The 144,179-nt window shown below is 34.2% G+C and overlaps 1 long non-coding RNA gene across 1 annotated transcript; it reads left to right on the forward strand.

Annotated features, from left to right (window-relative positions):
* The first annotated feature begins 26,322 nt into the window (after positions 1-26,322).
* LOC141278176 (uncharacterized) lies at positions 26,323-80,489 on the forward strand. The gene is made up of 3 exons (XR_012330517.1): positions 26,323-26,408; positions 40,573-40,651; positions 80,097-80,489. It is a non-coding gene; the product is annotated as an uncharacterized lncRNA (long non-coding RNA).
* The last annotated feature ends 63,690 nt before the right edge of the window (positions 80,490-144,179 follow it).

Consider the following 144,179-nt stretch of genomic DNA (forward strand, 5'->3'; position numbering starts at 1 on the left):
AAGATATATATATATATATCTTTATATATATATATATATATATATATATATATATATGGTTCTGAATAACTTAGGGGCAGGACAGGAATAAAGACGCAGACGTAGAGAATGGACGTGACATGGGGAGGGGGAAGGGTAAGCTGGGATGAAGTGAGAGAATGGCATTTACATATATATACACTACCAAATGTAAAATAGATAGCTAGTGGGAAGCAGCCGCATAGCACAGGGAGATCAGCTTGGTGCTCTGTGACCACCTAGAGGGGTGGGATAGGGAGGGTGGGAGGGAGACACAAGAGGGAGGGGACATGGGAATATATGTATACATATAGCTGATTCGCTTTCTTATGCAGCGGAAACTAACACACCATTGTAAAGCAATTATACTCCAATAAAGATGTTTAAAATAAATAAATAAATAAATAAATAAATAAATAAAATACAATAAAAAGGCCCAGATCCTGGGTGAGTACATTCATTCCTTGGCTCACGTGGAGCATGGTATTGGTATCCAGTAAAAACTGAATGAATGTGAGCTTTTTAATGAAAAAAATAGTAAGCCACAGGATAGGATTAATATTGAGGTGTTATCTGATAGCCAGGTATTATTATCTTGAAAAAGGAAAGTTTTGAAAGCATCACTGGATATCATCACCAATTTGCCATGTCTAGGAAGCCAGCTAGGGCAGGTCTTGGTTTATGGAGCTAGAATCTCAATCCTGAATGGCGAGAAAGTATGAAATTTGAATTTTGTGCTGGTGATGCTAGGTTTATATGTGAATTTATAGTTCACTCTCCTTGCTTGTTAATCTGCTTTATTCTTGCTGAATCTGAGGTATTCCTGTTCTCAGGCATTATTTGTTGGCAGAAGGAGGCCAGGCAGCTATAGTTAAGTATTGATCCTAGTCCAAAGAAGAACAGAGAAAATGCTGAATATCATGCAGCAGGCGGCACTCAAGTGGAAATATCAGGAATTCCAAGGGTCTTGTACTGGACACAGTCAGCCATCTAAGGTGATGGATAGTTTAAGAGTTTTTAAGATTTTGTATAAGAGTGGATAAGACCCTCACTGTTTTATTAAAAATAATAATAATTAAGGGTAAATTGAATACTCTATCTCTTCAACCAAAACCAGGCTAATGCAATAATAGTTACATTTATTAATTATACAGTTGTGTCAATAACCTATTCAATTCTCTCAGCAGCCTTATGAGGTAGAGTTGATTACTTAACTCACTTAACTGAAATGAAAAATGAGAGGTTAAATGACGTTTCCCAGATTACTCAAAAGGTAACTGGCGGAAGCAGGGATCCAAATTCATGTCTGCCTGTCCCTAAACCCAGTGATTTTATTTTTGAGCTATTTTGCCTTCCCACCTGGAGAAGCAACTGCAGAGAATACAATTTCTGAGAAGCAGAAAAAGGATTTGCTCACAGAAAATGTACCCCAGCCTGCCAAGTGATGCTTAAAATCCCCTTAACAGAGTGTTAAATTCTTTGCTTCTACAGTCTGAGATAAGGTTTAAAATGAAAATAAACTTTACAGAGATAACATTTGGGTGTAAATTCATGAAAAAAAATAATAAAATCTTTTTGTGAGAGATTTGTTGAGGGAATAATGATTATGTGCCACATGGCATATGAAGGAAGGGGCAAGCTGGGTCAAGGGAAAGAGAAGGGGAAGGTGGCAGATGAGGAAGATAAACATCCTGCATCACTACTATCCTTGTGTGAGAGTCTGTCCTGAATTTTGTCCTGGCATAACATTAGGATGTTCAGGGAAACAATAATAACAACAGAAGAAAAAAAACAACATTGTTTTCGATAAACCTATATATTCTTTTTTTGTTTGTTTCTTTGTTTTGTTTTGCGGTACGCGGGCCTCTCACTGTTGTGGCCTCTCCCGTTGCGGAGCACAGGCTCCGGACGCGCAGGTTCAGCGGCCATGGCTCAGGGGCCCAGCCGCTCCACGGCATGTGGGATCTTCCCTGACCGGGGCACGAACCCCTGTCCCCTGCATCGGCAGGCGGACTCTCAACCACTGCGCCACCAGGGAAGCCCAAACCTATATATTGTTAAACTCTGAGAAGGCAATAAATACAATAATACCTAAAAGAATGTAAATATACTTAACTCCCTACCTTTGATTTCCTGAAAACTGCTGCTAAGCCATAATGTTACCCTCTGCTTCCTCTCCTCTCCCGCATCTCCATATTCTTCATTTTAAAAGCTGTTCATTCAGTTGTGCTCAGAAAGCCATTTCTACCTGCCAATGTTGTCTCTGGGAAAAGAAGCAAGTTAAAAGAAGGACATTTTGCTGCTCCCGTAATATTAGAAAATGTGCACAGCTGCTACAAATATGCTCCAAGGTTAACATCTGGAAAGAAAGTGTCCCACTTGATTAAAACATTGCCACTTAGCTGCAAATATGCATCTTTTTAAATGCTTTTCCCGATCTCTTCTTCAATCTCCAGTTCATAACTCAAAAAGAAATCATGCTTTAAATAAGCTGCATTTCTCCTAAATTTGGAATTCTCCCGAAGTGTTTGATTTGAAACTTATATGAACTCAAAGTTGTTTAATATTAAAACTGAAATAGCTTTGATAAATTCTCAGAGTGCTTTAGTATAACATTAAATAATTAACTGACTTTGTGTTAAAGAATGGGGTATATTTAATAACCAAAGAAAGTACTGAGCACTTCCCAATATAAAAACTTCAAAATTTGGTATACACATGAGAAATATCTATGGGAATTTGAATGATCAAATAGAGAAATCTAATTTACACTAACAGTACTTGAAGTATTTCCAGAAGAAGCTGGTAAAGAAATTTCTAGGACTCAATTTTTTTCTTTCCAAACAACTATGTCTCATCAACCAGAATGAAAAAACATCACACCTCTACTATGAAGCAAAAAGTAAAAACTTTCTGACTGTGGAATTTCAAGAACCATTTAATCAACAGAAAATGCTTTCCCATGCAATGTTAACTTTGCCAATTCAAATTACATTTTATCGTTACAGGCTTAATATAACAGAAAGATCCTTATTTATGATGATAGAAAGATAAGGTAGAAATAGAGTAATAGACCATTTTATTCCAGAATGAAAGTAAAATGAAACATTAATCTCTCCCTCACACACACACATACAGGCTCCCCATCATATAATTCACATAATATTAGGCTTAAATAAATATATGAAAAAAGATCATAAGTGTCCCCAAAGCATTTCATTAGCCACTGTGCATTGTGAGTTGCCAAAAGATAGATAAAGTATGGGATTTTGCCCACAGTCACTGGATTATGGAACTGTTATTCAAGGAACTAAAAGTACTACCATTTACTGAATATTTATAATATCCCAGGTACTACAGTAAACACTTCATATATCTCATATGATCCTCTAACAACTGTATCACTTTATAAGTAATGTCTTTTTATTATTTCATTTTACAGAAGTGGAATCAAGTCCAAAGTGATGGGCAGTTTGCCTAAGACAGACAACATAGAAAAAATCTGAACCCTGTCTCCCTGACTCCATTTCTTCTCTTTCCTACTGTGCTCTATTACCTCCAACAATATAACCTGAAACCTACATAAAAATAGTATATTAATCCCTGAAAGGAATGTTCACTGATATCTGTGATCATTTTCAAGCACAGAGAGAAATCTCATGAAGAACTTATGGACATTAGACCCTGCTCAGCACATATTGCAAGGTACTTACTAGGAATGCCTCTATGATCAGGTGGAAAAACTTGTTACCTATATAAGGAATCCTAAAGTAAAATGAAGGATTATATTAATAGCATTCAAATGTACACAGTTTTCCATGCAGCATAAGACTACTACTTACTTAGCTACTACTAAGTAAGCTACTACTTACCTTTGGATTTTTCATCCAACATCATCCAACATCTGTTTTACTAAGAATGAAACAACAGAGGGTAATACAGTGCTTGAAATACAATGCAGGTGCCTTTATTCCCAGATCTATATTTGGCAAACCAAATTGAAAATAAGGGAGGCAGGCAGAAAGAAAGGAAGGAAGAAAGAAAGGAGTGAGGGATTTAAGGAAGGAAGAAAAGAAATTCAAAGGGAAAATTTTATTTACCTATATTTAAAAATGGTAACAGTTTGTAAGTAAATAAACAAGCTAATCTTACACCTAAAGCAACTAGAAAAAGAAGAACAATAAAACTCAAAGTTAGTAGAAAGAAATCATAAAGATCAGAGCAGAAACACATGAAATTGAGACAAACAGTAGAAACAATCACTGAAACTGAAAGCTGATTCTTTGAAAAGATAAACAAAATTGATAAACCTTTAGCCAGACTCATCAAGAAAAAAAGGGAGAGGACTCAAATCAATAAAATTAGAAATGAAAAAGGAGAAGTTACAATTGACACCACAGAAATACAAAGGATCATAAGAGAATACTACAAGCAACTATAAGCCAACAAAATAGACAACCATGAAGAAATGGACAAATTCTTAGAAAGGTACAATCTCCCAAGTCTGAACCAGGAAGAAATAGAAAATATGAACAGACCAACCACAAGTACTGGAATTGAAACTGTGATTTAAAAATTTCCAACAAACAAAAGTCCAAGACCTGATGGCTTCACAGGCAAATTCTATCAAACATTTAGGGAAGAGTTAACACCTATCCTTCTGAAACTATTCCAAAAAATTGCAGAGCAAGGAACACTCCCAAACTCATTCTATGAGGCCACCATCACCCTGATACCAGAACCAGACAAAGATACCACAAAAAAAGGAAATTACAGGCCAATATCATTGATGAACATAGATGCAAAAATCCTCAACACAGTACTAGCAAACAGAATCTAACAGCACATTAAAAGGATCACGTACCATGAGCAAGTGGGATTTATCCCAGTGATGCAAGGATTTTTTTAATATTCACAAATCAATCAGTGTGATACACTACATTAACAATTTGAAGAATAAAAACCATATGATCATCTCAATAGATGCAGAAAAAACTTTTGACAAAATTCAACACCAATTTATGATAAAAGCTCTCCAGAAAGTGGGCATACAGGGAACCTACCTCCAGATAATAAAGGTCATATGTGACAAACCCATAGCTAATATCATACTCAATGGTGAAAAGCTGAAAGTATTTCCTCCAAGATCAGGAAGACAAGGATGTCCACTCTCATCACTATTATTCAACATAGTTTTGGAAGTCCTAGCCACAGCAATCAGAGAAGAAAAAGAAAGAAAAGGAATCCAGATTGGAAAAGAAGAGGTAAAACTGTCACTGTTTGCAGATGACATGATACTATACATAGAAAATCCTAAAGATGCTACCAGAAAACTACCAGAGCTCATCAATGAATTCAGTAAAGTTGTAGGATACAAAATTAATACAGAGAAATCTGTTACATTACTATACAATAACAATGAAAGATCAGAAATAGAAATTAAGGAAACAATCCCATTTACCATCACATTAAAAAGAATAAAATACCTAGAAACAAACCTACCTAAGGAGACAAAAGACCTGTACTCCGAAAACTATAAGATGCTGATGAAAGAAGTAGAAGATGACACAAACAGATGGAAAGATATCACATGTTCTTGGATTGGAAGAATCAGTATTGTCAAAATGATTATAGTACATAAGGCAATCTACAGATTCAGTGCAATGCCTCTCAAATTACTGAACGCATTTTTCACAGAATTAGAACAAAAAATTTTACAACTTGTATGAAAACACAGAAGACCTCAAATAGCCAAAGCAATCCGGAAAAAGAAAAATGGAGCTGGAGGAATCAGGCTCCCTGACTTCAGACTATACTACAAAGCTACAGTAATCAAAACATTATGGTACTGGCACAAAAATAGACATATAGATCAGTGGGAAAGGATAGAAAGCCCAGAAATAAACCCACACACCTATGGTCAATTAATCTACAAAAAAGGATGTAAGAATATACAATGGAGAAAAGACAGTCTCTTCAGTAAGTGGTGCTGGGAAAATTGGACTGCTATGTGTAAAAGAATGAAATTAGAACATTCTCTAACACCACACAAAAATAAACTAAAAATGGATTAAAGACCTAAATGTAAGACTGGATACTATAAAATTCTTAGAGGAAAACACAGGCAAAACACTCTTTGATATAAATCACAGAAATATCTTTTTGGATCAACCTCCTAGAGCACTAAAAATAAAATAAATAAATAAATAAACAAATGGGACCTAATTAAACTTAAAAGCTTTGGCACAGCAAAGGAAACCATGAACAAAATGAAAAGACAACCTGGAGGATAGGATAAGATATTTGCAAACAATGTGACTGACAAGGGATTAATCTCCAAAATATACAAACAGCTCACGCAGCTTAATATCAAAAAAAAATCTGATCAAAAAATGGATAAAAGATCTAAATAGACATTTCTCCAAAGAAGACATACAGATGGCCAAAAAGCAACATGAAAAGATGTTCAACATCGTTAATTATTAGAGAAATGCAAATCAAAAACTACAGTAAGTTATCACCTCACAATGGTCAGAATGGCTATCAACAAAATGTCTACAAACAATAAATGCTGGAAAGGATGTGAAGAAAAGCAAACCCTCCTACACTATTGGAGGATCCTTTAAAAACTAAAAATAGAGCTACTATATGATCCAACAATCCTACTCCTGGGCATGTATCCGGAGAAAATTATAATTTGAAAAGATACTTGCACCCCAATGTTCATTGTAGCACTATTTACAATAGCCAAGACATGGAAGCAACCTAAATGTCCATTGACAGAGCAATGGATAAAGATGTGGTACATATATACAATGGAATATTACTCAGCCAAAAGAATGAAATAATGCCATTTGCAGCAACATGGCTGGACCTAGAGATTATCATACTAAGTGAAGTAAGTCAGATAAAGACAAATATCATATGATATCACATATATGTGGAATCTTAAAAAAAGTGATACAAATTAACTTATTTACAAAACAGAAACAGACTCACAGACTTCAAAAACAAACTTATGGTTACCAAAGGGGAAACGTCGGGGGGGGGGGGGTGCGGGGGTAGGGATAAATTAGGAGTTTAGGATTAACATATACACACTACTATATATAAAATAGATAACCAACAAGGACCTCCAGTATAGCACAGGGAACTCTACTCAGTATTCTGTAATAACCTATATGGGAAAAGAATCTGAAAAAGAATGGATATATGTATATGTATAATATAACTGAATCACTTAGCTGCACACCTGAAACAAACACAACATTGTAAATCAACTATACCCCAATATAAAATAATATGACTGATGTCCTTATAAGAAGAGAAAGTTAGGACCCAGACATGCACAGAGGAAGACTATGTGAAGACAAAGTGAGAAGATAAGCCAAGAAGTGAGGCCTAAGAAGAAACCATCCCAGCCGTACCTTGATCTCAGACTTCTAGCCTCCAAAATTGTGAGAAAAATAAGCATCAGTTGTTTAAGACAAAGTCTGTGGGTACCTTATTATGGCAGTCTTAACAAACCAACCTAGGAAGCAAAAGGGAAACAACCCCTAATATACCCATAAGCTATTTGCAGATACAGTTTTCAAGACTCTGCCTTGCCAGTGACAACCCAGTTATTCTTCCATAGAATATTGATAAAAACAGTTCAAATAGAGAGATCAAGGCTGCCAAAGGACCTCTGTGTATCTTCATATCCTGACTTTTTGTACTACTTTTGCCCCTCATATTTTAGAAGGAGGGCTTGAAAAACAAGCACAGCATTCCCTGGGGCAAAAGGGGTGGGGGAGAAAAAAGAATTTAAATTACCTGCTAATGAGTAAAACTCCTTGGTGTATAAAGCTAAACTTTAAGTTACTAATTCAAAGATTTTCTGTTTAATGTATGATTTCAGAATACACTCCAATTTAGTGTTTAGGGCATTAGAAAAACTCAGAAGCACAGCTTGAATGCATTCTAATTATAAAATTAAAAGATGGGATACTGAACTACTTAGTATGCCACTTACATACTTTTAAACAATAATGAGTGTTTCAAAATAAGCAGCAGTCGTATAAAATCCAAATGTTTGATAGTTGGGTTATAGTAAATATGAGCAAAATGAGATTTTCTTATCTGAAAAGCAGTAGATAGAATGAGAGCATACCAAATATTTGTCTGCAAATGTCAACACTATAGTGAATCTCAGCAATCGTTTGAGGGATTCAAGACATATAGAAAATGACTCAGTAGTAAAACAAGTAGTTTATATTGGTAATTTTTTAAATGGAGAAAACACTTCTTGTAGGTAAACACTAACATTTTCTACCTTCTCCTACTGTGATATGGTGAAAGTCCTCCAATATTGGCACACAATTAAACTGTGGGCAACTTGATGATCTTGTCATGATGTAAGAAGGGCTGTCCATTTACCAGACAAAGATATGGTTGTCATAACTGTTCTGTGAGTTGTTCCTAGTCAGGAATATTTATATTACTAATAAATAAATAGAAAATTACATCTACTAAGTTGGAAAAGTATCTGTATTTTTCAGTTGGAAAACCTGTCAGTAAGATGTTTTCTTATGCTTTTGCCTTTCAACTATGTCCCTGAATCCAAGTAAAGTAGCATATTTAAGAATGCCATAAATGAAAGAAGGAAACAAATAGTCCAAGAAATAGGGAAGGATAGGAAGATATGAGAAACTGTGGACCCCTTCTACTGACTTCAAGAATTAATTAAAAATGTGATTAAGAGTATAAAGTGATTTTCAAAGTTTATTGTTTTGCTAAAAAAACCTCTAAATTTTATATTTTGGCTGAATGAATTTGGAATTATGAGACATCCCAAAAGAGTACTTCAAATAGTTTGATTGACAGTTAATTTTGACATCATAACATACTGTAAAAGTATTTTATTCTTTGCAAAACATGTTCTAGTATTTATGATTGTCTTCACAATATATTTATTGTACAATATTAGTTAATATTGTTTTATTCAAATACATGTGATTTTCATTTTATTTATCTTTCTCTTTTACAATTTGTAGTTCAAGATGAAATATTATAATTCAAAAAACTGACTCAATAAATAGCGTTAATGGCTTAGTGTCCCTCCTTTTAAGAATCCCAGTGAAATGACATGCCACTATGGACTGTGTTAAACTTCTCATCCATTTCCTGGACCAAGGTTTTTTAAAACACCTCCCAAGGCCTTGGTTCACCTCAAGCTAGAAAAACAGAAAATGGCCTTTGTTAAGATGAAAAAGTACAACACAAATTCTGTCATCATTAACAAAATAAAAGCAACATTAGCAATAAAAGTAGAGTTGACATGAACAATATAAATGCTTGATTTATTTATGTATATTGGTTCAAATTTGGTTGGACAGCTTTCCTTCACTCTCACCTCACTCCTCAAAGCCCCAGTGACAGACCAGAAGGACCTGAAGCTGTTTCCTCTTCTGACTCTTTGAAGAGAAAATCAGTTAAAATCTTATTGATGGAGAGCTTGAGTCAGGGTTGAGAGGACGAAGTGGGATCCCAGAGGGAGAGGAGTCATGTTAAAAATTTGAGAAGACTATTTTGAATTAAAGGAAGTATAAGGGGGCAGAGAGAGGGAAATCCTTGATGTCAAAGGTAGATAACACTGTAGGCTGATGAGAATTGATGTGTGCACTGAGGGAAAACTTTAAAAACAATAAAAAAATTTTGCACCGTCCTCTGGATTTCATGTGTATACTTGGTCATATTAAGTTGTGTCTTTCTCTTATGGAAATATACTGTACCTTGCTACATCGATTAGACCATGAGGAACACAGAAGAAGTACAAAAATAAAAGGAACTTTATAACAGAATTGAAAAATAAGAAGCAATGCCTGTAAGAAATAAGGATAGAGAATGATTTATGGAAGATGTAAAGCATATTGGAATAGGTAATACCCATCAGGGCCAAGAAACCTATGATCATGTACTAAGATAACAAGATTATAAGAAAATACTTTTCCATCAAAATCCACAAATAATTCTATAGTCAGAAGCAGAAACACCAGAGGCAAGAAGAGACTGTTTACCAGCTTAAAGCACAGAACAGCAGAGACTTCCATTCCTCTGCCCTACAGTTACCTGAGCAGAGCAGAGCTGAGACCAGAGCAGCAAAGCAGTAACTCTGGAAACAGTATGGCAACAGGAGAGGCATTAAATTACCACATCTAGAAGATACAATCATAATGGGATTGATTCCTATAATCAGAATTTTATTTACCACAAATACAAGAAGACACTATATTCCCCTTTGGGCTGAGGATTAACACATTAATTTTGTTTAAAATTAGTTTTAAAATATGTTAATTTTAAAATATGAACAACCAATTATCACCAAACACCTGAAGAAAATAAGCAACATTTAAGAGTGGCATCAAAGAAGAAGAATTATCCCTACTAGTTTTCTAAAGGATACATTTCAAAATTAAAATTAGAAAAATCAATATTGAAAGAAATATTGGAGAGTTAAAACATCAATTTCATTCTTTAGGAAGTATAGGTTGCTAGGAAAATGTAAATGTTCTAGCGAAAAGATAATTGCCAAAATGAAATTAAAGAAAACATTAATTGAAGATCATACTTAAAATGGCTGGGGGTAAAATTAGGGAATTGGAAGTCTTTAATACAAAAATTGAAAAGATGTCTTGCAAAGTTCATCCTACTTATGATATTTTTCCTATTTATCAGTCATGTGAGAAATACATGGCAAATTTACCAACTATTAAGTGCAGTCATGATTCCAAACTGGTTATGTATATTTTCACAACACATTGAGTAAGATTATACCACTATTTTACAGATGGAAATACAGAAGCTTAGAAACACTGATAATTATCTTTAAGTCATTCGGATAAGAGATGGGCCACCATCCTGCCTCTCAGAATCCTGAAGTATTTAGGGTTTTGGATACTCTAACCTGCATCAGGTATAAATTCTGGGGTCCTGGATGCAAATAACAGTTAGAAGTCCAAATAAGCATACCATACTGTATCAAAATTTTCAAGGAAGAGAATCCAAGTCTCTAAAACACATAAATGTAATACAGTAACAAACATTTTAGAATTAACTTTCTAACTGTTGGTTTAATAGCACCTTAATATCTACTATAGCTATATTTGCCAAAACTAGGAATCATAATAAACCATACAAATAAGACAGCAGCTATTCTCTTGCTAATGACTGTGTAACTTCTATTACTGTTGGTGGTAATTTTGAAGTCATACCTTCTCAGTGATAAAATCTTTGTTTTATAAGTTTGTAGGCAGTTCTTGACATGATTTTGGGTTTGACAATGGTAACCTTACTATTCTTTACTCTTCTTAAAAGTTACTTCCCTTTGTTGGTTTTGTGGCCAGAAGTTAAACTAGAGTGGCAGAAGAAATATGTTTTATATATGAAAATTTTCTTAAAAATATAATTTTTGTTCTAGTGTTATCTGAACATCTCACTGACTCTTTCACTATCCATTATTAAACAACAAAAATTTAGCTTTAGGGTATGTTTTTTTTCAAACAGAAAGGAGAGAATTAAAAAGTTAGGTTATAAATATTCAATATATTCCAACTACTAATGAATATGTTAAATTTTTTCAGAGATATTTAATCATTTTGAAATCGTTTAAAAAATAATGAAATTCCAAGCAGAAAAAAAATAATGTTTCCTTGTCTATCAAAATTGATTTTTTTTTGGAAATTTCAATTTTTTATTGAGGCACAGTTGATTTACAATATTATAATAGTTTCAGGTGTTCAGTAATTCAAAATTTGTATGAATTATACTCCATTTAAAGTTATATAAAATATTGGCTATATTCCCTGTATTGCACAATATATTCTTGTAGCTGATTTATTTTATACATTGTACTTTGCCTTGTCCCTTGCCACTCTCCTCTGGTAACCACTAGTTTGCTCTCAATATCTGTGAGTCTGTTTCTGTTTTGTTGTATTCATTTGTTTATTTTTTAGATTCCACATATAAGTGATAACATGACAGTATTTGTCTTTATCTGACTTATTTCACTAAGAATGATACCCTCCAGTTTCATCCATTCTGTTGAAAATGGCAAATTTCACTTTTTTATGGCTAAGTAGTATTCCATTTTCTATATATCTGTATATTTCACATCTTCTTTATTTGTTCATCTGTTGATGGGCATTTAGATTGCTTCCATTTCATGGCTGTTGTAAATAATGTTGCTATGAACATTGGGGTGCATGTATCTTTTCAAATTACTGTTTTCCTTTTTTTTGGATATATGCCCAGGGGTGGAATTGCTGGATCATATGATAGCTCTATTTTTAGTTTATTGAGAACCCTCCACCCTGTTCTCCACAGTGGCCACACCAATTAGCATTTCTACTAACAGTGCACAAGTGTTCCCTTTCCTCCACATCCTCACCAACATTTAATATTTGTGGTCTTTTTGATGATAGCCATTCTGACAGGTGTAAGGTGGTATCTCATTATGGTTTTGATTTTCAGATCATCATATTTTATCTGATGATTAGTGTTGTTGAGCATATTTTTATGTGCCTGTTGCCCATCTGTATGTATTCTTTGGAAATACGTCTATTCAGGTATCCTGCCCATTTTTTAATTGGTTTTTTTTTGATATTTAGTTGTATGAGCTATTTATATATTTTGGATATTAACCCCTTATTGGACATATCATTTGCAAATATTTCTCTCAGTCAGTAGGCTATCTTTTCATTTTGTCCATGGGTTTCTTTGCTGTGCAAAAGCTTTTAAGTTTAATTAGGTCCCATCTGTTTATTTTTGCTTTTGTTTCCTTTGCTTTAGGAGACAGATTTTAAAAAATATTGCTACAATTTATATCAAAGAGTATTCTGCCTATGTTTCCTTCTAGGAATTTTATGGTTTCTAGCCTTACATTTAGGTCTTTAATCCATTTTGAGTTTATTTTTGTATATGGTGTTAGAGAATGTTCTACTTTCATTCTTTTACATATAGCCATCCAGTTTTCCCAGCACCATTTATTGAAGTGACTGTCTTTTCCCCATTGTATACTCTCACCTCCTTTGTCATAGATTAATTGACCATAAGTGCATTGGTATATTTCTGGACTCTCTATTCTGTTCCATTGAACTATTTGTCTGTTTCTGTGCCAGTACCATGCTATTTTGATTACTGTATCTTTGTAGTATAGTTTGAAGTCAGGGAGCATGATACTTCCATCTCTGTTCTTCTTTTTCAAGATTGTTCTGGCTATTTGGGCTCTTTTGTGTTTCCATACAGATTTTGAAATGATTTATTCTAGTTCTGTGGAAAATGCCATTGGTATTTTTATAGGGATTGCATAGAATCTGTAGATTGCTTTGGGTAGTATGGTCATTTTAACAATATTAATTATTCTACCCCATGAACACGGTATATCTTTTCATCTGTTTGTGTCATCTTCAATTTCTTTCATCAGTTTCTTATAGTTTTCAGAGTACATGGTCTTTTACCTCCTGAGTTAGATTTATTCCTAGATATCTTATTCTTTTTTCATGAAATTAAAAATGGAATTGTTTCTTAACTTCTCTTTCTGATAGTTCTTTGTTAGTTTATAGAAATGCAACAGATTTCTGTATATTAATTTTGTATCCTGCAACTTTACTGAATTTACGGATGAACTCTAGTAATTTTTGGTCGTGTCTTTAGGATTTTCTATGTATAGTATCATGTTATCTGCAAACAGTGACAGCTTTACTTCTTCCTTTACAATTTGGATTTCTTTTATTTCTTTTCTTGTCTGATTGCTGTGGCTAGGACTTCCAATACTATGTTGAATAAAAGTGGCTACAGTGGGCATCATTGTCTTGTTCCTCATCTTAGAGCAAATGCTTTCAGCTTTTCACCATTGAGATTGATGTCAGGTGTGGGTTTATTATATGTGGGCTTTATTATGTTGAAGTATGTTCTCTCTATATCCATTTTGTGAAAGTTTTTATAATAACTGGATGTTGAATTTTGTCAAAAGCTTTTTCGGTATCTACTGAGATGATCATATGGTTTTTATTCTTCATTTTGTCAGTGTGGTGTATCACATTGATTGATCTGAGGATATTGAGGCATCCTTGTATCTCTGGGTTAAATTCCACTTGATCATGGTGTATGAACCTTTTAATATATTTTTGAATTTGGTTTGCTAATACATTTTGAGGATTTTTCTCTGTGTTCATCAGTGATATTGGCCTATGATGTGTGTGTGTGTGTGATATTTGGTTTTGGTATCAAAGTGACGCTAGCCTCCTAGAAAGAGTTCAGAAGTGTTCCTTCCTCTGCAAGTTTTTGGAGTAGTTTGAGAAAGATAGATGTTCACTTTTCTTTAAATGTTTGGTAGGATTCACCTATGAAGCCATCTGGTCCTGGACTTTTGTTTGTTGGGAGTTTTTCTTTTTTTTTTTTTTTTAATTACTGATTCCATTACTGCTGGTAACTGGCTGTTCATATTTTCTATTTCTTCCTGGTTCATTCTTGGAACAAAGTATGTTTCTAGGAATTTTTTCAGTTCTTCTAGGTTGATTTTTGATTAAAAAAATGTTTTTATCTTAAAAGCTTTTAGAAATAAGAGAACAAAACACCTATCCAAAAACAAGGAGAAGCTCTGGATTTTTGTCAAAGGAGTTGACTAAATCACAGTACCTGTATTATGGGAATAATTTACCTCTTCATTCTAAGTGTTATTGAGAGTACATAATTTTCCCACTTAAAAAGATGGAGATTGTACATTTGTTCAGGGAGGACTCGAGACTTTGAAGAGGGATGCATATGAAATTAATATTTTTGGAATACCTGTACAAGATAAGTGCTGGGCATTATATATTTTCAAATCACATAATATAACATCCTGAAAGACATGGATATATAATTCTTATTTTACATATAACAAACAAAAATACAGTGAAAAACTAAGAGAACCAGCTGGTTAGTGGCAGGGTTCAAGAGCTCCAAAACACATCCATCCCAACTCACTCATAAGCACAAGAGTCTTTGCACAATAACTAAATTCTATGCCAGAAATTTTATTTTGGAAAGAAAGAAACTACTGTGATGGCAAACTGCAGAACATTCCTGCTTTTTGTAGATTGGGTGAGTGAATCTCTCCTGTACAATCAGAATCTGTCAGTCATCTCTGCTTGAGGACAAGTTTAACAGGCCATAAATGCCAGAGCAGGATAAAGAGAATAAGTGGGAGAATTGCTCTTGGCAGTCTTAACAAGCTCTGATCAATTGATTTATGTAGAAAATCCAATTAGACCTGGCTGACCAGAGCTCCATTGACATCAGAATGAAGCCAGTTGTGAGAAGAGGCTGTTGTTAGTATCCCCCTTGGCCAAGTGAATTGATCAATATTTAAACCCCCTTTGGTTTAGATCCTATAATAAAGATACTAACATTACTTCTCCACACATATTAAAAGACAAGCCCATGAAAAAACACATAACAAAGACTTGGTTGGTAAAAATAATGATGTGATTTTGCATACATGTATAAGTTACAAGCTAATTTATACATGTATAAGTTACAAGCTATTATTTTTCTTAATCAAATTTTCTGAATAAATTTAAATGTTACATCCAATTCTGTGGAAAAGACTTAAAAACAGTGAAAGAGCATCTTCTTATCATCCTCATTTCTTGTTTTGTCAGCAGAATTCCAAAAAATTTCACAAATTATTTAAAATATTATTTAGCACACTGGTTAAAAACTAGATGTCCTCACAAACTTTAAATTGAACCTACTTAAGTTGATTTAACTTTTTTTACTGTTTTAGATATGCCATTTTTACATATATTCCTAATAAAACCCTGTCATAAATTCCAAATTTAATATATACTAAATGCACATATGAAAAAAGTGACTACAGACTCTTTTAATTTGATTCTGCTGTTCTTTGACCCATGAGCATTAGTGGTCACTGAGGTCCTGCCTCATGAAGAATGTCATTTGGCTCTGTCTTCCATACAGGCTCAAAACAAAATTAGGTTCATCCTAATTAAGCTTTTATACTACAAACTAAATTTAGTAATGTTCATATAGTGAACTTTTAGTGAGCTTGGTCAAACACAAACCTAACATTAACCGTATCTGGGTGTGTCCTCCCTATAGCATTAAAATTATATATTTCATAGCAGAAGCTAGTGAAACCACCAGAAGGTACATTTGCACAATTGGTATACAAGAGAGAAATAATACTTCAGGTTCTTGTCCTCAGATCAGTTCACTTTCCAGTATTCTACATTTGACACTATATTTTTTATTTGGCTCTGCCAGGCTTATATGTTCTTTAAATGTTTAAGAGAACAACAAAGCAGAGTTAATTCTGTCCTCATCTAGGAACAATTGTATTTTGTAGCATATAATCAGGTTTTTTTAGGTTTGCTTTTCTTGTTTAGATTTAAACTTGGTCATTCATTTGTTCACAGGGACCAGTATAGTGCTTGGCACAAGGTATATGTTTAAATTAATGAGCAATCTGTCTAAGAAAAATATGCTATTTACAGATGTGTATCTGTATATTTCAGCCCCAAAGAATGTAAACTACATTAAAAATAGAGCATGTGACATTTGAACTTTTTCTTTATAGCAGGCACATAGAACTTGACATAATAAGCTCTCAAATATTGTTAAAGGAACAATTAAATTAATAAAGGATATTCATTGTCTACAAAAGATCACAACTATTTTACAAAATTACATTGTGAGGAAAAATTACTTGGGCTCCTATAGAGCCATAGCAATCTATTATCCACACTTGAGCTTGAACATTTTCTTCTTCTCTAGGATCTCATTTATAAAACAGGTTTCAAATATAGTGAAATGTTATTCTAATGGTCCCCTTAAAATGTTTTGAAATCTAGGACCTTTTAATCCACTCAAGAATTCCATGAAGAATTCAAAGTTGTTCAGGAGTACTATTTGTACAGTGATAAAACGTACAAGTTGAGCTGTGCACATGAGCATGTGAGAACACTTTAGAAGAAGAAACTTCATGAACCTGGTGAACCTTTTTATCAGATCAATTCTATGAAGGCTTTTGCTATGTTGCAGCTAATAGGACTTTCACCAGGTGTCATTAAGAATTGCTGAAGACTAATGGAACCAAACAGGAAAAGCACTGCTCTCTTCACAAGTGGCTGAGACATGGCCCCTTCTTGAGAAAAGCGTAATTTAATTCATATTAATAGATGAAAAGTAAGAGTAAAGCCATAGACTCTAGGTTGTAGTCTACTCAAAAAAATGAGGGGAAAGCATTTTCCCCCAAAGGAACTTTATGAGTCATGATTTCTTTCCAAACTAGTATGAATAATTAAGTGCAAATGATGGATTATTCTCCTGTGGACTGTGAATAATAACTTCTGAGTGGCTTTCAGATTCCCAGGAAAACAGTCACTGGATCCTCAGCATACATCAAAACACAACCAAAGCTAAAGAAAAAAAAGGGGGGGAGGGGTGCAGAATGTAAAAAAGTAGAAAAAAAGGAATGCATTCCTAAGAATAGAGTGAAAAAAATAAAGAATGACAATGCACTCCAGATATTTGATTAAACTTTTCCCCCAGTATTTCTTCACATGAATTTTGTTGCTAACTAGTATATTTTATGGCATGGACCATATTTCTGAACATTATTCATGGCTGTAATATGAGACTTAGTAGAGAGTCTTTCTATAAAATTAATAAGTATTGCAAAAATTCCAAAATTCCTAAAATTTCTTATTTTACATGCTTGATCTCATCAAAAAAGTCATACCAATTTAATATTAGGTGTAACTAGAAAGGAAGAATTCTGGCAAAGGAAGCATTTTGTAAGAGTTTTGCTTTGTTTTGTTTTTATTGATACTTCCTGATATGCCCACTCTAGATACAAAAATTTTGTCTGCATTATAACCCCTGAATTAGCCAGCTACACTAAGTAAAACTAACAGTGTTCTTTTATTTTGACTCTGTTGAGACAAAGAACTAGTTAAGTATAACGATAAGTAAAATACTATATGTATAGTATGTATACATTCAATTTATTATATTGGTAAATTAACCTAATAACATACAGCTTTGGGAATCCACATAGAATTTGTTCTACATTTTCAGTGACCGACGGTAACGTGATTTTCAAAGGTTGTGTAATAGAAAAAGGTTTCTATAAGTGAAAAAGTCATGACATAGTAATTCACTTATGAAAGACACATTTTAAGATACTTTTTTTCCATTTATTAAAGCTGGTTTAGTCACAGTTAGACTGTGAAACCAAACATCTGAATTCAATGAAGTCATGTTAATAAAATCCATATAGCTTATATAAAATCAACTGGAAGCCCAGAAACTTTAGGGTCACATGAAGCAGCTTAAACAGTCCACCCTCTTTCCCAGCTTCGAGAATTTATGGTACCTTTCTGTCAATGTGTTCACACCCCAGCTGGACAGCTTGAGACATGAGCTGATGAATAAATAAGTGGCCTTTCTCTAGAGGAGGGCCAGACAACTGGCAGGGTCACTGTGCCTTTGACATCACACTCAAGAAGACTGCTCTTCTGTTCAAATCCCATCCATGTACCTTTGAGCCAACTAGTATATTAAGATCAACTATAGTGTATTTCATAACAGCCAGGAAAGATAATAATAAACAATAAACTAAATATAAAGTGTGCTTCTGTTAATAAATCAGAATTCCTACCTAATTCCTAAATCCTTAGATAGAAAAAAGAGTGTAATCTGCTCTGGTCTGAGATTTTTTTTTTAATTTAATTTAATTTATTTTTTATACAGCTGGTTCTTATTAGTTATCTGTTTTATACACATTAGTGTATACATGTCAATCCCAATCTCCCAATGCATCACACACACACACACACACACACACACACACACACACACACCCTGCCACTTTCCCCCCTTGGTGTCCATACGTTTGTTCTCTACGTGGATGGATCTAGAGACTGTCATACAGAGTGAAGTAACTCAGAAAGAGAAAAACAAATATCGAATATTAACGCATATATGTGGAACCTAGAAGATGGTACAGATGAATAGGTTTGCAAGGCAGAAATAGAGACACTTTTTTTTTTTAATGCTTTCAGCAATTGCTTAACTTTTCTGTGATTCTGGGTTCAAAGAAATAATTATCAATATTTCTTTAAACAAAAGCATTCAATCAAGATTCCTGTTTTAAATGCAGAATTTATCTAACTGTATTGCTGAAGAGTGAAGCTTCCTCTAATTTGCTCAGAAAAGAAAGTGACTTTTGCTTTAGGTATGTAACTGCAACTTCGTGACTGAGTCCATTCTTCGCTGATTATGTTTTTACCTTCATGCAAAAGTGAGAGGCAGGTTTTAAATTCCTTTTGTTTCAGGGGAATAATATAACCTCCAGGTAGGGACTTAGCTGAACTCAAATCTATACATGACCATAAATATGGCTATTAACTGTGTAACATTACGCATATAATTCCTGGTTGCTACAGCTTGGTACTTTACAATTTCTGTAGGATGGTGATCTTAGACTTTGGAGATTTTGAACCACTTAGAAAAATGAGGAGGCAGGGGGTCACATAAAGTTGCACCTTTTCTGAGTTAGTATATTATAAACAAAAATGAAAGTCATTTATTTATCACCAATAGGTCATAAAAGAAATATCAAAAAATTAGAAATTTCAGAATAATAACAATTTTTCAAATAATCAAGACTTAATTTTTAAGAAGCACTCTCTACATCAGCAACCTTGTTTCTCTAGCTTTTATGGGAACTTCATCATGGATTGGCACTTTTCCTGACAGTCAGGAATTTGGGTACCATGGTCTCGGTTTCTCATATAATCACGAATATTGAATACTTCATATATTACAGCCTTAAACATACACAGGCATTACCTGGCATCATTTATTAAATTTGAGTTTTGCATAGGAGATGTTTTTACATTCTATGTCATAACTGTAACTTTTGGAAAATTAAGCAAGCATTGTTTAATAATTTTTTTCTGTTGCTAAACATATGACTCTATCCTCTCATATTTTGGAATTGTGACTTTGCATAATATTATATTTAAGAGAATTAATATAAATTTAACAAAATTACTCAGAGTAACTGCTTTTAATGATTCATTAGATAAGTAAATCCAAGGAAGAAGTAATTCAAGATTGCAATTTATGGCAAGATCTAGAACTAAAATTATTGATTTAGTGAAACGCTTCATGAAGAAGACACATTGAGAAGACACATCCAAACCTTAACCTTTTTTATAGTCTAAGGCCAACCATTTCTATTATTTTCTTACAGATACTTTCAGTGTTCTTTTGCAGATATAAGCAACATGTATGTTACATACTTTGTATTTTGACCATTTTACCAAAACCAGAAATTACAGACTTTCTTGTATGCCTTGATTTGCCTTCAAGAAATATCTTGAAGATATTTCTATATATCAGTGCTACATAATAACTATTCTATCTCTTTTTCTTTTTTTAACATCTGTATTGGAGTATAATTGCTTTACAATGGTGTGTTATCTATCTCTTTTCAACGTTTAATAGAGTATAACAAACTTAGGTATGACCTTACATATTTCACGCAAATGAAGTCATCAATTTGATGTTACTGTTTGACAACATATATATATTGGACATGTGTTTAACAGTTAAATGTTCACGGGTTACTTCATTTACCTATCAGTCTAGGAGGGGTGTTTCAAATATACTATGGTAGGAAGAGTTTACTTGTTGTTTAAGGTGAAAAAGTAATTCTCATTATACAGTTACTCAGTATTCCCAGTAAACCCCTATTAAGTGTACACTGGAAGCATTGACGCAGGAGCTCTGTAGAGCTTGCCAGTAATAATGAGTAAACACAGACATATTATATTAAAATAAATGGAAATAACTAAGACAAACTAATAAGTTTAACTTTTAAAATCCTACATATCATTTTATTTAGACTAATGATTTCACATTTACTCAGAACATACACCCTATTTATAAAGTCTTTCCACATTTATACCACTGTTTCACATTAACAGTCCAGAAGACATAGATAGTAGATTCCTAGCTGGAATGATTATAGCTTATTGTTTGTGAGTTTAGGCTCTGCATCTGATATAGCTTAGTTGTATTCCAGGAAAGTCAAACAAGAGCTGTAGAACTTGGGGGAAAAATGTATCCCTTCTTAAGTCAGAAAGAAAAAGACAAATACAATATGATATCACTTGTATGTGGAATCTAAAATGTGACAGAAATGAACTTATCTACGAAACAGAAAGAGACACACAGACTTAAAGAACAGACTTGTGGTTGCCAAGGGCAGGGGGTTTTGAATATACCAGTGTGAGTTCTGTTAGACCCCTTGGGAAAGTAAACCATTTATCCAAGATCTCATGGCTTCAGTGTGCTATATTGTATCACAATTGCCTGTGAACCTTAATGGAGTTTCTTAAATGTGCACCAAAGGGCATATGACAAAGTACTTAGATGTGTATTGCACTATTTATTCAAAATTCTCTGTCCACAGATCCACTGTCAGTCACATATATCCAGGAAAAATATTGATGCATTTCTATTATTTTATATTTTGTATAACAAATTAATAATAATAATATTGCTATTCCTTACCATGTCCCTCCTTCATTTGATCCTTGCCATTATACAACCTTTGACTCTCACTTCAAACTCTCTTCCAAACTCCCTAGGTATAACTTCACCATCCATTTTAATTACAATATCCACTTAATTCATCTTCATTCTAACTTATGATCTTGACTTAATAAAATTACATTGTTTGCATATATTTTCATAAGACTTGCTTGATTAGATTTGTATTGTCATTACAGTCATTTTTTACAGGGAGAGGGAGCTGAAGTCTGGCAGAACTAGGTTAGAATCTCTTTCCCATTTACTAGTTGAGTGACCATAGGCAAGGTACTTCAGCTTATTGACAGTTGGAGTCCTCATCTGTAAAATGAGGCATTTTGTCTCATTCTAATCACTGTTGTAAATATTAAATAAGATGATGTATATTAAGATCCCTATACAGCTCGTGATCATAGAAGACCCTTGGTACATAGTAATTATTATCACTATTCATACAATTATTTTCTGAAGTGGTCACATTTTCAATTATTGGTGTGGGACTGATATATCTTGTTAGGCTAGAGAGCTCCTTTCAGAAATGACCCAACTAGAAAAGGTGAAGAGTGAGTGCAAAGGAAGCAAGCAGATGGGAATATTGGAAATTTATGTTGGACGTATTTTAGTATGTGCCATGTTGCTAGTAGCACTGAAAATTCAAATATATGCTCCCTATGAGAATTACTGTACAGAGCTTTTAAGATGTTTACTTCTTGTTAACTTTTGATAAGTGTCTGTTTATTTCTACTAAAATCAGAGATTTTACTCACAGAACAGAGAATGAAGCATCTTATTCATAGTATTTTTCCCTAGAATTAAGTGATTGGTATTGGGTCTACTCTGAATAATATTTGAAACAACAGAATTCCATCATTTGAACTACTACACTGGGTTCACGTTTCAGTGGAGATGGAGTTAGCCTGCTATAAGCTATTTCTCCCATTGATTACAACTAAAAACTCTAAATACATAAAGAAGCTACCTGAAGACTCTGAAAAATAAATAACAGCAGACAGATTGGGGTGGGAAGTCAAATCTTGAAGAATGATAAGCACCACCACACCTTTTCTGACCCTCTCTCCTTTATAGATCCTAGCTTTGACTTGAAAGTATTTGAATCCCAGAAATGTTTGCAGGCCCAGGCAGTAAAAACTCTGAAAGAAATAATCTCTTTCTATCCAGAAGTCTGGGGGAAAAGGCCTCTGTGAGACACTGAGTGCAATGTAGGGAGGAATTCCTAGTTTTCCTCATCTCTCTCTCCAAACACCACCCAAGAATGCCCAGTGTCAAAATCCCACTGATGTTGCATCAGGGATGGTCAAAGTGCATCTGTGCTGACACCTAAATTCTTTCTATCTGGCAAGAAAAGCTAGGTAATGGGATTCTGTGGTCTGAAGAGTAGGGAGGGAAATCTCTCTTATTTTTTCTCCTACTTTTCTCTTGCTGCTTCCCTCTGAGAGGGAAATCAGTTACAAATGAATGTCCACAATCATGTAAGAGGATAAAAATCCTGAGCTAAATCACTATTTCTGACCAAAGTCACCAGGAAAAGAGGCCTCTGTCAACTGGAGAGCCTGGAGAGGAAGGAGCAAGGAACTGAAAAGTGGGATACGCTGAATCTGCACCTGAGCGGACCCCAGTCTCCAGCTTACCCCTCAGCTGCACATGCACTGAACAGGTCACTAGTAACAAAGCAGAGGTTTTGAGCACCCAAATACAGTATAGCACCACTCAAGTCTGCCCAAAAAGAGCAATATGCTTGTGCATAAAAAAACCTTACTAAGAAGATTTAAGTCAAACAAAGTATGCCATGTGCCATTAACAGAATTAAACCAAAAGTCAGTTATTCAAAGACATCTAGAAAACTCCAAATATTTGGAAATTAAACAACATACCTCTAAATAATCTATGGATAAAAACGTAATCCTCAAGGAATATAAGAAAATATTTTTAACTAAAAGAACATAAAAATAAAATATATCAAAATTTGTGTGATTTAGGGTTAAAAGCGTGCTTAAATGTAAATGGATGCTAGTAAATTCCTACATTAGAAATGAAGAAAGTTCTCAAAGACATAACCCAAGATTTCACCTTTAGAAAACTAGTACAAAAAGAGTAACTCAATTCAAACTGAGCAGAAAGAAAAATATTAATGAAGGTAAGAGCAGAAATCAATCAAGGAAATTGAAAACAAAACAAAAAATATTGAGAAAAATTAATGGAACCAAAAACTGCTTAAGTAGCAAGCCATGGTTTTTGACATCACGGAATAGCAAAAACAAAAAAAAAATAGTAATTATACAAGTGAATAAAATGATTGCAAGAGACACGGAATAGAAGTGGTGGTGGAGTTACTCCTTTAAGTAGGGTGTTGAGAAAGAGTTCTTATTGGTTGTCACCACATTGGCCAAATCTCAACAGAGAGCGAGCTCATTAAAGAGAAAGAAGGTCAGTTGCATTGGGGATGAGGAGGAGAATGCAGCATATATAAAGTTTCTGAAGCAGGAGAGAGTGTGGTTTGTACAAGAATATCAGAATTAGAGATTATTGAGCAATAGGGATCTTGGTACAAGCCATGGAAATCATGCATTTACGTTTTTATTAAAAAATACCTATTGGGTGCTACTAATTGTTTTAGGTGTTAGGATTAGAGTAGTAATAAAAAGTTTCAAAGCGACTGCCCTCATTGAGCTCTCAAGTTTATGGGGAACACAATAAACAAATAATACTAAATACATATATTGTCCCATGGTTACAAGTGCTATGGAGAAAGTGAAGTAGATTAATGAGAGAGGGATTTGAGGGAGGAGTGAAGATTGCCCTTTTATGGTAAGTGGTAAAGGAAGGCCTTTTTGATGAGGTAAACTGTCAGCAGAGATCAGAGAGAAGAGGAGTTAGCCATAAAGAAAACTGGCTGAAAAAGATTCAACGCAGAGCAAACAGCAAGTGTAAATGTCTTGTGGTCTTCTCCAAAGAAGATATACAGATTGCCAACAAACATATGAAAGGACATGCTCAACATCACTAATCATTAGAGAAATGAAAATCAAAACTATAATGAGGTATCACCTCACACCAGTCAGAATGGCCATCATCAAAAAATCTACAAACAATAAATGCTGGAGAGGATGTGGAGAAAAGGGAACCCTCTTGCACTGTTGGTGGGAATGTAAATTGATAAGCCACTGTGGAGAACAGTATGGAGGTTCCTTATAAACTAAAAATAGAACTACCATATGACCCAGCAATCCCACTACTGGGCATATACCCTGAGAAAACCATAATTCAAAAAGAGTCATGCAGCACAATGTTCATTGCAGCTCTATTTACAATAGCCAGGACATGGAAGCAACCTAAGTGTCCATTGACAGATGAATGGATAAAGAAGATGTGGCACACATACACAATGGAATATTACTCAGCCATAAAAAGAAACGAAATTGAGTTATTTGTAGTGAGGTGGATGGACCTAGAGTCTGTCATACAGAGTGAAGTAAGTCAGAAAGAGAAAAGCAAATACCATATGCCAACACATATATATGGAATTAAAAAAAAAATGGTTCTGAAGATCCTAGGGGCAGGACAGGAAGATGCAGACATAGAGAATGGACTTGAGCACATGGGGAGGGGGAAGCGTAAGCTGGGATGAAGTGAGAGAGTGGCATGGACATATATACACTATCAAATGTAAAATAGATAGCTACTGGGAAGCAGCCGCATAGCACAGGGAGATCAGCTTGGTGCTTTGTGTCCACCTAGAGGAATGGGATAGGGAGTGTGGGAGGGAGACGCAAGAGGGAGGAGATATGGGGATATACTTATGCATATAGCTGATTCACTTTGTTATACAGCAGAAACTAACACACCATTGTAAAGCAAATATACTCCAATAAAGATGTTAAAAAAATGTCTTATATATACACTAATATGTATAAAATGGATAACTAATAAGAACCTGCTTTAACAAAAAATAAATAAAATAAAATTCAAAAAAAAATGTCTTGTGGTCGGAAGGCGGTTGGTGTATTTGGGGAGCAGTGAGGAGTTGAGCATGGCTGTAGGAGGATGAACCAGAGGGAGCGGAGGAAAACAGCCAGATCACAAAGGGCCAACCAAGTGGGCCATGCTGACTATGGCTTTTACTCTAACTGGGCAGGATTTCCAGCAGAGAAGTGATACAATCCGAGTTACATTTTAAATGGCTCTTTCTGGTTGCTATGTGGAGAACAGATAGGGGCGGCAGTGAGAAAAAGGGAATCACGCTGGAGTGGGCTCAATGGGAAATGGAAGGAGAAGAATGGAGACAGCTGGTTTCAACAACTCTTACGATCATTTTACTGTTAAGGGGAAAGGAGAAACGGGACAGCAGCTAGAAAGGCATATGTTTTGAAGGGAAGCTGTTATTATTATTTTCAGATGTATAATATGTCAGCAAATGTGTGTGTTTAGAGAAAGGATCCATAGATCTGGAAATACTGATGATGCAGAATATGAGGAGGAGTACTACTGTAGTTCAGAATCCAGTTGTTGTCAGAAGTGGAGGTGTTGGCTGGAAATACAGGCCTGGCGGGTATTTGCTTGGTTACATAAGGGAACATAGATGTAGCTGGCTTGTCTGATCTGGTGTAAGGAATGTGTGGAATGTCTTTTCTGATTGCTTCTATGTCTGTGTTTTTCCTTATGGAATTGGAAATAAGTTCATCTGCTGAGATTAAAGTGCATGGAAGAGATTTTGGAAAACCAAGGTAAGAGGAAATAATGTAAAAATTGTTTAGAAAAGTTAGGAAATTTGTTAAAGAAATATAGTACATATGTGTTTGCAGATATAAAACAGAGGCTTTGACATCAATATTCCTGGTTATATCCTGACTCTACCCTTAGTAAGTGTCTGGCCCTGGGCTAACTACTTAAGATTTCTACATCTAAGTTTCTCAGTTTCTTAATGTATAACATGGAGAGAAAAATAGTACCTATATCACAAGGTATTCTGAGGATTACAGGAACTACCCTCCTTCCCCCTACACACAATTTTAGAATAGTTCCTGACATATACGATGTGCTCAATAGATAAGTTTTTATTGTAATAATGCTTACTAGTTCTATAATGCTTTTCCCCTCTATGTTCTAAAGCATTTCCAAATTCACTATTTGTTTTGATTTGAACTCCTGGATAAATGGAGATAAAATTAGTCAGCGCTCTCCAGAGACCCAGGGAAGAGCTGATGTTGCAGTCTCAAGTCTGAAGGCAGCCTGGAGGCAGAATTCCTTCTTCTTCAGGGGATCTCAGTCTTTTCTTTCAAGACCTTCAATTGATTGGATGAGGCCCACCCATATTCTAGAAATAATCTTATTTATGCACAGTCTACTGATTAAAATGTTAGTAAAATCTAAAGAACACTTTTATCGTAACATCTAGACCGGTGTTTGACCAAAAACTGGGTGCCATGGCTTAGCCAAGTTGACACATGAAATTAATCATTATAAAAAAGAAGGCTAGAATCTAGGTCTTCCAGTTCTTATTTTGCTCTTTTCCCTAATACAGAGCATTTAGAATGCAGATTTGGGCTTTCTTATCATTTCACAGAAATATTTCTAGCAAATTTTCACTTCAACAAAATTTTAATAAAACTATCAGAGAAGGTCAGTATAGTTGGAAGGATGTGGAAATTCAAACAAATGACACACAAAAAATCTATTAACAAGGAACTGTTATTTTACACCATGTAATCCCCACCTCAAACTTTAAAATTTTGGTATTAGTAGCTCCATATTGTGGATACTAAGAGAGGTTATGATATATGCTCTAGAGCACACATGGCAAGTGTGGGATTCAAAGGCAGAAATCTGTGATTTCAGAGTCTGAGCTCTTTCAATTTTAAAATGTTTTGTCTCCTGGAGGAACTGCTAAATAAGATGCAGGTTTTAGTTCAGGCTTGTCTGCTGGTTGACTGTACTACTGTGGTATGTTCCTTAACTGATACAACTACCAGTTTCCTTCTCTATAAACGATAATTTGCCCATTATACCTGGTAGGACTTTTTGAGGTTCAGATGAGAAAAATTATGGCAAAGATTTTTTAAACTTTAAAACAATCTTCATATATGAGTTTTTAACTATTATCATGGGAAGGAAGATTAGCACTTCCCCTGGTGTACATTGTTCCAATGCGTTATTTTTAAAATGAAGCTACCTCACTATTTCTGATCTTGGAAACCCACATAATTTTAAAAATAGAGGGCCCCAGGGCTTTGCAATTTACACTGATTATTGTTACCTCTATTATATTGGAAAAAAAAGCAAAAATTAATTCGAGTTAAGGTTAGAAATGTTGACTACTTGATAAGAATTCAACTTTGCTTTCTATGAATGGCAACATTGCATTCAATCTCAAAGAAAAATACTAACAAAATACATTTTAATTTTGAAAGGCAGATCTTGTCAGCTGGATGCTTTTACTCTGCTGACACACAACTGCCACAAAATACCTGAAGCAGAATTGGACTTACATGATTAATAGATACATCTTACAATCATTTCTACAGGATGGGGTTACAGGGCCCCAGTCATTTGGGATTTATTTAACCTTAGTTCTGTGACAGGCAAGCAAGAGCTGGAGTTATAGAGCTGCTAAAATTATGACAGAATTCTACAACTTACTTGAAGAGATTTCTTTTTTTAAAGTAACTTTCTTTTCCCCCGAATACAATAAATATCTCAGAGACTGTTCTTTATATTTGACTCCAATAATGAAATCCATAAAATGCTAAATTAATAAAGTCATTCAGCAGTAGAAATTACAAGAACATTCTATTATTTGGGTTAATGATACTTACTGTGGTCAAAACTTTTTGTCTATGTGAAGAAAATTAATTATTAAATATAATAATCTTCTTATTCTAATTATATTCCTTAAAATATAATTTAATCATTTTGATATAGTATTTCCAGTGCTGTGAAAATGAAAAGTTGGTAATAGGTATTGGAATCTCATGCTTTTTTTCATTACTATATTTTGCCTACAAAAATTGTATTTCATTTTCTCTGTTATACATTAAACAGATTAAACCGTATTCAGTTTACACACACACACACACACACACACACACACACACACACACACATTTTAATACAGAATGAAAAGACTACAGTGTGATTTAAATTGGTCCGTCTGAGTAAACTCGAACAATATAACAAATTTGGGCTTCTTTTAAACTGTAACTTAACAAAAAACTGAATTTATCCTTGGTCATTTGGTCATCACTCCTCAAGGAAAAAAAATCCCGTAAGAATGTGGGTGACGTTCTACTCTTACAAAAATTATTTTCTTTTTTTAAAAAATTTCTTCTATTGTCCTCTCTACACAGAGTATTTTATATACTTTTAAGCTATGTTTTGTGTTTCATTTAGCTGTTTTTGTTTTTGTTATTGTTTTGTGTGTAGTATAGATGAGATTGTAGTTTTTTTTTTTTTTTTTGGTCTGTTTTGGGTAAAGATGAAAATAATGGGTCCTATCTGATCTTCTCCACTAACTCCTACCTTACAGAATACATGCATCTCTGCAGTTCCTTTAGGGTTACGTTACTAGGTATTTTATGTTAGCACTTATGTTCACCTGGTTTCATGTCTTGAGATGGTTGGTGAGTCCTGTTCTCTATGACTTCATTTTTTCACATTGGTTCTGAGGTCTAGTTTCTTGATTTGATCTGTTTTCCCTCCTTCTGCAGGCCAGTGTCTCATTTTATATATATATATATTATATATGTATAACTAACATAATATATATTATATATTAATATATATTAAATCTACTATATAATATATATATTACATATATATATATGTAACTTTAATGGCAGTATCTTCTCCTTATCCATGGTAAGGAGAACTATAATGACTCTCCCAGCTCAAGCACAGAGAGGATTTACAGGCATTTACAGGGGCTACTGGTAGAACACATTCACATCTTTGTCATGCTAACACTCTTGAATTTTCATGACATGATTTTTCTAACTTTATAAATGGTTCAGTAATCAACCTAAAAGTAATCTCTGATTACTTGGTTCCTATTTTCAGAAGCAAACAGTCAAGTATGGAATTAATAAGCATAAATATAAATAATAGGAAATTCAGTGAAATATATCTAGTGATTGATTCATTTATAATTTTTATAACACAAATGGATTACTTTTAATAGAGAATGAATTTAGGGGCAAAGAGTGATAGATATGCGTGCTAGCAAAATAAGTAAAGTATTATTCTATCAATGAGTAAAATGGTTGAACAGAAAATAAGCAATAAAGAAGTGTAGGTTACTTTTTGAAGTGTGTGGAGGAAAAAGTGGGGAAAAGATTGAAGAGAGAAGCTAATTAAACTAAATTACATTTACTTTTAAGCGACAATATTAATAAACCAAGAATTTTTTGTAGGAAAAAGTTCCTGGATTTTAAACCCATGTTTTCCAATGCCTAGCTGTGTGACTCTCAGCTTGTTACATAACCACTGCTTAATTGTTTTTAGAGTGGGAAGAATAATATCCCCTCTCGGGTTGTTGTGAAGAATACTTGAGATAAAGTAAGTAAAATATTTGACACAGTTAATGACTCTAGTATGAACACAGGGGTAGATGGAATATCAAGGAAGTTAATGAAGATGATGAAGATGAAGTATTTTGGCCTTTACACTTTCACAGCCTACAAGATTCACTTAATATGACATAAAGTTTAGTTCTGTTTTTTATCCCTGTTTGTTGACACCCCTTCTTAACCTACTCCATTTCCACTGACCTATGGGAGGTTCCTTGAACATAACAAGACCATTTTACGTCAATACATCTTTAGTAGGTCTCAATATCTATTTCTTAGATGAACAAATAATCTAATAAAATATGTTAGATAATCTATACCTGAGATACTCTGTCTGTGCCTGAATATTTTGGGGTTTTTTGTTTATATTATCTAAAATTAAGTTTTTCACTAATTCCCTATAGTGCCGCAATTGTTCTAATTGTATTTTCTTGTTGTTCTTATAAGTCCCCCAAATAAAAATCTTCTCACTCTTTGTTACAGAAAGAATACTTGGTCCCCACAGGTCAACACACATTTTATTCAGCATCTGGCCCTGAAAAAAGCATATTAGTTTATTTTTAAGTTATTGAAATTCTATTCAGACCAATTTGGACCACAGAAAATAATGTTACATTATACAACTGATGAAGGGGATGATAAACCTAACACCAGGGAGGGTGGTGTTGCCGCTGTGACTCAATATTAACCAGAAATGGGGACTTGAATTCTGTCATGACCTCAGCATTCAGACATCATTCTCTTGACTAACAGAGAAGCTTTCTTCTCATGGAGTGATAGGATTTCCAACAGGTTCAGAAGTTGATATTTTAAAACTTTTGCCTCCTATTTGGCAAAAAAATCAAGGAAAAGATGATGTAATCAGTCATACCCAGTGTCACTATCATGTAAGAACAGAGGGTTATTCAGGACTCATATGGTTAGAGCTGGGAAGAAAGCGATTGTCAGAATATGGGAAAAATGAGGGATAAATTGGGCAGGTGTGTGTTGACCAGAAAACAAATAACATCCATTACAACAACAGACATATATGCATGCATTATTTCCTCTAATGTTAGCCCATGAAATTATTGATACAAAGTATATTAGTTAACCAAGGGGGAAAGGGCGGGGGTGGGATGAATTGGGAGATTGGGATTGACATATATACACTACTGGTACTATGTATAAAATAAAACTAATGAGAACCTACTGTATAGCACAGGGAACTCTTCTCAATGCTCTGTGGCGACCTAAATGGGAAGGAAATTCCAAAAAGAGGGGCTATATGTATATATATAGCTGTTTCACTTTGTTGTACAGTAGAAACTAACATAGTATTGTAAAGCCACTATACTCCAATAAAAATTTTTTTAAAAAATAAAAAATAAAAAACTAGGATTAAGCAAACATGTAGGAAATTATATGCAATGCCATTGGTGTATATGTGCTGATGCATGGATTGAGTTCATTTGAAACAATGACTATAATGATGATGCAATTCTAATAGTATCTAGTAGTTAGTTGTGCCTACTTGTATATGCTAACATTCTCTCTCACAGAGCTTATCTTTGCTCTCATATCAAACACGCACATATACACATTCACTAAGAATAACACTATCTTTTCAAAAATCCTGTGTTCTCTATTGCAGCTAGTTACCTAGGGTATTTATTTGGGCCCTCAGTATCTATAGTTACATCTTAAACTCAAGAAAAAGCAACCACATTAACCACTGCATGCAATAAATGCAAGTTTAATCTAAGTTTGTTAAAGTCAGTCTTACTAGGTATAGTAAGATAAAACCTTTTTGATTTTGTCAAGCAAGAATTTAAAACATGTATATATATATACTCATATTACACAATGTTTTTAATATTTCGCTTTAGATATTTCAGTAGTTGGAGAGTTTTCATAGTACATTTGCACTTCTTTCCTCTGCTTCCAATTATGAGCTCTAGATTGTTTCTTTCAGGGAATGAAAAATCCTTCCCAGCACTTTGCTTTTTGCCCCTCTGTTTTATGACACATCCCATCTTGCTAAAAGACCAAATCCATATTTAAATATGATAAAATTAAATACTAATTTGATAAAATATATTTATCAGGGAAAGAAAGTGATAGCCTTTATTTGAATTCAAATTGATGGAGACAATTCAAGTTTTATCTGGCATAAGAGAACAGAGTTTGCAAATAATAAGTTGGAGGAGAATCTCCAAAGCATACTGGTGTGTGCCAACTTAAATAATTAGTGAAATCACTATTTGTGTGCTACATATATGGTATTTTTTACTCTGCACATTACTGTTGCAGAGATCAAATCCAGAAAGCTTTTCTTCCAGGGACTTTCAGATCCACCGTCTTGATTGAGCTACAGGGAAATTTTACCTTCAGTTGAGAGTCAGAAGTGATGTTGGTAAAAGTGAATCATTATCTTTGAGGAAAAAACAAAATTAACAATCTCCTCATGGAAAAGTCAGACTTACTAATAAGCACAAAACACTAGTCAGAGCAAATTTTTTTTCTATTTTTAATCATAGGATGTGGCATAATCTTGTTATAAGTCCACAGTGTTTTATCTTTGCTTGGGTCCACTCAGGATGGGAGGGATCAGTAATGAGGTAACTCTGGGGAACTAGACACACTGTACTATGACTTACCTAGACTTTCTTGGGGGAACAAAGAGTGTGCAGCATTTCCAACTAAGCAAAACTGGAGGTTTTATGGAGCTCTACAAGGTAACCAAGATGGACCAGATATCTATCAAGTCCTGCCTGCAATATCTCCTTGCAGCTGGATCATATCAAGAATGTTTTCAAGCTGGAAACACAGCTGCCAGCTATCAAATTAATTTCAGTATTTCTTCAGTTTAAAGAAATCGGTTTTTTCATAATTCTTGTGACTTGACAGAAATAAGTATGAAACATTCTTTTTATACCAGCCTGTCCCTTTTAATCATTAGTTACATGGATTTTAAAATATTATAGTTTTTTCTATTTTTCCCACTTATTTCTTTACTTACATGTTGTATATACCCCCCTACTTGCAGTTTACAAAGTTTTATTAAAATACTTAATCACACAAACACATCTCCTTCCTGCATTTGCCTTAATAACTTGGTCTTTTTAGCCAGGACATGGACTGTTTTTCAGAACGTTATTTGGAAATAACTCAGAAAAAAAAAGATAAAGATTAAAAATATTTTTGTGCCTCCTATATTTACACCATACATATAATTTTAGCACTCTTTTCTTCCATGACAACTTATGACATGAGCCAATCAATACTAGACTCATCACCTCTTCGCTGTCTACTAAGAACTTTAGAACAACTGTACCACACAATTGTGTATTGATCGATAAATAAATGGCAGATAGTTTGACTGGCAGTTTCCTCATTCTGTAAAGATTATAAAATGGACCCAAAGAATCTATAGGACCATACCTCACTGGAGAGTAGACAGCTAACCCTCTATGGGATACAAACAGAAAGTAGAACAGCAAGACCTAAGATTTCCCTTCCTCAATAATTATATCCATTATAATTTGTAATAGGTAGGATCTTATTTAAATATTAGAAGGATGATATTGGTAACATTGGTTTGAGGAAACCAATACTGAGGAAAGTACGACACAAAAAAAGAACTAAGCAAAATCCTAGGACTAACTCCTGTAACAGCTGGTTCTGAGTTAGGAGAAATGGCGTACACTTTAGACACCCCAAACTGAAAGTGGTATCCAAAAAAATAGACAAGAAAATTTTGACACATTGAGATTTAGGGATAAAAGTTCACGTGAAGAGAATGTAATAAGCCTTCTAGTTTCCAAACACTGCTGCACACCCTCTGCCCCCTAGGTAACATATGGGTGGCTTCCAATACCAAAGAATGGAGTGTGTATGCATAATTCCTATAACTTTCTTAAAGAGATTTTCTCTATGGCAAGGAGGTGGTCGGTATTTATTTATAGGATAGGCGAGTAGTTTTGTTTACTTACAGCATCTTTTAGGAAGATAGAGATACAAATTAAATAACTTGAGAGATGACTGCTCTTTTCTGAAAATCATAACAGACTGTTTCCTAGAGTAGAAATTTTGACTTGGTGGAGATGGGCATGCATTCTCTTCTCTTATGAGAGCTACACTAAGATGATTTCCAAATAGTTGTCAGAAATTCAGTAGTAAATGCCCATATTTGGGAAACTTAAAGACAGAGTCATGTGCCTTGGTTTCACATGTGAGAATGCAACAGCCTCAAAGCTCATGTGTAGATTGTATCATTAACAGATTTTAAATACTCATTACTTACTGTTATAGTTCTTTTATCCTTATTGCAGAATCACTCATCACTTGAGGTTCTCAATCAGGGGTTGGCAAAATACAGCTCACATGTCCAATCCAGCTTCCTACCTGTTTTTGTATATAAAGTACATGAACAAAGAATGTTTTTACATTTTTAAATGGTTAAAAAGAATCAAAAAAAGAATAATCTATTTCCATGTTCATAAAGTTTTATTACAACACAGATATGATCACTCTTTTATGTATTGTCCATGACTGCTCTCATACTTCAGTGGAAAATCTGAGTAATTGAGACAATTTTGCCTCTTGGCCTGCAAAGCCCAAAATACTTGGTGAAAAAGTCTGCTGAGGTCTGTCCTAGATTTTGAACTATTATTCTGTGGCAGAATGTAAACTTTGACATTCCTTGAATTTCATGTAATTTACATCAATAAAATATAACCATGTTCTCTTTTGAATATCAAGTCTTATGGATAGTGAGGTAATATCTCTTGACTTATAGAAAAGTTCTGACTCTTTCTTTAGAAAAAATGCTGGCTAGCTTGCCCCAATTTTTGGAAATGCTGTCATACCTACCATTCAGAATTCAAAAACAAATTACAAAATTCTACTTGAACATTTATGTCAGGTATTCATTTCCATATTTGGAATGCCAATGACTAGGGATATTAATCTCAGGACTTCAAAATTACTTCAGTTAAGACTGAATCCTTGTGAGTGTGTGAGTGTGTATGTGTAAGTTTTTCTTCAAAGTTTAATAACTTTGTACAATTCTAAGATGAAAGAGGAAACAAAATAGTTTCAAAATTGTTTTATGGTAAAATTTGTAAGAAGAATTAAGTGGTAAGGTCACATTAAAATTGTATAACTTATTAATAATAATTAAAGGCTACTCTTAGTTTGCCAGCCTGAACAAAAACTATATGTATCAAAATATACTCAAAAAACATTATCTTAAGTGAAAAAAGGTAAGTTGAGTAAGACTGGTGTATTAATCATCTTTCCCCACATTATGCTTCAATAACAAACAGCCTTAAATCTCAGTGTCACTGCAACAACAAAGTTTATTTCTCATTCATGTCACACATCAGCTGCAGGCCACTTGGCATTCTGCGGAACATGTCCTCTATCCTGAGACCCTGGCTGAAGAAGCAGCCCTTACCTTGATTTATGACTGAGTAAGAACAGAATCATGCAATGTCATTTAAGGTTTCAGCTTGGAGATCGCAGGTCATATAGTCAAGCCTGACTTCAGTGGGCTAGGAAAGTGCAGGGCATCATTGCAAGTTACATGGAGAGTGAAGTGGATGCATAATTCCCTGAAAGGAAACACAGGGGATCATTAGGAATAATCATACAACCTTCCACAATAAATACTGTAGACCATTTAAGACAAACAAAACCAAATATCTTATATCTAGTTATATATGTATTTAGTAAAAAATATAAAAGTGTTGAATACAATATAATCAACTTCAATTTTGGCTGGGAAGTAAGGGATTGGACTAGAGAAGGGCAACAAAGTAAATGTAGTTTTAATAATCATCTAAAACAAATATCTAGTTAAGTTTTATTATTTGTGGCAAGACTTCAAGGGCATTTGTTATATTTTTCTCAAGTTTTAATATTAATAAATAATATAGTGAGAAAATATGACTATGGAAAAAACAAAATCAATTAATATTTTCTTTTAGTTGTACATAGTCTCCTACTAAACCAATTACTGTATTTACCAATTTCACTTCTATATTTTTTCAAATTAAAAAAACATAATTTGCACTATGTAAAAAATAATTTATATTACTCCATAATTAAGACCAACTAAATGCTGTGCGGGGAAACTTAAAATCTTCTAGAATAAAATTACTTGCCTGAATAGAAGGGTCTCTGACGGCTTTATCTTACCATTTTGTCTGAGAGTAGCTTAAAATTTTCAAGAATTAAATGAAAAGAAAATGTTTAATAGAAGGTATTGTTTGTGATTAGTGTGGAGGATTTCACCACTTTTACTTTGTATTCTCTTTCCATATGATTTTATCCACTATGCCATTTCTCTTAACTGGCCATAAAGAGAGCTTGAGTGGACTTTTCCATATTACCTTGAAATATGTGTAAATAAAGTAGTGATGTCCTACCTATGCTGAGTATGCATTTTTTTCTAATAGACAATTTAAAATTAATGATAAAAACTTGAAGGTTATTATCAGCCATACTATCAGCTGAATATTTAAAATATGCTGTACATTCTATAATCATCTTTCAAAGCAGTGTATTCTTCAAAGTTCCTTGAGAAAACTGATTATTCTAGGAGCAAGAATAAATATGTTTTTCAAGATCTTGGAAGGAAATTATTCCTTCAGTGACTAAGTCTGGAAAGGGCAGTACGTGGCACTCTCTTCTGCAAAACATTAAATTTCGGCTTCACGAGGTAGCTTAACAATAGGTGCCAGTGTGAATGGGGGCTGGACTGTAAAGGCAGAAATTCCTTATACAGGGCCAGAGTTTTACTCAATTTTGCACCAGCCATTACATTTCCAAATCCTAAAGCTTTCATATGTGGTTTTAAAACTAATGGGGATTAAGAGGTTTTGTTTTTACTGCTGTCAACTGGTATATCAGATTTTTTACTCCTAATCCATCCCATGGGGAAATTAACTACTCTATTTCCCTTTATAAGAGCTGGTCTCTCAGGAAGACCTGATCCACGACTTCCACGACACAGCCTGAGGGAATCTAGGCCCAGTCTTACCTCTTCCAACATTTCACTCACGCCTGCCACCTATGCCTTATTTCACTCAGACTCAATCCCTTTTGACCCTATTTGAGCTTGACCTCGAGTTTTTGCATTTGTTCTTGCTCTCTCCTTTGCCATTGTACTGGCACTCATCATAACAAGTGGCATTTTAAAGGCACACAGTACAGTATAAATATTTGGGGAATGAATGTATAGATGACTCTTCACCTGAGTTTACTACTCTCTCAATCAATGATGAGAAAACTGTTCAGTGCATGATTACAGATCCTTATTTCACCTATAACTAAATCTTGTTTGGAAATTAGATTGTTTGAGTATTGTCTAATTTCAGATTGTTTTCAGTGTTCTAAACATTTTATAAATAAATCATCTTAAGGTTTTTAAAAGCATCAATCAATAAACTATACAAATTTAAGAAAATCATTGCCTTTCTGAAACAAATATTTAGGAGAAGATTTCCAAAGAATAATTTCCAAAGTTGTCTTATGTTTGATTTATATGTAACGTGCAGGATTTTTACCTGTACTCAGCAGAAGGATAAGGAAAAGTACATCTATTCCATCTTCCTTGAATGAAAGTACCCACATACTGAGTTTTGAGGCTGTGCATGGAATAGTTTTCTTTCTGTATGAAAGAGTTCCTTTTGAAACATAACAAAAATTTAATTTGATCACATTTTAAGATTTGTTTTCCTACTTATTTTGGCACAGGATTAAAATTATATTTAGAAATTTTATCTATGTATTCCTGCATTGGACAACTGAAACTAAAGTCTGCAGTTTATATGCAGTATTGTCTTAAGAGAGGCCTCTTTGGAACATGAATACTTTCCTTCCAGATTTTATAATAAGAGTTTCATTTGTAACATTTCAGCTTAAAAACAATAGAAAACCTTCTCAAAACCCTAACCCTAATATTTTGTAAACTCTGAATTTATTGCATGTTTCTGAAGTTTTGTGGATAACTTATTTAGCAGAGGCATATAGCAGAGTAATTTTTGAAGCATAGAAGCTATATCAAGGAACATTATAATATACATAACCAATATCTTCTTAATTTAAAAGAAATAAGAAATTTAAGAGCAAGTTGTGCTGAGAAACGTAAATTTGCCTAGAGTCTTAGGAATAAAAAATTAAATGACCATCCTAAAATTATTCTTTAGGCTATATTCCCAACTAATTATGTGGTTGATAAAGTGGTTCATTATAAAAATAAAATATATAGTATGTCATTCAGAGTTACTAAATATTCACTGGAATCTAATTCAATAAACAAGAAAATGAAATTAGGAAAATAATTTTCAATGAGAGAGGGTGTGAATGCATGCATAATTAGATGATATATTGATAAATCAAATATGTGCTTCTCCATAATGAATGGCAAACTGCCTCCAATTACTTTGTGTATTATGTTGTCAAAATTTTCGTAATTAGTATGGTGTAAATTACTGTTTTTCTGTTATGTCAGAATGGTTTTCTGAAAAATAAAGCATTCACTAATCAGCTTTTTTCTTTCATTGTTCACCAGTCAATTTGAGTAAATAATCACCACTCATTTGATATTTAGTAAAAACTAAACAAATGTGCTGTTGTTTTATACACTATAACTTTAAAAATATCAGTACAAAAGGAAAATATACCTCTAAACAGTTTGTCTATGTTTCCACTGATTAGTTCTGAACTTTGGTGGCATCTATTGGGTAGAACATGTGCTATTAACTACATAATAAATTTTACTCTAGCTTACATAAACACCTCATTTTGCTTGAAAGAGCACATTTTTATTTTTCATTGTTTCCTAAATGTATTTTGCCTTGATAAATAATTTAATGACATAAATAATCCTAAAACATAGAAATATTATCTATATATAATATAGACTACCTAATTATGTTTAAAAGCCAAAAATATACCTAGGACTTATTTCAAAATGAGCATGTCTAAGAATTGTGTTGTGAAAAATGAAATGAGTTGCTAAAATAATGAATCATAGTAAAAGAATTAACCTTATTACTTTAAAATTAATGAAAAATTTTAGATTTAGCTATTTCTTATTTTCATATACAAAGAACCTTGATGAAAAATAATATTCTATACCATTTTATATAACAATGTGTTATTATTACCTTGGCCAAAAGTTATAGAATACAAGAATCTAGTAATATTAATCCATTATTGTATAGAGGACATTAGTATCAAGAACCATAGGAATACATAGAAATTTGAAAAAACCTTCACAAATATATAATAAAACAAAGAAATATGTATGGTAAATTACAGAAATAATTATTTCTTTATAAATTATTGGAATATTATAAACTTTAGCTATAGTTATTAATATTGAAAAATGAGTATTTGAGAGTGGAACACGAGATTAATGTTGAAATCCTCTTCTATAGAGCAGTTCACTATTGCCTTTAATTAATTTAAAAAATACTGTCTATATTTTTTAGCATAAGCAAAGCCAATGGAAAAACAAACATAGCCCTGAATTTCAAAGGAAAGTCTTTTTAAAGAGTTGAACAGGGTTCTCCAAAAATTCATGTCCACCTAGATTATCAAATATGACCTTATTTGGAAACAGGACATTGCCGTTAAGTTAATATGAGCTCATATTGGATTAGGGTATGACTGGTGTCCTTACAGGAAGACCATGTGAAGACCATGTGAAGGTTATCTCTGCTAAAGAGTCTTCCATCTTACTTGTTATGGGCTGAATTGTGTTCTCCCAAAATTCATATGTTGAAGTCCTAACTTTCAGTATCTTATAATGTGACTATATTTGTGGATAAGGTCTTTAAAGAGGTAGTTAAGTTAAAATGTGGTTGTATATGTCAGTCCCAATCCAATATTACTGGTGTCTTCATAAGAGGAGATTAGTACACAGACATTGCACAGAGGGAAGACCACTTGAAGACACAAGAAGAGTAGCATCTACAAGCCAAGAAGAGAGGCCTTAGAAGAAACCAACCTTTCTAATACCTTAATCTTGAAATTTTAGCTTCCAGAATTGTTAGAAAATAAACTTATTTTATGTAAGCCACTGGGTATGCAGTATTTTGTTATGGCAACCTCACCATAAATATTTATTTCTGTATGGAATCCTCAATTCCTATTTTATTCAATGGGATTTAACCCATTACTACCATTATTTACTTTGATGCTTAAATTGTACCCATTTAGCCAGGGAGGTTCCCCTTTAAAGGAGTTTTTCTGCATTTTGACATAATGAGACTGTTCTTTGAACTTTCTTTTTCTTTCCAACAAACTTTTTTTTTCTTTCCGACACAACAAGATATTCCAGATTCATTTCTACTGCAGTCCTGGAATTAGACGTTTCTACAAGGAATAATGGTTGAGTTTAGCAGAGGATGGTAAGTAGAAATATAGATTTGAATGTTCAGTATAATCATTGGTTCTAGGAGTTCTCAGTAGGCATAGCCAGGGAATTTAAGCACATTACACATATAACATAATCATAATTATAATCATAATTATTTCTAAATCTATTTGTTTATGTATGTTAAAAAGTGAATTTGTATAGAATGGAAGGGAAGAGGAGGACATACAGGAAAGGAATATGGTACAGGAAGAGGAGGAGAGAAGGTGAAATAGAAATGAGAGAACAACTGCTTGAATATTTTAATTTGTATTATATTAAAGAGAAATAAGCCTCATGGAGATGACAGGCACATGTCTGAGTATTTTCTATTCTCGTGTTACAAAATAAGAAAAGTGGCCTGGATAATGCTCGATTTAAATTCTGATGTGGCCATATAAGAGATGTGCTGGCTCCCTCCTGCTGCAAACACCAGCAGATTCCACTGTTCCCCACCCCATTATTAACACCTTGTTCCCAGTTTAGATCTAATAAGTGGGAAGTCTCTAGTTTTTCTATGATTTTATTATGTAATCCAAGGAAGGCTTTTTTCTGGGATAGTAAAAGGTTTATTTTACTTTTCTAAACTTTATTGAGGAATAATTAAAGGCCAATAAACTGCACCCATTTAAGTCGTACAATTCATTGAGTTTGACAGATATATTAACTCTTGAAATCACTGTAAAACTCGTGACAAACTCACAACCTCCAAAACAAACCCTATGTCTTTCCTTTTCCTTCTATTTTCTGTGTGCTCTAACTACTTGAACTATCTATCAATACAACTATGCCTAGGCTGTCCTGTCCTTTGTACATTCAGGGTTTCTGTATGTTCCTGATAACAAAGGCTCAGTATCATTCCTAATTGAAACCAGCAACTGAAGTACCTTCAACAGTATTACTGAAGGATATACCCTGTGTTTATTAGAAATATGTTATTACTACCTTGACAGAAATAAGAAGACATAAGCCTTTATTTCTTCATAAAAATCTGGGATATACTTTTTCTCTAGAGCAGAGATTATATGTGCATGGGAACGTGCACCCCCCCACACACACAGATACGTGTACACACACACGTTCACTCACATAAACACATAAACATTATAGGGAATTTACTGTAAAAATGTGCAGAGCTGGTTCATCATTCATTACATTGATTTAATTCACTAGAAATTGTAGTTATTCAAAACTCTATTCCTCATTTTACCTCTAAAATTATAATTTCCTTTCCAAGAATAATTAAATTGCATTTGCAATGTCTAATGAGAAAAGCCATGAGGGCCTAGATTCAGGGTATGTAAGAAAAAAAATCAATGATTTATCTACATTCCTGAAGACAAAGAATGCAACAGCTTTTTTTCCTATTTATGGCCAGCATCTACTTTATAATCTAGATCAAATAACCTATTTACCCGTTGGACTATAAATTTTTAAAATTTCTGCTTTGAGGAACAGGCCCTGCAGAGGCTAAAGCAGCTTAAATGGCATAGGCTCCTCTCTGCCAATTTCTAAGGAATCAGTGAGAGCTATCCTTCTTAAGCCTGATGTCTCTGACACTTACCTGTTCTAATAATCATTAAACGAGTGTTTACTGGGGGCCTACTCTGTTAAAGAAATGATAAGAATAATAAAATATTAATACTGATCCCAAAGTGATCACAGTTTAATAGAGAGAATTGAAAATACAGTCCTTAGATTCATGTGAAGATACCAATACGCGGAAGTAAACAATGCTAAATGCTGAAGGAAAAACAAGTAATATTAAAAACTTAGACATGTCCATGGGGAACTTTTCATAGTCTGTGTTTTTTATTTATCATGCTTTTTGTTGCCGCTGTTCCCTGTCTCTGTGTTCAGGTCTCCCATTAGATTAACTACTTTTCTTTATTCTATTTTTTCCTTCTCTTGCTTGGCACTTACACTGTGGTAGAGAGAGCTGTTGGTTTTGTGATAACTGTTCTTCTCCTCCTTAGTAATGTACCCTCTGATTTTTAGAAGGGTAAATAGTCACCCAAAGACCATGACAAGGCAGGTCTGTGTCGCTGAGTCATTTGACTAAAGTCTTGCCAGAGTGAAGCCAAAGCATCTTGCATCAGCTTCATTAAAAGACAACTGGCAAATATCCTATGCCCCCATCCCTTTTTTTTCCCCTTTTCTAATTCTTGCTGGATGTAATACTGGTGGATATTTGGGACTAGAACCAACACCTTAAACCATGAGGTGAACTGGGAATGCTGGATAGCAGGTGGTGGCAAAAAAGGAAACTAGCTCCCTGGGGAAGCCGTAGAGCAGAGCCATCCCAACAGCCTGAACTGTCTAACTGTGGGCTTCCACGTGAGAAAAATAAATATCGCCCTTGTTTAAGCCATTGCAGTTTTGAATTTCTTTTACTCTCAGCCAAACTTAATCATGCTAATACACTTCTAAGCCTATTATCCTCTCAAGGCAAGTACCTCATCAAAATTTTACTTTCTTCTACCCCTCCATACTGTCCACATTTTGCTTCTAGATTAGTATAAAAATGTATTCTCTTAAATGCTTATTTGTACAAAAATGAGTTCATTAATTTATTTGCTTCAGATTGCCTTTTGTATTTGTTTTCTTCCTTTTGGATTCGTTTATTCATGCTCAATGGAATACATTTTCCAGAGTCTTTCAGGGATAGTCTGCTGTAGATGTATTTGCTAAATATATTACTTAGAATTTTATTAACCATTCAAATTGTGCAGTGCAAAACAACTGTCTGACAATGGAATTTATAAAATCAAAATTTTTCTTCAATACTTTTTTAGAAGATGCTCTCTGTTCTTTAAACCCAAATACTGATGATACTAATTCTAACGTCAACCTTATTCTTACTGCTCTGTAGGTAATTTATGTCTTTACTCTGCCAGCTTTTAGGATTTTCTCCCTGTCTTTAAAAAAATTATCAGAATGTTTTGAAATGTGTAGTTTTACCTTTAACGTAATTGGTGCTCAATGGGGTCTTTTAATCTCATGATCCCATCTTCTTTCATTGTGTGAAACTCTCAGCTTTCATGTCTTCAATAACTGCATCACTCTCTTTACCTTTATTTTCCAAAACTCTGCCAGAGAGAAGTTAGCACCTCTGTAACTATTCTTCACCTCTCTTTCCTTTTCCTATTTACTTTCCATTTTATCCCAGTGTGTTGTGTTCCGGGAAAATTCTCCCCTCTAATTTTTCACATCATTAATTTTTGTTCAGCTCTATGCATTCTACTACTTAACCCAACTATTGATATTTTAAAACTTCAGTAATTATATTTTTCATAAGATCTTCAATAAATTCTTCTCTTAAGTGCCAATTCTTTTCTTTGTTGACGTGATACCACAATTTAAATCTCTGAACAAATTCATTGAACTTATTTTCAATATCCGTTTTTCCTTGGGCCTAGCAATTCGTTGCCTCTGATGGTCCTGGCACACACCTCATTGATTTGGTAGGTATTGACCGAGAGCTCATTTTTGCAGTTGAGAATACCTGATAGCATGTGGGCCGTCATTGCTTGTGGTTTCCACCTTGGTGAACAGGAATGAATACTCCTGGTTCTTGTGTTCAGCTCCGTGACAGTAAGCAATGGATAAGACGTATGATAGGATCAATTTCAAAAACTATTCTTTGGCCTTAGTTTCTCACAGCAATTTTAACCATCCAAGGACACTGTTCTGCTCACGAAACTCTGGAAAAAAATAAAAACACTTAGATTTATTGACTATTTGTACCTTAAGTTCACACAGTCATCCTCTCAATCAAATATATCTTTTTGCATATTTATACAGGGATACTGTTGGGTAGCTTTCAGAATACTTTCAGTGAGACCTCACAGAAATTCATGGATTGGCCTGTGTGGAGAGCGATTCTATTTTGAAAAAGGGATAGTTAAATTTTATTAATTACTTTTCTTTGACAATGAAGCTACTGGACAAAATCTAATGTTTTTTCAAAAACTCACATAAAAAAACTTCGGCAAACTAAAAAAAATGTGTTAACCACCTAACCAATATTTCCCAAAGTATATCAAGCTCCTACCACATTAGTACATTAACACCCTAACTGATTTACCGTCAGGATATTTCAAAACAAAGATGAAATATAAAGATTATCCACTAATATAAATAGCTGTTCTTAGTTTGGGGAGAAAACTATGGATACTAAGTATTTTTTATCACTATAAACACTGGCCTTCATTTCTCTGAAATGTGTTCATAAGGAGATATAATTACTGCCACATACCTTTACAGTAATATTACAGTTTATAAATAGTCCTACCTTCCTCATAGCACACAGGTAGACTTGAAACTTTATCTGTGATCATCTAGAGTCCTCCTTGCATGTCCTTTCTGGTAAGACAGAAATAATGAACTTCATTTTTTAAATGGTTATGTATAAATTCACATAAAGTAAAATGCACATTCTTAATATATAGTTTGATAAGCTTTGACAAATATACAAATCAATGCAACCAGCACCCTGATTAAGAAATACATTTCCTGTACCCCCAAAAAGTTCTTTCATAATTGTTTTATTGTCAGTAGGCCACACCCCAACACAGTTAATCACTGTTCCGACTGCCAGCATCATAACTAGTTTTATCTGTCAGAGAACTTCATATAATTGAATAATAGACAGTGTGTCTTTCTGTGCCTGGCTCTTCTACTCAACATAATGAGTTGAGATTAATTCATATTTTGCATGTGACAGTAACTGATTCCTTTTTATTGCAGAATGGTATTCCACATTTTTTATCCATTTATGTATTGATGAATGTTTGTTCTTTTTTTTTCCCCAATTCTGGCTGTTTCAAATATGCCCACAAAAATTCACATAGAAGCCTCCATGCAGACATATTTTCCTTTCTCTTGGGTAAATATATAGAATTTCAGAATCAAATGGTAAGTGTATATAACTTTATAAAAATCTGTCAAACTGTTTTCCAAAATGACTGTTTCATGTATACTTCCATCAGCTTAATAATATTAAGCGTCATTTCATGGGCTTATGTTCCATTTGGAACCTCTTCCTTTGTAAGTTATCTATTCAAATATTTTGCCTATATTTTAACTGTTCAGGTGGAGTTTTTTTCATTCTTACTATTGAACTGTATGAATTCTATACTGATTCTGGTTTGAGTCCTTGGTCAGATATATATATAATATATTATGATATTTTCTGCCAGTCTGTCGCTTACTTTTTCATATTTGTAACATTGCCTGTTTTTTTAAGATATATATATTTTAAAACTAACGTTGAACTTATAGTTTTATTTTTTCTTTGCCTATCCCAGAGTCTCAAAGCTTTGCTCCTTTGTTTTCTTGTAAATTTTTAGTTTTACTTTTATATATAGGTCTACTCTCTATCTCAAATTAATGTTTTTCTCTGTGGTGTGAGGAGGGGTTAACATTTCCCTTGTTTTAATACGGATTTTTAAAATTTTCCCACATCATATGCTATAAAAATTATCATTTACTTTTTGAGTTAATTGATCCCTCCATGAAACTTATTCCATTGATCTGTTTATCTATGTATGATTTCTACATTTTCTTGCTTACTATAGCTCTATGGTAAGTTTTGAAATAAGATTAGTATAAGTTTCCCTATTATTATTTTGCTAAGATTGTTTTGGCCCCAAATCCGCTTATTTTTTTTAGTTGTTTTTTTGTGGTTCTTTAATATCGTTTAAGGTACATAATCATGTCTCTTTTGAATAAAGACTGTTTTACTTGCTCATTATTTCTTTTTCCTGCCTTAGACATTGGCTAGGGTCTCTAGCACACTTTTGACAGAAGTCTGGATAATGGATATCTCCATCTGCTTCTGGATCTTAGGAGAATAATGTACAATATTTCACCATTAGGTATAATGTTAGCTGTAGGTTTTCCATAGATGGCCTGTAGATGATAAATTGAGATCCTTTAAACATCAGTGTGCTGAAAGTTCTTATCATGAACTAGTGTTGACTTCTGTAAAATACAGTTTTCTACAACCATCAATATTTTTTTCTGGTAACATCTTTGATTATATTGTTTGATTTCTGAACATTAAAAATAAACCCTGTCTTTCTAAGATACACTCCTTAGTCATATGACATATATATTTCATATGATCGTATTTCATATGTCTTGATTTTTATACTTCTGGATTATATATATTTATGTATATATATATACTTCTGGATTTAAATTGCTAATATTTTATTGAGAGTTTTTTCATCAGGTTAATGAGAAATATTAGTCTGTAGATTAGTCTGTTCCTCTCTCATAGTATACATTGTCAGGTTTTGGTATCAGAGATGTGCTAGCCTTATAAAATAATTTGATAGGTATTTTTTTCCTTTATATTTAAGAAGAGTTTACATTATATAGGCATTATTTTTTCTTTAAGAGTTTGCTAGAATCAACTAGTGAAGTAAATTTTTCCTGGGATATTTTTGTGAAAAGGTTTTTGATAATACATTTGATTTCCTTAAAAAGTATATGGCTATTCAAATATACTAATTATCCCATCCAAGCTTTGTCAAGTTGTGCCTTTCAAGAAATTAGTCTATTTTATCTAAATTATTGAATTCACTGTCATTAGCTGTACATAATATTCTCTTATTATGATGACAACATCTGAAGACTCCACAATGATGTTCTCTCTATAATCCCTGATATTGAACACTGGTGTTATCTATTTTATTGGTTAACATAAGTAAAGATTTGTTAATTTTCTTAATTCCACAAGTCCACTTTTTAACTTGTTTACTCTATTGTTTTTATTTTTCAATTTAATTGATTTCCTCCCTTTTAAAATAAAGGTTTTCTTTTATTTTGTTGAGTTTAATTGGTCTTCTTTTCTAACTTCTTTAGGTATAATCGCAGAACATTAATTTTTAGACACTTCTTTTCTAAAATAAGTATTTAAAGACATACGTGTAAGGATTGCTTTTGCTATAGTCCACAAATTTGGACATGCTCTCTGTTCATTTTTGTATAGTTAAAAATATTTTCTTTTTCCCTTTGTGGTTTCTTCTTACACACATGGTATACTTAGAAATATTTTTCTTAATTTCCAAGTGTTTGATTATTTTGAGGCAATGTATTCAGTTCTATTTTAACTTCATTGCAGACAGAAAATGTATCCCATATGACTTGAATCCTTTTAAATTTATTCAGACTGGTTTAAGTCCAGGACTTGGTGGATACTTATAATAAAGTTTGTCACTCTTCTCTAACTCAGTGGGACTTGAACTCCACAGCCCACTGAAGTGAGCAGGGGCTGAAATTTCTGGTCAGCTCTTTGAGATTTGCAGTGGTTCTCTTCCCCTTTGATTCTTTGAAGACTGGCGTGTTAATGAACAATTCTTGGAGGAGTCACAGCTTTGAAAGGAGTTTAAATACAAGTGTGGAGACTGTCCCTCTGTGCTCTTCCATTTCTGGATTATGTCTCCTCAACTTCTCTCCAGTTTGGTGTTCCCAAACGCCACCCTCTGACTCCTTACTCCTAACAGACTGCACATTGCTGCTTGATTTCTAGCCACCTTGTACCACAGAAACTGCGCGGTGCTCTCAGAGCAAAAGTTTTATAAACATAAATCTTATCTAGTGTGATACCCTTCTTTCAAGGGTCTAATTCCATTCTGACGGCTTTTAATCTGTCGTTCATTCTAATAAAAGCCTCAGCAAGGCTTTCAGTATTGTTCATGATAATTTGGAGTTTACGATGGTTATGTGAGGTAAGATTGGTGTGATAGATGCTACTCTTGCTTTTACAGAAACCAAAACTCCCAAACTGAAAGTATCTTCTATCTGGCTAAAATAATAATGGTTTTGCAAGTTTTGAGTAAGTATAATCTTCATTCTTATTATAAAATGCATTTAAACATACTTGAAGATGGTTTGACCTTCCCAGTTCTTACAGGTTTTCTTTTATATCACTCCTCTAATGTGTAGGCTAAAGAGTGCTCTAAAATATGTTTTTTTTTCCTGATCATCGTGTTTAGTAAGCATGTAATATCCATATAGAAATATTGGTATAACTGGGGAAAAATTTTATCAAGCAAATCATATGAATTAAATACCCCATGGATATGTAAGGATATAAAATCTGTTTAAAGTCTCTAAGTTGACATAGAACAGTTCTTGTAATAGATGACTGAGAAATGACAGTGTTTTGACAAACCAACTTGCAGGTCAGGAGCAACATTTTGTATTGGAAAATAAATAAATAACAAAACCTCACTTGTGGATATTCTTAGGTAAGACATATTCTTAGGTAAGAATAACAGATTCTTAGGTAAGAAGTATTTAAACAATGTCCACAAATAAATAGTTAAAACATTTTTAAAAAATCATAGTTAAGGCAGTTTTCAAAAATCTAAAACCTATATATGTGGCAGATACTAGTACTAAGTTACAATGTTTGGTTAGCAATCTAGAAAGCTTGATTTATTTTGGTCAGGGTAGGGTCATACTTGCAGAATGACAAAATAAGTTATTTCATGACACAGAAATAAGTCTAGACTTTAGAGTTTAATTAACAAATTTAAGTTTGAATGAATTCATTTTCCCTACGTTTGCCTTCTTCTGTCTTAAGTATGAGGGTGAGCTACTCCCTGAATTATGCAATGAAATATATAATTCAGATAAATTATCTTTTAAAATTATAATAAGGTGTTTCATTAATAACTTGAATATAACAATGTGGGGTCAGATATTCCCTCTCAAAAATGAAACGTTCTCTTTTATTCAAAATCCCTGTCCCCTTGTCCAAGTAGGAGTTTTCTTTAATTATTTATTTTTGGCTGTGTTGGGTCTTTGTTGCTGCGCGGGCTTTCTCTAGTTGGGGTGAGCAGGGGCTACTCTTCTTGGCAGTGCGTGGGCTTCTCATTGCGGTGCCTTCTCTTGCTGCAGAGCACAGGCTCTAGGTGCACGGGCTTCAGTATTTGTGGCTCACGGGCTCTAGAGCACAGGCTCAGTAGTAGTTGTGGTGCATGGGCTTAGTTGCTCCGAGGCATGTGGGATCTTCCCGGACCCGGGCGCGAACCTGTGTCCCCTGCATTGACAGGCAGATTCTTAACCACTGTGCCACTAGGGAAGTCCTAAGTAGGATTTTTATTAAAATTTATGACATTTCATATCTCTAAATGTTCTTGACTACAATTAAAATATGGATATAAAACGTTACAAAATAAAAATTTGAAAATGAGATTATATCATCTAGATCACCAATGGCATCACAGAGGCAGTTAAGAATTAATTTCCTGGAGGTCAGCAATGAGTATGGTTCATAGGAAATTAAGCAATTTTTTATATTGTCAATATGCTAGGATTAGTATCTTAAAATCTAGAGCATAGGCCATCTATTGTCTTGTTCTAAAAGAACATTCTTATATTTAAAAAATGTGAGAAAGAAAAGAAAAACTTTTTCATTGTAACATTTTGTAATTCTTCCATAATGCAGATCTTGCTAACACAATATTAACTAAAGGTGAATTTACTATGAAACTAATAAAGTGTAGCCTTCAGCAATCCTCACTTTTATAGCCCCTTTCCAAAGCCTTGGAAGGGTTCTTAACAACGGTGTTCACATGCCCATCCAATTTTGCAAATCTTTCAAATGTAAGTTGTCTTCTTTTTTCTTTTTTTTACAATAGGTTAACATTGTAGTATTTTCCTACTTTGTCTCCCAATTTATCACTCATTCCGTTATGTCGGTGTTAGAGAGGCTGCAGGACACTTTAGGGATAAGGCTTAAAGCAATGCTGAGTTGAGGATAAATTTGGTTTTGGATTAGAGTGAGTCTCTATTTCCTCATATACAAAAGTGGAGATGATAATACTTTTTATTCCTACATCATCAGTCACTGGGTGGAGTAACTTATATGGCAGGAATAATGATTAGTTACATATTCCATTACGGCCAACTAAAGGAACAAGATTACAAAATTATAAGCATTACTACAATAGAATATTATTATATTCCTAAAACAATGACATAATATTTATTGGCATATATTCAATAATAAAATAATGACAGTTGATTTGCCTCTGTCCATCCACCAAAATCAGATTTAAGGAAACAAATAAACAACAGGTTAAACACTGTAACCTGTTACATGAATGGAAAAAAAAAAATCAAACTGTGGGCCACCTAATATTCATTAATATCAAGCATTATTACCCTCGATATTGCTGTGGCTGTCTCACAGATGCCTATCCTGTCACTCCACCATGTTAGCAACATAATTTGTGCATGTTTTTAAATTGTATTAGTTGCTATTTCCACAGAACTGAAATGCAGGCTGAAGTAGTCAAAAAATGCTATTGGATACTAAAAATACTGTAGCAAAACATAAGAATTTTTTTTTTCAAAATGCGTCAGCAAACACAATTCACCTTTTAGTAGAAATGAGTGCTGGAACTATTCCCACTTGAGTGACATTAGCATTATCTTTGATTGTGGTGATAATTAGATCTGTGTTCTATCCTGAGGTCTTACATCTGGTAAATTATTTTCTTGACTGGGTTAGACTCCAGTGTCAGCAAGGACAACAGAAGGCACTCCATGCCTTGGGGCATCTCATCTGGCCACTTCTCTTTGACCTGTGAACTCCTACACAGTAGTGTTTTGTACTTTCACCAAGCTGCCCAACTGCGTTTTGGATCCATCTGTGACCTTTACTAAGTCATAAAATATGAATAAGCAGTTAACAGGGGCTCTCTATCGATAGTGTAACCAGTTCATTATATAAGTGACTGAGATAATTTATAGAAAGATTTGTTAGACTATATTTGAAAATATCTCACTACTTGAGTTGGAAAGGGATACATTTAAATATGATTATGAACAATAAATAATAATTAAAGAAAAAATTCTCTAACTCTATATCTATACACATAGACTGTCCACAGGAGCTATAATGTATTGCTATGGCTCCTATATACTTCTAGAAGTCTACCAATATTATGGTGAGATCCCAGGAGAATTGCTTATCTATCCTCCCTAATGTTGGTAACATCCTCAGGAAGGACAAGTAAACAATTCCTCTGGGATCTCAATGTAATACTGACAGACTTTTTTTTTGCCAGAATGGAAAATGAAGGGAGGATATCTATCTATCTATCCATCTATCTATCAGATACAGTTCTGGAGGTCTGCCTGTTTGGAAAACTGTAGTTTACAGAATTCCTCAATAATCTTTTAACACAATTTGTTCATAAACATTCCATGATTGGTAACATTTCACCAGGCATTCACTTAACACAAGAGGCTGTCACCAAAAGGGTACATGATAAAATACGTAATGGAAAATGTATTATCTTTGGTTAAACCTAATGGCTTGGTGTAATGGACATTGGAAGTATTCTCTTTAAAAACTGTTCAAGTCATTTGCAAAAACAGATGCTTTACAGGGGTAGTCAAAATTCCTTCCTCATGTTAAATATCTTCTCTAGAATCAATTCATATTTGGAGTCAGTAACAAGTTGCAGGCATCTGTAAGAAGTAAAATTGTGTTTAGCCAATAGGTTTCTTGAATGCTGAAGCATTAGGGGGCATTTCTATGATGAAAAGCCTGAGTGAAATATTAATTAGAAAGAGAAAAACATAGTCATTTTGCTAAGACCACAAATTCAAAGTTGAGATAAATATACGACTAATAAAAATGAATAGATTAGAAAATATAAAAATGAAACATATGGCTTTTAAGATACCTAACTATGTAATTCTTCCTGCTAAATTATAGGGAGGCTTTTGTTAGCAATCCTGTGATTAATTCAATTCAGGAAATATTTTTGAACACCTACTATGGGCAGGTAGACTGCTAGGTAAAGTTGAAATATGGCCATGAAATAATTACCAAAATTGGTATCAAAAAATTTTTAGACAAAGAACCGCCTTGGACAAGTGGAGGATATGCTGGGAAAACAAAAATGGAAGGATGAGATAGTTTAACACAATTTACAATGGCTACTGTACTTTGTTGTCCATGGACAATGGATTTCAAAGATTTCCTGGGGGTGTGTGTTACCTTTTGTGTGCATGGATTTTGGGAAGTGAGGCTGGGGGTCTGCTGTTGCACAAAAGCTTATAGGTATGATTAAATGAATAATAATTTACACTCAGTTGGCATCATTTTTTATCAAGTGATAAATTACTCATAGCTCTAGCATTAATATTAATAATGTCCAGAAAGCACCTCTTATAGTTATTGAAGTTCTTATTCTTCTAGCTTACATCAACAAGCACAGTCTACATAGTTTTCCTTCTTAGAAGATAAACTAAGAAGTCTGACTAAAACTTTTTTTGAAACATGACAAGAAAATGGTATGGTTGATTCATGTTTAAATTGCAATCACCAGTTGATTGGGGCAGGTTGAAGAATAGCCAAGGATACAGAGGGATTCTATCTATTTTCTGTTAAGTCCTTTGGTGTCCTCCCACTATTGGTGTGGCAGCCATAAAAAATTTCTTGAATGGTACTGCTCAAATCAGGTAATAATCTCTCAATGAAGTCAACAGTCCATTTGACTTGATCTTCGATTCTCTTGGAAACCAACAGACAAACAAAACACTATTTTGGTTAAAATCTGGGCCAAGGTTCATTGGACCAGATAGGTCATGATATGTGTGATCTGTGATCTGGCACAGTCTAAGTTTGGTCTGGACATGTCCTAATAGTACAGAGGAAATTTGGGCCTTGTATGCCAATTGGATGGAGACCTAGACACCTCACAACTACCAACCATGCACACATATTACATAGGTCAGTACCCAAGAAAGAGTCAAGGTGATGAGTAACTTTTAACTGGTCCGTAATAGCCCTACCAAACAGAGGTAGCTCCAGAGCTGATATAATTATAATAATCTTATCTTTGGGGCTCAAATTATGACCCAAGATTGGAGCAAACTTGGAATAACCAGCTGTTTAACCAAGATGTGTCATGAGACCTGCAAAAGCAAAATGGTATTGGGCACATAACCATGTGGCTCCTCTAGTCCACCACTAAGGTATGCAATGATCAATTTCTCTGGATTACTCTGTCTTTTATAGATACGTAACAGGATCCTGCTCCATATATTGAAAGTTGTAAAAAGTCAGCTGAACTAAGGCCACAAGTTTCCAGTGAATATAGATCAAACAACTAGGAATATGGTATAGTTGCATTATTCTCATCTCCCCAGACCATATCAGAAATTCATAGAGCCTGAGGCCTCTTGCACTTGATTAAAAGAAAATACAGCCCACTAATCTCTCATAGCACATAACAGCTGATTGCTGTCCATTTATAACACAATGCAAGATAAGAAAAAATTCTCACAAAAGTCAATAACCCTGATAAAATCACTGACATAAAGGAAGAGAACATATCCTGCCAGCTGACTCCACATACTCCCTACATGGAAGAACTTCCATGTGTTTGAATATCCAGAAGCTGATTTACTTTAGTGTGCTTGTCATGTACACTATAAAGCAGCATCAAAATGCTTCCAAAATTAGGAATTCAAGTAGGCATTCTGAAAGACAAATGAAATATGCATTATGACATGCTAAAATTCTAAACCTATGTTAAGTAGTAAATTATAAGACTTAAACCTCCTTGCCATAGAAGAAAATTCTCTCAGTATAATTAACCATAGCTTGTCATAAACTTGCTCTGGAATTATCAGGCTACCCTGCAGCAGAGAATGAGCACCATTATACCAAAATGGAGGGATTATAACAGCTGTTCCATGACATCTGGAATGACCAGATAATCTGTTCCCATTTAACTCTAGAGGAAAAAGGGATGATGTAGCCGAGAAGTAAACTGGAAAGAAACTTAATATCAGGCCTGTCATCTTGGACATAAAACCCATTTTGTCATTTGTGACCCTCTTAGGGGAAAAATGAGTAAATAAAGTTACATTATTGGAGTTTGTATTAAAATAAAACAAAGGAGAAAAAGTTCAAGATATATATATATATATATATATATATATATATATATATATAAAAATATATAAAATAGTTTTTGAATCCAGAATGCTACTGATTATAAGACACAGTGAGATTTCCAAGATACCAATGGCAAAACCAATGTGTATCTCAAAGGCAATGAACTACAGAAGCCAAAATGACTGTTGCTTGCTAGACATTTATGGTTGGTTATTATACTCATTTTAAAAACGTGTTTAGAATGTTCCTTCTGCACACTCAAAAACTAAAGAGTGAAGCTAAGAGATATGCCTTGACTGGTGTCTGTTCCCCTATTAGACAAAAAGGAGTCCTGAATATTCTGAAAAAAAGGGACTCACTTCATCTTACATCATAGGCCCAGGTTTTCTTAAGGAATCTGTTACTGTAGTCCAGTTTGGACACCCTTTGAACACAATGACTATATTTCCCTGGTAATTCAGGCAGCTAATGTCTAGAGATGTTGTAAATATATATCCATATGTTACCCAAATTGGGTATTCCTACTGATTATTTTACATGCAAATAGAGTGAAACAAGCACTGGTTTTTGATATGTAAGAAACATACAGTCACTTCCTGGGCCCAATCAAGAAACCAATGCAATAAGATAAGAAATAACGAGCAATACTTATTATTTAAAAGAAAAAGATGATTCATTTATGCTCTTACCCTAGAAATTCAAAGGTCTGACATTTATCCAAACATAAGTAAAATTTATATGCCAGATGGCTTATATAAATTACCAGTTGGTTATAACAGCAATACTGTGAAGCTGTTATCTTTTATTGTTCCCATTTTACTGATGAATAGACTGAGGCACAGTTTATCTAAAGTTACATACCTGGGATTTGAACACAAGTAGCCTAGCTGCCCAGTCTATACTCTAACCACTATACTGTGTAAGGTCAATAAGACACCTAGGAACAAATTAACTTTAAAAAATGAGAAGGTTCACATTCATCAGCAATGCATAACTGAAAACTTAATAAAAATACCTCATTCGCAAATGAAAATTATGAATATATAGGAATCAGTTTAATTGAAGGTGCAAGACTTATGAATGGATAAATGGATAAATGGATAAAATGTAAAATTTTGCTCTAGTTCACAAGAAGTACTTCAGTGAATCAACAGTAATGCTGTTTCTGAATGGAAAACTGTACTTAAAAGTGGCAATTCTAGGGCTTCCCTGGTGGCGCAGTGGTTGAGAGTCCGCCTGCTGATGCAGGGGACACGGGTTCATGCGCCGGTATGGGAAGATCCCACATGCCGTGGAGCAGCTAGGCCCGTGAGCCATGGCTACTGAGCCTGCGCGTCCGGAGCCTGTGCTCCGCAACGGGAGAGGCCACAACAGTGAGAGGCCTGTGTACCACAAAAAAAAAAAAAAAAAAAGTGGCAATTCTATTAATAAATTCAATACATTTAAAAATCTGATAATTTTAATGAAATTCTATATATTGGTTCTAAATCCATGGGAAAAAAAATGATAAAGAAGAATAAAGAGAAGAGCTGAAGTCATAGGTTATCTGCCATGGAAAACTCAAATAATCCAGAGTGAAATGCAGCTTCAAGAGTAGACTTTCAGAAAACAACCCAGAAACAGATTCCTGTGTAAATAACAATGAGTTATATATAAAAAGCATGGCATTTCAAATTACTGAAGAAAGCATACACTATTCAATAAATGATATGAATTCAATTGCAAATATTTGGGGATAAAAGTAGCTTGTCATAAGTACAAGTTAATTAGACATTTACTATTCATCTAAACAGGAAACAAAATCATACAGCAAAAATTATATGACTATTTCATTTTACTGTTTCCTATATTTTTCCATTTTATGATGGAAAGAACAAATATTTGAATAAAGGTAGTACAACTAGTCACCTTCAGACTTCTGTAGTCCCAATCTAAAATAGTTCATTTTAATTTTATCTACTGAAGAAAAGAATGTAGGAGTATATAAAAATCTTTTGACTTTCTACCTCTGTATAAAAAAAGATGCTTCATAGTATTTATTCATCTTCATGGGTGTCTCTGAGTGAATTCCAACACAAAAATGAATGATTGTTGAATTATCTGTCAGGTGTAGAGGATCATACTGATTACTTCATATAACCAAAAATATCAGACTGAAGTTTTTTAAACTGAAAATAATACAATTATATAGTTCTCTACTGAAGACTATTCAAAACCTATTTTGCATTTCAATCAATTACATAGTTGAAGGAAATCTTTCATTGTTCTTTCACAAGATTTTTTTAACTTAAAAAAGACATTTTATTATTTGAATAAATGTGACGACCAACTCACATGAATGGGTCTCTGGATTATAGTCTTTCATTTCCTAGTCTAATAAGGATCTCAATACATTTGCTACTTAATTTTTCTAAAATAATTTCTCGAATTATATACTGTGGTCACTCCAATTATTGAGTCACTCTTATTTTTATAATAAAAAAGTGAAATTGTTCCATTGAATCATTTTCTATTTAAATCAAATAAAAATGCCCTAGAAAAGAAAAATTATTCAAGAGGATATTTAATTTTTCACATTTCCTTGCATATTTTTCCTGAGATGAGTTATTATTTTAAGTTCATGTTATTCTGACTCTACAAAGGATAAGAGAAGTCTTATTCACCATGGTATATCTTCACTAGACTTAGACAGTAGCAACTCACCTGCATCACTGCAAAAACCATTATATATGTCAACGTAATGGTACCTCTGCTTAGAATCATAGAATCACCTGATTTTTATAGATATTAAGGATTCTTGGAGAGTTCTCAATTTGAAAACAGAGAAACATCACTGTCACTGTCTAAATTCTGTAATTCCAGAGGCTGGACCTGAGCACATGTATCCTGAATTCCTGTCCAGTAATTAAAACCATACAGTTTAGCTAAATTACATAACGTTAGGAAATATTTCAACAATCAAACTGGACTATGTTACAGGAGGTTTTGAAAATGATTATTTTACTGTTTGTCTATAGATTTAGATGTTTGAGACTTCCTTTTTAGTACAATATAGGCAAAATAGCTGATGATAGGTAATACTTGTTGGGTGCTTGCTATGCTGTTCAAAATTCATTATCTGTCCTCCTCAAAACCCTAGGAGGTAGATACCATTATTAAGCCTATTTTACATAACAGAAATTGAGTGCCTCCAATAAAGCACAGCTGGTTAGGTATAAGAACCAAGGCATCACAGTTGCACTGCAGACATCATGCTCTTAAACAGTATGTTACAGTGTTGATTTTCCAAGAGTAACAGTGAAATAATTTATGGGAGGTCCAGGAAAATGGGGCTTTTCTATTTTTTTCTCTAATTTTAATGGTGTAAAATATACAATATTAGCTAGTATTTGTTTATATAGTGGTGTTACTTTTCTTACTTAGTTCATGTTACAAAATATTAAGATATTTATTAAATATTTATTAAATAAATAAAGATATTTATTAAAATGTTTAATGAATCTAGCTAAATACCTTTTAAATATACGTGCTTACCTGAGAAACATTTCAGTTGTTCAGTTCACATGTTCCCTTCAGAAATAGACAAGGTGTATTTCCTGAGATAAGAAAAGCTTTGTAATTCTCCACCTCAGTAATTTGCTTCTGAGCTGCAACTATGTCCAGTCTAAGAATAGAGTAGATAAGCCACATTAGTCACTCTAAGTGTGACTTTTTGTTACTAGCATTTGAAAATTATGTAGAATTAACTGGAAAGCGAGTAATTAGGAGACAAATTCTCCATCTTCTGTATTCCTAATGGATTCATACAGCTTCCTTCTCCAATATTCCCTTTATCTCTTATTTTATTTTTCCATGTAAAAATATATGGTAATTCCCTCTGTTTAAATGGTTTGGCATATTTGCTCAGAGGTAAATAAAGTGCACGCATTTTTTCTTTGTTTCTTGAAATTTTGTCACGTGCTACAGAAATGATTCTTGCAAGGCATATTATATCTTAAACAACTTAAAGGAAAATTGATGCAATGAATCAAATATAATAAATGGCTTCGCACTTTGTGTAGCATAATTATTTCAAATTAGAAGAATTATACGTTGGGTACATTGGTTTTCAGATGTGAAAGAATATCCTTTTCTTCTTCAGTCAGGCAAGTAATATACCATAATGAAATAATGTAATAATATAAACGTTTCAATTTCCAAACAGAGGGGAAGAGAATGTAAAATTTGCCTGAAAGTCAAATAGGCATTCAGATCCCAAGGAAATTTCAAATAATACCCATTGTATCAGTGGTAGGAAATAATGTCTTATTTCTTTTGCTCCAAGTAGATTGGAGCAAAAGAGATAAGACACAATATTGTCACAACTTTTCCATCTTTTTATCTGAATTTTTTAGCTATTTCCTGTGGGAAGCCAGGGGATATTATCATTCATGATAAATCAGAAGTCATTCTATTAAATCACATTAAATAGAACAGTGATTTTACTGTCAATAATGAACACTAATATGTTTGATTTCATGGACCTCATGTTTAATAAAACAATGTGTTTCCAGTAAAACTACATGTAATAAGTAGTCATTAGCATGATTTTTTAAAACCAATAAAAATATGTATGCATTTTCTTCCTCATTCAGACACAGTTATGAATCGTTCTTACATAGAGATTCCAGATGAGCAACTTCAATTAGCTCCTAAAATGAAAATATGTGTATTGTATGGTTAAGCAAGTAGAAGAAACTTTATTTTGAGGGACTCCGGAGACAATGATGTATATCAAAGATATCTAATTATATCAGCAAAATAACTATTTTATACTTGCAGTAAAATTACTTTTCTATCTAACATATAGATGCCTTCTTTTGCTAGATATGGATGTTTTATTTCTTTTTTAATATCAAGAAATAGAACTAGTAATTAGACATTTATTCTGTCTATCTATCTATCTATGTATCTACCTATTTACCTATCTATCCATCCATCAGAGCATGTAAGGTTAATAGCAGTGGCCTTGCCTAATCAGAACTTGATACAGTGACTAATATGCTGAATCCAGCTGACAAGTGGAGCATAGAAGTTAATATAGAGAACAGTAGAAAGAATATCTTGTTTTACTCCTTGAATCATGTTGACTATGAGAAAGATTTTTGCCTTTGATTTTTAGGTCAAAGAATTTTGACCTAAACCAGTCAACACTTTCCACAACACTTTCAGCCGATGTTGAGAGAACATGGCATGTCTTCAACATATTCTATATCTCTGCCACATAGTGTATGCATTGACACTCTTGTACCTACATTATATTGCATCAACATCTTCCTCTTCTATTCCATATTCTTGCCCTCTGACTTCCACTCACTTGGTTAATGTTTCCATAGCTATTTAAATAGTGAACCACTGTGAACCCGTATAGCCATAAGAGAAGCTAAAAGTACACTTTAATGCAATGAATGAAACTAAGCGGAATGGAAAATTGCAATAATGATGTCACGAAACATTCAGATGTGATGATATTCACAGTGCAGAGATAATTATTTGTCCTGTTTAAATGGAACTATTGTGACTCTGGCTTTTTTATTGCTGAATTTGAGTTTTAACTAGTAAAGTGAAAAAGAGATAAAAGACTTATTTTAGCTGAAATTCAATTAAGACTCTCATTTCAATCAAAGATAGCCCTACACATTTTTAAATGAATAAAAGTTTAACGCCTTAAATTTGGAGTATCCTCTGTTATGCAAAAAGTTATATTAACTTAGGAAAAATGCAAAATCCCTAGAATAGTGTAAGACATTCTTCATTTGATGCAGCCTTTCTAATACAGCATAATACCTTCTTATCAAAAACAGTCTCACAGTTTAGGTCCCCAATCAGGAATATAATGAAAGTCAGAGAGCTTTAAACAAGAATTTGTCTTCTTTCAGAGAGTAGAGGATACTTTAAGAAACTGCCTCAAAGGAAAACCATGCCGAAAATAAAAAATTCTTGGCAAAAATGGGAAAAGTAGCTGACTTGTAAATGTCTCTCCAAGTTTTTAGAAAAACGTATGCAACTTTCTTTTTTTTTTTAACATCTTTACTGGAGTATAATTGCTTTACAATGTGGTGTTAGTTACTGCTGTATAACAAAGTGAATCAGTTATATGTATACATATATCCCCATATCCCTTCCCTCTTGCGTCTCCCTCCCACTCTCCCTATCCCACCCCTCTAGGTGGTCACAAAGCACCAAGCTGATCTCCCTGTGCTATGCGGCTGCTTCCCACTAGCTATCTATTTTACATTTGGTAGTGTTGTATGCAACTTCCTTTGTGAAAATTATTCCTTTATTTTTGTGAAGACTTTTTACATAGAATCACACTTAAAATCCTAATATAACATTTACTACCTCTAAGACATTGAGTTCTGTGACTTAATCACTGTGAATTACTTTACCATAAAATGGATAAAGTAATACATTCCTTAAAAAGGAAATTGTAGGATTAAATGAGATAGTTAAGTCCTTAGTACAGGATCTAGCACATACTACAGGCAATGAGAAGCAGCCTATTATTATGAGAGGTCTAAAAAGAGTTTTTTTGGTTTTTTTTTCTGGGAGGGGACTAAGGAAGAAATGACTCTTTTCTGCATAAGTGTAGTTGTATTTTTTTTCCAATGATTTGGCAGTGTCTCACGTAAAAACTAACTTTTCAAACAATATTAATGAAAGCTAATACAGGAGAAATGGAGAGAGAGAGAAAGTGAATGTGGGGATCAAAATAAAATTCAGTAAGCTAGTAATGATAAATGGCCAACAAAAGATTTTGACTTAAAAATAAATTCATGGATATTTTACTGGCAAGGCATTTTGTTTGCCAAATAATTATGAATTCATTTTCCCCTTGGATTACAAAATTTGTTAATTTTCTGCTTAAAAGTCAGAATATTAATATGAAATGCATGCTTTGAGGATTAACTATAAAAGTCTCTTAATTATTGAAATTAGTCAATGGCTAAAGGACTGTGAAGGCTTCTGTTACCAGAAAACATTAGCTTTAAAAGGATAAACTGCTAAGAAATTTATGATGATGATTATTTATTAAAGAGTATTTATAGCATTGTGAAATATTTTTTTTTCCTTGACTCAAAAACAAAGCAAAGCATCTTAACATGAAAGTTACTTCATTAACATGAAATAGCAGGGCTCTGATCAATATTTAAAACCTACATTCTGGTTATTATAAATATATATTATTTGCTAAAACCACAAATATTTAAAATAATACTCAGGCTGCCCAGTCTCCAATATTCATTAAATAGATAGTACTACTAGATATTAAGTTCATTTCTTGTCTTACCTAAGAAAATTTTCTTCCTGGAACAACACCTGTTTGATGATTCTGTTTTGTATATAAGAAGTTACCCATTAAAATTTCATTTCTGCTAACAAAGATCATTCCATGATTTTATTTACGGTTTCATTTAAGATCTATTAGTATTATCTTAACTATAGTGAGAGACTACCTTACAGGATACATACATGCATACTATGGATATATTTTAAATACACTTCAAAATTATTATTCTTGACTCAATGAAACTTAAATCTTATTCACAAGTTGATTTATGGCAAATGTTTTGTTCATACAAAACTACATGAATGCCTCTTTCTAATGTTCTACTTTAAGCTTAAAGGACAGTCTCATTTATTTCAGTTTTTTGATCCAAAAATTTAAATTATGCCTTGGTGTTTTTCTTTTCTTTGTACCTTTGAATTTGAATAGCAAGGATTAGAAGTTTATGTTTTATTTTCTTTTGTTTTATTTTCATTGTATTTTTTCTCCAAGGACTGTTAATTTAGACTACAGGAGAATTGCAGGGGAATAAGAAATTGAATAAAAAACAAAAAGCAAACAAACAAAAAACCCTTCAACATATATAAAACAATATACATGCTATGATCTCCAAACACAAACTCTGGGAGAATCAAGACCTTGATGAGATTGTTATCTGAAGACTGACACATTCCTCCTTAGACCGTGAGCAGGCTATATATATTCTCTAAAGTAAGTTTCACTGACTTGAAAGATAGCCCACTATCTTTGAATAAAACAATAACATATAGGGGTATTGAGTGGATACATGAAAGAGCTCAAGAGCAGAAAAGGCATTAAACACTCTAGAACAGAGATGGCATCAGAGTAGAGAGAAATAGAAACTTGCAGTGTAATTCTGTTGTTCATTATCAGGAGTTCTCATATTTTACTACACATTAACATCACTTACAGCACTTATTGAAACAGATTTCTGGGCCACGAGCACATTGTCCCTGACTTTGTACGTATAGCATGGGGCCTGTAAATGTGCACTTCTAACAAGTTTCTAGGTAATAAAGATATGGCTGATTTAGACACCACAATTAAAGAAATGCAGATCCCTACAACCTAACCTACTAGACAGGAAGAACTCTACAAATGAAGCTGAAGTGAAAAAGGAGACAGGAAGTTTTTGCTGTGAGCCATGTAGACACATGAATGTGAAAGCCAAGGGGGAATCACAAGTGGATGTGGCAGATTGATATAGCAAACACTCTTCCCGTCTCCTCTCTCACCAGGTATGCGCGCGCACATACACACACACACACACACACACACACACACACACACACACCACAATTATTTGGAAGCTACTTTCAAAGGAGCGAGGAGAAAGAATTCAACCATAGGACTATTCAGAAAAAACAGTTAATTTTTTTAAAAGCTTAAGAAAATATCAAATAATAAAATAAAAAGGAGATTAAGAAACACATGAGAATTGCAAACAGTATTTCATATTCTGAAATTGATTACAAACAATATAAACACTTAAAGAAAAACCTAATAAACAACCAAAACTTAAACCTAAAACAATTAGAGAAAGAAGAACAAAAAACCCCAAAAGTTAGCAGAAGGAAAGAAATCATAAAGATGAGATCAGAAATAAATGAAAAAGATATGAATGAAACAATAGCAAAGATCAATACAACTAAAAGCTGGGTTTTTTGAGAAGATAAACAAAATTGATAAGCCATTAGCCAGACTCATCAAGAAAAAAAGGAAGAAGACTCAAATCAACAGAATTAGAAATGAAAAAGGAGAAGTAACAACTGACGCTGCAGAAATACAAAGGATCATGTGAGATTACTACAAGCAACTCTATGCCAATAAAATGGACAACCTGGAAGAAATGGACAAATTCTTAGAAATGCATAACCAGCCAAGACTGAACCAGGAAGAAATAGAAAATATGAACAGACCAATCACAAACATCAAAATTGAAACTGTGACTTAAAAAGCTTCCAACAAACAAAAGCCCAGGACCAGATGGCTTCACAGGTGAATTCTATCAAAAATTTAGAGAAGAGCTAACACCTATCCTTCTCAAACTATTCCAAAATACAGCAGAAGGAGGAACACTCCCAAACTCATTCTACAAGGCCACCATCACGCTGATACCAAAACCACATGAAGATGTCACAAAAAAAGAAAACTACAGGCCACTATCACTGATGAACACAGATGCAAAAATCCTCAACAAAATACTAGCAAATAGAATCCAACAGCACATTAAAAGGATCAAACACCATGATCAAGTAGGATTTATCCCAGGAATGCAAGGATTCTTCAATATATGCAAATCAATCAATGTGATACACCATATTAACAAATTGAAGGATAAAAACCATATGATGATCTCAATAGATGCAGAAAAAGGTCAACAAATATTCAACACTGATTCATGATTAAAAAAAACTCTCCAGAAAGTGGGAATGGGGGAACTTATCTCAAAATAATAAAGGCCATATATGACAAACCCACAGCCAACATCATTCTCAACGGTGACAAACTGAAAGCATTTCCTCTAAGATCAGGAACAAGACAAGGTTGCCCACTCTCACCACTATTATTTAACATAGTTTTGGAAGTTTTAGCCCTAGCAATCAGAGAAAAAGAAATAAAGCGAATACAAATCAGAAAAGAAGAAGTAAAACTGTCACTGTTTGCAGATGACATGACACTAAACATAGAGAATCCTAAAGATGTTACCAGAAAACTACTAGAGCTAATCAATGAATCTGGTAAAGTAGCAGGATACAAAATTAATGCACAGAAATCTCTTGCATCCTTATACACTAACAACGAAAAATCTGTAAGAGAAATCAAGGAAACACTCCTATTTACCATTGCAACAAAAAGAATAAAATACCTAGGAATAAAGCTACCTAAAGAGACAAAACACATGTGTGCAGAAAACTATAAGACACTGATGAAAGAAAGTAAACATGATACAAACAGATGAAGAGATATACCATGTTCTTGATTTGGAAGAATCAACATTGTGAAAATGACTATACTACACAAACCATTCTACAGATTCAATGCAATGCCTATCTAACTACCAATGGCATTTTTCACAGAACTAGGACAAAAAATTTCACAATTTGTAGGGAAACACAAAAGACGCCAAACAGCCAAAGCAATCTTGAGAAAGAAAAACAAAGCTGGAGGAATCAGGCTCCCTGACTTCAGACTATATGACAAAGCTATAGTCATCAAGACAGTATGGTATTGACACAAAAACAGAAATATAGATCAATGGAAGAGGATAGAAAACCCAGAGATAAGTCCATGCACATATGGTCATCTTTTCTTTGGTAAAGGAGGCAAGAATATAGAAAGGAGAAAAGACCACCTCTTCAATAAGTGGTGCTGGTAAAACTGGACAGCTACATGTAAAAGAATGAAATTAGAACACTTCCTAACACCATACACAAAAATAAATTCAAAATGGATTAAAGACTTAAATGTAAGGCCAGACACTATAAAACTCCTAGAGAAAAACACAGGCAGAACACTTTATGACATAAATCACAGCAAGATCCTTTTTGACCCACCTCCTAAAGAAATGGAAATAAAAACAAAAGTAAACAAATGGGATACAATGAAACTTAAAAGCTTTTTCACAGCAAAGGAAACCATGAACAAGATGAAAAGACAACCCTCAGAACAGGAGAAAATATTTGCAAAGAAAACAACTGACAAAGGATTAATCTCCAAAATATGCAAAGCAGCTCATGCAACTCAATATCCAAAAAACAAACAACCCAATCCAAAAATGGGCAGAAGATCTAAACAGACATTTCTCCAAAGAAGATACACAGATTGCCAACAAACACATGAAAGGATGCTCAACATCACTAATCATTAGAGAAATGCAAATCAAAACTACAATGAGATATCACCTCACAGCAGTCAGAATGGCCATTGTCAAAAAATCTAGAAAGAGTAAATGCTGGAGAGGGTGTGGAGGAAAGGGAACCCTGTTTCACTGTTGGTGGGAATGTAAACTGATACAGTCACTATGGAGAACATAGTTAAAAAACTAAAAATAGAACTACCATAGGACCCAGCAATCCCACTACTGGGCATATACCCTGAGAAAACCATAATTCAAAAAGAGTCATATAGCACAATGTTCACTTCAGCTCTATTTACGATAGGCAGGACATGGAAACAACCTAAGTGTCCATCGACAGGTGAATGGATAAAGAAGATGTGGCACATATATATATATGGAATATTACCCAGCCATAAGAAGAAATGAAATTGAGTTACTTTTAGTGAGGTGGATGGACCTAGAGTCTGTCATACAGAGTGAAGTAAGTCAGAAAGAGAAAAACAAATACCATATGCTAACACATATATATGGAATTTAAAAGAAAAAAATGGTTCTGATGAACCTAGGGGCAGGACAGGAATAAAGATGAAGATGTAGAGAATGGATTTGAGGGCATGGTGCGAAAGGACTGGGACGAAGTGAGAGAGTAGCACTGATGTATATACACTACCAAATGTAAAATAGATAGCTAGTGGGAAGCAGATGCATAGTACAGGGAGATCAGCTTGGTGATTTGTGATCACCTAGAAGGATGGCATAGGGAGGATAGGAGGGAGACACAAGAGGGAGGGGATATGGGTGTATAGGTATGCATATAGATGATTCACTTTGTCATACAGCAGAAACTAACATAATATTGTAAAGCAATTATACTCCAATAAAGATGTTAAAAAAAAAGAAAAACCTGAAAGAAGAGATCAGAAGATTCAAAACAGAACAGAAAATGTTATAGGAGAAAAGATGATTAAAAAATGAGCTACTGGAGCTGACAGAGTCATTCAAAAGGAAAAAGGAATGTAATAAATAGACAATTCAATATTAAAAATAATAAAATGAATAATCTGGAAAAACATATGTTAAGTGCTAGCTAGACATGATGAAAATACTCATATACACAGTGGGCAGAAAATATAAGAGTAAAGGATAGATATGAAGAGAAATATAAACAAAATGGGGTTCATAACAAACATAACAAGTGAAAGAAAATATGCTTCAGTATATAGAAATGTTTTCCTGAAATAAAAGATATAAAGTTACATTGAAATAAAAAGACATAGTTCCACATACAGAATATATTCTGAAAGAAAGAAAAACCCAAATATGAAATACTCGTACTTATTAGAAGAAAATATATGAGAACAGATTTAGAAACTTGGATATAGAGAACGATTTTTAAAATGGACCCAAAAGATACAAATTATAATGGAAAGAATTAATAGATTTAGAAATGCCAGAATTTAAAAGTTCTGAATGTGAAAGAGTGAGGTTTCAGGTTGTATGTAAGTTGAAGCAGTATGGGGCCCCTTCAACAAGGAAAAAGCTGGAATATATACATATATTTGTTCTTTGTTCTGGAGCAAAAATTCTTGTCTTCTTGGTATCATTATGGCTATTATATTTTAATGAAATTGTAAAATATTTGGTACATTATTCCTATATTTTTAGAGAAGTGTTGAGAAAATTATACAGAAGATCACTCATGGATCTATACTAAAATTGTGCTATAATACTGTATGCACAGTAAACCTCCAACTATATAATTCATGACACAAATTAGAAAATAGAAGAAATTAGCTAAAGTGCACATGGTAATGATCTGTTTTGTTATGACTAATAGATAGACTTTTCTGAAGTCTAAAATATTACAGTTCTAATCAAGGTCTCACATTATATTTTCTTCTGACTATGTGTTACCTCAACAGCTTTATGAAGGTGAACTTTACAAATGGAATACCATGTCTTGACACCAGTGAACCTACTTTCCAGGTGACAACTGATTGGACTGGTGGAAGCCATCTGTAGGTCATCACTGGCCAATGAAAATAGTTGAGTAAACAAAATCTCTTTAACATCAGCTCTGTTCCAAACAGAGTCTGCCCTTTGTATGCCAGACAGAAAGAAAGAACACACCGTGGTGGGAAAGAGCTGGTTGAGGTTAAGAACTAAATCTGGAATCAGCACCATATATCATGATATTACATTTGTGATTTGTGGCGTATTAGTTAACTTTATTAAGCTTCAGCTTTCTGACTCCAAAATGTTAATTGTAGTAATGTTTATGCCATGAGGTTGCTGTGGTGAGTAAATGAGACCATGTAGGTAGATGGATTTGGTATGAAATAAGCATTCAATATATGCAATACATGTTTGTAATAAATACAGTAATGCTGAAAAAGGAGACACACACTGAGGAGCAACATTGTGAGACAGCAGAAGCCATGAGTAAGCCAAGACCTGTGTTAAAGGAAGTTATTTGTGGAAGCAGAAATAGTGGAAGGAGACGTGATTTGGGTGGGCTCCACAATGGTGACTTACAGAGTCAGGAGCAGCTGGTCTTCTGGAAAAATAAAAGACAGCCTTACCACTTTGTTTGATGTCCACTCTGATCTGATCTACATTCTATATCCATGATAATTTGTTGTGTATCTTTTCATACATTTCTGCTTTTTCAGTACTTTCCATGTATTCATACAATAAGCCCCCTTTTACTTTTATTTTTTCCACTTACATGAGGTACTTTATTTATTTATATTTTTAATTTATTTTTGGCTGTGTTGGGTCTTTGTTGCTGTGTGAGGGCTTTCTCTAGTTGCAGCGAGTGGGTGCTACTCTTGGTTGTGGTGCATGGGCTTCTCATTGCGGTGGCTTGTCTTGTTGCGGAGCATGGGCTCTAGTTCCGCGGGCAGTAGTTGTGGTTCACAGGTTTAGCTGCTCCGTGGCACGTGAGATCTTCCCAGACCAGGGCTCAAACCTGTGTCCCCTGCATTGACAGGCAGTCTCTTAACCTCTGCACCACCAGGGAAACCCTTTATTTATTTACCTTTAACATTGTTATTGGAGTATAATTGTTTTACAGTGCTGTGTTAGTTTCTGCTTTATAACAAAGTGAATCAGCTATACATATATCCCCATATCTCTTCCCTCTTGCATCTCCCTCTCACCCTCCCTATCTCACCCCTCTAGGTGGTCATAAAGCACTGACCTGATCTCCCTGTGCTATGTGGCTGCTTCCCACTAGCTATCTATTTTACATTTGGTAGTGTACACATGTCCATGCCACTATCTCACTTCGTCCCAGCTTACCCTTCCCCCTCCCTGTGTCCTCAAGTCCACTCTCTACATATGCATCTTTATACCTGTCCTGCCCCTAGGTTCTTCAGAGCCTTTTTTTTTTTTTTTTTAGATTCCATATATATGTGTTGGCATATGATATTTGCTTTTCTCTTTCTGACTTACTTCACTCTGTATGACAGACTCTAGGTCCATCCACCTCACTACAAATAACTCAATTTTGTTTCTTTTTAAGGTTGAGTAATAATCCATTGTATATATGTGCCACATCTTCTTTATCCTTTCATCTGTCAATGGAAACTTAGGTTGCTTCCATGTCCTGGCTATTGTAAATAGAGCTGCAGTGAACACTGTGGTACATGACTCTTTTTGAATTATGATTTTCTCAGGGTATATTCCCAGTAGTGGGATTGCTAGGTCATATGGTAGTTTTATTTTTATTTTTTTAAGAAGCCTCCATACTGTTCTCCACAGTGACTGTATCAATTTACATAGCTACCAACAGTGCAAGAGGGGTCCCTTTTCTCCACACCCTCTCCAGCATTTACTGTTTGTAGATTTTTTGATGATGGCCATTCTGACTGGTGTGAGGTGATATCTCACTGTAGTTTTGATTTGCATTTCTCTAAGATTAATGATGTTGAGCATTCTTTCATATGTTTGTTGGCAATCTGTATATCTTCTTTGGAGAAATGTCTGTTTAGATCTTCTGCCCATTTTTGGATTGGGTTGTTTGTTTTTTGGATATTGAGTTGCATGAGCTGCTTATAAATTTTGGAGATTAATCCTTTGTCCATTGCTTCATTTGCAAATATTTTCTCCTGTTCTGAGGGTTGTCTTTTCATCTTGTTTATGGTTTCCTTTGCTGTGCAAAAAGCTTTTAAGTTTCACTAGGTCCCATTTGTTTATTTTTGCTTTTATTTCCATTACTCTAGGAGGTGGGTCAAAAAGGATCTTGCTGTGATTTATGTCATAGAGTGTTCTGCCTATGTTTTTCTCTAAGAGTTTCATAGTGTCTGGTCTTACATTGAGGTCTTTAATACATTTTGAGTTTATATTTGTGTATGTGTTAGGGAGTGTTCTAATTTCATTCTTTTACATGTAGCTGGCCAGTTTTCCCAGCACCACTTATTGAAGAGGCTGTCTTTTCTCCATGTATATTCTTGCCTCCTTTGTCAAAGATAAGGTGACCATATGTGTGTGGGTTTATCTCTGGGCTTTCTATCCTGTTCCATTGATCTATATTTCTGTTTTTGTGCCAGTACCATACTGTCTTGATTACTGTCATATCTTCTTCAAAATATAACCCTCTGTCTGTTCTGATAGTAATATAGATATCGCTTTCTATTAAGCCTTTCTATGTTTTTATTTCAATATTTTGGAAAGTCTTATTCCAGGTACTTTTGTAGTAAAGCACCTGGAATGCTAGTTTAAGATGAAGATTCCTGAGGTCTGTATACAAAAGAAAACCTCTGATACTGAACCTCAGAATCTGATGGCTCTAATTTCCTATTCACAGAAAACTAAATGCTAGCCATATAAGGGTTTATAGTTTTTTCTTTTCCTAAACCTTTAATGGCTGTGATTTTCAAACAGCTATTTAGGGTTATTTGATTCAGTTTCTAAGAAATCTGCATTTTAATATTTATCCTAGGTAAAACTATTGCTACTTTCTATGTATCACACTTGGAAGTAATGCTTTAATATAATTATTTTATAATATTAACCATCTGATACTATGGTAACTTGAATTGTTATTAAAAGCTTCAGAAGATTACACTTTCACATGCTTTTTTCAGTTAATATATAATATACTGGAAAGCTGAATCCAATTCATAAGCCCTTTTTGTATGATCTGCAGAGACGAATAAAGTACTATTTATACTAAGAATTACATGAAAGCAGTAATTGATAACGGTTTCCAAGATTGATAGCCCTCCTAGAGAGTAAGAAAATATTCTGCCCCCTTGATTTTTTATCTGATAAATTCATGAACACCCAGTTAGCGTAATGGGTGACCCTACACATATGAGTGTAAGAATAGTGTCAAAAAAACAAATATAAGGCAAAGAGTCATATAAATTGAAAAAAAGTGGTTTCCAGTAATTATCTTATGGATGACCTTTCTGTTGTTGTCTTACATAACAAATAACATAGGTATTTGCTATTCATAAAAGGTAGTTTCAAATGGTCTCTCACCTGCCTTAGGGGCCTGATACTGTACATTTAGTGATTTATTAATGCACACTTTTACATATCACAAAAAAGAGATTCAGCTCATATACATGAAATGCTGTCTGAATGTACTGAAGAGAATTTCAGAAATTTGGAAGGGTTACTATTTTATCATAACCAGCGTTTAAGGTTTGTTAAGAAAGAAAAAATCACTCGATTGACATTCATTTCCCTGGTATTTATTTTGTTTCATTTATCTAAAACAAAATCCCTCAAATCATGTTCATTCTGTTCATATGTAATACATTTTATATATTTATTTGACTGAAATTAAAATACTACACTTTATTTGAATGACAACTGAGTGACAGGTGTTAAGTGTCTTCAGGGGAAAACTGTTTAACAAAAACATATTTTAAAATTTCCTATTGAATCAATCATTATTTCTAACACTAAAATTTTCATAGGAATGAAAGATGGATGAGTTGGTGATAAAGGCAAATAGTTTTTATGATATTATGAGGTTTTGCCTTGTTTTGTACCATGTTTGACAAACAGCAACATCTGTCTAAAATCTGTCAATATGATGGATGGGAAGCATAAATCACATTATCTTATGTCAATACTCCTCTCAGAACAATATTTTAACATAAATTCAGTGCTATGTCATGAATGTGACCCTTGGGAATAGAGAAAGACCATATACCATTCAGCTGGATCCTATTTACATAGTTATTTTTAACCTCTTTTGACGTAGGAAGTCAAAACTTAAAAAAAAAAAAACACCTCTCAAAAGATATAAACTGGGCCTTCCCTGGTAGCGCGGTGGTTGAGAGTCCGCCTGTCGATGCAGGGGACACGAGTTCGTGCCCCGGTCCGGGAAGATCCCACATGCCGCGGAGCGGCTGGGCCCGTGAGCCATGGCCGCTGAGCCTGCGCGTCCGGAGCCTGTGCTCCGCAACGGGAGAGGCCACAACAGTGAGAGGCCTGTGTACCGCAAGAAAAAAAAAAAAGATATAAACTATATCTCATACAGTTTGAAAGCTGTTAATATATACAAATGAAATTCTAAGCATATATGCTATTGTGAAGTCTATATCGACATTGACATTTCCTATGAAATCATATTCTGAAGGTAATGAAACGAAAAGGGTTCAATGTGCAAGTTTGGCGTTTTGGCTAACATTTATTTGAATGCATTTATTAAAAGTTCATGTAACTGTAATACCTTCTTAACACCAGTGTTAGAGCTGATGATTTTTAGTAATTTATAAAGTGTTCCAAAACATCATAAGCCTCCTGACCACTGAGAAGCATCACTTCAAATAATCAAATAACTTTAAAAAGAATTTTAACTGTAAGGCAGAATTTTACCAATGTTTGTGAATACATTAAATATGTCCTAAATGTATTTCATTAAAACATTTTCTCATTCGTCAGAGTAGTCCCTTCTGTATGGGCAAGACAACTAGATTTTTTTATTTGTTTAGATAATGTTTCTAAGGTTTTAACATTTATAATTGAACCTTAATAAATTTATCCAGAATTTTGATTGCTGTATCTGAGCTTCTCCTCCTCAATCCCCAAACTCATACACATTTGAAAGTGTTCCTTTGTAGCTCTGTGCTAGGATAGGATGACCTTTCCTGTCCATGACCCTGAAAGAGTCAATCCTAGACTATTCTCGTGTTAGAAGAAACATCGTCCCCTCATGCTCCTACTGAACTGAATTTTTTCACCACCTTGAATAAACCAGTTGAATTGCCTGCCCCTTAACATATAACCATCTTACCTAGTGGAGTTTCTTTCAATTGCTTCTAAGTCTCTTCCGGTTATCCTGAAGCAGAGGTTAGTAGGGCATGCTCCTCTGATTGTTGTTCTGTCTAAAGGCATTTAGTCTCAATTCTCATGACACAAAATGAAGTGATATTCTGATAGTTTTAACCCCAATATGAAGAATAGACCCACCACAAACATTAATCTAGGCACTGAAGCATTACTGTCATTAAATTTTTGTCTTTTTATTTTGTTTGTTCATTACTAAGTCATCTTACTTAAATTACATTTGCCGGAAAGAAAAACAAAAGTCCATTTCACTTACCACCATGTAGTTTAAATGGCATTCTGCCTAACCATTCAGGCAAAGAAGAGAACTTTGTTGTCAGTGGGTGTGATCACATCAAATAATTTAGACACTCAAACTCTGTTTTACCTCACAGTACTTGTCTGTTTATTTAACCTTGATAATTATTCAAATTTTTTACCCAAGCTAGCTACACACATAAACCCACTTAAAGAAAATGATGATTTGATTAAATTCATTAATATGGTAACTAACGTATAGCTAAAATAGTTTGGATTCAACTAAGTTACTTAAACCTTATTTTACCTTTTTTCTTCCATGATAGATGTTTATATTCTATGTCTCAGCTTTTATCTCTAAAATCACAACATAGGAAAGGTTATAAAATTAGGTAAAGATTAATTTTATATTGTCTTGTAAATCCTGATTTGAAGATAACTCTAACAGCCCTCATAGCTTTACCTAAGAATGGGAAGTGACTCAAACAACCAGGCCAATCTGGAATTCCCAAGACAAGACATATATTAGGTCAGGTAGGACAAGCCTCTATGATGGATTGGCTATTACTCTGAGATGAATGCAACTATGTTTCAAGTGAGTCTAGATGTTCCCTTAATGTCCTTACTGAAATTCCCAATAAGGCTGCATTCACTTACTGAATCATAAAGGTGGCAATAATCTTGGATATAAAAAAATAAGAATTTAGCCTAAGCCCTACTCACTCCAAGACCTGAGTCACAGCAAACAGTTTAAGAGGATGAATGACTCAAAGCAACATACCACTCAGAATTCCTTCCAACTAAGCTAGCAAAGCGAGGAGGGTTTAGGCATCAGACAGAACCCAAATTCATAATCCTGCTCTGCCGTGTACTAGGTGTGTGTCTTTGGGCCAGCCACCTAAGCTCTCTGCACCTCAGTTCTAACCTGTAAAATGAGGATGGTCATTGTTCCTAAATCATGGGATCGTTGTAAGGACCCAGTAAGGTATCACAGGGGAGGAACATGGAACAATTCCGGACACAGAGAAAGTGCTCAAGAAATGTCAGCATTTATTAAAAAAAAATAATAATACGATATAAGGTACTGGGAGACATGGTAATATAAATGGGGAAATCTGCATAACTCTGTTGAACCAATTTATTCCCAAGATAAATGAGAATAAAGAAACATTTGAATTTTATTTATAGAAATGTAAGACCAACATATTCTTTCAAAATAGTCTTCTTGAGCTTGTTATAAATATATAAAAGATAATATAAATGAAGAGCACAATACTGTTTAGTAATAACTGCAAGGAGGATCACATGGATAGCCCATTTTTCCTATATAGAAAGCAATTCAAAAGGGAAGGTAAATTAATTTTAAGAGAAGATGTAAACATTATTATGTATGACCCACTCTCAATTCCTCACTGCTTCCCACCCCCTCCAAATCTGAGAAACGTGAACTATAAGAAAGTTACAAGAGGAATTACATCATTATTTAGGTGGAAAGTAGTGAGGAAAAATATAAACCTAACAATATTTTAAAAATAATTCATCTGAGGCTTCCCTGGTGGCACAGTGGTTGAGAGTCCGCCTGCCAATGCAGGGGACACGGGTTCGTGCCCCGGTCCGGGAAGATCCCACATGCCGCGGAGTGGCTGGGCCCGTGAGCCATGGCTGCTGAGCCTGCGCATCCGGAGCCTGTTGCTCCGCAACGGGAGAGGCCACAACAGTGAGAGGCCCGCGTATCGCAAATAAATAAATAAATAAATAAATAAAAATAAAAATAAAAATAATTCATCCGTTAAGGGTGACAAGAGAGGAAGCTACATTGTGAGCTACTTGATACAGTAGACACGTTTGTTCAATGTCTTTTTTCCCCACTCTCCCTGGGCATAACTTCCAGATGACTGATTGTCATAAGTAAGTCCCTGCCTCAGCAACCACTGAGGAAGCAGTGTTAAGGAGCTCATTCAGTATTATGGAAGCCAACATCAGAGCTAGAATCTTGCACCAAGATAATTAACATATCCTAAATGGATTCAGGTACATCTCTTAATTACAACTGTTAGCAAAGTACGGAGACAATATGTTTCTCAGCCATCTAGATGCTTTCAAATAATGTCTCTAAATTGAGTTAATGCTGAATAGGAATGGGGGTTCTTTCTTTAATTCTTTGTGGCCAACCAAAAACTCAATTAACAGTGTGACTTATTAAAACCAAATATCGTATATTAACTCATATACGTGGAATCTAGAAAAATGGTACAGATAAACTGGTTTGCAGAAATAGAGACACAGATGTAGAGAACAAATGTATAGACACCAAGGGGGGAAAGTGGGGGATGGAGGGGGTGGTGGGATGAATTGGGTGATTGGGATTGACATATATACACTAATATGTATAAAATAAATAACAAATAAGAACCTGCTGTATAAAAAAAATAATTAAAATTAAAAAAAAAATAGTGTGACATTGCCAATCTTCTGATATTCTAATTTTCTGGCCTTATTCATTGTACCCTATGGTGTGTCAGTGACAGCACCTCCAGCTTAAATCCTAAGGCAGTAATACATGATTTGATTCATTGCTGTGGGCTACTGTACCCCTGAGAGCATTTTTATTATCCTAAAATTCAAAGAAAAAAAAATCTCAGGAGAATGTGTTGTTTCCTTATGCATTCAAGATTGATGTAAAGATAGAAAAAATGTGCAAGTAAAAGTTATCAGTTACTTCTTTAGAACACTGGGGGCTGCTTGGATGAAAGCTGGTGATTCTATGAAGAAAATTTTCAAAATCACGTAATTGTAGCCAGCTCATTGCTGACTTCCATGGTATATCTCGATTCACAATAAAGATAAGGCCTATTAGGGAAAAAGGCATTTAAAAAGAAGATACTTCTTAGAATTATGCTTAAGAGGAAGAACAGGATGCCAGGTGAAGCACATGCAAAGTATTGCCTTCAGTATAGAAGCCGAAGTCACAAATCACACTAGGACAGAACAAGTCCTGTGATCCATATCACTAAAAGCCATTTTACCACCTTCTGAGTGTCAGGATCATTCCTACTCTTATCAATTGCTCACAGAATTTACATTAACAATTTATTAAAAACACAGGCAAATTGAAAGTGTTAAACTCTTAGGGTAGCAACCTTATCATCCTTAGGGCACTGATAAAAACCAACTGCATCCAAGGGAAACAGAAGCAGTCATTCTACCTCTGGGAGTGGACAAACATATGTGCTGGACTGAGCTACACCAGGAGCACCAAACAGACACACCCTATAGACCAGGGCCATGTTGCAGGCCTAAGACAAAGGCTTAATTAGAGGCACAGTGTAAAGGCCAGCCTAAAGCTGGGAGGGTAGAGTAGGAGTTACAGGGAAAAAAAAAAAAAAAAGAGAAAGAAGGAAAGAAAGAACCTTGGCAAGCCAGCCCCCACCTTAAATACAGTATCACTAAAGAAGCTGAAGACTGGTGAACTAAGGGTAATCATAACAACCACAAAGTCAAACCCAGCCCAACTCTTAATTCGATTAACTCCTCAGGCTACATGTTAAAAGCCTAGCAGAAAACACACCCAGTTCCAGGCAAAAAACTGTTTAGCTTAATTGTATTTGCAAAATCCCCTCATCTTTACCACACAAGGTAATATAATCAATAGAATAAAATCCCATCACATTCATAGATGCCACACTCAGAGAGCCAATGGGAGAGTATTATACAAAATGTGAGTCAACAGAGGGCATCTTAGAATTCTGCCTATCACAGTAAGCAAACCACTTATGTGAAAATCTAAGGCACAGTAGACACATTGATTGGCTCCTATTCCCATTAACACCAGGACAGAGTAAGTACAACAGCATTAAGGGCTGCTCCTTTATATACTTAAAGATTGTGGTCAATCCAAATTTTAATATAAAATAATAACCTCTGGCTCTTGTATAAATCCCTGGAACCAAACCTAAAAAGAATTTCACTAAAGGTAAAAAAATTACACTTATGATCTCCTTTATTACTTGAAAAACAACCATCAAGTGATTCCTATCATTCATGAAAGGAGTAAGTTACTAAGCATTGCAGGATGAAAGATTAGTCATCAGTCCAATTAGCATCCATATTTTTATACTTGGACTAATTCTATTGCACATTGGGAATTTGAAGCCACAGTTACTAAATGTGGCATTTGCATGCTATTATTTTATCTAAATAGCTGTAAATATTTAAGATCTTTCTATGTGTAAAAGGTAATCCAAATACCATATTCCACAATAATATTCACTCACAGTTTATTAGTAAAATATTTAGCATGCTGAAGGGAAATTACCCATCAGCTAATGAAGGATACATGGTACTCAGGCAAAGAGTCAGGTTTTTAAATATATATATATATATATATATATATATAACATTTTTAAATTTAAAATATCATAAGAAGAAAACAAAACTATTCAATATGTGTTCAGAGAAAAAACAGGCAATTTGCAATTGAAATGATCACAAAATGCTTCATAGAACTGGCATTAGTCAGGAATTTTAGGATGGTTTGATTTGTATAATTAGAAGGGGAAAAAGAACATTCCATCTGAAAGGAACAACTTTGATAATCTAATAAAGAAGGAAAGCGTAAATCATAATTGGGAAGTAGCAATTTGACTAGGAATAGTAATATTATTATTACTATTATTACTATGAATTATTACTATGATTTATGTGGGAGACAATTTAACCACCACTTCCTCAAGAAAAAATCTAATGGAAGAGAAAAAAGGTGAAAGTTCTAGGTATTAGTAAGGTACTAAAAGTATAGTTTGAAAGAACTTTAACAATGGACTTAATATTCTTTGTAAAGCAATATTCAATAGTTTTTTGCAGTGTTAAGAAGTCAGATGGATTTGTGGGATTGAGAACAGAGCAAAAGTTGTAAATTAAGATTTTTGGAATGTAAACCATAATTTTGAAGTTAATAAAGGGATTTATGGAGGCAACAGGGACAAAATATGGTGAGATAATACATTTGTCATTGAAACTACTAAAGATACGTTTTTTTTCCTCCCTTCAATATCCAGTAACTTAAGATAAGAATGAATTAAAGCAGTAGGGTTTTACCCAAAACAAGTGGTTGGCCCCTGTCAAAAGTAAAAACTGTTTGAAAGGCAATTAAATCAGACAGATGCTAAGAATCTATGAAAATTGAGAAGGGTAAATATGAATAATGGTCAAGAAAGAAAGAGAATCGTATATTAGGGGGTTGTAGTTATAATTTCAAGGTGAAAGAGCTTGGAGATAGAGTGCTTTTAAGCAGTGGTGAGATCTAAGGTTAGGTCTAACTATAAATATTTCAAGCACTTGAGGTGTACAAAGACCTGCAAGGTCAAAGAATTGAGAGAATCATCAACAGCTTAATTAAAGTCTCTGAAATATTGGCAGAGTGGAATAGAAAATTATAATCACATGCAGTAATAACTGAATATAATGGAAAAAGGTGACTAGATAATATCAATATAGTTTTAAATATTACTATAAAAGTTGTTGGTATGAACTTCAAAGGAAAAGGTATTGAAATATTGAGAGGGTTAATGATAATTCTGAAGAATCAGTGAAGAGCACTGAATTTGTCAACTCCTATTCTTCATCTTAAGAAATGGTGGCTAGAGCAGGACAAAAAATAAGACATTTAATCATGATGTGTACTACATGGACTATATAAACAATATGATAGAAATTAAACTGTGAAACAATTAGAAAGCATGGTTCTTATCCACTAGCAGTTAAAGACAATGAAGGAGTCTCTAAGGATATAATGTTTATATGCGAAAGTCATGGCTTATTTATGACAAATACTTTGAAGGAAAGTTTAAGTGAAAAGGTACAGAATAATATAACAAGAAGTTCAGGAAACAGAGAAAGAGAATTCTTGAGCAAGACAAAGAAGTAATTTGGAAGAAAGTAAGCAAAGGCCACTTTCAGAATAACCAGACTATAGTTGTTGACAGCCAATTGGACATAGTATCTCATACACTAATCTTTTAAGTGCTGGATTCATTGAACAATATCTATATACAAATTTTTCTGTACCTTGCCATCAAATATCACCTGGCCCTGGGAGTTCCAAAATCTCTTTGAGGAGATTCTAATAAATGTATAATGAAGTGAAGAGAGCAGATGATTCACTACTCTTGTCTACTATAAGCAACTTCCTTATTTTTAAATATCATGGCTGTATTCTGGAAGTGGTGATATTTTAAATGAAGTTACCAAGTAGAATGTTGAACAATTACACCATACTACATAAAGAAAGGATGAGTGTTGGACAAAGAATAAAGTAAAATATAATCTTTTATGTTTTATTTCTAATTGATGTAAAAGATAATTTTGTCCAAAGTAATAATAGTAACAATATTTATTGTTTATAGTATAAGTTAAACAATGTCATGCAAGGGAGGAACTACGAATATTCTGTCATAAGGAACATGCACTACATGTGTGATTCACTTTTAAAGCTTTTGTAAACACAGTTTAAAAGACTATATAGTCCGTACCAAATATAGGATGATATATAAAAACTGTAAACCCACAAATTTCATCTTCTTCATTAAAAGATGAATGTAACAGAAGAGCTCCTGTCGTCAGAGTTCACATGATTCCAATTCATTTGTCTTTAAAATCATAATCCTACAGGTGCATTTGTGTGACTAAAATGTTACTATATTTTATGCTACATGATTGTTATGATTATTTCTTTTCTTTTCTTTTTTTTTTGCGGTACGCAGGCGTCTCACTGTTGTGGCCTCTCTCGTTGCGGAGCACAGGCTCCGGACGCGCAGGCTCAGCGGCCATGGTTCATGGGCCCAGCCACTCCGCGGCATGTGGGATCTTCCCGGACTGGGGCACGAACCCGTGTCCCCTGCATCAGCAGGTGGACTCTCAACCACTGCGCCACCAGGGAAGCCCTGATTACTTCTTAAGGTGAATTTATAGAAGTTTAGTTTTCTACTTTTCATAAAATTTTGTTAACATACAGCCATCAGTCAATGAAGAGAGAATAATCCAAAAGCAGTTCCTGCCTGAGAGGAATTTTCATCAAACTGCAGCCTTTAAACCTAGAGATATGTATTTGAGAGCATATTTTGTAAGATATTACCAATAAAAGTCAACTATCTGTAGTGTTAATTAATAAGTGTTTTTTTATAATAAATTGTGCAGAAAGTATGACTAAAGACCTGAAAAACTAAATGCCAATGTATTTTTAGATAAAATTCATGATATATATAATTACAGAAAAGGAAACATCAAAGATAAAGTGTCATCACTCTTTTAATTACCATAAATATGTTTGTAATCACTGGAATTTCTGAAATATTATGTATGGGGAAAGGATTATTTAAAACAGACACTTGAAGGAACACATAGAATTGTATAATTTCTTTGTGATTACTTAAAGTTAGTGAAAGTTTTTAATCCCTTTACAGATAAATAAAATTATTTTATAATGCAAAATGCAGCAGCATAATACAGTAGTACATAACAAAATAATATAACCCATAGCCTTAAAATGAAAATTTCATCACTGATTCTCTAAGCATAATCAATTTTTTTTAAATAAATTGACTGAATCTGAGGTGTTGCTTAAGAAAAACCAATTACTGTTCACAGGCACATCTTATAAATGCACAGCATACATATATCACAGACTATATACAACTTTTTCTATTATGAAAGACATTGGTTTTATAGATTATGTTGCAGTGTAAAATCTTTTGAAACATCACAATTGAAGCAGGTCAAGACCTGTCCTTAGGGCTAACTTTTCAAGTCAAAGAATTTCTCAACTACTGGGGAAGACACAAACCTCCAGAATCACAAGCAACATTTTTTTCACAATTCTTCAAGAAAATTGATAGTACCACTAACTTCATGAAAGGTTTAGGCTGCTGTCATTAAAGAGGATAATAAATAACTATATTCAGTGAATAGAGTTGAACAACTTCATTCAAGTAAATATGTGTAATCACTGATAAATTAATAACTATAAATTATTTTAAAAATGAATGAACATCACCAGATTTGCTTCTTCAATGAAGAAAGGTGAAACATTTACTCGTGAGAGTTACTCACGTAACTCTATCAGAATTTGTAGCTTTAAGTTTAAATACTACTGTTTAGAAATAAGAAATTCTTTATTTAAGGAGAAATTACACACCATGATCTTTTCCACACGTAATTCCCAATATAGAAAACAGAGTAGAGAGTAATTGATCTTTTAACCAGTGTGTATTATTCAGAGATAAGAGAACTGATGAAGCTGAAGTAGGCATTTCAAAGTAATACTTTTGTAAAATTTTGTAGTAATAATAATAATAAATAAAAATAAATAATTCTGGCACTCCCTCTTGCGAGAGCACCAGAATCACCACTAACTGCTGATCAATCAATCATTGACAGAAAGACACTAGAACTCACCAAAATGATAGCTCACATCCAAAGACAAAGGAGAAGCCACAATGACACAGTAGGAGGGGCGCAATAACAATAAAATCAAATCCCGTAACTGCTGGGTGGGTGACTCACACTGGAGAACAATCATACCACAGAAGTCCACCCACTGGAGTGAAGGTTCTGAGACCCATGTCAGGCTTCCCAACCTGGGGGTCCAGCAACGGGAGGAAGAATTCCTAGAGACTCAGACACTGAAGGCTAGTTCGACAGGACTGGGGGAAACAGAGACTCCACTCTTGGAGGGCACACACAAAGTGGTGTGTGCATTGGGACCCAGGGGAAGGAGCAGTGACCCCACAGGAGACTGAACCAGACCTACCTGCTAGTGTTGGAGGGTCTCCTGCAGAGGCAGGGGGTGGCTGTATCTCACCATGAGGACAAGGACAGTGGCAGCAGAAGTTCTGGGAAGTACTCCTTGGCTTGAGCCCTCCCAGAGTCTGCCACTAGCCCCACAAAAGAGCCCAGGTAGGCTCCAGTGCTGCGTGGCCTCACGCCAAACAACCAGCAGGGAGGGAACACAGCCTCACCCATCAGCAGACAAGTGGATTAAAGTTTTACTGAGCTCTGCCCACCAGAGCAACAGTCAGCTCTACCCAACACCAGTCGCTCACATCAGGAAACTTGCACAGACCTCTTAGATAGCCTCATCCACAAGAGGGCAGACAGCAGAAGCAAGAAGAACTACAATCCTGCAGCTTGTGGAATAAAAACCACATTCACAGAAAGATAGACAAGATAGAAAGGCAGAGGGATATGTACCAGATGAATGAAAAGATAAAACCCCAGAAAAACAACTAAATGAAGCGGAGATAGGTAACCTTCCAGAAAAAGAATTCAGAATAATTATAGTGAAGATGATCCAGGACCAAGGAAAAATAATGGAGGCAAAGCTCGAGAAGATGCAAGAAATGTTTAACAAAGACCTAGAAGAACTAAAGAACAAACAAACAGAGATGAACAATACAATAACTGAAATGAAAACTACACTAGAAGGAATCAATAGCAGAATAACTGAGGCAGAACGGAGAAGTGACCTGGAAGACAGAATGGTGGAATTCACTGCTGTGGAAGACAATAAAGAAAAAAGAATGAAAAGAAATGAAGACAGCCTAAGAACCTCTGGGGCAACATTAAAGGCAACAACATTCGCATTATAGGGATCCCAGAAGGAGAAGAGAGAGAGAAAAGAGCCGAGAAAATATTTGAAGAAATTACATTTGAAAACTTCCCTAACATGGGAAAGGAAATAGCCACCCAAGTCCAGGAAGCACAGAGAGTCCCATACAAAATAAACAAACACGCTGAGACACATAGTAATCAAATTGGCAAAAATTAAAGACAAAGAAAAATTATTGAAAGCAGCAAGGGAAAAACAACAAATAATATACAAGGGAACTCCCATAAGGTTAACATATGATTTCGAGGCAGAAACTATACAAACCAGAAGGGAGTGGCATGACATATTTAAAGTGATGAAAGGGGAGAAACTACAACCAAGTTTACTCTACCAGGCAAGGATCTCATTCAGGTTCAATGGAGAAATCAAAAGCTTTACATACAAGCAAAAGCGAAGAGAATTCAGCACCACCAAACCAGCTCTACAACAAATGCTAAAGGAACTTTGCTAAGTGGGAAATACAAGAGAAGAAAAGAACCTACAAAAACAAACCCAAAACAATTAAGAAAATAGTAATAGGAACATACATATCAATAATTACCTTAAATGTGAATGGATTAAATGCTCCAACCAAAAGAGACAGGCTCGCTGAATGGATACAAAAACAAGATCCATATATATGCTGTCTACAAGAGATCCACTTCAGACTTAGGGACACATACAGGCTGAAAGTGAGGGGATGGAAAAAGATATTCCATGCAGATGGAAATCAAAAGAAAGCTGGAGTAGCAATACTCATATCAGATAAAATAGATTTTAAAATAAAAAATGTTACAAGAGACAAGGAAAGACACTATGTAATGATCAAGGGATCAATCCAAGAAGAAGATATAATAATTATAAATATATATGCACCCAACATAGGAGCACCTTAATATATAAGGCAACTGCTAACAGCTATAAAAGAGGAAATCGACCTTAACACAATAATAGTGGGGGACTTTAACACCTCACTTACACCAATGGACAGATCACCCAAACAGAAAATTAATAAGGAAACACAAGCTTTAAATGACACAACAGACCAGATAGATTTAATTGATATTTATTGGACATTCCATCCAAAACCAGCAGATTACACTTTCTTCTCTAGTGTGCAAAAAACATTCCCCAGGATAGATCACATCTTGGGTCACAAATCAAGCCTCAGTAAATTTAAGGAAATTGAAATCATATCAAGCATCTTTTAGGACCACAAGTATGATATTAGAAATCAATTACAGGGAATAAAACATAAAAAAACACAAACACGTGGAGGCTAAACAATACATTACTAAATAACCAAGAGATCACTGAAAAAATCAAAGAGGAAATCAAAAAATACCTAGAGACAAATGACAATGAAAACACGATGATCCAAAATCTATGGGATGCAGCAAAAGCAGTTCTAAGAGGGAAGTTTATAGCAATACAAGCCTACCTCAAGAAACAAAAAAATTTCAAATAAACAATCTAACCTTATAGCTAAAGGAAGTAGAGAAAGAAGAACAAACAAAACCCAAAGTTAGCAGAAGGAAAGAAATCATAAAGATCAGAGCAGAAATAAATGAAATAGAAACAAAGAAAATGATAGCAAAGATCAATAAAATTAAAAGCTGGTTCTTTGAGAAGATAAACAAAATTGATAAACCATTAGCCAGACTCATCAAGAAAAAGAGGGAGAGGACTCAAATTAATAAAATTAGAAATGTAAAAGGATACGTTACAACAGACAACACAGAAATACAAAGCATTCTAAGAGACTACTACAAGCAACACTATGCCAATAAAATGGACAACCTGGAAGAAATAGACAAATTCTTAGAAAGGTATAACCTTCCAAGACTGAACCAGGAAGAAATAGAAAATGTGAACAAACCAGTCACAAGTAATGAAATTCAAACTGTGATTAAAATTCTTCCAACAAACAGAAGTCCAGGACCAGATGGCGTCACAGGTGAATTCTATGAAACATTTAGAGAAGAGCTAACACCCATCCTTCTCAAACTCTTCCAAAAAATTGCAGAGCAAGGAACACTCCCAAACTCATTCTATGAGGCCACCATCATCCTGATACCAAAACCAGAAAAAGATACCAAAAAAAAAAAGAAAATTACAGACCAATATCACTGGTGAATATAGATGCAAAAATCCTCAACAAAATACTAGCAAACAGAATCCAACAACACATTAAAAGGATCATACACCATGATCAAGTGAGATTTATCCCAGGCATGCAAGGATTCTTCAGTATACACAAATCAGTCAATGTGATGCACCATATTAACAAACTGAATAATAAAACCATATGATTATTTCAATAGATGCAGAGAAAGATTTGACAAAATTCAACACACATTTATGATAAAAATCCTCCAGAAAGTGGGCCTAGAGGGAACCTACCTCAACATAATCAAGGCCATATATGACAAACCCACAGAAAACATCATTCACAACAGTGACAAACTGAAAGCATTTCCTCTAAGATCAGGAACAAGAAAGACAAGGTTGTCCACTCTCACAACTATTATCCAACATAATGTGGAAGTCCTAGCCATGGCAGTTAGAGAAGAAAAAGAAATACAAACTGGAAAAGAAGTAGTAAAGCTGTCACTGTTTGCAGATGACATGATACTACACATAGAGAATCCTAAAGATGCCACCAGAAAACTACTAGATCTAATCAATGAATCTGGTAAAGTAGCAGATTACAAAATTAATGCACAGAAATTTCTTGCATTCCTATACACTAACAACGAAAAATCTGAGAGAAATTAAGGATACACTCCCATTTACCACTGAAACAAAAAGAATAAAATACCGAGGAATAAACCTACCTAGGGAGACAAAAGACCTGTATACAGAAAACTATAAGACACTGATGAAAGAAATTAAGATTATACAAACAGATGGAGAGACATACCATGTTCTTGGATTGGAAGAATGAATATTGTGAAAATGACTATACTACCCAAAGCAATCTACAAATTTAACGCAATCCCTATCAAATTACCAATGGCATATTTTACTAGAACTAGAACAAAACTAGAACAAAAAATCTTAAAATTTGTATGGAGACACAAAAGACCCTGAAGAGCCAAAGAATCTTGAGAAAGAAAAACAGAGCTGGAGGAATCAGACTCCCTGACTTCAGGCTGTACTACAACCTACAGCAATCAAGACAATATGGTACTGGAACAAAAGTAGAAATATAGATCGATGGAACAGGATAGAAGGCCCAGAGATAAACCCATGCACCTATGATCAACTAATCTATCACAAAGGAAGCAAGGATATACAATGGAGAAAAGTCTCTTCAATAAGTGGTGCTGGGAAAACTGGATAGCTACATGTAAAAGAATGAAATTAGAACAATCCCTAACACCATACACAAGAGTAAACTTAAAATGGATTAGAGACCTAAATGTAAAGCTGGACACTATAAAACTCTTAGAGGAAAACATAGGAAGAACATTCTTTGACATAAATCACAGCAAGATCTTTTTTGATCTACCTCCTAGAGTAATGTAAATAAAAATAAACAACTGGAACCTAATGAAACTTAAAAGCTTTTGCAAAGCAAAGGAAACTACAAACAAGATGAAAAGACAACCCTCAGAATGGGAGAAAATATTTGCAAATGAATCAATGGACAAAGGATTAATCTCCAAAATATATAAACAGCTCATGCAACTCAGTATTAAAAAAACAAACAACCCAATCCAAAAATAGGGCAGAAGACCTAAATAGACATTGCTCCAAAGAAGACATACAGATGACCAAGAAGACCATGAAAAGCTGCTCAACATCACAAATTATTAGAGCAATGCAAATCAAAACTACAATGAGGTATCACCTCACACCAGTCAGAATGGGAATCATCAGAAAAGCTACAAACAACAAATACTGGAGAGGGTGTGGAGAAAAGGGAACCCTTTTGCACTGTTGGTGGGAATGTAAATTGATACAGCCACTATGGAGAACAGTATGGAGGTTCCTTAAAAACTAAAAGTAGAACTACCATATGACCCAGCAATCCCACTACTGGGCATATACCCAGAGAAATCCATAATTCAAAAAGACACATGCACCCCAATGTTCATTGCAGCACTATTTACAATAGCCAGGTCATGGAAGCAACGTACATGCCCATCGACAGACGAATGGATAAAGAAGATGTGGTACATATATACAGTGGAATATTACTCAGCCAAAAAAAGGAACAAAATTGGGTCATTTGTAGAGACGTGGATGAATCTAGGGACTGTCATACAAAGTGAAGTAAGTCAGAAAGAGAAAAACAAATATCGTATATTAATGCATATATGTGGAACCTAGAAAAATAGTACAGATGAACCGGTTTGCAGTGCAGAAATTGAGACACAGATGTAGAGAACAAATGTATGGACACCAAGTGGTGGGAGGTGGTGGTGTGATAAACTGGGAGATTGGGATTGACATATATACACTAATATGTATAAAATAGATAACTAATTAGAACCTGCTGTATATAAAAATAAATAAAATAAAATTCAAAAAATAAATAATTCTGGTGCTAAACAAAATAAATAGATAAATCAAAGGCAGTAGTCACATGAGGTGATTAATAATTTTATATGTTCTTTGATACTGCTATTGGAAGTTGCAGAACATTCAAATCAGACTCACAAGATTCAGAGAACTCACCCAGGATAAAATTGACTAATAATTTCAGAAGCAGTTGAATGTGCTATTTGAGCCATAACCTAGTTATATTTAATACATTTGTATTCTCCATATATATGAATATATGTAAGGCAAATATATATGAAGCAGAAGGTGTAATACTCATCATTTTTACTGGTTACATTATTATTTATTTAGAAAATCATGTAATTTTAAAAGTAATAATAGTTCATCATAATCATTAATAATACATTTTTCTAACATTACACCTGAGTGAATTCAGTTAATTTTTTTAGGACTCTTTAAATAGTAAATACACCTTATTTTATTTTGCTTAGCCTTTACAGTCTTTTAAAATAATTGTTATTTAGTTAAAAATATGGGGGCTTCCCTGGTGGCGCAGTGGTTGAGAGTCCGCCTGCCGATGCAGGGGACACGGGTTCGTGCCCCGGTCCGGGAAGATCCCACATGCCGTGGAGCTTCTGGGCCAGTGAGCCATGGCCGCTGAGCCTGCGCGTCCGGAGGCTGTGCTCCGCAACGGGAGAGGCCACAACAGTGAGAGGCCCGCGTACCGCAAAAAACAAAACAAAACAAAAAAAAACCCCGATATTTAGGCTCTGTGAATTTGAGATATAGATCTTCCACAAAACATTTACCAGTACAGTTCTATTTCATTGCGTCTGATACTTTGTATTTTCTGGAGACACATAATGAAGTTTTTGTTTGTGGCTTCTTGTGAAACTTCAGATGTACGTTTAATTGTATTTGCATTTCTATTGCTTAAATTTCTTTTTGTTCACTTCTCAAATGCCCTTTTTAAATTTAAGAAAAATCTTTTTTCAACGTGATTTAAAGTTGGCCTTTTTTTTTTTTTTACTAATTTGGGTCACTGCATCAATTTCCGTCAGTTTAAATGGACCTTTTCTTTCCCAGGTGAAGTGGCACTGAGCAGACACTGGCTTATATGAACAGTTTTTCAGGTCAATCTTTTCTTAAAGACCAATTCTGTTAAATATCCTCAGAATTCCTCTTATACTTTATGAGTCCTTCTATTGTCATCGGCAACATTCTATAAAAATAGTTCACTTTTATATCCATGCTGTTTTATCCAAAATTAAATAAATATGATGTTAATTTACAAAGGAAGTGTCTAATACAAGGAATATATTAGGACTATTATTATCAAGTAAAACAATTTTTCCCTTCATTTGTTTTTTTCAGCCAGTATATAAGTACTTAATATTTTTATGGCATTGTGTGGAGTATAGATCCAAAATGTGAATAAGAAGTGAAACGTGCTCTCTAGGATCTTTGTCTAATAATAGAGATTAAATATATTCACAAACATACAATATAGAAGGTCATACAACATCAGAGAATAATATATATCACCTGTGGGAACTGATCCACAGGTCATAGAGATCAATACAGTTTCTATACCTTTCAGTTTTTGTGTATTGCTCAAGTTACTGCATATACTTTCAGCAGGCAGTCAAATACCTTCACCTTATGGAATACCTTGCACATAAACTGTCAAAAAATAACAGGCTTTTCCTGGTCTGAAGACACTGAAATTATTAGTTGGAACGGCAATACTCTTTTGAATTCTAAATTATAACCAGTCAAAGTAATATTTTGTAACAACATCATACATTGGTTGTGATTTAGTGACAGGACCATGGATATTCTCAGAAATGTTCAGTAAAATGAGTTACAAAGTCATGACAATAACAGTAATTAATTAACAGCCTTAAGAATGTAGGGCTAGAGGTTCTAATCATACATCTGCCTTTGTAATATTGTCCTCTCAGTCCACAATCTCTTTTGCAGATTCTTTTTCCTATCAAGTTTCCTTGTGTGCTATGTTCTCAGGATTCTTCCCTATGCCCATCTATCTGACTCTGCTTTCTGCCCCTTAGGGAACTTGCCCACACCCACATTGCTATAGGCAGAATCAAAAATGGACCCCAGAATTCCTACCTGTTGGTGTATATACCCTATATAATTCCTTCCCCTTGAGTGTGGGCTGGACCTGTGGAACAATGGGATATCACTCCCCTGATAATATTATATAAAGGATTTTGAAGATATATTTAAGTTCCCTTATCAGCTGACACTGAGTTCATCAAAAGGAAGAGATTCTCCTGCTGGCCTTGAGGAAAGAAACTGTCCTGGTGTAGAGAGGGCCATACAGAAGGAAATGGCAGATGACACCTTAGAAGTGAGAGCAACCTTAATTGACAGCTGGGTAGATAATGGGTACCAGAGTCCTACAACCTTAGAAACTAAATTATGCCACAACCAGTGATATTAAAGGAGATCCCTGAGACTCAGATGTGATTGTATCCTTGGCCAATATCTTGATGTTGGCTTTGATAAAGATTTGATAGAAACACTGATAGAGAACTATTTGAGCCCTGCACAGTCTTCTGATCTATGGAACTGTGAGATAATAAGTGCACATTTTTGAAGCTGCTAAATTTTTGGTAATTTGTTATTCAACACAGAAAACTAATATAGTTAGTTTTAATTGCAAGCCTGAACCTAATGAATCCCAAGCATAAGAGGACACAGAACTCCAGAACAATATTCGGTGTTATCCTATCATCTCTATTTGCATGGTCTAAAGATGGTTACAAACAAACATGTGTCAAACAGAATCCATTACCTCACCTCCAATCAAACCCTGCACCTTGTTCCTCTATTCAGTGAATAGTTCCACTTTCTTTCATTCAAGCCAGAAATACGAGAACGTGGAAATCATTTAAGATTCCACTCTCTCTCACTCATTCTCTGTACCCAATTAAACGTGGAATCCTATGAATTTTTCTACTTTAATATTTCTTTTTTAACCACTTATTTGCTATATATTTATTAATTTATTTTAACATCTTTATTGGAGTATAATTGCTTTACATTGTTGTGTTAGTTGCTGCTGTATAACAAAGTGAATCAGCTATACGTATACAAATATCCCCACATTCCCTCCCTCTTGTGTCTCTAAACCACCCTCCCTATCACACTCCTCTCTGTGGTCACAAAGTACAAGCTGATCTCCCTGTGCTATGTAGCTGCTTCCCACTAGCTATCTATTTTAAATTTGGTAGGGTATATATGTCAATGCCACTCTCTCACTTAGTCTCAGTATACTGTTCCACCTCCCCCTGTCCTCAAGTCCCTGCTCTATCTCTGAGCCTTTATTCCTGTCCTGCCCCTAGGTTCTTCAGAACCATCTTTTCTTTTTTTTAAGATTCCATATATATGTGTTAGCATACGGTATTTGTTTTTCTCTTTCTGACTTACCTGACTCTGTATGACAGACTCTAGGTCCATCCACCTCACTACAAATAACTCAATCTCGTTTCTTTTTATGGCTCAGTAATATTCCACTGTATATATGTGCCACATTTTCTTTATCTATTCATCTGTCCATGGACACTTAGGTTGCCTCCATGTCCTGGCTACTGTAAATAGAGCTGCAATGAATATTGTTGTACATGACTCTTTTTGAATCATGGTTTTCTCAGGTTATATGCCCAGTAGTGGGATTGCTGGGTCATATGGTAGTTCTATTCTTACTTTTTTAAGGAACCTCCATACTGTTCTCCACAGTGACTGTATCAATTTACATAGCTACCAACAGTGCAAGAGGGGTCCCTTTTCTCCACACCCTCTCCAGCATTTACTGTTTGTAGATTTTTTGATGATGGCCATCCTGACTGGTGTGAGGTGATATCTTATTGTAGTTTTGATTTGCATTTCTCTAATGATTAGTGATGTTGAGCATCCTTTCATGTGTTTGCTGGCAATCTGTATATCTTCTTTGGAGAAATGTCTATTTAGGTCTTCTGCTCATTTTTGGATTGGGTTATTTGTTTTTTGGATATTGACCTGCATGAGCTGCTTATAAATTTTGGAGATTAAACCTTTGTCAGTTGTTTCATTTGCGAACATTTTCTCCCATTCTGAGGGTTGTCTTTTCTTCTTCTTTATGGCTTCCTTTGCTGTGCAAAAGCTTTTAAGTTTCATTAGGTCCCATTTGTTTATTTTTGTTTTTATTTCCATTTCTCTAGGAGGTGGGTCAAAAAGGATCTTGCTGATTTATGTCATAGAGTTTTCTGCCTATGTTTTCCTCTAAGAGTTTTATACTGTCTGGCCTTACATTTAGGTCTTTAATCCATTTTGAGTTTATTTTTGTGTATGGTGCTAGAGAGTGTTCTAATTTCATTCTTTTATATGTAGCTGTCCAGTTTTCCCAGCACCACTTATTGAGGGCTGTACTTCTCCATTGTATATTCTCGCCTCCTTTACCAAAGATAAGGTGACCATATGTGCATAGGTTTATGTCTGGGCTTTCCATCCTGTTCCATTGATCTATATTTCTGTTTTTGTACCAGTACCATACTGTCTTGATAACTGTAGCTTTGTAGTAAGTATAGCCTGAAGTCAGGGAGCCTGATTCCTCCAGCTCTGTTTTTCTTTCTAAAGATTGCTTTGGCTATTCGGGATCTTTTGTGTTTCCATACAAACTGCAAAATTTTTTGTTCTAATTCAGTTAAGAATGCCATTGGTAGTTTGATAGGGATTGCACTGAATCTGTAGACTGCTTTGGGTAGTATAGTCATTTTCACAATATTGATTCTTCCAATCTAAGAATATAGAATATCTCTCCATCTGTTTGTATCATCTTTACTTTCTTTCATCAGTGTCTTATAGTTTCCTACATACAGGTCTTTCGCCTCCTAAGGTGGGTTTATTCCTAGGTATTTTATCCTTTTTGTTGTAATGGTAAATGGGAGTGTTTCCTTAATTTCTCTTTCAAATTTTTCATCACTAGTGCATAGGAATGCAAGAGATAACTATGCATTAATTTTGTATCCTGCTACTTTACCAAATTCATTGATTAGCTCTAGTAGTTTTCTGGTAGCATCTTTAGGATTCTCTATGTATAGTATCAGGTCATGTGCAAACAGTGACAGCTTTACTTCTTCTTTTCCGATTTGGATTCCTTTTATTTTTTTTTCTCTGATCATTGTGGTTAAAACTTCCAAAACTCTGATGAATAAGATTGGTGAGAGTGGGCAACCTTGTCTTGTTCCTGATCTTAGTGGAAATGGTTTAAGTTTTTCACCACTGAGAACGATATTGGCTGTGGGCTTGTCATATATGGCCTTTATTATGTTGAGATAAGTTCCCTCTATGCCTACTTTCTGGAGGGTTTTTATCTTAAATGGGTGTGGAATTTTGTCAAAAGCTTTTTCTGCATCTATTGAGAAGATCATATGGTTTTTATTCTTCAATTTGTTAATATGGTGTATCACATTGATTGATTTGCGTATATTGAAGAATCTTTGCATTCCTTGGATAAATCCCGCTTGATAATGGTGTATGATCCTTTTAATGTGCTGTTGGATTCTGTTTGCTAGTATTTTGTTGAGGATTTTTGCATCTATGTTCATCAGTGATATTGGCCTGTAGTTTTCTTGCTTTGTGACATCTTTGTCTAGTTTTGGTATCAGGGTGATGGTGGCCTCGTCGAATGAGTTTGAGAGTGTTCCTCCCCCTGCTATATTTTGGAAGAGTTTGAGAAAGTTAGGTGCTAGCTCTTCTCTGAATGTTTGATAGAATTCATCTGTGAAGCCATCTGGTCCTGGGCTTTTGTTTGTTGGAAGATTTGTAATCACAGTCTCAATTTCAGTTCTTGTGATTGGTCTGTTCATATTTTCTACTTTTTCCTGGTTCAGTCTTAGAAGGTTGTGCTTTTCTACAATTTGCCCATTTCTTCCAGGTTGTCCATTTTATTGGCATATAGTTGCTTCTAGTAATCTCTCTTGATCCTTTGTATTTCTGCAGTGTCAGTTGTTACCTCTCCTTCTTCATATCCAATTCTATTGAATTTCATTTTCTCCCTTTTTTTTCCTAATGAGTCTGGCTAATGGTTAGTCAATTTTGTTTATCTTCTCAAAGAACCAGCTTTTAATTTTATTGATCTTTGCTATTGTTTCATTCATTTCTTTTTCATTTATTTCTGATCTGATCTTCATGATTTCTTTCCTTCTGTTAACTCTGGGTTCTTTTTTCTTCTTCTTTTACTAATTGCTTTAGGTGTAAGGTTAGTTTGTTTATTTGAGGTTTTTCTTGTTTCTTGGGAGGACTGTATTGCTATAAACTTCCCTCTTAGAACTGCTTTTGCTGCATCCGATCTCTACTATAGGTTTTGGGCCACTGTGTTTTCATTGCCATTTGTTACTAGGTATTTTTGATTTCTCTTTGATATCTTTAGTGATCTCTTAGTTATTTAGTAGCACATTGTTTAGCCTCCATGTGTTTGTATTTTTTACAGTTTTTTTCTTCTAATGATATCTAGTCTCATAGCGTTGTGGTTGGAAAAGATACTTAATACGATTTCAATTTTCTTATATTTACCAAGGCTTTTTTGTGGCCCAATATATGATCTAATCTGGCGATTGTTTCATGAGCACTTGAGAAGAAAGTGTATTCTATTGTTTTTGGATGGAATGTCTTATAAATACCAATTAAGTCCATCTTATTTAATGTATCATTTAAACCTTGTGTTTCCTTATTCATTTTCATTTTGGTTCATCTGTCCATAGGTGAAAGTGGGATGTTAAACTCCCCTATTATTATTGTGTTATTGTTGATTTCTCCTTTTACGGCTGTTAGCATTTGCCTTATGTATTGAGGGGCTCCTATGTTGGGTGCATAAATATTTACAATTGTTATATCCTTTTCTTGGACTGATCCCTTGATCATTATGTAGTGTCTTTGTCTCTTGTAATGGTTTTAATTTTAAAGTCTATTTTGTCTGATATGAGAATTGCTACTCCAGCTTTCTTTTGATTTCCATTTCATGGAATATATTTTTCCATCCCCTAATTTTCAGTCTGTACCTGTCCCTAGGTCTGAAGTGTGTCTCTTGTAGACAGCATATATACAGGTCTTGTTTTTGTATCCATTCAGCCAGTCTATGTGTTTTGGTTGGAGCATTTAATCCATTTACATTTAAGGTAATTATCAATATGTATGTTCCTATTACTATTTTCTTAATTGTTCTAGGTTTTTTATTATAGGTCTTTTCCTTCTCTTGTGTTTCCTGCCTAAAGAATGTCCTTTAGCATTTGTTGCAAAGCTGGTTTGTTGGTGCTGAATTCTCTTAGCTTTTACTTGTCTATAAAGGTTTTAATTTCTCTGTCGAATCTGAATGAGATCCTTGCTGGGTAGAGTAATCTTGGTTGTAGGTTTTTCCCTTTCATCACTTTAAATATGTGCTGCCACTCCCCTGTGGCTTGCAGAGTTTCTGCTGAAAAATCAGCTGTTAACCTTGTGGGGATTCCCTTGTATGTTATTTGTTCCTTTTCCTTTGCTGCTTTTAATATTTTTTCTTTGTATTTATTTTTTAATAGTTTGATTAATATGTGTCTTGGCTTGTTTCTCCTTGGATTTATCCTGTATGGGACTCTCTGCGTTTCCTGGACTTGATTGACTATTTCCTTTCCCATGTTAATGAAGTTTTCAACTATAAGCTCTTCAAATATTTTCTCAGTTCCTTTCTTTTTGTCTTCTTCTTCTGGGACCTCTAATATTCGAATGTTCATGCATTTAATGTTGTCCCAGAGGTCTCTGAAACTGTCCTCAATTCTTTTCATTCTTTTTTTCTTTATTCTGCTCTGTGGTAGTTATTCCCACTATTTTATCTTCCAGGTCACTTATCCGTTCTTCTGCCTCAGTTATTCTGCTATTGATCCCTTCTAGAGAATTTTAATTTCATTTATTGTGCTGTTCATCATTGTTTGTTTGCTCTTTAGTTCTTCTAGGTCCTTGTTAAACGTTCCTTGTATTTTCTCCATTCTATTTCCGAGATTTTGGATCATCTTTACTATCATTACTCTGAATTCTCTTTTAGGTAGACTGCCTATTTCCTCTTCATTTGTTTGGTCTGGTGGGTTTTTACCTTGCTCCTTTATCTGCTGCATATTTTTCTGTTTTCTCATTTTGCTTAACTTCCTCTGTTTGGGGTCTCCTTTTCACAGACTGCAGGTTTGTAGTTCCCATTGTTTTTGGTGTCTGCCTCCAGTGTGTAAGGTTGGTTCAGTGGGTTGTGTAGGCTTCCTGGTGGAGGGGACTGGTGCCTGTGTTCCGGTGGATGAGGCTGGATCTTGTCTTTCTGGTGGGCAGGTCCACGTCTGGTGGTGAGTTTTGGGGTGTCTGTGAACTTACTATGATTTTAGGCAGCCTCCCTACTAAGGGGTGGGGTTGTGTTTCTGTCTTGCTAGTTGTTTAGCATGGGTGTCCAGCACTGGAGCTTGCTGGTCGTTGAGTCGAGCTGGGTCTTAGCATTGAGGCAGAGATGTCTGGGAGAGCTCTCGCTGATTGATATTATGTGGGGCCAGGCGGTCTCTGGTGGTCTAATGTTCTGAACTCGGCTCTCCCACCTCAGAGGCTCAGGCCTGACACACGGCCAGAGCACCAAGACCCTGTCAGCCACACGGCCAGGTATGTGGGGAGTTTCTTGCCTTTTGGGAAGTCTGAGGTCTTCTGCCAGCAGCATTATATGTTCTATAGGAGCTGTTCCACATGTAGATGTATTTTTGATGTATTTGTGGGGAGAAAGGTGATCTCCACATCTTACTCCTCCACCTTGAAGGTCCTACTACTTTAGTATTTTTTCAACTGTCATATTTTCTTCAGACCAACATAGGATCACCTTGACTGCTACAGAGACTCCTATCTGGTTTTCCTGACCCTTTCTTGGCCCCTGTCTTATGCATTCTACAACTATAGCTAGAGTGAACTTTCTATGATGTAAATATGAGTTCCTATTTAAAAGACAGCAATGACTCCTCAGTGCCCTCAGGGAAAAAAAAAAGATACAAATATCTTAACCTAGTACATAGGTTCCCTTTTGATCTTGCTCCTACAGATCTCTAAGTCTGCATGTCCTGGCACTATTCTTCCCCATACTCTTTACCTAAGGCACAAAGTACCAGTTCTTTAAAATGTTATGTCTCTTTCTTTCAGAATTTAACTATGCCATTTTTTTCTCTGCTTTGTAAATAGGGTATATTTTTCTCTATAATATTTGTATTACTTTATAACAAAGCAGAGTATTTGTTGAATGATTTTGGCTTTAACTTATTCTATTTTATTACAAGAGTTTACATAAAATAGCATTGCTGACAGTCTCTGAAAACACTATGTTGATTTTATTTTATAGGGCTAGCCTTGGTGGTCTTTCCTTTTATTTCAGAATTTGTATCTTTCCCTAACACTGGCTGAGGCCCCCACTTTCTCTTGTAATATGGCCCACTATCTGGCCTGACTTTTCAAGGCAAGACCTCTCCATGACCCTGAGATATCATTCCGTATTAGCCGTACTTGTCAACATGAAGCTCATCTCCTAAAGGTCTTGCTCTCAGGAGGTCGTATTCTGGAAAACTATCTGCTAAACTGTATCATAAGGCATCAGTTATAATACTATTGTGATGCCCTAAAACTGTCAATGATATTTGGTTGTAAACTGAAATGGTAGTTGAAATTTTTTAAACTAATGGAAAAGTATACAAAGAAATTGATCAACTGGCCTAAACCAAATCTAAGAAGTTGTCAAAAATTGGTGGAAAAAGCTGGAGCATGAACTGGATGACTTAGCTAGCTCCAATATTACTGGCTTCTATACTTACTCTCTTTAAACGTTCTTAATCTATACAATTTCTTAATCTGTAGTGGCAGCATTAGAGTAAAAAATTTCTTAACAGGCTTTAGGTGTAGTATTTTCTTTAAAAGCACAAGCCTAATAAAAAGCGTAAGCCTGAAAAAAGAAATCTTTCGATCATGGAGCTCTCCTGACACCCCACAATTCATATGATTTAATAAGCCACCTACTCTGGCTACCCAAAGGTCATGTATGATTTGTTATTTACTCCATGCTAAAGGTGACATCTGCTGAAAATACGAAACCATGTAAAAGGAAAACGTCTATTAAATCTACCACTTCTAAGCTAGAAATAGAAGAAGTCTTATGTCCTAGGACATATATCCTTCCCTTCAGGCTTAAAAAAATATGAAGGCTTATTCCACTATAGAAAAACTGTCCCTCAGAATAGAAAGTAGCATAAAGTGATATACTCCAGTGATCAGAAAGAGAGAATATATTTTATGCTTTTCCCCCTACTATATTAACTTCAGTAAGCTTTTCCACAATCACATTCAGTCAATATCATTGAATGTTTACCCTTTCTATGGCTAATGCTGTGAAAGGTGCTTAAGCCAGGAGGCACCTGTACACAGTAGTGAGTGATGAGTACCAAGGCAAGTTTGCCTGGAGTGGGAGAATAGAAGTACATAGTTTTAAAGCAAACAAACAAACAAACAAACAAAACACTACCAAAAATGATTAATTCTCAAGCTTCCAAGAAATCTTATTTGATACTAAGCTCTATAAATCATGGATTCCTCCCAAGAAAAGTTTTCATCATTCAGTTAAATCACAGTTGAGAGATTTGCTTAGAATTTATCATTTAGATCACAGCTGAAAAAGTAAATAGATTTAAATCCTTTGAATCTGAGCGGAACTGCATATGCAAGAGTTCTTTTCTTGGCATCTTGTTTGCACTGAATGTGTAGAGATGATTTGCTATCATTGTGCTCACAGTCAGATATCTGCAAACACAGGTCCCTAACAGAGGATGCAGTAAATACACACCACATGGACACTTACACAAAAAGTAATCACTACAATGATGCTGGCATCAATAGATATTTTTAATTGTAGATGTTAACTGTACAGAAACAATAGTAATCTAGCTTGCCATTAACATTTTTATAAGATTATTTTTCAGTTCTATGAATTACAAATTCCTGGGAATACTTCTGTTTTCTTATATGATAATAAGTTATTCTGCTTTGCATAGTTTACATCCTCATGACTATAGTAGTCTCATAACCAAATGGCACATATTAATGTAAACAGTTATGTGTCCCTTATACAAGAACTGGTCCATTCTTACTGAATTTATTCCATGCACTGTTAGAAAAAACAGTCTTTCTACAAAAGATACAAGGTGTTCTGCAGTTAACCAATAAGAATACCTCTAAAATGAAGAAAATATTTATACTTCATTAGTACTCTCACTGCCAGGTGTAAACGAATTTTTAGTACTGTTGGAAACAGATTTTGTGGCTTCTCCATATGTATTAATTTTGAATTACAGAATTATGGAATTTGTTTAGTTAAAAAACTTTTCATTTCACATGTAGAGTGGTCTAAACAATTCATATATCAGTACATAAATAATAAAGTCTACTGTATAACTATTTGGCCTTAAAATATAGGAATACTTTTATAATCTTCAGTGGTAAAAGGATAAAGCCAGAAATGAAAACAATGATTCATTTGACTACATGAAAATTGGAAACTAGGTTCTGAAATAAAACAGTATTATAAACAAAAGACAAGATCTATTTATTTTTTTATTTTTACCCTTTCCTTGGTAATCTATTATGAATTAATAATGTAAAATTAGTACTATGTTTGTTCTGTATAAACTACAACCCACTATAAATTTTCCTAGGACAAATTTAAAATTTCACTTCTCTTTTGGCCAAAATTCTTTTTTCTTTCTTATTTTTCTTGCCACTTAAGAGGAAATTATATACAAGCATTTTGCAAACTGTCTTAATTCTGCAGTCCATTGTACAAAGCACATATAATTTCAGAACAGATAATGGCCTCTTTGCTCTGGACTTTTCCCATAGGGGCTTTCAGGGACCTGTAGTATCCTGGAACTTGCATATTTGCCTGTGCTATGAAACTAACACAATGAATTCTCAAGTCATAGGTACAGGATATGAGATTATAATAAGGGGAAATTAGACTTCTGAGATGACAAGTATGACAATATTTTAAGTTATTTTTATATGATGGACACTAAATTTGCTTATATATAATGGTGTAATCTTACTGAAGAAAAAGTAAGTTAAAGATTAAGATGGTTTACAATGGTTATTGGTTGCACAATAATAAAATTCACTGAACAATGATTTAATTCTACATGCCATCTTACTCATTCATCCACATACAGAATCACAAAAATATTGGTAATGTCAGTGGGTTGATTATGTGAAAATTAATGGTCAAATCCTGTTTACACAAGTCATTATTTTTGCAATATTCTGAATCAAATTATTAATTGCAAGGAATAATTTTATTTCTATGTTCTTCCTAACCATGTGATATACTGTCCCCAGAGTTACTAGAAGTATTTAGGGGTGTGTGTGTGTGTGTGTGTGTGTGTGTTTCAAATTTTTAGGAGCAACATTTTGCCCATCATAACGTTTTACAAGTATAAGCATATGTAAAAGTCATTTGGTCATTCTAGAAATGATGGAATAGGTAGGTGGACTTGTGTCAACTCTTATGCTGAAAACCAGAAGACTTGGACATAAATATAAAAAGGATATTTAATCAAAACCATGAGAAAGCTGCCCCAGATTATAGGAGACTAATGCATGGAGATGAGTACAGAAATGGAGCTGCTGGACACAATGGACATCTTCTCATTCCAGTGGCATGACTGAGAGGCTGAGAAGGTGAGCAAAGTTTCCAGTACACTCACCCACAGGACAAATATTGAAGTTCAGGGCCCAATGAAGGGGATGGTACCTGGCAAATACCCAGGCTAAGAGTAAAATTTGGAGTCAGGAACTGAATCCCCACTTCCAGGGATCTAAATCCTCAATTTGTTTATGGTAATGTGAAAGTGACTGTACCACTAGCCTAGCTACCTGTTACAACAAGTGAATCCTTTCTGCAGTAAAATGTTATGAAAAGCCACAAATTATCAGAATAATTTCTCAGGTAAAATGAGAAATGCACACAGAAATAAGAGGAGACAAGGAAAATGATTAAAAGCCAAGAAAATAGAAATAAAAACTATTACAAAAAAAAAAAAAAATCTCTGTGTCTCCAGTTAAGGATACCAGATACTGACTTTAAAGGATCATGCTTACAAAATTAAAAGAAAATATAAAACCTAGATAATATATAAATTCATAAGCTGAAAAACATAGATTAAACATTTAATGGTTGGAGTCAACACTGTTGAAAAATAAAGAATTTGATAATCTTGGATACAGATGAAATGAAAAGATCCAGATTTAAACATGAAGAGTAAAAAAGAGTAGAAAACATAATGAATATCGTATACAAAAAATGTGGAAAAGGAGAATATTTCCAATAATCGTATACAATTGGAATCTCAGAGAAAGGGAAAAGAGAAAATGAGGCTATGCAATATCTTAAGGTAACAGAGGGCAGTTTTCCAAAAGTGATGAAAACATCCGTATTTGCCTTCAATAAATTCTACTAATTAAAACTTTCTTAAAGACAAATAAAGCCAAACCAAGGAACATCATTGTAAAACTGCTGAAAACTAAAGATACATAGAAAATAAAATATGTTTAAATTAACTAGAAAAGGGGATATAATAGTGCAAAGTATAATAACAAAGAAATAAAAAGAGACTGAAGTCCTATTGCAGTGGTATAATAACATATTCTACTCCATTCTTAATGCAATTTATGTCATATTTTACATATGTATTCTTTATAAGACCCATGTACAATTTATAATTTTGATTTAAACTGTAAGTTGTCATTTAAATAAATTAAAGCTTAAAAAATAGTGCTAGATATTTTCCCACATATTTACCATTTCTAAGTCCCTATTACTTTCAGTCAGTCTGGGTTCAGATCAGGTATGATCTCAGCTTGAAAAACTACTTTTAGTACTCTTTGTAATGCAGCTCTGTTTGAGATAATACTGCTTTTCTTCTGCTGCCAAACCAAATTGCCACAAACTTTGTTGCTTCAAACAACATTCATTTATTATCTCACACTTCTGGAGGTCAGAAGTCTATGCCTAGATTCTCTGCTAGAGTCTAACAAAGCCAGTACCCAGGGGTCAGCCAGGCTGTGCTCTTCTCTGGAGGCTCAAGGCAAGAACCTACTTCCAAATTCATGCATAATCCAGTTCCTTAAGACTGATACCCTCCTTCATTCTCAGGTACTAGAGAGCTCTCTCTCTATGATCCTTTCACGTGACCCTCTCCATATTTAAAGCAGCAAACATGGGTTGAATCCTTCTCTTGTTTGAATCTCTCTGACTTCCCCTCTGCCTTCCTCTTCTGCCTTTTAAAAGCTCATATGATTTTCATGGGAGCACCCATATAATTCAAAATAATCTCCTGATTTTAAAATCAGCAAAAATACTTTTCTCTGTAAGGTAAAATTTCAAAATCCACACAGTTAAGGTGTGGAGTCGTAATTCTCCCTACCATGGAGTTTAATTATGTCATTTAAAAATTTATTTAAACATGACCCTATTTTCCCTTCATTTTTGGATAAATTTTCACTGGATATGGAATTCTTGGCTGATAAGAGTTTGTAAAATTAGTGTTCATTGCTTTACAGATGCTAATACATTGTCTTCTGGCCTCCGGCCTCTGTTATTTATGATGAGACTTTGGATATCATGTCTAGCACTGTTTCCCTGACTAAAACTTTTCTTTCCTCTGGCTGCATTCAGCATTCTCTATTTTCTCAGCCTTTTAGCATATGACTATGATCCCCCTTGCTTTTCTTTGTATTTATGCTATTTTGAGTTGGCTGAGATTCATGGCTCTGTATGTTTTTGTACATTATTAAATTTAGTAAATGGAGGTCATTATTTCTTCAAAAATATGTCCTACCCTATTGTCCTTTTGTCTGATATTATACCTCACTGACTCTGTTCCTTTTTTTTTTTAATATTCCTTACTCAGTATTCTTCAGATTGAAAAATATCTGTTGATCTGCCTTCAAGTTTACTGAAACTATTTTTTGCTGTCATCAATCTGCTATTAAGACCATTCTAGGAAGATTTCATTTCCCATATAATTTTAAGTTCTTACATTTATCCTTTCACCTATTATTCTTCACATAATTTATCACAATTATATTTCCCTTGAAGTGTTTGAAAGTACTTAACATAGCTGTTTTAAAGCTTAGCTAATTCCAAAATTTGGCTCATCTCAACTTCTGTTGTTCTAAATCATGCACCACCTTAATCTATATTTTTTTTAACCAAGTTTAGTAACTTTTAATCATATGTTCAACATTGGGTATGGAACGTTTTGCACAAATGGTGCTGGAAAAAAACTTGAATAAATGTACGGAAAAACATGAACCTTTATACCTGCTTCAGACAATGTATAAAAATGTGTAATAGATCTGAGACTGAAATGTAAGGGTCAAACTGCAAAGCTTCTAGGAGCAATCTTAGAACAATATCTTTGCAATTTTTACATAGGCAAAATCAGTAAGAAGAAGACAAATGAAAATATTAAATATCTGAATAAGCATGTTATAAAAGAAGATACCCCAATGGTCTATGAGTATGTTAAATGCTTTTTCACACCATTAAATCTGAGAAATGCAATGAAAAACACAATGAGGTAATATTATAGAGCACCAGGATGTCTAAAATCTAAAAAGACGGTGATACCAAATGTTGGTAAGAACTTGGAGCAACTGGAAGTCTTACAGTGCTTATGAAAATGTAAATTTGTTTAATCATTTGGAAAAACTGTTTGACAGTTTTCAATAAAATTCAACACATGCCTACTCTCTGACCAAGAAATTTCACTTCTAGGCATATAAGATAATTTAATTTTCTTACTTGAAGTCACAAACATTAATGACACATCCAGTAGCAAAATGTCATATTTCCTAAATCTGCTTTATAGACTTTCTTTTATATCATTTTAATTCACAAACTCAGGAGTATACATTTTAACAAAATTAATAATTTAAAGACTTGCTTTTAATTTGAGGTATAAAACTTTTGTAGATGTGATAACTTATCAATTATTTGTTCATTTACTCTACTAATAATTACTATTTCAAAAAAAGCAACTTTGAATGACAATCAAATTGAAAGCATATTTTGTTGTGATTCAACTCAACAAAATAACATCTCAACAAAATTTTAATGTAATTTTTTAAAGTTTCTCTAGAGAACCAAAGAAAAATTTATTCCAAGTATAAACAACAGCCAAATACAAACCACAGTCAAACTTCTTACAATATTCTTTCTATACTTTTTTCCTGCTCTCCTATACCATAGCTGCCCAATAATATTCTTCTCCTCTTCCAAATTCCAAAAATAATCCAATCAACAATCAACTCAGCCAAAATACAATTCCTATTCTGTCTCCCTCTCCCCCTTCCCCATTCTCTCTCTCCCTGTCTCTCTCTCTCTCACACACACCATCCCTCCCCCACACACACACTCTCTCTCTCTCTTTCTCTCTCCCCTGTACCCCCACCACCCCTACCACCCCTGGATCATATTCTTTCTGTATATGATTTTAATTCTCCTAAAGTTTGGGCCTCTATACATTTTCATTTCCCATGCCCCTTCACTTAATGATGGGCATAGTGATAGCCACGGAAGTTTTCATAGTACCCAATTCACCTCCAGTAACTGACTGGATCCAACAACCATAATTCAGTCCCTAATGACAAAAACTGAATCAGCAATGGACTTGTAAACCAAGTCCTGATACAGATAGCAAGAGTTTCTGCCTGTTTTTGGGAAAAGTTTCCCATCTCCTCAGAAGAGATCCAAGAAAGAAAAGGGCATTGCCTGTTTCTATATACTTGAAAATGCTGCAGACATCTTTCATCAATGTGGAGAAAAAGTAAAATGGTGATAGTAGGCAGAAGTGTTGAGAGTCAATCAACCCTAAATCTGCCAATGGACCGACAACTATGTTAATTTTTTAAAAATCTATTATTCAAACAAGAAGAGTTGAAGGCTATCATTTGTAATAGCACACTTCCTAATTGAAATGATAGATCTTTACAATAAGGCTCAAGCTTGATTCAGCAGTAGGGTCTACTTCTTAGAAGAGTGGGAGAGTGTGAAAGGGGTAAGACGACATGATTCAATGAAAGACAAAGTGTGAGGGGGAATGATAAATCTCTCTATAAAAGTCTGGAGTGGGGAAGAAAAGACGGTAAAAGTTCTGCACTATTTTGTGTTTCTAACACAATAAAAATGATTAGACCATTTAATAGAATAAGTGCTAAAAGTGTGTTTTTCTTAATTGTCAAATGGATATCAGAATTACATATTAACTTAAATTCGTACCAAAATATTCCTCTTTAAACACTTGACAGTTCTTTAAAAAAGATTAGCTTCATTTTATATAATACAAATATCACTCATATGTGATGTTTTAGCATTTTCTCCCCAAATTGATAGATATCTAAAACAGCTTCAATAACAGGTCTTTAATTATCGCAATTATGTATTAATGAAGAAAAATTAACCTATCTAAATTAAACTGTCTTTATTATTCAGTGGCTAGAGTACAGTTTAGATATTTGAAAATGTGCTCTCTTAGAACAAGATAAAAATAATTACACTTGTGTGTTAATGGGAAAATTAATTTTATGTGGTCGATACTGTTTTAAACCTCACAGTTAATTATTTTATAGGCACAAGAGTTTTCTAAAGGGTATGACATTCTATCTCTTATTTGACAAATTAATATTTTAAAATCATTAAATTCTCAAGTGAATCTTTTAAGGAAACACATTTTAATTTCACTGCATTTCTGCTAAAATTGGATTGTGTCTATACAATAAGAAAATTGCCAATTGATGAACATAATTCTCTAAAACTATCTGATGGAAGAAATCAAAACTTTGGCTGCATCTCACTGAATATATTTCTAAATAGCCTGAGGTTGACTTGTATACCCAGAATAACAGAATAAACCGTGAATTTCACAAGCATATATTTACATCAGTATGTTTGTATTTATCTACTAGATGAAATATTCAGATTCATAGATATTCTAATTTTAAAATGGGTTATTTGATCTCAAGAACATATAGCATTATTTTCTGAAATGTATCATGTCCATTTATTATATTCATGGGTCTTATATTTTGAAACTTAAAAAGACTAAAATTACTAAATTATGAGAGTATACTAAACATATTTCTTTAACTTTTCTCCTTCCCATTTTGGCAATGATGGAATAAGAGGAACTGAATTTGGCCTCTTGTCTTAAACATCTAGAAAATTGAACAAAATATACTTAACTTTTTTCAGACAGCAGAAATAGCACAGGGCTGTGATGCTGAGAGAAGGAAAAATTAGGTAAACCCTTCAACTGTCCAGGCTTCATGCCAGGAGGCACATTCTGAGCCATAGGGCAGTAAAGAAGATCAGTAAAGTATGCCAGTCTTCCTAAGTTGAGGAGACACAGATCAGAGTTCAAGGATATAGCTGGAGGTGGTGAGATAGGGTTCTGAAGAGAAGAAAACAGTCAACAAAAGAGCTTCAAAAGCTTGTATTCCCTTGAATCTTTATTGAATACTAAGTTATTCATGTATAGGGTCAAACTCCACAAGGTGATTGAATAGAGTGACCATCTAAGAGCTGAACTGTTGTCGGAGGTCACAAAGGGCTGGGAATTATTTCTGGCCACCCCAGATCAGACAGCCTTCAGTGATCAAATGTAACATTTACTAGAAACTCCAGAAGGGTCACGTCTAAGTAAGGGAAATAAATTACTCAGAGTAAGTGCTATTTTAGAAAATCTTAACAAAACGCTAAAATAAGCCTGATAGTGATCACACAGAACTGAAAGTAAATCAAGCCAACCAGAATAAACAAACGTTTATTAAAGGAAATTGAAAAGATTCAGAGACATTTAACAACAATAAGTTACTAGACATGTTAAGACATAGGAAAAAGTGAAAAATAACCAGTAGACTGGAAAGAAAACCCCAAATGATAGAGAAGGTGGAAAAGAAGGCAAATAAAATAAAACAGGTGTTAAAAGTAAAATCAAGATTGTAAAGAAATATGTAAAGGTAATGAAGAGGGAAAAGGAAGATAAAGAATATAAAGATAAAAAGATAAAAATTAAAAAAGGTCCAAATTCACTATCTAAAATTCTTTTTTGTTTGATATAGTCTCACTTGTTATATTTGCTTTTGATGCCTGTATTTCTGGTGTCATATCCAAAAACCATTGCCTATACCAATGTCAAGAAAATTCTCCCCTATGTTTTCTTCCAGGAGTTTTACAGTTTCAGGTCTTCTGTTTAAGTCTTCAATTCATTCTGCATTTATTTTTATGTGTGGTACAAGTCCAATTTTTTTGCACGTAGGTACCCAGTTTTTTCAATTCCATTTGTTGAAGAAACTGTCTTTTCCCCATTGTGAGTCTGTGGCACAAAGATCAGTTGATCATAAAAGCATGGGTTTGTTTCTGGACACTATATTCTTTTCAATGGTCTACATGTCTGTCTTTATGCCAGTATCATAATGCTTTAATTACTATAGCTTTAACAATCCAAGTATTCATTAACAGATGAATATATAAATAAAATGTGATATGTACATATAATGGAAATATCATGCTGCCTTTAAAAAAGATGGAAATCCTGCCATTTGTGACAACATAGATGAATCTGGAGGACATCATACTAAGTGAAATGTCAGTCACAGAAGGACAAATACTGTATGATTCTACTTACTTGAATTATATAAAATAGTCAAACTCATAGAAGCAGATAATACAACAGTGATTGTTAGGGGCTGGGGGGTGGGGGGAAATGTGGAGTTGTTATTCAGTGCCTATGAAATTTCAGTTATACTAAATGAGTAAGTTCTATAGACCTGCTGTACAAAGTGGTATTGTGTACTTCAAAGTTTGTTAAGAAGATAGATAGATCTCATATAAAGTGTTCTTAACCCACATACACACACCAAAAAAAACCCAAATCAAAAACAACTAGTAAGGGGCTTCCCTGGTGGCGCAGTGGTTGAGAGTCTGCCTGCCGATGCAGGGGACACGGGTTCATGCCCCGGTCCAGGAAGATCCCACATGCCGCGGAGCAGCTGGGCCCGTGAACCATGGCCGCTGAGCCTGCGCGTCCGGAGCCTGTGCTCCGCAACGGGAGAGGCCACAACAGTGAGAGGCCCGTGTACCGCAAAAAACAAAAAACAAAAAACAACTAGTAAGGGAAAGATGGAAATTCTGGGAGGAGTTTGTTATGTCAATTACCTAGATTGTGGTGATGGTATAATTGGTGTTTGCATGTCCAAAATCATCTAATTTTACACATTAAAAATATGCAGTTCTTTGTATTATATATCAATTATAACTTAATAAAGCTGTTATATATAAGTTAAATAAAATAAGCAAATAAATAAATAATCCATTGGGTATGATTAACAGCATAATAGATGCTGAAGAATAAATTATTAATAAACTTGAAAAAAGCAATTAAAATTATTCAAAATAGATCATAAACACAGAAAGAGACAGAAAACAATAATGAAAAGTCTTAGTAATCTGTAGGGCAATATCATGTAATTGGAGTCAAGGAAGGCCAGGGTAGAAAGATCAAATATTTTCTAAATTTGATGAATAATCAAACCCCTCAAAAATCTATGTTTCAAAGAAATTCAACAATATACAAGCAATGTGGCTTAATATCATCAAAACAAACAGCCCAATCAAAAAATGAGCAGAAGATCTAAATAGACATTTCTCCAAAGAAGACATACAGATTGCCAAGAGGCACATGAAAAGATGTTCAACGTCGCTAATTATTAGAGAAATGCAAATCAAAACTACAATGAGATGTCACCTCATAACAGTCAAAATGGCTATCATCAAAAAATCCACAAACAGTAAATGCTGGAAAGGGTGTGGAGAGAAGGGAACCCTCCTACACTGTTGGTGGGAATGTAAACTGGTACAGCCACTACAGAGAACAGTATGGAGGTTCCTTAAAAGCCTAAAAATAGAACTACCATATGATCCCCCCCTCTATCCCATTCCTAGGCATATATATAGAGAAAAACATGAGCCAAAAGAATACATGCATCCCAATGTTCATTGCAGCACTGTTTACAATAGCTAAGACATGGAAGCAACCTAAATGTCCATGACAGAGGATTGAATAAAGAAGATGTGGTACATATATACAATGGAATATTACTCAGCCATTAAAAAGAATGAAATAATGCCATTTGCAGCAACATGGATGGACCCAGAGATTGTCATACTGAGTGAAGTAAGTCAGACAGAGAAAAAGAAATATCTTATGATATCGCTTATATGCAGAATCTAAAAAGAAATGATACAAATGAACTTATTTACAAAACAGAAACATACAGACCTAGAGAATGAACTTAACGGTTACCAGCGGGGAAGGGATAGTTTGGGAATTTGGGATTGACACGTACACACTGCTATATTTAAAATGGATAACCAACAAGGATCTACAGTATAGCACAGGGAACTCTGCTCAATATTATGTAACAACCTAAATGGGAAAAGAATTTGAAAAAGAATAGATACATGTATATGTATAACTGAATCACTTTTCTGTACACCTGAAACTATCACAACATTGTTAATCAACTATACTCCAATATAAATTTAAAAGTTTAAAAAAAGATAAAGAGAACCAAATAGAAAACAAAAAGAAGAGAAAAATAAACAGAATTACAAACATAAAAATTAACACAAACTTCTGATGAGAAGCTATGCACTCCATAAGACATGAGGACATTATCTTTAGTGATAAAAGGAAGAATTTATCAATCAATAATACATGTGTTATTCTTATGGATATAGAATTTGTTTTATATCCAATGAAAGTATATTTTAAAATGAAGAGGATGAAATGTTTTAGACAATCAAAAGCTAAGGCAATTTGTTGCTAGCAGACCTGCACTACAAGAAATGTTAAAAGAAATTCAAGAAGAAAAAAAATAACAGAAGAAAACATAGATATATATAATGGAATACAGTATCATAAATGGTAAATGTATAGGTAAATACATAAAAAATATTATTTCACTTTTTAATTTTTAAGATAATTGCTTTTGAAAATAAATTTTAAAGTAACAATGTATCATAGCAGTTGTAATATTTGTAGAACTAAAATTTCTATTAAATAGCAAAAAGAAAGGAGAAGAAAATGGAAATATATTGATGTAAAATCCTTACAATAGACATGAAGTGGCATAATATTATTTAAAGGAATACTGTGACAAGTTAAAGATGCATATTTTAAATATTAGATTAACCACTATTAAAAAAAACAACTATGATGATCAAAAAAACTATACCTAGTAAGCCTTTAGTGGAGATAAGATAAAATATTTTAAAAAACTGTTGCTCAAAAAATACTGTTTTTCCAAAATATTTAATCTAAAATAAGGAAAGAAAAGGAAAAACAACTAAAAGAGAGCAAATGGAAAATAAATGATAGGAATGGTAGAGTTCAAGGGAACCATATTGATAATCTCATTAAAATAAAATGGCCTAAAAATTATCATTTAAAAGCATACATTGCCTTATTGAATTTAAAAAGTAAGAACTAATTATATGCTGTCTATAAGAAAATGATGTTTATATAAAAATAACATAGGTTAAAAATAAATAATGGAAAATTTATACCACATAAAAACACTAATTATAAGAAATCTAAAGTGGCTGTATAATATTATTCAAAGTAGACTTCACAAGAAACTATATTACCAAGGATAAAGAGAACATTTCAACAATGATAGGAGGGTCAATTCAACAAGTGACTATAAAAATTCTAAATATATATGTCTCCAATAACTAAGCTTCTAAATACATAGAAACAAAAATCAGAGAAGTGAAAGGAGAAATAGACAAAATTAATACTTGGAGATGTCAACACTTTGCCACTCTCATTATCTCATTGATACAAAAATTACTCATAAAATCTATATGAATATAAAACACTTGAAAAACATTTTCAAAAAGCTTAACGTTTTGATGTTTATAGAAAACTCCACTCAACGACCAACAAGAAGAGTATGCACATTCTTTTCAAGGGTACATGGAGCATTCATCAGGCTAGAACACATGTTGAGTAATGAAACAAATCTCAACGAATTTTAAAAGATTAATATAGAGTTAATATCTGACAAAAGTGAAAAAATAAATACATTAATAGCAGAAAAAAATAGAGACTTGACAAATGCTTAACTAAATAAAACAACTTTAAAATAATCTGTGGAAAAGATATCCATATGTTAAACAAACAGCAGTATACAAAAATGGATAGAAACAGTTGAAATGGAAATTAAATGTACCAACTAAAGTAGCACCTAACCAAAGTAGATTCTAAGTCATGTTCTATTAACTCTCTCAGGAAAAATTAATTAATATTTATTTAAATCTTTGTAAAGAGATAATTTTAGAAAAAAATGGAAATCATTTAATTCATTTTTAAATCTACCATCTGTTTTGTAACAACCCAATTAGTTATGCATACACACAGGTAAAATTAAAAGCTTTTCCCATTTATAAATGTTAATGAAAAATTCCCAATAGAATACTAACAGTTTTAATCTAACACTGTATATTTCTAAATGTACCATATAGGATTTATGCTAGAAAGGCAAGAATGGTCAGAGAGGGGTACACAGATTCAAATGTCTCTTCAATGAATTATTTCTTAAAAAGTAAAAAAAAAAAAAAAAAAAAAAATCTGAAGCAAGTACATCAACGCAACTTGGATTTAATAAACCTGTTAAGACTTGATAAACTGAAATGGAGGCTATATATGTGTAAGGTATATTAGAACATATATTTCTTTGTATATCTGAAATAATATAAAATACAAACTTGACAAATTAGTGTGTTCAAAGATCTATTAATATCGGTGACTCTACCTCTGGCAATGACACAGATGCTTCTATTGGACATGGGCAACACTACAAATTCTGAATAAAACCAAAACGAAAACAACTACCTGAAGCTATTATAAAATGGACAACAACAGCAACAAAAATGGGCAGAATCTGGAGAAGGTTCTACACTCGAAAGAAAGGAAAGACACTTGATGGGTCATGGCCTTTGACCTGAAAGCAGGCTGTAATTGGCACCATGAAGAGCAGCTAAAGTTGCATAGAAACCTGCAGTTTTACTGACTTGAATCAGAGGGCAGGGTTTAGGGTAAACAGAGCAGCTAGAAATTAAGGGAAGAAAATTCAGAAAGAAGAGAACCTGAGAGCGTGTTTGTTATCTGCTGTTGAATTACAAATATAACCAAAACTTAATACTGTAAAAAAACCAGATATTTAATCTTGTCCTTCACAGCTCTAGGGCTTGAGTAAGCAAATCTCCTTGGAAGTCTATCATACAGTTGCAGTTAGATGGTGGCTGGAACTAATGTCTCCTCAAAAACTGTCACTTATACAACAGTTGGTTGATTCTAGCTGCTGATGGAGATCTCAGTTAGGACTCAGGTAGTCCAAAACACATACCCACAGAACACAGTGGTTGGTCCCAATTAGAAGCATTCTGAGGGGGAAAAAAAAGGTGAAAACTGTATTACCTTTTATCACCTGCTCTTGGAAGCTATATAGGATTAAATCTGTATTAGACAGGGTTCTCCAGAGAAAGAAAACCAAGTATAGATGGAAGGAGATTTATTAGAGGAATTGGCTCATTCAATTATGGAGGCCAAGAAAGTCCCAAGATGTGCTGTCTGAAGGCTGGAAAACTAAGAAAGCCAGTGGTGCTGTTCAGTTTGAGTCTGAATTCCCAAGAATCAGGACTACCACTCTCCAAAGGCAAAAGATGGATGTCATAGCTCAAACAGAGAGCAAATTTGCACTTCCTCTGCCATTTGGTTTTGTTCTACTAAGGCCCTCCAAGGATTGGATAATGCCCACTAGACAGACATTTACTGTCTCTTAGTTTCAAAGGGAATATCCATAATACACCATCGATACCATTTATTCATTTTTAACTCCATTTATAGTTTAGAGTTGTTAGTATATCACACCCAAAATTCAGATTGTTCTTATGAAAAACTGTAAATTAATCCCATATAACTTTTTGGAATCCTGATAAATTTTATTAAATATCAATAAATCTATTATCTTTAGACAGTTTAGGGAAGAATAGTGGTATAAATGATGATCAGGTAAAAAAAGGAATTGAGAATTGATAAGTGATATCCAGATACTGGAACTGGTGAGAACAAGCTTCATTACTCAGCCTACTGATTCAAATGCTAATCTCTTCTCTGAAACACCCTAATAGACCCAGAAATAATGTTTACTAGCTATATCTGGACATCCTTTAGCCCAGTCAAGTTGACCTATAAAACTAACTATCACAACTTCCATGTGAGTCACAGTCCTACCCATATTTATGGGGAGGGAATATAGATCCCTACCTCTTGATGAGGGAGTTTCATTACCTTATTATAAATGTATGGAATTTATGGGATAGTGTAGTACAGTAGTCAGAATAATTATCCCTTGATAAAATGTCCTCATCTACTTCCCTGAAACTTGTCAAAATGCTACCTTACATAGCAAAAAGGACTTTGTAGATGTGATTAAGCTTAAGAACACTGAGATGGAAGATCATCCTGCATTATCCAGGTGAGCCCAAAGTTATGAGTCATTCAAAGTGAAGAACCTTTTCTGGCAATGGTCAGAGAGAGAGAGATGAGTATAGAATAAGGATCAAAAAGATGCAACAATGCTAACTTTGAAGATGAAATAAGGGAGTCACAGGTGAAGGAATGTGGGTAGCCTTTAGAAATAGGAAAAGGCAAGAAACTGGATTCTTCCACTGGAGACTGTGGAAAGAAACTCAGCCTTACCAACATCTTGATTTTACTGAATGTTAGGTTACCTTGTCGGCTTCTGACCTACAGAACTATAAGATAATAAATTTGTATTGTTTTAAGCCACAAATTTGTGGTAACTTGTTATAGCAGCAGCAGAAAAATAAAACAGGATATTTCATAAAGATCATTCTGCCTCAGAGAAGGAGACTCTACATATAGGTCCTTTCTAAATTCCAGCTGACCCCTAAACTAGGCATCCACTGAGCATACAATATGCAGACTAACTAAGACTAAAATAACTTAACAGATATTCCAGCTCCTGCCCTTCTGAGGAGCACAGATTTGTAGTTTGAGTCCAGGCAAGGTAAACTTCTACAAAAGAAAATAAAACAATACTTTTCAGGGAAACAAAAGAAAATCCAAAATCTCTTCATACTATTATTTACAAATTTGAAAATGTAATCCAAATTTAATACATATGAATAAAAACTCTGACCCATATTAAGGAAAAATGTCATTAATGAAGACTGACCATGAGATAATCCTTATATGGAACTAATAGGTAAGTATTTTAAAGTGACTACTATATCTAAGCTGAATAAAATCTTAAACATTGTCATAATTAATGAGGGAATCTCAGTAGAGAAGTAAAAACTATAAAAATAACCAAATGGAAATAATAGAACATGATATCTGGTATAAAAAAGTGAATATATGGACTTAAATAGAGATTGAACCTAACAGAATAGTTAGTAAATTTGATCAATAAAAATAATCAGATAAGTGGAACAGAAAGAATGATTTTAAAAACTGAAAAAATTTAATTGAGTGTCAATGACTTTGACACAATATCAAAGGTCTGATAATTGTGTGATAGGAATAAATTACCAGAAGAAAATGGACCTGAAAACAATATTTAAAGACATATGGCCAAAAATCTCCTAAACTTGGGGAAAGTTTTAATTAAAAGATTTTAATTAAAAGATTCAAGAAAATCAGAAAACTCTAACTAGTTAAATGCAGATAAAATGACATACAGGAAAATCATAGTCAAATTGACAAAAATCAAAAAAAAAAGAGGGAGAAAATCTTGAAAGCAGGCAGAGAAAAACAGCACATTAAATTCAGTGGATCCAGAATACAAATGAATTTTGTCCTGTTGACAGAACCAATGAAAAAGAATACTATTAAGGACTGTATGTCCATTCATTGTACCAATGTTTTCTTAGGTCAGTCTCCCAAGGCAATAGAAATAAAAGTAAAAATAAACAAATGGGACCTAATCAAACTTACAGGCTTTTGTACAGCAAAGGAAACCATAAACAAAACAAAAAGACAACCCACAGAATGGGAGAAAACATTTGCAAACAATGTGACAGACAAGGGACTAATCTCCAAAATATATAAACAGTCCATTCAACTCAAGATCAAAAAACCAAAAACCCAATCAAAAAATGGGCAGAAGATCTAAATACATATTTCTCCAGAGAAGACATACAGATGGCCAAAAAACACATGAAAAGATTCTCAACATCATTAATTATTAGAGAAATGCAAATCAAAACTACAATGAGGGATCACCTCACACTGGTCAGAATGGCCATCATCAAAAAATCTACAAACAATAAATGCTGGAGAGGGTGTGGAGAGAAGGGAATCCTCTTACATTGTTGGTGGGAATCTAAATTGGTCAGCTGCTGTGGAGATCAGGAAGGAGTTCCTTAAAAAACTGAAAATAGAACTACCATATGATCCAGCAATCCCACTCCTGAGTATATATCTGGAGAAAACCATAATTCAAAAAGATACATGCACCCCAATGTTCATTGCAGCACTGTATGTAATAGCCAAGACATGGAAGCAACCTAAATGTCCATCAACAGAAGAATGGATCAAGATATGGTAACATATATACAATATACTACTCAGCCATAAAAAGGAATGAAATAATGCCATTTGCAGCAACATGGATGGATCTAGAGATTATCATACTAAGTGAAGTATGTCAGACAGAGAAAGACAAATACCGTATGATAACACTTGTATGTGGAATCTAAAAAAATTACACAAGTGAACTTATTTACAAAACAGAAACAGACTCACAGGCTTAAAAAACAAATTTATGGTTACCAAAGGGGAAAGGTGGAGGGGAGGGATAAATTAGAAGGTTGGGATAAACATATAAACACTACTATATATAAAATAGATAATCAACAAGGACCTACTGTATAACACAGAGAATGCTACTTAATACTCTGTAATAACCTATATGGGAAAAGAATCTGAAAAAGAATATATATATATGTATAACTAAATCATTTTGCTGTACACCTGAAACTAACAAAGCATTGTAAATCAACTATACTCCAATGTAAAATAATAATTTTTAAAAATCATATATATGTTGATAAAAAACAGAAGATGTGGTACATATATACAATGGAATACTACTCGGCCATAAAAAAAGAGTGAAATAATGTCATTTATATCAACATAGATGGACTTAGAGATTATCATATTAAGTGAAGTCAGAAAGAGAAAGACAAATACCATATGATATCACTTATATGTGGAATCTGAAATATGACACAAATGAACTTATCTATGAGACAGAAACAGATTCGCAGACAGAGAACAGACTTATGGTTGCCAACGGGGAAGAGGGTGGAAGAGGGATGGATTGGGAGTTTGCGATTAGTAGATGCAAACCATTATACAGAGAATTGATAAACAACAAAGTCCACTGTATAGCACAGGGAACTATATTCAATATCCTGTGATAAACCATAATGGAAAAGAATATGAAAAATAATATATATATATATATATATATATATATATATATATATAACTGAATCACTTTGCTGTACAGTAGAAATTAACACAACATTGTAAATCAACTATACTCCAAAAAATATTTTTTTAAATAAAAAGAAGAATTCTATGTCCAGTGAAAATGACCTTCAATAATAAAGGTAAAATAAAGATATTTCATATAAAATAAAACTAAGAGAATTTGTTTCCATCAGAGATGCACTACAAGAAATAATAAAAGAAAATCTTTAGGCTGAAAGGAAATGGCATCAGATGAAAATTCAAATATGCAGGGCTTCCCTGGTGGTGCAGTGGTTAAGAATACACCTGCCAATGCAGGGGACACGGGTTCAAGCCCCTGGTCCGGGAAGATCCCACATGCCATGGAGCAAATAAGCCCATGCAACACAACTACTAAGGCTGCGCTCTAGAGCCTGCAAGCCACAACTACTGAGTCCACGTGCCACAACTATTGAAGCCTGCGCGCCTAGAGACCATGCTCCGCAACCAGAGAAGCCACCACAATGAGAAGCCCACGCATCGCAATGAAGAGTAGCCCCTGCTCGCCACAACTAGAAAAAGCCCGCCTGCAGCAACGAAGACCCAATGCAGCTAAAAGTAAATAAATAAATTAATTTAAAAATTCAAACATGCACTAGAAATGATAAATATATGAATAAATATAAAAATAGACCATTTTCATTATTTCTTTAAAATCTATAATATTGCAAATGCTATACATTAAAATGGAATCTTAAAAATACTTATTTAACCCAAAAGAAGGCAGCAAGAGGAAAAAGAAAACAAAAATATATAAGACAAACAGAATACAGGTAGAATGGTAAATATCACCCATATATTTCTTACATTCTAATATTCACATTCATATCTCTTATTTCTGATTCATATCTAATTGCACTTAATTTTAGAACAATTTTAAATAATAGGAATCAGTCTTCTACCTAGTTTCAATGGAAATAGCCACGATATTTCATAGGTACCATTTATTCATTTTTAACTCTATCCTTCAGAGTTGTTACTCAGCATATCACATCCAAAATTCAAACTGTCCTTATGTAAAATCTAAATACTTGTAAATTAATTCTATTCAGCTTTTTGGAATCCTGATAAATTTGGTTGAATATCAATAAATTCATTATCTTTTGACATTTTAGGGAAGAATAATGGTATAAATGATGAGCAGGTAAAAAAGGAACTAAAAAAAGGTAAATGAGGAATGAAGACTAGATCTTAGAACTATTCTCCATTGATATCTGTGAGGACTACTGTAAAAGAATTTGACAATTCCATCTGGGCATGGATTGGGTTACAGGGTATAGAAGAGTGAAAGGCAGGATTCAGTATTTTCAGTGTCAAAAAAAGCTAAAACCCAAGTTTTCAGTCAAATAAAAGTCTGCCTAATTTTTATGTAGGAACTGAAACAAAATTGTAAGTAAATATTGGGTTAAGACATGGCAGGGGACATGATAAAATAAGAAAGGACTACAGACATGTTTCTGTCCTTGAGGATTGTAAATGCAAAATAGTACAAGGTCTATTATTTCTCACTGAAGCTGTTTAGTGAGAGTTCATTAACGTTCCTGTTAGTATGCTGCCTTTATTTTACTTAAGCTTATTAAAGTTTATTTAAGCTTATTAAAGTTTCCATTGGTTATTCTTGGTTTTTCTGTTTTCTCTATAAGAGCTTAATTACCTCCACTGTAAATTCTCCCACCACTAGGGTTAAGATAAATATAACTTCAGGACTTCCCTGGTGGTCCAGTAGTTAAGACTCTGGTCCCAATGCAGGGGGCTCGAGTTCGATCCCTAGTCGAGAAGATACCGCATGCTGTGTGGCACAGCCAAAAAAAAAGATAAATATAACTTCAAACAGAGTCCAAAAGGGACCTCATGTTTACCAAAACCCAAACAGAGAGAGGGCTGTGTAGACAGAGTTCCCTTTGGGGAGAGGGTACCTGTGTGGAGAGGGCTCCCTGAATAGAGAGGATCAGCTTCATGAAGAGCCAATTGCACAGGGAGAAAGGAATAAGATAAATACCTTGACCTTACTCTCCTCCTTTCCTCAGGTTTTCTACTGGCACCTCCACTGGCGAGTCGGTGGATTTTAGCCATGCACATCTCACCTCTAAGCACAGATTTGAGAGAAGAGTGAAGAAGCAGATCTATATTGTGAGAAGTCACTGTACATGGGAAAAACTCTTTCTCTTTAAATAGCCATAATATTTTTAATATACTAGAAACAGTGTTTCTATACAGTATCTCACTTTTTATGTGTTTTCACAACTTGCAAATACAGTCTTCTGTCAATTGGTTCTAGGACCCCAAGGATACCAAAGTCCAAGGATGCTCAAATCCTTTATAAAAATAGTGTAGTATCTGGATATAACCTACACACATCCTCCCATATACTTTAAATAAAATCTAGATGAAACCTAATACAATGTAAATGCTATGTAAATATTTGCCAGTGCATGGCAAATTCAAGTTTTGCTTTTGGGAACTTTCTGGATTTTGGGGGAATACTTTGAAGCTGGTTGAATACACAGATGTGGAGCGCTCAGAAAAGTAGGGCCAACTGTAATATTAACTTGACTACTGACTAAATGAATCCATTTAGAAAAAAATTGCTTGTTACATATATATTTCTATATTCCATAATTTAGCTCTATATTATATAGCTATAACATCTAAACTGTATTAAAAATGACAGTTTGCTATGATGATTTCTGAAATTTGTAATGTAAATTTAATTAAAAACTTATATTAACTTTAAATGATTTATGCCATGCTCTTATTTCCTAACATATATCAATGAATTTATGTGGATTTAATATGTATGGTATTATATATATTTTATATTATATATACATTATGTAATAATATAAAATTATTATATAATTCATACATAAATTCTTCTTGTCTCTGTAAATTCGTTTTCTGAGTTTTCATTTCTTCCCAAGTTTCATCTTACTCACTGAATTTTTTAAAAATTTGCATCCTCTGAACAGACCATATGTCTTTTTTAGTTGATGTTTTCATTTATGGTAAAACAATTTTTTGGTACATAATCCTTTCAAGTCTGTCATATGCCGTTGAAAGCTTCATTAACTCTTTTAGGCCACTAGCAAATTACTACTTCAGTGCACCAAATGGTCCCCTTGTCACCTAAAATAGTTTATGCAGCTTCTAAAATAGTCTAAGTTGTTCTCAAAAAATCCATTACCACTGAGAGGCTTACTGTGAGAAAAAATAGCACAATTCATGGAACATTATTACTTTCAGGTTTCAGGTGGGAGCTGAGGGAATTCGTGGTAGAATCCATGGAAGTCTCCATATAAACAGTCAATATATTATACATCTCTACCAAAGAACACAGAATGCCACTTACCTCCATGAAAATAGGGTGTGCAGGTGTATGTATAGAATTAAGGACCCAAGTCATGTGAAAGTTCCCTTAGGCTATGCAATGACTTGCATACTGCTAGATATAGGGCAACAATTACTCTTGGGGAAATTATGAAAATGGAAGATACTTAAATTCAACAGAGCTAACTTGACTCCAAAGAGTCAAATATGGAAAGAGCTACCTGTGATGAGGGAAAATAGTAAATAGAATAAATTGAGACTCTTCAACAATGCAAGCAACAGAATTTATTTTAAGTAGCTGAACAAGTAGATTTGGTATACTATTTCTATTAGGGAAGAATTTCTAAAACACAAACTAATAGTTTTCATTCTGAGAGATATTTGCCCTTCAATTGCACAGCACATTATTTTCAATCACCAAAATATTTTTTCTCCAAATATTTATTGAAAGTCAATAGTGTTCAAGTTGATGTAGCAGCTGCAAAGAAACCAGACATATGTTCTGCCCTAGGGAATCCTCCTGTTTGGGAGGGAAGATGAAGCTTTTATATCATTAAAACTAATTTGGGATAAAAATGCTAAATGTTATTATTTTATTTTCTAGCTGTATGGTATATGGTTTGGACCCACATGGTTGATCCTACTTTTTCAGTCTACTCTTCTCAAAATAACATTGATTTTGTTACAAAAATATCGTTGATGATTTTGATGTCTAATAATAAGGAAAACCTTACTTAAGTGTACCTTACACTAGGGTTTGACAAAGTTCAGGACTAATGATTCTTCCCAGTTCCTACAACTATGTATCTACAATTTGAGGATAGATTGAACAATTTTCTGAACATGCATAGCTCAGGGTTCTCCTCCTCAGCTACACTGGTATCTTTCATGGTATGTCTATCTATCTAATCTATCTATCTACCTATCCATCATTTATTTACATTTTAATGGAAATAAAATAGAGATTAAATTAGCATATTAAGTTATAATTTTGGGCAAGGTACAAGAGAAAGCTGAATTATATAATTAAAACTCAGATCTTAGTATTACCATGACATCCCTAAATAGCTGTCACATAACTATATAAAAATGACCCAACTCTTCATACTAAAATTGCACCTTTGTTTTTCATTGAATAATATATTTTAGACATTTTTTCTAACAGCTCTTACAGATCTTCTGTTATTCTGAAAGTAGCAAAATAATTATGTACCATAATTTACTTAACTAATCTACACTTAGACGGTTTTGTTATATCAAATTGTTTATTATTGTTTTGCATTAAAGCAGATTTTTTTTTGCTGTATGATTACGTTTATATAGTATTTATGTATTTATTTAACTGAAGTATAGTTGATTTACAATGTAGTGTTAGTTTGATGTGTACAGCACAGTGATTCAAATATATATATATATATATGCATCCATATACATACACATATAAAGAATTTATATATTGAGTATAGTTCTCTGTGCTTTACAGTAGGTCCTTGTTGGTTATGTATTTTATATATAGTAGTATTTTAAAGCAGTATTAATAGTGAGTATCTTTGTGCATATATTCATAAATGTTAATTAGTATATTTTGTAGGTAAATTTAATGCGGCTATTTTATCAAAGGTTAGGTATATTTTTCAGTTTTGGTAAATATTTATCTCATTAACCATACATATCTTTAACATTATGTAAGAATCCCTGGTTCCCCACACCCTTGGTAATATTGGTGATCACGAAAATTAATTTAGTTTGAATAGGAACATTTCTGAGTACGCTGTCATTTGTTTCTTCCACAAGAAACTTCTGATATGACTTCAGATGTATGCTCCCATACAGACACTGCTTTTATCATCTACCTTTATTAAGAAGTGATAACAGGAAAAATAGTAGAAGAAAAAAGTTGACAGCCATGCAGCCAATCTAATGTACAAATATCAAAAGGCAGCTACGATCATAGCCAGATGATTTCATTGAGAGGTGAAGTTTGCAAAGTAAGATCTGTTGGTTCAGTCAGTATGAAGCTCAAAGGAGATAAGCTCTAATTTTGAGAACACAGATATTGTGAGGTCAAATGTTGGAATGGCTATCATTTATATGGCAGCACCTGACAAGCAAAGGATAAGGGCATCTTCCTCTCAACGATAGTCCTTTCTTTCTTTTTAAATTTCTTTAATATTCCTTCCTCTTACACACATCTACTTTTTATACATCATCTCTCTTTTTCTACTTGTTTTTATTTCAAGCCAATTTCATCTTACTTTGATAGTACTACCCACAAAATCCAACCTTTCTGTATTCTCGCAAAAAAGAAAAATAGATTATTGAAAGATTAGTCCCATGACAGTTCAACTGATTCTAGCAATCTATTCCTTAAAAGAAAATAATGATAAAAAATAATAGTTGTCTTTTGCTCACTCCTGCCTCTGAATAGCTCTTTTTGGTGAGTTATATATTCAATACATACTTAATTTGACAAGATCAGAACTAAATTGCTTTTCTGAGTAGTCCTGATTACAGCACATTGTGCTAAACTGTTATGTCTAACTGTGTAATCAAATACACTATGAACTGTCTTTGAAGCATGCCAATGCCATACAAAAAAAAAGAAGATAAGAAATATTCAGGTACAAATGCAAGCACTTTACTTGGGAAACATACACATGATGTTACACAAGGCATTTCTTTCAAAATCTGATCAAATAAAGCTTTAAACACAGAGCTGGGCAGATAAAGCAGTGCATTACATTAGCACAGCATTACAAAACACAACAAAGACAACTAAAGAAGTCATCACAAAACCTGGCAATTTATGCAATGTGTGTGCAGCCAGATATGTAAAGTGCAATTTTCTGACAATAGATCTAATGGAGTAATATTACAGGCATCCACAGCATATTCTAGTGTGTCAATTCTCCAGAATTAAACCAGGACCTCTTTCAAATGAGAATAGTAGGTACTCCTGTATTCACTGAGTGAGTCTAAGACTACAATATTTTGGTTTAAGTACATGTTCTGAGTCCTTTTATCTCATCAGTTTCTCCCATGAATTAATTTAGTTTAAGGAAATGGTACAGAATAAATGAAAGCCCTCTGAGTCAAGTTAAATGCATGGCAGTGTCCTCATGAACTGTCAGATATGCTAAGAAGAGCAACCATTTGTGATTTCCAAAGATACTAAAATGAAGAGTGTATAATTATAATGTCTACTTATTATTTACTCTATACTAAATTTATATCCTTGTATTTTTAAATGATATGTGCAAATGTAAACCATGGCCTCTCTAGGACAAATCACTTGGAGGATGAAAAGTCACCCCAAAAGTCATATGGAAAGCATCGTGATTTTTTTCCAGAGAAAGCTTTCCCATTTTATAAAAACAGAAATTTCCCATCATTTCTAGAAAATGCTAAATTATTTCCTGAGCAGAGGGACAAGAAAGCATGAAAACTTTGAGGGTACCACTGTGAAAAGAAAAGGGCTTTAGAAAAGGGCTTTAGAAATAAAGAAAACTGATTTCTATTACATCCTATAGCATAACTTTCTCTATGATTGTGTAAAAATCACTCCACATTTCTAGTTCCTGGTTGTATTAACCTAAATACCAATTATTTTTTAGGTTCTTCTGTCTCTATGATAATTTAACTTTATGCATAACTCTATGATTGTAGGCAGTATAATGAACATCCCATTTTTTCATTTCAAATTATGGCAAAGACCACACTCAGGGCAAATTTTATGAAAATCTTTAAAAGTGTTTAATGTTTGACTTCAATAAAATACATAATTTATTAACTAATCTACCTTTAAAATAGCCTAAACCATCACAAGACAAAGCTGAAGTGGACCTTATACTTACACATAAGTAGATGTGGTTTTTCATGCACAAATTATCATAAACAAAAGATTTGAACAGATATGGAACTGATCAAAATGTAGGTTCAAGAAATGAAAGAAAACTGCCAGGCCTTAAATCATTTACAATAGTAACCAACAAGCAGACAAGCAAAACTTTCTTAATTTTCAGGCTATTAAAACTAAATCAGTGAATGCCTTATAAAGATGGAAGGGCTAATGAAAAATATGTACATTTCATTGGCTCCAAAGGAAAACAAAATAAATAATTTAAAATTATTTAGGTATAAATCTAACAAAATACATACAAGATCTATAGGAGGAAAATTACAAAGCTCTGATTTAAAAAATCAAAGAATATCTAAATAAATGGAGATAGTCCATGTTCATGGAGAAGAAGACTCAATATTGTTAAGTTGTCAGTTCTTCCCAAGTTGATTTATAGAATCAAAAAAATCCAAATGAAAATTCCAGCAAATTATTTTGTGGATATTGACAAACTTATTTGAAGGTTTATATGGAAAAAGATACAACAATATTAAATAAAAAGAACAGGGGCTTCCCTGGTGGCGCAGTGGTTGAGAGTCCGCCTGCCAATGCAGGGGACATGGGTTCGTGCCCCGGTCTGGGGAGATCCCACATGCCGCAGAGCGGCTGGGCCCGTGAGCCATGGCCGCTGAGCCTGCGCGTCTGGAGCCTGTGCTCCGCAACGGGAGAGGCCACAACAGTGAGAGGCCCACATACCAAAAAAAAAAAAAAAAAAAAAAAAGAACAAACTCTGAGGACTGATACTACTCGATCACAAAACATTATTATAAAGCTACAGTAATCGAGACTGTATGGTATTGGCAAAAGAGTAGACACATAAATCAGTGAGACAGAATAGAGAGTCCAGAAATACACCTACATACATATAGGCAACTGATCTTCGTCAAAGGAGAAAAAGCAATTCCATGAAGATAGGATACTCTTTTCAACAAATTGTCCTGGAGCAACTGGACATCCACATGCCAAAAAAAAAAAGAAAAAAAAAAAAATCTAGACACAGACTTTACATCTTCCACAAAATTTAACTCCAAATGGGTTATGCAAACCTATAAAACTTCTAGAAGATAAGATAGGAGAAAAATTTAGGTGCCTTTGAGTTAGGTGATGATTTTTTGAATACATAATGTTTGTTTCATGAAACAAAAAAGTGTTAAATTGGACTTTGTTAAAATAAAAACTTTTATTCTGCAAATGATCTATCAAGAGAATGAAAGACAAATCACAGACTGGAAAAAAAAATGGAAAATACATTTCTGATAAAATCCAAAACAGTAAGAACATCAAATGCTTGCCAGGTTGTAGAGCAGTAGGAACTCTTATCTACTAGTGGTGGGAATGCAAAATGGTACAACCACTTCAGAAGGCAGTTTGGCAATTTCTTATAGAGCTAAGCATAGTCTTAACATATAAACTGGCAACTGTAGTCCTAGGTATTTACCCAAATAAGTTGTAAACTTATATCCACACAAACACCTATACACAAATTGTTTACAGCAGATTTGTTTATAATTGCCCCAAAATTGGAAGCTACCAAGATGTAGGTAAATGGTTAAACAAACTCTATTACATCCATACAATAAAATATTATTCAGATGAGCTATCAAGATACAAAAAGACACGGAGAAAACTTAAATGTGTATTGCCAAATGAAAGAAGCCAACCTGAAAAGACTATGTTACAATATCATTCCAACTATATGACATTCTGGAGAAAGGCAAAACTATAGAGACAGTAGAAAGACCAGTGGTTGCCATGGAGTTGAGTGAAAGGAAGAAGGGATGAAGCACAGATGATCTGTAGGGCACTGAAACTATTCTATATAATACTATAATGATGGATACATGGCAGTATGCATTTGTCAAAAGTCAAAGAAATACAAAGAATGAACCTTCATATAAACTTTGGGCTTTAGTTAATAATAATGTATCAGTATTGCTCCATCAATTGTAATAAATGTATCACACTAAAGCAAAATGTTAATAACAGGAGAAACTTTATGGGGAGAGAGAGATGGATTTACGGAAAATTTCTGAACTTTCTGCTCAATTGTTCTGTAAACCTGAAACTTCTCTAAAAAATAAAGCCTATTTTAAAAGATGTACATTATATTAAGAATTTTTGGAGAAAAATTAGCTCAAAGCATGACATTAAAAAATAAGGAGAATGAGTCTGGTTTTTTTTTTTTTAATCTAAAACAAGAAAATCAGAGAAACTCTAGGAACATTTCCCAGCTCACTGGCAACAGATGTATAACTCAGGCTTTTCCATTTAGAGTATTTTCTGTGTTAATATAAAGAAGATGACCGCAAAGGGAAGGAGGGGATTTATGCTCAGAAAACAAAGCCCTGTGAGTTCATCACCTTCGTGTATATCTTCCAACAGTCGAAGAAACTAAATATGTCATAGATTATTCAGATCAACGCTTTGAAAATCAATGTACTCCCAAAGCTTATGTCCCTCTTCTGAGTTTCCCCAGGGTCTACACCAAAAGTAACATTTGATCTCTTGAATAAACAGTCTTTGTTTGTGACTTCAGATCAAAGCTAGTACATAGATGGGGAATCTCATGGGAAAGGAAGTGGAAAGGATCTGTAGCTTATACTAAGCTAGCTCTATATTTTTCGACTTCCTGAGTGTCTATAAAATTCTACTAAATCACCTGGTTATCGACAGCACTGTGAAAAAATACTTTCCATATTTCTTATTGCATTTTGGTCTTGGGAATAAAGGCAACTTTTGTATTTTATGTTTTCATAAAAAAAGCCTCTCTCTTGCTATCCCCAATAAGCATAATCCTTATGTTTTCACATTACCTTGCCTACAGGGAGGTTATGTTGGTTGTATTTATGGTGATTAAAAGCACTTGGTAATGTCTCTAAGAGTGTGTCATTGATTTACTAACAACAATTCTGAGTCTATCTTTATCCAAAATTGGTAAAAGACAACCCATTCTGTATGTGTGCACAAGCACATGCATGTCCATGGGTGTATATTGCTAAAGTTGATTACAGTCTAGCTAGCTTCACACTTGCTTGCCATCACCAAGCATAACACAAAATAAAAGGCATTTCCTAAAACACACAATACACTCAGGTAGCTACAAGAAGAAATACATATAAATAAGACACTGTGTGCTTCCTTGAGAAGAGTGTTGTTATGGGAAAATATGTTTTGTGCTCTTGAAAACACACTGACAAAATGAACTTCTGGAATACAAATCCTTCCAAGGATGGGGACTGCCTGGAGGTAAAATTCTTACAGCATGGTGAGAGTAAAAGATTATTCTTAAATCCCACAGCTAGTTACTGGTTATATCTGGTGTCTAGGTCACCTGCCCTCTAGTTCACTGCTCTTTCTACTAAATTTTGCTGCTTTTGTTCTTGATTTCTCCCCTACCAAATCATATTTGACAAGTACCACTTAAGGTTACCATTGCAGATCACTAGACTTCATTTTCCTAGCACCTCAAACCAAAGGGAAAATAGGATAAAGAAAGTAGAGAAAAATAAATCCTTGGGTTCAAAGGTAAGTGCAGAAGGCCATGCCTTTCCTAGGGTTATGATGAATTCATACAGCTCTGGAAAAAATAAGCAGTCTGTGCTGCTGTTACTAGTTTTCTCCTAAAATTGTGTGCATTAATCTAATATTTCTAGTTATGCATTTGTCTTCTGATAATTTTTTTTTAATTTTTGAATTACCAATATTTTCAAGCACTTTAGTGGCAGATGGAGAAACAATTTAGACTATGTGTGCTTTTCTTCTACATAGGAAAGTAAAGAACCTTGAGTCAGTAAGACCTGCTGTGCCTGAACATGTCTCTAAGAAGCTTTTACTTTCTTTTTCCATTAAAATTAGTGCTATTTTCACACACACCCTTGATTTCTTATGCAGTCTCTTATCCAAGTAAAAATTTGTCAATTCTGTCTCCTTTTTGCATCATCCGTAACTCATATGAAGGCAACTCATTCTTTTAAAATGAATAAGTACAGGGCTTCCCTGGTGGCGCAGTGGTTGAGAGTCCGCCTGCCGATGCAGGGGACAAGGGTTCGTGCCCCGGTCCGGGAAGATCCCACATGCCGCGGAGCGGCTGGGCGCGTGAGCCATGGCCGCTGAGCCTGCGCGTCTGGAGCCTGTGCTCCGCAACGGGAGAGGCCACAACAGTGAGAGGCCCGCGTACCGCAAAAATGAAAAAGTTCATATTTTTAGGTTTCCATTCTTATAGAGGGTGATATTTCTGTTTAATTTGATATACAAGGCAATCCATATCACCCTGTAGATGAAATGAGGGTATGATAAACTCACGTTTATTAAATTGTTACTAACTGTAAATCAGCAATAATAATGATTATTAAGTATCAGATAATGCATGTAAATAACCTTGAACAGACAGCATCTCATACACAATAACTACAAAGTAAGTACAACCATAATTGTTTTCGTTATTGTTTTTCTTGTTATTAAGTGGGCCACTCACTATTTGCTCCTCCAAATTCATTTTATACCCTTCTCTGCCCTGTTTTATGCCCTAGGAGGTCGCTCTCTACGAAATGTCTCCTCGGAGCACCTTTGTCTCTGGCTTCCTGTTGGTTGCTACCCATGGAAATCACCGCAGGACATCAGAGGGCAGGAGGAGAGAGCATTCGAGGTATTTATTACCCCCATGTCTGAGCTGCCTCCAGGAAGTGGCTGATAACACTTATCTTGAGTCACAGCTCCTACAGGTGGTTCATCGTCTATGGCTTCAACTCCCACGCTGTTCACATAACACCTTCCTAGGTCCAAGGTCAAGATTGCTTCCAGTGTTACTAGTCTCTTCATTTTCTCTCGTAAGTTCCATTTGTTCTGTCCCTGAATCTATAAATAATCCTTCATTAAACTTTCTTCAATCCAGCCTTTTGAGTATAATCTGTTCCCAGCTAGGACTCGAATCCACCACTACTAGAAACTACTAGTGACACTATAAAAACTATTAATACTGTTACTATTGCAATTGTTATTATTACTACTACTACTACTATTATTATTATTATTACTATTACTGCTGATTCTACTTCCATTTCTGGAAGTAGAATAATACCAGCAATAATATTAATGTCACTGAGCTATGATGAGGGTAAAGTAAAAGGCGAAATTACACTTATTTCCTTCTATGAATGAAAGCATTCCAGTGCCATACCTTTCAAATTTTAGGCACCCTTCTCTTTGTCTTTTATTTTCCTAAAGACCAAAGACTGTGGTATTTCCATTATCCTTCTCCTTATAACTGCCCAGCCTATACTTACCATCTAAACTTCTACAACAGCTACAGTTCATCCCCAGACTATTCCAAATAATCTTAACTTTTTGTCCAAATGAGAAGAAATAAAACACCTGGCACATTAATTTCATACTCTTATTTACCTGCCAAACCAGCCAAATAAATTAGGTGATATAATTTTAGACAGGAAATCATCGTAGGCAAGAAAATAACAAAGACACCATGCATGCTCAATGGCAGTAAATGTGACAGGTATAATTCACATCACATCTATCACATATTATTTTGATGAATTCAGTGTGATTTCATCAGGACCTGCCTTATTTTGTAAAAATAAGAACAATTTAACAACTGGATCAAACACTTCCAAAATAGATGTCATGAGAAGAGCCAGCAGCTGTGTAAATGATCACTACCTCAGACCTTACCTACGTGTATTTGCCAAGAATCTTGTAGATGACTAAGTGCTGGTAAATATCATTAGCTGGACTAATGCTATAGAATTTTGATCTCTTGAGACATTAGCTGACATTTTATCACACTGTGAACATTCTCTTTATTTAAAAAAAAATTCTATTCTTCAATAGTATGAATACTTTGTATTATTTTCATCGTTTCTTTATCTTTATTATTGAAATATAGTTGATTTACAATGTTGTGTTAGTTTCTGGTGTACAGCAAAGTGATTCAGTTATATATATACATTTATATATGTTTATACATATATTCTTTTATAGTCTTTTCCATTATAATTTATAAAAAAGATATTGAATATATTACCCTGTGCTATACTGTAGGACCTGTTGTTTATCTATTTTATATATAGTAGCTTGTGTCTACTAATCTCAAACTCCTAATTTATCCCCCCCACCCCATTTCCCCTTTGGTAACCGTAAGTTTATTTTCTATGTTTGTGAGTCTCTTTCTGTTTTGTAAATAAGTTCATTTGCATCGTTTTTTAGATTCCACATATAAGTGATAACATATGATATTTGTCTTTCTAAGTCTGACTTACTTCACTTAGTATGATAATCTCTAGGTCCACCCATGTTGTTGTAAATGGCATTATTTCATTCTTTTTATGGCTGAGTAATTTTCCATTGTGTATATATATACCACATCTTTTTTATCCATTCATCTGTCAATGGACACTTAGGTTGCTTCCATGTCTTGGCTATTGTATATAGTGTTGCTACGAACATAGGGGTGCATGCATCCTTCTGAATTATAATTTTGTCCAGATACATGCCCAGGAGTGGGATTGCTGGATCATATGGCAACTCTCTTTTTAGTTTTTCAAGAACCTCCATACTGTTTTCCATAGTGACTGTACCAATTTACATTCCCACCAACAGTGCAGGAGGGTTCCCTTTTCTCCACACGCTCTCCAGCATTTATTATTTTCTCCACATCCTCTCCAGCATCTATTATTCTGCCTGGTGTGAGGTGATACCTCATTGTAGTTTCAATTTGCATTTCTCTAAGAATTGGCAAAGTTCAACATCTTTTCAGGTGCCTACTGGTCATATGTATGTCTTCTTCGGAGAAATGTCTACTTAGGTCTTCTGCCCATGTCTTGATTGGGTTTTTTGTTTAGTTTTGTTTGATACTGAGCTGTATGAGCTGTTTGTATATTTTAGAAATAAAGCCCTTGCCGGTCATATCATTTGCATCTTTATCTTTTAATTAATTGTTTCAAAAAGATTCCATTGGAGAAACTTCCAATTTATAATATAAATATAATGTCTTATTTACAAATCTTGAGCTAGTGATATAATTTCTTATGAACTCGATTGTCATTTCTACTAACTTTTAAAATTTTTATACTGAGTGTTAGTTCTCAATGGTTTCAGGAGTTATTCCTTAACAACAAGCTGTGTCATGTTCAGATCTCAAAGTCTCCAGTATCCTGATAAGAACCAGCACTAAATTCACAAGTGAACCAAGCTCAATATTAAAAGTCCTTTCAGTCCCATAGATTCAATAGTCTGTCCTTCAAAACCAAGACAGCCATAGATATACAGAAAAAAATCACAAGAAGAAGTTAGTTTCAATTGATATGCCTGCCTCAATCCATTTGGCAAGTTTAAGTATTTTATTATGCCATATATGCTTCTTTTTACATGGCCGTAATTGTGTTAGGCACATAAATGACAATATCAAAAGGATTCTTGTTTTGGAATCTTGTTAGTTTGAAGCAGCTGTCAAAATCTCCCTTCTCAGAAATTATGAATTTCATCTTAAAGCCTCTCCTGCACAACTTTTGACAAATTGTTTTCCCTTACTTTTCATTTATGGGTTCGGGCATTCTATTTTCTCATTAATTAATGTATCTGGCCCTATCCCAATGTTCTCACATAAATTCTCTCAAGATGCCACTATAAGGCCTCTTATCTCAAAGAAAGAAGTGATCCTGTAGTCAAGAAAGCAATATTTAGAATTCTCTCTTTTTAAATTTAGTCTATATCCTTTTTTCTATCATCTTTCTCTCTCTTAGCATCTCAAATCTTCCTTTTTGAGCCTGTAATAGAATGATAATCAAAACTAGTTACAGTCCCTATCCTCAAAAAATTTAGGGCTTAATGAGGGATAATCATTGATCACATAATCTTGCAAATACATGCAAAATCATAATTATAGCAAGTGTAATGATAAACTATATACTAGTATAAGAGCATGTAACAGGGTAAGCTGACCTGACCTTAGTGTTCAAGTATTAAAATTGCTGACACCAGAGAAATCTCTAAAAATAAGGAAGATTTTACTGTTTTTCTGAGAACATTGGACATTCTGCAAAAGATTTTAAACAAAGTAGAAATATGATCATATTTGCCATTTTAAAATTTGACTTGGGTTTCCATTAAGAGAAATCATTTAAGGTAGGACAGCATGGAAGCAGAAGAACATTAAAGTGGCCATTCTCAGATGCCAGCTGTTCCATGTATCTATTACTTCATTATAACCACATCAAAACTTAGAGGAGTAAAACTACAACCATTTTGTTAAGCTCACAAACTCTGTGAGTTACACGGAATACAGTTGAAGGTGACTCCCTGAGTTGAGAGCTGAAGTCTTCTGGAGGCTTCTTCACCAACACCTGGTATGGCGTTACTTTAGGGCTGGGCACAGCTGAGATGTTGGCCAGAACAACTACATATGGTTTTTCTGTGTGGGTTTGGCTTCCTTATAGGATGGCAGAATCATGTTAGTTGGACTTCTTGCATGGTGGCTTAAGACCCCCAAGTGTGACTGTTCCAAGAAAACAAGAACAAAGCTGCAGGACCCTTTATGACCTGCTCTTGGAAGTAACATGGCATCACTTTTGCCCTACTCCATAGGTCAAATTCAAGGTGAAAGGACAAAAGCTCACACCTCTCAATAGAATGTAAAACAATTTACAGCCCTGTTTTAAGGATTCCACAATTGTCAAAATGTAATGTTAATTGGATTAGGGAAGTTAAATATGATGAGAATAGGGTATATTTGATAATATTGGAAGATCTTTATGATGTAATGATATCCTCTATTTGTTCCTGGCATAGGTTTTTTTGTTTATTTCTCTCTTTTTTCTTAAAACAGTCTTCCTACAAGTTTAGAATTGCATTACTTTTGCAAAGAATCAACTTTTTTATTTGTTATTTTTTCTATTATAAATTTGTTTTCTATTGCAGTAATTACTATTTCCTTGCTTCTTATAATTTGCAGTTTGTTTTCTAACTCACTAAAATGGACGCTTAGAACTTTGATTTTCAGCCTTTCTTCATATATAAAATGTTTTCAGCTCTACATTTATCCTTTACCCAGTTTCAATGATATCCTTCCAATTTTGATATGTAGTATATTGTTTTCCATTTATTTAAAAACATTATCTCTTCCATTGTGACTTTTTCCTTAACCAATGACTTTAAAAGTTTTTTGTTTAATTTCTAAATATATGGGGATTTTGTGCTTCTTCTTCTGTACTAATCTCTAGTTTAATTTTACTGTGGTCAGAGAACATACTCTATACTCTGCATTTTATCAGTGCTTTGAAATGTGTTGAGACTTGCTTGATAGCCCACCACATGGATAATTATTGTCAGTATTTCATAGGCATTTAAAAAGAATGTGTAGTCTGCAATAGTTGAGTTTAATTATTGTATATATGACAATTAAATACTTTTGTTTTTATTATGTTTTTCAAATCCTTTATATCTTTACAATATTTATGCTCTTGTATTGATTAATAAGACTAGTTAAAAATCTCCTACTGATTTCAGATTTATTTCTCATTTTAGTTTTGGAGATTTCTGCTATATAGATTTAAAACTATGTTATTAGATATAAATTCTTATATATTCCTGGTGAATTAGCATTTATATTATCTTAAAATATCTTTCTTTAAAGTAATGATTCTTCCCTTAAGTTTACTTTGCTTGGTATTTAGTATAACTAAATTTTTCCTTCTGTTAGTGTTTTCATGGCATCTTTTTTATCCCCATTTTTCATTGTTTACATTTACATATTCTTATATTTACATGAATATTATAACTATTCATATAAATTCATATAAATATATATAAATATAAATAAATACTATATAATTCAATTTTTTTTTTTTTCTGGTATGCGGGCCTCTCACTGTTGTGGCCTCTCCCATTGCAGAGCATAGGCTCCGGACGAACAGGCTCAGCGGCCATGGCTCGCGGGCCCAGCTGCTCTGTGGCATGTGGGATCTTCCCGGACCAGGGCACGAACCCGTGTCCCCTGCATCAGCAGGCGGACTCTCAACCACTGCGCCACCAGGGAAGCCCTATAATTCACGTTTTAAATTCCATTTTAAATTGTATTTTAACTGCATTCTTTATTCTGCTATTTACTGATAATTGGAATTAGGCCAAACCTACCATTTGCTTTGTTTTATTTCACTCCTATTCTTTGTTCTTTTTCCTCTCATTTAAAAAAAAAAATTCTTTAGGATTCATTAAGTGTTTTAATTCCATTTTCTCTCTATTAGATATTTAGCTGTTCATTCTGTTAGTATATATTTTTCACTTCTTAGATAATGAACGACCTTAGGATACTATAATTCCAGTTAACTTTCTCTTCGATACATTTAACATGTCATAAAATGTTATTGTTTTGTTTTGTACATATGGTAATATATTTAGATCTACATACACTGCTTATCATTTCATCATTCGTTATTTCATCTTCCACCTCTGATATCAAATATTATATTATTTTGCAAATGCCCCCAAAACAAATATATCCTGTAGATGTAGAATTCTACTTTGGTAATTTTTTCTTTGAAGTACTTTGTAATATAATTTATCTTCTGGCTTGTATATGTTTCTTCTAATAAATTAGCTGCTTACTTTAGTTTTAATCTTTTGAAAATAATATGTCTGTTTTCTTTGGCTACTTTCATAATTTTCTTTGGCCTTTGGTTTTTACTAGACTTGCTGTAATATGCCTAGATCTTTTGCATTTTTTCTGTGGCTTTTTTTTCTGCCTGGGGCTCTAGACAGTTAAGAAAAACTCTCAGCTGTTATTTTTTCATATGTTACTTTTAATCCATTCTCATTCTCCTTTCCTTATGCAGTCTGATTACACACATGTTGAAACTTTCCACTTTGATCCAAATGTCTCTTATACTCTTTTATGTTTCCCTCACTTTGTCTTTCTGCACTTCAGTGTATATATTTTCCACTGACTTATCTTCTAATTGGCTAATTCCTTATCACACAGATAGGTTTTAATTCCAATTATTATTGCTTTCATTTCTGAATGTTCCATCAGATTTTTTAATACTGTTGAATTATTTCCTGAAATTCCCAGCCATGTAATTTAGTTGGTAATTTAATTATATTAATTTTAATATCCTGCCATATCTGGATATACTATGGATTTGACAGTATTATCTGCTTCTGCACATGCTTTTTGGTAAATTCTTGTCTTTTTGTGTATGTGGGGTTTGTTTGTTTGTGTTTTAGATTACATAGGTGAAAATATTCCCAATATATTATCCTCTTCAAAGAAGACATATTTTTTCTTCTATAAAGCAGACGGCAATGGAGAGTAAACCTTATTCCATATACAGGTTGTAATAAATTGAACTTGGCCCCACTGTTTTTCAGGATTGGCTAATTCCTCCATAACCTTTATCGCTTTGTGTAGCCCTTTATGATCCTAACTGAAAGCCTGGTGTGACTATCAAGGCACATCATCTTTAATGAACCATAAATACCATTTTTCATTTCCCATCCTCATGATTTTGCTGAAAGCTCAATCCATTCTTTTAGATTTCCAGGCTCTGGTTTTGAATCATCAAATGCCTTGATAAGGAAAAACATACCAAATATTGGGATCATCTGCTGAACTTCCATTCTTTCTGGGATCTTGGTCTCACAATCCTTACTCCCTTGGATTTCACATAGGTTTTTTTTTTTTTTTTTTTCTGTGTTTGCGGTACGCAGGACTCTCGCTGCCGCGGCCTCTCCCGCCGCGGAGCACAAGCTCCGGACGCGCAGGCTCAGCGGCCATGGCTCACGGGCCCAGCCGCTCCGCGGCACGTGGGATCCTCCCGGACCGGGACACAAACCCGTGTCCCCTGCATCGGCAGGCGAACTCTCAACCACTGCGCCACCAGGGAAGCCCCACATAGGTATTTTTAAAATATTTTTTTCTGCTCTTCTAGTTAATCTCAGCAAGAGAGTTGGTTATAAATATGTTTTATATCGTTTCTGGAAGCAGAAATTTCTCCCTTATTTATTTTTCTTCATAGGTTTGCCCCTGGCAAAATATTAGAGATTTGTGCACCTACTGGCTTGGCTCCTCTCACGGTGACACACGAGGACTTTATCTGTTTATTGTGTCTTTTTCTCCACTCAACGATACAGCCATAGGTTTGAGGACAGTAGGGGTCACATACAAAGGAGGTAATATACATGCATGGTAGTGGAATTCAAACAAGGGGTCAGAGTGGAAGATACCAATTTTAGAAAACACTGAAGTTTTGTGCCCTTAAGAGCCTTTATCAGACATATGTGCAGTTCAATAGAACTCTGCTTAAGTGGACCAGCACAATGTTTATGATGGAAGAAGCAAGATTTACACAAATTAACACAACTGAAGATTGTGATATTAGTGTGAAATCATGTTGTGCAATATAAATACCGATCATAGTAACACTTCTGATGCATGCAGAGTTCATATCTTTCAAAAGGTAGAAATAGAGATATGAGTTTACATAGGGTAAAAAGGTTACCATATATAATAATAAATGCTTTAAAAAGAGTATATCATTTTACATTGTATTGCTTGCATTTTTCAATCTTTAACTACAAACACAAATAATTAGTTCATTAAAACTTTTTTTGAGATTATTCTTATTAAAAATGTAGGCTTAGCTACATTCTTAGCTATACAGTCTCCCATAACAAATAATCAAAACATTTAATTTTAAAGTTTTAATATACACATTTTCATTTTTGATTTTTTATAAATAAATTTAAATGAGGAAAAATTATAACAACTTGAAATCGTGTTCATTTTGACAGAAACAACACTGTCCCTGAGGCTCTCAATGATGAAATGACAGTGAGATCAAAGCACCATCCAAACCATGCCAAGTGAGTCTGTCTAAAGCAGCATCAATTAAATAATAAAGTGTAGATTTAAAAACTGCCTCAAAATACATCCTGTATTTTATTATCATGGAGAGATACACTGACATAACCTTACTACTTATTCTTCTAGAAACACTAAGCAGTAATTCACTTAAAATATTCAGCAATATTTAAAATCCACTTTCATAATGCTGAATGAAGCAGTAGAATAAGATGAAACCAGTTATATTTTTGTAAAAAAAATAATAATAATCAAAATAAATTAATTCAGAATTTAAATTGGGACTCCAGGGAAAAACATAAAAGTAAACCAGTATATATAGGAAAAGGGAATTAATAAAAGTAAAAGCTGAAATAATTGAATTAGCTTCTCCATACACCAAATTTAACAAATCAATTCAAAGGATTATCTTTTTTAAAATAAATATAATTCTGAATTGGGTATCTAAGAAATAATTTTACAAAACACAATAACAAATGGGGACAACAGGAAAAAGATACAAAATGTCACATATATTTAAACCTATGTGAAATCAATACATTTTTTATAAGTATGGATTTTCAAATTTTCTCAAGAAATGATTTTTTAAAATATGGGTGAAAAGGAAAAAGCAGAAGGATTATATTTTTCAAATTTACTCTAAAATTCATCTAGGTACTAGATCTAGATGGATTCATGAGTTCAGGAAGTAGGACGTCAGCTCTGTGACTGGGCTGTAGGTAGAGGCTAGAAAGTTTTCAAGAAGACTGTTAATGAGAACAGGAACAACACTGAGAAAATCCTTATATAAAAATGAAATAAAGATGATACGTGTAGCAGAAAGTATATCAGAACTGTGACCTGCAGTAACAGGGAAAATAGAAAATTTACTTCAGATCTTTTGGATCTGCCTAAGGGGATTTCCAAGCAGAATTTCAGCTGTGTATGATTGGTAGGAATATAAAGAAATGAGGTAAGGTTTGAAATGTTTGACTTTAAGTGGAATTTAGCCAAAATATAAAGAAGCTAGGAATTGTTGGGCTAGAACATAATAACAGTTTTCATTCTAAGTCTTTCCATCCAGCAAAAAACAATTTTCAAAATGGGGAATTACGTTAGGGCAAAGATAAAATCCAAGATTCTGCCTGCAAAACATAATCCCAGAGTAACATTTATATCACAGGGGTGAATGTAAACTGTTTGTTAAGACATCAGAAAGATTTAAGTAGTGCCTTATAAGCCATCTCAACTAGACCAGGGATCAGCAAACTTTTTTGTAAACACCAGATGGCAAATAGTTTAGACTTTGTTGTCCATACAATCTCTGCAGAAATCCTCAATTCTGTCATTGTAGAGAGAAAGAAACCATAGACAGTACATAAATGAAAGGATGTGGCTGTGTTATAATACAACTTTATTTACAAAATACAGGTCATTGGCCAAATTTGGCCCATGTGCCATAGTTTGCTAACCCTAAGCTATACAAAAAGTGTCATAAGGGCATGCCTCTTAGACATCCTCTGATAAACTTAAAATCTTTAAGAATACCAAAGTTGTCCCACATAACCCTGATCCTCAGTCCACATCAGAGAGGGCCTGTCTCAAAGAAATTTGAGAGTGTGTCTCTTGTCCAATGGAGTAAATTCCAATATTACTCTCACATGCAAAAAAAAAAAAAAAGCAAAAAGGAAAAAACCCCACTACATTGTTTTTAAAAAGAATCATTTTGGGGGAAACACCATCATGTAATAAAATTGACAAAGATGGCTCAAAATGAAAGGAGGTTTCTGAACTTCAATCTTCTATGCATGAGAAGGAAATTGGGAAATCTACACAGGTACAAACACAGGTTATTACTAATTAAAACGAGGGTAAAAAAAAATGACTTGTAGCCAGAACCAAGTGTCAAAAGGTAAAGCCAAACCATAGAAAACCATACCAAAGGAAAAGGATTGGGCCCAGGTACATGCAGTTCCTTTTCCTTCATGCAAAAGGAACTGCATGTACCAGTTCCTTTTGCATGAAGGAACTGGTACATGCAACTGGCTGAGTTTCACAGTTGTTATGGACTAGTGACTTCTATGTATATCTCATTCTGCCTGTTTCCTAATGGGAGTATTCAAATATATTCCTTCCTCGGAAAGAGAAAAACAAATATCGCATATTAATGCATATATGTGGAATCTAGAAAAATGGTATAGATGACCTTATTTTCAAAGCAGAAATAGAGACACAGACGTAGAGAACAAATGTACGGACACCAAGGGGGGAAGTGGTGGGGTGGAAGGAATTGGGAGATTGGGGTTTACACATATACACTATTGATATTACGTATAAAATAGACAACTGAGGGGAATATACTGTATACCACAGGGAATTCTACTTAATGCACTGTGGTGTCCTAAATGGGAGGGAAATCCAAAAGGGAGGGAATATATGTATATGTATGGCTGATTCATTTTGTTGTGCAGTAGAAGATAACACAACAGTGTAAAGCAACTATACTCTAATAAAAATTAATTTAAAGAAAACAATATATTCCTGCCTCATTATTATATATGAATGTATGAGAGACAGGTAAGTTCTCTTTTTACCTGAAAGGTTTTCAGATGAGAATAACTGTATACATGCAGATTAGATACTAAGGAACCACGTCTGTACCTTGACCTGAGGTAATGAGATTCTGGATTTTTAGCTGATGCCTGGACTTGAACTGAGAATGTAATAGTATATAGTATTTTAGCGGACAGAGTGAGTGTATTTTGCATGTTGGAAAGATGTGAGTTGTATGATCAAACGGAAGACTGCTTCAGATTGCATTGTGCAAAGAGGACTTCAACAAAATCTCCTATCATACATGTTCCTCTACAACATGATTCTATGATTCTCTAAACACAAAGTGTCTAGTTCTCCACAGCATTTAGTCTGGTTAGGCCCTGAGAATGCTGTTAGCAATAGAGTGCAGCAGAAATGGTGTTTTACTTTAAAAGATATGCTTCTACCTGGGCCTTTGGGAATATTGATTTGGAGACACTCTTTCAGAACTCAGACACCATATGTTGAGAGACTCAAGCCAAATGGAAATGTCATTAGTAGACACCTCATTTGCCAAACCTAACTGAGTCGACAGTCAGCATCGACAGCCAGCCATGCAAGTCTGTCCTCTTGGACACTCAAGTCCAGTGGAGAGTCTACATGTCTAGAGCCACTATCTGATGGCAATTGTATGAAGATCTCCAGTAAGAACTGCTTAGCTGAGCCTTGTCAATCCATAGATCTGTGATAGACAGTAGTAAATTTTTATTTAAAGTCATAAAATGTTGGGCTGGTTTGTTATGCTGAGATTGATGAATAGCACATAAGATGAATTAATTCATAGACTGCATATTATTGTTTAGCTCAAAATCTCAATTTGAAGTTAACATCAGCATAAAATACTATGAATCAACAATTTTTTAATATTTTTACTATACAGGTCATCAGCAAGTCATTAAAATGAAGATTATGAGTTGGCAGAAAAAATAGATCACAGGTACTAGTGGTCATTTGAGACAATTAATTTAATTACATGTGATGAAAGTTGTAGCCTTGGTGGTTAAATAGAGACCATCATCAGTCATCTTTTCACAATTAAACATTATTTGAAAACTATTTCCCTAAAAGAGTAAGGATAGTCAGAGATTCCATCATTTATATTTCATTCATCTGCCATATAAAGTGTTTGGACCTCCCAGTGGGAAGGTTCACTTACTGAGATGCCTACCGTCAGTAGCCTGATTAATTTTCATAATACTACATATTTGGCAGCCTTCTGAACTTTGTACACCTGTGATAATCCTGAATCAACCTGTGAAATAGTGAAAAATAACATAATCACAGGTTTAAATGAATTATACTTCTCAAAATATTGACAAAATATACAGAATATAAGCAAGGTGTGTATCAATCATAGAAAGTCAACTATTTTTTTTCTTTTCCTCTTTTTTTGGCCACGCTGCGTGGCACGTGAGATCTTAGTTCCCAAACCAGGGATGGAACCTGTGCCCCCTGCGGTGGAAACATGAAGTCTCACCACTGGACCGCCAGGGAAGCCCAGAAAGTCAACTATTTTTAAAAGTCTTCTTTTTCAAAAGATGGTAGATTTAGGAAAACATCTCTCACATTAACCAGTGAGAAATGTTGATTTTTTGGCCTTCCTCCTGATACCAACAAACATAATTTCTTACTTTAAAATTGCATATAGGAGAACATAATGTAAACAGCATAGTCTTCGAATAAATTTCTTATTCTCTTCAGGACAATTTGAATATGTACTTAATCCTGTTAACAGCAGGACTTTGAGGAAAAGTTTTAGAAACACTGGCGTAAGGTAAGGCTGAAGAATATTAAAATATATGTTTCATTAAAATATAGTAAAGGCAAGAGAGCAGGAATTGTAGCCTGAAAAATAAATTGAGGATAAATGGTGGAGGCTCCTGCAAGTCCGAAAATTTATAACTATTTTCAATAGGTAATAAGAAGCTACTTCATAATTCATCTTGAGAAGTGAATTTATGAGGCCAGAATTTTGTTCTAGGAAGTTCAATCTGACGAGATTATGCAAAATGTATTGTTTAGGTAGGTTCCCCACCAGCAGGGAAACTAATACCTGAGGCAGCGCAGACACAGTAAGTAAAAGGAGAAAGGAAGACATGGAGGGAAGTGAAAGAAAAAGAAGGCAAGAGAAGGGGAAGGGAAGGGAGGAGAGAAGACAGGAGATAATCGGAGAGGTAAGAAAAGAGAGGATAGGAGAAGAGAGAAGAGACTAAAACTAAATACAGATCATTTATTTATTGGCATGCTATAGTTTCCAGAGGTTGTTAGAACATATACTGTTCCTTGGGCAGCTGCGCCAAGGCTGTTTTAAAAGCAGAGATATTGAGACTGAAACTATCAGAAAGGAGAAATCTGAAACTCATCTTGACCTTGCCTTTTAGCTTCCAGCTCTTGAACAACAGTTCACATGAAAAGGTTTATTCTGAGTTACTACACGTGAAAAGGTTTATTCTGAGTTGCTACAGGCTTTTCCTTGAATTCTCAAGTTCACAGCTTCTGCATTTAACTTTAACCTGTTTTAACCTCATTGTAACTTCCTTGTTCCTATTAGATATTGTCTATCCCTTTCAGTTCCAGCTCGTAGTCCACTAACTTCCTTTCCTGAACACTGCAGCTTTATCATGAAGTCTTCTCTAGGATCAGGGTGACTTCATCACCAGATTATCCTCTTCCTCTGCTCACCTCTCAACCTAGGTATTTTCCCTATTTGCACATCCTAGACTTCCACCCCCTCACACTTACATACCTGGCAAAATTTGCTATGCTTCTTTTCCATTTGCTACCATTGCCTCCAGTTTCTCTCACATTAGAACTTTAGATCCCTCACTATGGCAAATGTTATTTGGTTATTTTCCCTTCTGTTTCTGAGTATCTGTAAATGGGCACTACAATAAAATTGGGATCAAATTATGAAGAATATATTGTACTCCATTGCTTTTTAAAAGCTCAAAGATTTTTTTTATCCTATGCAAAATATTTTGTTGGAAACAATGTAATTCTAGTAAAGCTAAGGCTGGAAAAATAAATCCATTCTCAAGTACTACTGCCAATACTCATTAAAGCTGAGCGTGGCTGAAACTTTTGCAGCTCTTAGTAAAATACTTAACTGGGGACAATGAAGAACTTGATGACAGTTGGTTTGTTGATTCTTGTGATTATAAACCAAAAGAGATAGGTTTTTTGAAGCATGAATTGCACAGTATCCCACACATAATGCTGATCACCTAACAATCCAAACATGGCATAATGTGGTGTCTCCCAAAGTTTTTTAAAATTAAGACTAAAATAGTAAGGTCTATGAGACATTCAGACATAAATACTTCTATATTTTAATGTCTGAGTTTTAGTTTTCTTAAAGGAAATAAGTGGTGCTATGGAGATATTGCTAAATGTCAAATACTAAGTAGCTGAACCACCAATTTTAACACAGAAGCCTGAGTTTCTCATTCTACCTGTTGCAAAGATATAGATTGAATTAAAACCTCCCATGATGTTGTCTTTGATGAAATATATTCAACATGACTATACAAGTAAAGAAAAATATGGCAAGTAAAGAAAAACATACTTTACTATATGTTCTTCAATGAAATTTAATTGATGCCCATTTCATTCAAAATGAGATTTCTAGTCAAAAAAGTTAGTAGAATCATAATTACTCAAAATCTGTTCAACCTATCAAACCGCAGCACAGTGGAATGGGCTGGAATTACAAGTTTCTGCTACTATAATGGTGGTTATAGTTTCCGTGTAACCGGTTCACGTAACAAGAACCAAAATACTTTGTCACTTTGCCATGCTCATTTCTTGTAAATATATTTCTTTCAAGGACTGTTGCAAAAAAGTCTACCTTTTGAAATCATTTCTGAAAACTCAACACATGCTGATAAAAAAGTTACAAAACTGCTCAAAATGCAGAGTATTTATTTCCCCAAAAGGAAGTCTCATCGACATGGAGGATGGGAACTTCCCTGGTGGCACAGTGGTTAAGAATTCACCTGCCAATGCAGGGAACACGGGTTCGAGCCCTGGTCCGGGAAGATCCCACATGCCACGGAGCAACTAAGCATGTGCACCACAACTACTGAGCCTGTGCTCTAGAGCCTGTGGACCACAAGTACTGAAGCCTGCGCGCCTAGAGCCCGTGCTCCACAACAAGAGAAGCCACTGCAATGAGAAGCCCGCGCACTGCAACGAAGAGTAACCCCCGCTCGCCGCAACTAGAGAAAGCTCACGCGCAGCAAAGAAGACCCAACACAGCCAAAAATGAATGAATGAATAAATAAATAAATAAATACTTGCTTGACTGAAAAAGAAACGTTCCTAGAAGCACTGTAATATAGAAGCTGTATTTAAAAAAATCAAAAAACATAGAGGATGAATCAGTGTTTATCAGATTTTATCAGATTTTATCAGAATCAGTGTTTATCAGTGTTTATCAGTGTTTATCAGTTTAGCAGCAGAGGGACACAATACAGGTAAAAGAAAGGTACTGTCGGGTTGTCAACAATCCTAATTTAAGAATTCTGAATTAAGACCAGGCCCTGGGATCTAATGTAAATGAGGGTTTGAATACACAATGATGGTGTCTAGAGCTAGCTTGGGAAGGAAAGACAGCCCTTCTTCCATATTAATCTTTATTGCCCTATCCAAACTTTTGGATTTGGGCAATTGATTTTGTTACAATTAATTTTATATAGCTTTCTATATAAACACTACTTGAGATTACTTCCTACAACAACATTGCTGTTCCTCTGTAGAAATTATGAAGCTGCCCCCTCCATTTTACATTTAGAGATTGCAATATATTATTTTATAGGTGCAGGGGTTAAGACAGCACACAGTAACAAAATTAACTCGAAGATCAGAAGATATATTTTTTTTAACTCCATATAAATAATCTAATGTACAAGTACATTTCTCTCTTAACTGCAGGCCCACAGCTGTATTTCAAATGTCTTCATTTTTGGAAAAAGGAGGGCATGGTAAAATTAAAATGTATACTTTAATTAAAATCAAGTATTTATCAAACATCTAATATTTAGTTGATAAATATAATTTCTTCCTTTCTTTCTCTCCCATTATGTAATACTGATCTATCTCCTTTGCCTATTGTAATTTTATAATACATTGTAAGATCTAGTAGTATAGTTGCTTAGAATTACTTATATTTTTTGGCATTGGATTTCTATTATTTCATATATTTTACTCTAGATTATTTTAGAATAACTTTGTTTTTAAATTTTTTCTCCCTTCCCCCCACAACAAAAA

Source organism: Tursiops truncatus, chromosome 3 (assembly GCF_011762595.2).
Source record: "Tursiops truncatus isolate mTurTru1 chromosome 3, mTurTru1.mat.Y, whole genome shotgun sequence".
Classification (NCBI taxonomy): domain Eukaryota; kingdom Metazoa; phylum Chordata; class Mammalia; order Artiodactyla; family Delphinidae; genus Tursiops; species Tursiops truncatus.